The sequence below is a fragment of the Gigantopelta aegis genome, chromosome 8 (genome assembly GCF_016097555.1).
Source record: "Gigantopelta aegis isolate Gae_Host chromosome 8, Gae_host_genome, whole genome shotgun sequence".
Taxonomy (NCBI): Eukaryota; Metazoa; Mollusca; class Gastropoda; order Neomphalida; family Peltospiridae; genus Gigantopelta; species Gigantopelta aegis.
Genome location: NC_054706.1, coordinates 54,062,153 through 54,206,331, shown reverse-complemented (window position 1 = coordinate 54,206,331; position 144,179 = coordinate 54,062,153). Strand labels below are relative to the sequence as shown.

Sequence of the window (144,179 nt, the reverse complement as noted above, 5' to 3'; positions counted from 1 at the left end):
TTAACGACGCACTCAACACATTTTATTTACGGTTATATGGCGTCGGACATATGGTTAAGGACCACACAGATATTGAGGGAGGAAACCCGCTGTCGCAACTTCATGGGCTACGCTTTTCGATTAGCAGCAAGTGATCTTTTATATGCACCATCCAAAAAACAGGATAGCACATACCACGGCCTTTGGTGTACCAGTTGTGGTGCACTGGCTGGAGCAAGAAATAACCCGATGGGCCCACTGACGGGGATCGATCCCAAACCGATCGTGCATCAAGTGAGCGCTTTACCACTGGGCCCCATGACGAGAATGGAGTTGCAAAGTCGTAGAAGTCGTGACACCAGAAAGTTGGCCAACTTGATGCTGGCAGTTGGTAGTCTGACCCTAGCATAACAACACCCAAGCACATTTTAAACTACGGCTAGTTACTAGTAATACCTGGTTATTTCGACGCTTGGTCATTAGAGGAAGAAAGGAATGTTTTATTTAACGACGAACTCGACACATTTTATTACGATTATATGGTGTCCAAGATATGGTCAAGGACCACATGTATAGTGATAATTAGATAGGAAACCCGTTGTCGCCACTAGATGGGCTACTCTGTTCGAGTAATTAGCAGCAAGATATTTTTTATATGCATTAACCACATACAGGATAGTACATACCACGGCCTTTGTTTCATCAGGAGGCGGGACATAGACCAGAGGTCATATCTCCTACGTTCTAGGGCCATAACTCCGTCAAAATGAGTAAATCGCCATGAAAGTCTTGATCTGTAACAGTACACGATAAAGCTATACACAAAATTTCAGCTCAATACCTCAAAGCCTTCTGCAAAAAAACATCCGGAAAACATATGTGGGACAGACGGACGGACGGACAGGCGGATAGACAGACAGACGGACGGGAATGAAACCTATAGTCCCCTCCTTTGGACCGGTAGGGGACTAACAACACATATAATGTAATGTACCGCCTCGCAATTCTCCTCATTCCAGACCACTGAAAAATAAACAGGCCTCGGTGGTGTCGTGGTTAAGCCATCGGACATAAGGCTGGTAGGTACAGGGTTCGCAACCCGGTACCGGCTCCCACCCAGAGCGACTTTTAACGACTCAATGGGTAGGTGTAAGGCCACTACACACTCTTCTCTCTCACTAACCACTAGCAACTAACCCACTGTCTTGGACAGACAGCCAAGATAGCTAGGTGTGTACCCCGGACAGCGTGCTTAAACCTTAATTGAACATAAGCACCAAAATAAATTTAAATGAAAATGAAAAATAATACAAATAATGCAATGCAATACCAATAAAGCACAATACTTTACAACATGATATAATACAATATAATATGGTGTAGTATGGTATAATATAATTTGATATAATAATTATAATGTAACATAGTGCAATGCAACGTAGTGTATTGTAATATATGGCTTGGTTGTACAATGGTTAATAGCTATAAAAACGAAATAAATTATCATGGTCACTGGTGAATTTAAGAGATTAATCGCATTATCAGAGAAAAATAAGATCGTCTGCAAATAACAGATTTGATACATGTTTATTCCCAAAGAGGGAGACGACAGTTTATCAAGATATATACGTTGTTAGATGAGAGGTGTGTGTGCGTGTGTGTGTGTGTGTGTGTGTGTGTGTGTTTTGGGTATTGTTAGCGAACAACGGACACTCATTCTTTGCAGACTTTTTCACCTTTGAAGTTATTTTATTTTCCCCGCCAAAATAAAATATTATTTTCTGCCACAAAAGAGTCAAACCAGGAAGTCAACAAAACTAAAATAGTTCTTACGTTATTTTTATCAGATATTATTTATAACATTTGAGTTTTATTTGGGACATGTGAAGTGACATTTGGACTGTGATAAAGACGACACAGAAAAGTTATATTATGTAAGTGTAACGTTAATTAATCACTAATGATGTAATTAAGGTGCGAGCTCTTACTTTCAGTAGACAATTAGCCTGTCAATTAAACCATTAATTTTTTAAGAAAATAACATACAAAATATATTAGTTATAATTTTAGGTTCTACTGGCTATATATAGGGGTGGCGAAGGAAGGTGCCAAAAGGGGTGGGGGGCACACACACACACACACACACACACACACATAGATATAGATATATATATATATATATATATATATATATATATATATATATTGTCAACGTCCCTAACTGCGTTATGCTTCCAACTCCGTTCACTTTGTTTCCTCGTGCACGGTTCGCGCACTTAACATCCGATTTGTTGTCATCTGCTTGTTGTTCATTTGTGAGGTTTTTCTTCACAGTTCTAGAACATTTTCATTAACAATAAAGTTCAAACAAGTAAGTATCTAAATACAAAACTTTACAAGCTCCTAAAACTGTTAATTTTACTAAGTCGTTTTTGTTTATTCCTTAAAATTACCGATATCGGGTCCACTTGACTCATAGAAATTGACTTAAAATGGAGAAAGATGAGTTAACATTCGGTGCGTGTCACATGACTTCACATGTGTAGACCAACAGGGCCAAAGCATTTAATTTTTATGATGTTTAACACCCTGTTGTTAGAATTTGTTTTCAATTATTATATTCGATCTGAAAAATGTATGCTACATGTTTGTGCTTCTACTTTAGTGAATAGTATTAATAATCCATTGATAACATAATATTTAGTATACTACTCAAAAGAATTTAAGGGTCAAAAATTTATAACCAAATAAGTTTCAGAGTGTATTAGATTGATGATGTAAACTACACCAAACATTTAATTTATTGTTCCATATTTACAAAAAACCACAAATAAACGTCACTGTATACAAGAAAGTCACATGTCATGCTGTCAAAGTTGAAGGTTGTCAAACATGGATTTTACACATTAGAACATTCGTTTAATAGTGTGTGAATCCACCCCTGGCGCGAATACACTCCTGGCACGAATACACTCGACACATCGTTGCCTCATGCTGTTGATCAGACGTCTGAAGAACTCTTGGGGAATGGCCTGCCACTCTACCATAAGAAGTTGACCCAGATCATGAAGGTTGGCCGGAGGGGCATGGTTATCCCGAACTCTCCTGCCTAATTCGTCCCAGGCGTGCTCTATTGGGGCCAAGTTAGGCGAATATGCTGGCCAATCCATCCTGGTGATACCTTGTTGTCTGAGAAAGTCCGTTACCACCCTGGCACGGTGGGGTCTGGCATTGTCATCCTGCAGAACTGCCCCGCCGCCAATCTGCTGAAGGCCTGGGAGAACCAACGGCCGGATAATCTCATTCAGATAGCGGATTCCATTCAGATTGTCATCCACCACATAGAGGGGGTTCGTGTGGTGGATAGAGATGCCGCCCCACACCATGACGCTGCCACCACCGAACCAGTGACGTTGTCTAACGTTAACGTCAGTGAAGCACTCCCCAGGACGTCTGTAGACACGAATCCGACCGTCGTTGAACTGGAGACTAAACCTGGACTCATCAGTGAACATCACTCGACCCCACTGAACACGTTGCCACTGCAGATGAAGCGTGCACCAGTGACGTTTGGCCGTTCTGTGACGTGGTAGGAGTGGTGGTCGAACAGCCTGGCGACGGCAGCGTAGATTATTGGCTCTCAGACGATTGCGTATGGTTTGATCAGACACTCGAGTTCCAGTCGCAGTCCACAGATTGTCACGTAATCGGCGTGCAGTGGTTGTGCGTTGATGTAGAGCCATATTGGTGATGTAGCGGTCCTCTCTATTTGTAGTGCTTCGGGGTCTTCCCGAACGTGGACGATTTCGAACAGAATTCGTTGCTTGGTACCGTTGCCACAGTCGGCCAACGACACTCTGACTGACACCAAGTCTCAGAGCAACATTTCTTTGCGTATTGCCATCCTGAAGCCAAGCAATAGCCCTTCCTCGATCTTCGATAGTCAGTTGACGTCGTACCATTGTCGAATTTGGAGTGTGCACCGTACATGAACGCAAGCTCCAATTATACGGAAATTCAGCATTGGGAACATGGAATACACGTGCAAAGCGTGCAAATGAAGCGCTTTGTGAAAAAGCAAGTTATGGGTACTTAGCAGACCTTTCGCTTTCGCCCTAATTTACGTGCAAATGTAAGCATGTTTTCGCCATTAGAACTAGTCGACAGTGTCAATGACAGTGGATTTTAATTCATTTATGAGTTGCTTAGACCCACTTTCGTCAAAATGGAACAATACCATGCGTGACATTATGGTCTAGCTAATATAACTGACATTCAGAAAATAATGTCGAAAATATCGTCTGACCCTTAAATTCTTTTGAGTAGTATATATAAATTGTGTTAATTAAGAATCAATTTGTAAATAAAATGATAATTACAAACTATTCACTGGTATGAACGTAATGCCTATCAGAATTGACAATAATTAGTGTTAGCGGTGGGTGTTGGTAAAACGCGGACTGTACCAGAACGTTGGCAAATAAAAAATTTCCTTTAGAAAAATATTAAACAAAGAGTTTGTCAACTGTGCATAGTTAAGAAACATATATTTGTTCATGTAGTGGCCTTAAAAATGAAAAATGACGAACCGTACATGCGATGTTCGATACTTTTTGAAAACGCATGCGCTAGAACGCAGTTAGAAATGCCGCACCCTTTCCTGTTTAACGGAGGGTGTTTCACTTTTATTTACTAGAATGGATTTGTTTTACACCCACGTTGTTGATTTTTTACGTTAATTGATTGAAATCTATTTTGTTTCACGTATCGTAGCTGAAAAATGTAGAATAGTATTTCCGTAAATATCGTATTCGTGTTTTTGTCTTTAGGTGAACGCAGTTTAGGACGTCGATGGTATATATATATGTACCATCGACGTCCCAAACTGCGTTCACCTAACGACAAAAGCACGAATACGATATTTACGGAAATACTATTCTAATTTTAAGGAATAAACAAAAACAACTTAGTAAAATTAATGGTTTTAGGGGTTTGTAAAGTTTTGTATTTAGATACTTACTTTTCTCAACTTTATTGTTTATAAAAATGTTCCTGAACTCTGAAGAAAAACCTCATAAATGAACAACATGCCGATGACATCAAATCGGATGTTGATTGCGCGAACCGTGCACGAGAAAACAAAGTGAACAGAATTTGAAGCATAACGCAGTTAGGGACGTTGACGATATATGTATATATAAACCATTGCTGCTGCTACGCCATTGTATAGATTTATCTCAGTGAACATGACAACAGGTGCAATGTTCTTATAATTTTAAGCAACTGTATAATCAAAAAGTTGATTGTTTGGTGTAAACCGATTACAACCAATGATCAATCTACAGTCCGTTTTTTAACATTTTGACATCTATTGGACCTCAATAAACATCACAATAATAAATATTGTGCCAGAGACGTTTATCTTGATGAACAATGATCAATGGCGAAACTCCAAATGATTCCCAACACTAATCCAGTATATTATATATACTGCATTGAGGTATTCTTATGGTAGGCGGACATGTATGTATAGCTTAGTGGTAGAGCACTCGTCTGAAGTGTGATGGGACACGGGATTTTATCAGTGTCACTCTAAAGTTATGGACCCATGTATTTTTGTGTCACCAGGGAACATTTTGTTCAGTATCGCGTCGCGATTCACTACACAATTTTCAGGGATCGCTACCTAATTTTAAAACAATAGACAGTAGTTGCTAATCAATTTTCAGTTATCTAGAAATAACACTCATCAGGATTTTGAAAACAACATGTTTCCTGTGTCACAACCAGTGTACGTCACTGGGACATCAACGGCTGTGGTATGTACTGTCTGGAAATCTGCTGCCATGACTTTGGCTATTCCTACATGTACCTAATAAAAAAAAAAAAAGTCCTATACTGCAGTGCTCAAAATAAAAACGTAGGAAGTAAAATATGGCCTGCTGTTATTTTTTATGAATAGCAGGCTAAAACAAATATGTGCTGCAATAAAAAAAACTATAGCCTGCTATAGCAGGAGGTAAAGGGAGGGATTGGGACACTGTCACAGTGTGTGACAAATTACGACCTGTGAGATGTATTTTAGAGCATCATGGAATTTTCTTACACACTCGTGTAGGAGATCACCGTTGTGTATCAAAATCTTATACAAGGTATGGTGGAGATAGTTTCTGAGAGGTCATGACCCAATTTAGTGTTATTGTAAGGAGATGTAGAGTGACGTCATTCAAATTCAAAATTAGCTCTATTATTACATTGCTTTGCAGCATTAAAATGCGCACTTTTCATCAATTTCATTTTCCGAGTGGTTGGCTAATCTTTTAGAGTGCTCTATTTTTAAGGAAAACGGATCTGTTAGTACAGTAGTGATTTGGTTATGACGTGGTATGAATGCTTAAAGCCATGTATCCATACGCCATGACCCAGTTAAGTTACGTTCTGTAACAACATAATTTAGTTCATTATATTGTTTACATTTTCATTGTTTCTAGGTATGTCAGAAATAGAATACTACATTCGTGTTCATTTGATACCATTTATCTTATAACTCGTTGTTTAAAAACGTATTCAACTTCCGCTCGTTGGATACGTGTATAAACAACTCGTTGTAAGATAAATGGTATCAAACAGAAACTCATGTATTATTCTCTATATATTATAACAGAATCTTAAGCTAAATAGTAGATGAGATAATTGTACTTACAAATATATATGTCTCTTGAAAAATGACGTGCAAGTTTTTGGAAGTTTTAGCAGGTAAATTTTGGTCACAAAGTAGAGGGCTGTAGGTTATCATTCATGTTTCTGTTTTATGTGAATAAACCATTAACACACAATTCTGTGTGGTTCATATTTATTCATATACAGCTATACATGTATGTAATGGCTAAAATAATCTTTTGTAATGTTATGTGTTATGTTTATCATTCCTTTATAAATTTAAATACTTGTAACATCTTGTAAAGAGGCATTTACGGTATATAGCCCTACCGCCCAGATGCCAATTTACTTCATTTATTGAATAAATATTGTTTATTAAAAAACCCCAAAAAGATATATGTTTTTTTGCCAATTTGCATTTTAATGTATTTTAAATTAATTTATTCATTTGCAGTGTTAAGGAGAGTACTACGGCTACTACACAATCTTGATTCGTAGACATCAGACATTTTTTGTTATGGCAGATGATTCAGCTGACATGCATGGTAAGATCAATTTATTTACAGCTAGTAAATGTATACTTATACTTAAAGGGACATTCCCAAGTTTTCTGCATTGTAAGATGTTTCCGACTAATAAAATATTTCTACGATTAAACTTACATGTTAAATATATTTTCTTGTTTAGAATATCAGTGTCTGTATATTCATTGTGTTTCTGGTCGTCTTAAAATTTCCAAAAAGCCCAAACTGGATTTTTGTCTTCAAATAATTTCGTACGTATGAAAAAACAACATTTTAGGAAATAAAATGAAATTTAACCTAGTTCAAATATTAGAATGATCAGAAACATGTTTAATATACAGCAACAAATATTTTATGCAGAAAAATATTTTCGGTATGTAATTACAATCGTTAAAATGTCTCTGTTAGTCGATAACATCTTAAAAATTGCAGCAGACTCAGGAATGTCCCTTTAAACAATATTTTCTGTATTCTGTCTCATAATCTGAGACTTCCGACCTATATTCTGGGATTCGTGGAAGCATGGAATCCTGTGAAATGTTTAGCGTGTTTATCCATGAACTGCTTTAATGGTAACAATAAGAAGACTTGTAAATTTGATAAACTTCTATTTTAACTTGTCATATTGATAATCTATAGGTGTAAGTTACAGGGGCATACCCTCCAGGGGGGAGGGGGGCAGTTCCCCCCCCCCCCCGAGAATCTCAGGTTTTTTTTTCGTTTTTTTTTACTCCAAAAAATAGCATACACATCTTGGGGGTTTAATTTGTATAGTGTTTCATTTGTTTATAAAAAGTAGTGCCCACCCACCTAGGAGTTTGATAGGGTATGGCCCTGAGTTACAAATTCTGTCTTTTATTGTTAATCTGTACCCAGGTTATTTCATGGCCTGTTATTTGGATTAAAGATATCGAGCAAACAGTTTGCATATAGCTTTATCAAGTAGAATAACAGACTAAGTTTGGCTTTTAGGTTTTAGCAATACTCTCAAAATGCTTATTTTGTACAGTTATTTAAATGTCCATGATCCATATTTGTCTGGGGTTTTATTTTCAGTCGCGGCACTAGGGCGAAAGTTTATCGGCAAGGTGGCAAGCTACATTAAGTGAGTGAAAATACCTTTTATATATATATATATATATCTTTTTCATTAAAGGAACATTCCCTAGGTTTTAAACATTAAGGCATATTTTTTACTATTACAGCCATTTTTAATAACTGAAATCATACTTCACTTAGATTTTATTGTTTAGATTATCCATTTCCATGCATTCAAAGTGTTTTTGGTCATCCTTGTGTTTTTAATATCACCAAATGCATTTCTCATATTTTTTAAAATGCACATGCATCTGAGAAGAAACAGTTATGGAGTCGAGTTTTAGTCTTATTTTTAGAGGGTATATCACCATTTCAAACTCACAGACTCAAGTTTCACTCTGTTGTAACTTTATCCAAATGTGTTACAGGTTTGTAGATTAACCAAACTTAGTGTTAATTTTCATGGGCTGAAACTATGGTCTGTCCCTTTAATACACTTATGGGTGATTTGAAGAGATCAAATTATGTTATAGTTCCAGTTCCCCTTTGTTTTATTTCAGACCAAATACGCATGAAGCCTCATCACAGGCCGTTGTTATGGATCTGGCGGATGAATACGACTTTAGCCACCGGTCACGTGGTATCGCTGTGATCATCACAAACAGCAAGTTCGAGGCCACCACCCAGCGAGCGGGTGCGGAAAATGATACACAGCTTTTCAAGGAAGCCTTTAAACATCTCGGATTTACAGACATACGTGTTGCTCAGGATTTGACGGCCAGTGAGATGAAGTGGGCCCTGGAATCCAGTAATTATCAGTTGTCGTTATACTCAGGCTTGCATGCAACATGGGCGGGACGGGTGGTAAAGCACTCACTGAATGCGTGGTCATTCTGGGATCGATCCCCGCCAGTGGGCCCATTGGGCTATTTCTCGTTCCAGCCTGTGCACCATGACTGGTATATCAAATGCTGTGGTATGTACTACCCTGTCTGTAGGATGGTGCATATCAAAGATCCCTTGCTGCTAATCGAAAAGAGTAGCCCATGAAGTGGCAACAGTGGGTTTCCTCTCTCAATATCTGTGTGGTCCTTAACCATATGTTTGACACCATATAATCATAAATAAAATATGTTGAGTGCGTTGTTAAATAAAACATTTCTTTCTTTGCATGCAACACATTATGCAAGTTGATAGAATATTCTACTCAACACATTATGCAAGTTGATAGAATATTCTACTCGACACATTATGCAAGTTGATAGAATATTCTAACTCAACACATTATGCAAGTTGATAGAATATTCTAACTCAACACATTATGCAAGTCGATAGAATATTCTAACTCAACACATTATGCAAGTCGATAGAATATTCTAACTCAACACATTATGCAAGTCGATAGAATATTCTAACTCAACACATTATGCAAGTCGATAGAATATTCTAACTCAACACGTTTGTCAGAATTAATCATATCTCTACTGTGGCGGGATGTAGCCCAGTGATAAAGTGCTCCCCTGATGCATGATCGATCTGGGATCGATCCCCGTCGGTGACCCATTGAGCTATTTCTTGTTCCAGTCAGTGCACAACGACTGGTATATCAAAGGCCTGGTGTGTACTATCCAGTCTGTGGAGTGGTGCATATATAAGATCCCTTGCTACTAATGGAAAAATTATGCAGCTTTCCTCTCTAAGACTATATGTCAAAATTAACAAAAATGTTTGAGATACAATAGCAGATGATTAAAAAAACAATGTGCTTTAGTGATGTCGTTAAACAAAACAAACTTTTTACTACCTCTACTATAATACTGTATTAAAAGTTATCTTTTACTGAATGCAAATTTCTGAACGTTGATCAGATAGTTCTTTAACTTGGTACTATGATTCTGTGAATTTTTATTTAATTTAAACATTTTAAACAGAAATTTAACTTTGAAGATTTAAAAGTCTATCTTCACCTAAAGTTTTGATTGGATAGTATAAGTCTTCGGTGGCAGTCCTCACAAACAAATAGAGATATTTTGCAAATTTAGAAGTTTTGCTAAATTAACGAAGAATTAAATTGAAATTAAACAATGAACATTTAAAAGTCTATCTTCTTCTAGAATTTTGATTGACGTGTTTTGAAACTTGGTACAATGATTCTTCGGGGTAGTCCTCACATATTGATAGAGAGATATTTTCGAATTTTTATTAAATTTGACAAATGTAAATAAAAGTTTAACTTTGAAAACATTCAAAGTCTGTTTTCTCCAAGTTTTAAATTTTAAAAGATTTAAATATTTTTTTTACCTCTGTTATGACATTCATCAATGGAGCTTTTCTAATACTGATTTGTCGCATTTGTCCGTCAACTTTTGCTTTGAAGTCTATCTTTTTATAGAGTTTCAGTTAGATTATTCTGAAACTTGGTACAATGGTCCTCTGGGTCACTCTCTACAAACAATAGATATATCGGAAATTAATAATTTTTTAATGTGTATCAAATTTAAAAAAAAAATTCAATTGAAAATTTGAAAGTCATTCTTCTAGAGTCTATATATGTAACTTGGTACTTCACAGTTTTAATTTGATCATTCTTGAACTTGACACATAGATATTCTAAGATGGTCTTTACAAATGACTGAATTATCTTCTATTGACAAAATTAAAAATTAAATAGCAGAGTTCTATGGGCCAATAGGCCTCTTTTTTTTTCTTTTTTTTATGTTTGAAATGACCTTTGTGTCTTCATAAGGATATTAACAAGAGTTGTTCTTACTGGTAAATTGTTGGGGTTTTTTTAAATTTATATTAAATTCTTTTCAGAAAATTGTGTGTGTGCATTTTTTAAAAATATATCATTTATTTTATTTATGTTTTCAGTTGCTAAAGACAAAAATGTCCTACAAAATTCTGACTGCATAGCCATTGCCTTTTCTTCTCATGGAGATGAACAGATGTATATTCGGCATGATAATGCAAGTGTCCGGGAAGACACCATCTTTGGTACTGATGTTCCCATTCGGACGGTAGAACTCATGGAAATTTTTAGTGACTTTCAATGTCCAGAGCTTATTGGAAAGCCCCGCTTAGTCTTTGTCCAGGTCTGTAAACGTTTTAGAAAATGTTTCCACAATTTATGTCACATTATTACAGGATTCTGATAATTGAAAATTTGCATAAACCCATGGCTTCTAGATTATGGTAGCCCAACTCCCATGGCTAGTGATATTAAGTGTTGGGCTAGTAAATAACTACTATTGCCATGCCAGACGGGGCTTCTAGATTATGGTAGCCCAACTCCCATGGCTAGTGATATTAAGTGTTGGGCTAGTAAATAACTACTATTGCCATGCCAGACGGGGCTTCTAGATTATGGTAGCCCAACTCCCATGGCTAGTGATATTCTGTGTTGGGCTAGTAAATAACTACTATTGCCATGCCAGACGGGGCTTCTAGATTATGGTAGCCCAACTCCCATGGCTAGTGATATTAAGTGTTGGGCTAGTAAATAACTACTATTGCCATGCCAGACGGGGCTTCTAGATTATGGTAGCCCAACTCCCATGGCTAGTGATATTCTGTGTTGGGCTAGTAAATAACTACTATTGCCATGCCAGACGGGGCTTCTAGATTATGGTAGCCCAACTCCCATGGCTAGTGATATTCTGTGTTGGGCTAGTAAATAACTACTATTGCCATGCCAGACGGGGCTTCTAGATTATGGTAGCCCAACTCCCATGGCTAGTGATATTAAGTGTTGGGCTAGTAAATAACTACTATTGCCATGCCAGACGGGGCTTCTAGATTATGGTAGCCCAACTCCCATGGCTAGTGATATTCTGTGTTGGGCTAGTAAATAACTACTATTGCCATGCCAGACGGGGCTTCTAGATTATGGTAGCCCAACTCCCATGGCTAGTGATATTAAGTGTTGGGCTAGTAAATAACTACTATTGCCATGCCAGACGGGGCTTCTAGATTATGGTAGCCCAACTCCCATGGCTAGTGATATTCTGTGTTGGGCTAGTAAATAACTACTATTGCCATGCCAGACGGGGCTTCTAGATTATGGTAGCCCAACTCCCATGGCTAGTGATATTCTGTGTTGGGCTAGTAAATAACTACTATTGCCATGCCAGACGGGGCTTCTAGATTATGGTAGCCCAACTCCCATGGCTAGTGATATTAAGTGTTGGGCTAGTAAATAACTACTATTGCCACGCCAGACGGGGCTTCTAGATTATGGTAGCCCAACTCCCATGGCTAGTGATATTCTGTGTTGGGCTAGTAAATAACTACTATTGCCATGCCAGACGGGGCTTCTAGATTATGGTAGCCCAACTCCCATGGCTAGTGATATTCAGTGTTGGGCTAGTAAATAACTACTATTGCCATGCCAGACAGGGCTTCTAGATTATGGTAGCCCAACTCCCATGGCTAGTGATATTAAGTGTTGGGCTAGTAAATAACTACTATTGCCATGCCAGACAGGGCTTCTAAAACCACTCCCATGGCTAGTGATATTCAGTGTTGGGCTAGTAAATAACTACTATTGCTATGCCAGACGGGGCTTCTAGATTATGGTAGCCCCACTCCCATGGCTAGTGATATTCAGTGTTGGGCTAGTAAATAACTACTATTGCTATGCCCGACGGCTAGTGAAAAAAAGTAAATATGAATGTTCTGCCCCCACCCCACCCCCAATTTTAGTGTTTTTAAGCTCTTGCTCCCTCTCTAGGTGACATTATTATTAGTAGTAAAATTGTATTAACTAAAGTAGGGCTAGTGAATTTTTAATAGTGGCTAGTAAATTTTTTAAATCACTGATCCCATGGCTAGTGGATTTTATAGAAATTCTAGAAACCCTGGTAATTAAACCATTTATCGGTTACACAAAAACAAATTCCGGAAACCCATTTTGTTTTTACGTAACCCATCATGAACTTGTAAATGATGCCATGCGTGAATAAAAAATGCTTTACGCAAACTATACTTACATGGAAAAAAAATTATCGCCATTTTCAGAAATCTGTATTAGCATATTGATTGCCAAATACATTGTACCCCAGTATGTTTGAGCTTCCACAATTTAAGTTGTTTTCATTTTTTACTTTCTTTTTTGGTTTGATTTCAACTTATTGTCGTGCTTATATCCAATTAAGGTTCAAGCACGCTGCCATGGGCACACATCTCAGCTATCTGTGCTGTCTGTCCAGGACAGTGGGTTAGTTGTTAGTTGGTTAGTGGTTTACTAGGAGAGTTCCTAGATTCCATATGGCAGCAATATTTTTGTGCAGTTGTTTTTCCTTCTTCAGTCCATTATTAGTTAATATAAAAATACATAAATAGAGATTATTATACAAACTTGTAGTTTTACAAAACAAGTGTCATAGTTTTTGTATTGCCTAAGCGAGAATGAGGGTAATACATGTATGAATCCAGACACAAGTTTAATAAAAATCAGTATGACTCACTCACAAGTGTAATAATTTATTTATTATCCATATTATTATTGTTATTTATTTTAGAATAACAAGAACCATCTCAAAAAAATTTAACCACAGCTAGAAGAAGACGACGAAATGACATCATATTTCAAATACAGTCTGAGCTAGGACTGGAGAAGCAACATCATAACATGATGTCGCTTCTCAAAATTACGTCATTACACTTGTTATTACACATGCTTCATATGGTTTTTATTAACTCTGTTATGTTAAACCATGTGGATAATATACCTTTTTATATTCAATTTGATTGTTAGTTTGAGGTCAGATTCATGTGTATACTTATGGCCTGCAATTAGTGTGACCAGGTTGACCATATCACATTTCTGCGATATTTAACATAGAAGCTCACTGGTTTATATTAACGATGTGTTAAGTAAGTAAATATTGTGCTTGCAACTGATAGCAAATCTTCCACTGAATTATTCCAAATGCATGAGTATTGGTCCGTTTTTGTGGTGAAAGACCACGCAGTAAGTATCTTAAATGGCTTCCCGTAATCTCAGTTAGGAAAGCAATTAAAAACAAAACTGTTTTGTTTAACAACACCACTAGAGCACATTGATTAATGAATCATCGGCTATTGGATGTCGAACATTTGGTAATTCTCACTCATACAGTCATCAGAGGAAACCTGCTACATTTTTCTATTAGCAGAAAGGGATCTTTTATGTGCACTTTCCCATAGACAGGAAAGCATGTATCATGGCCTTTGACCAGTTGTGGTGCACTAGTTGGAACGAGAACCCCCACACACCCCCACACACCCAGTCAGTTGAATGGATGCAAAGCAATTAATTACTCCCCTCAGTTGTTTTCACAGCAAGGTTTGAATAATAATGGCCATCAAAATGTGCAGTGCAATAGGCAGTGTAGTTGCAAAAGGTGTTGCAGAATTGATTTGCGACTACATTTTAATCATCTTGATGTGTGGTCAGTGTGGGATCAATCCCAGTCGGTGGGCCCATTGGGCTATTTCTCGTTCCAGCCAGTGCACCACTACAGGTATATCAAAGGCTGTGGTATGTGCTATTCTGCCTGTGGGAAAGTGCATATAAAAGATCCCTTGCTGCATTAGGAAAAATGTAGCGGGTTCCTCTGATGATGAGTGAGAATTACCAAATGTTTGACATCCAATAGCCAATGATTGATTAATCAACGTGCTGTAGTGGTGTCATTAAACAAAAAAACCCAAACTATTCTATAAAATTTCTGTCACAAAATATCCATGATAGTGATGTTCCAGTGATCAGTCACTGATCACTTTGGCTCTATTGATGTGATGATCAGTTATAACAGCCATAATCGATTGTGTGGGAAAATGTTAACTGTAATTGTTCCTCCAGTTTATAGTCCATTGCATCATCCTATAAAACATTTAAAAATATATATATATCAGTTTTGTTGGATGTACGGTAAGAAGAAAAGTAAAAGTTTGAAAATAGCAGAAAAATACTATTTTTGTGTACAGTTTAAAAATCAGTCGGCTCAGAAATAAATAACTTGTAATAAATTCCATAGAATGAAAAAAGGCGTTCCCTGTGGAATGGACTATAGATGAAGGAATTGATGTAAATATATTGGGATTGGTGTTTGTTTACATGTACATAAAGAAAAAACAATATCAAACAGTAAAACTAGTGATTTGTACGGTGTATTCCGGTGAACATGACAGTAGGTGCTTGATGGTTATATAAAGGATACTCCCTGAGTGTCTTGTGATATCATAATTTATCAGCACGAGTTGATAAAAGTATGAAATCTCAGGCTTGCTGAGGATTTTATACTTTTATCAATGAGTGCTGATAAATTATGATGTCACAAGACATGAGGGGGATATTCTTTTTATCATCCATTATCATTCTTTTCATTTGCAACAGTTGTAAACAATGTCAGTAAGGTGGGTTGAATGTCAGCGGTAGACTCGTTAACTAGCAGAACGGCAGTGGCGTGACGTCACTAATGGTAGGTTTAGCGCTGAACCAAACACAGTGACGTAACAAAACATTGTCTTGTGATTAAAATTTGACCAATCAAGATTATAAGAAGCGAGATATCGTAAATTATAGTGCCAGCGATATCTCCTACAAACACCTTTAATGGATGATAAAATTAAAATCCTTCTTACGTTCGTATAATTCTAACCGTTTGTGTAGTTGAGAGTTGATCGGTTGTTTAATTGAAATTCCCACTGATTCCCAACACTACTCCAGGACCATTGTTTTAAGAATATAATCACATTTTGAGCCATCCTGCACAGAGGTTTGTGGGGGTTTTCATCCTTCGATCGCCCTGAGAAAATTCAGCATGGACACCCATTGATTTATGGCTAACATCTACTTGCAGGCGTGTCGTGGCCAGAAGCTGGACCGAGGTGTTGAAGTCGTGAAGGATATGGATGTAACAGATTCCATCATGGATGTGACAGTGTCTCCAGCTCCATGCTTTAAAGACTTTCTTGTCATCTATGCAACACCCCCAGGTCAGTACTCAAATATTTACAAATATGCTATTAACAGTGTTAGTATAGCTTTAAAGACTTTCTTGTCGTCTGCCCAACTGCCCCAAGTCAGTACTGGAATATTTACAAATATGCTATTAACAGCATATTTCTAATTAAAATGATTTCATTGCCTGCAGGTCACTTTGCATATTTCTAATTAAAACGATTTCTCTACCTGCAGGTCACTTTGCATATTTCTAATGAAAACGATTTCACTACCTGCAAGTCACTTTGCATATTTCTAATCAAAACGATTTCACTACCTGCAGGTCACTTTGCATATTTCTAATCAAAACGATTTCTCTACCTGCAAGTCACTTTGCATATTTCTAATCAAAACGATTTCACTACCTGCAGGTCACTTTGCATATTTCTAATCAAAATGATTTCTCTACCTGCAGGTCACTTTGCATATTTCTAATCAAAACGATTTCAGTACCTGCAGGTCACTTTGCATATTTCTAATCAAAAAGATTTCTCTACCTGCAGGTCACTTTGCATATTTCTAATTAAAACGATTTCACTACCTGCACGTCACTTTGCATATTTCTAATTAAAACAATTTCTCTACCTGCAGGTCACTTTGCATTCCGAAGACCGGCGGAAGGGTCGTGGTTTGTGAAATGTCTCGCCGACATCATGAAACTGGCTGATGTGGAGAAGATGTCTCTCACCAAGATATTGACGCGGGTGGTCAGCAAAGTGGCGCTGGAGTACCAGTCTGGACACAGTGACCCACGGCTCAACGCAAAGAAACAGTCGCCTTGTTTTTACTCCATGCTCACCAAAGACGTTTACTTCAGAGCAAAGCATCAACATAAAGAAGAACCTATGATAGTGGATTGATCTTTTTTCTTCTTTTTTTAAATATAAAATAATTTTATTGATAGTGACTGTTTTTATCAACACTTTCAAGAGTGTACAAACCATATGCTGGATGTGGGGAGGGTGTTATTGCCAGAATATGCTTATAAAATGGGGAAAAACAATGTCAATAAAAGCAGCCTTCATAAGATTTATATTTTTGATGAGAGATGGTAGCAAAAACCCTAAGAGTATGCTTTGTACATAATGGTCCAGTATTAAAGGTATGTTTAAAAAAGTTATTGCTATCCAAAAATAAATTGTTATACCTATTGTTTTACAAGAAGGCAGGATTGAGCTCATATGTGTTCGAGTTGTAAGATCAAACACCCGTGGCAGGGTTTTTCAATATATCAAATATCAAAGGCTGTGGTATGTCCTGTCTGTTGCTACTATTGGCGAAAATGTAGCAAGTTTCTCTTGAAGAGTACCAGTATGTCAAAATTACCAAATATTTGACATTTTAAAAGCCAATAACTAATGAGCAGTGAACATTTTGTTCAGTATCTTGAAGTAATTCGCTACACAAATTTCAGAGATTGCTACACAGTTTTTAAACATTAAAACAGTAGTTTCTAATCAATTTTCAATTGATTAGAAATATTGCTAATCAAGATTTTGAAAACAAAATATTTCTTGATAAGGTGCTCTAGTGGTGTCACTAAACAAAGAAAACATTCTATTACAACACCATGACTGGTACATGTATATCAAAGGCCGCTGTATGTGCTATCCTGTCTGTGGGATGGTGCATATAAAAGATTCCTTGATACTGATTGAAAAATGTAGTGGGTTTCCTCTCTAATACTGTATGTCAAAATTACCAAATGTTTGACATCCAGTAGCTGATGATTAATAAATCATTGTGCTCTAGTGGTAAATAAACATTCTATTACAAAAGATGATACTGCTTAGCAGAAATCTGCTTCTCATAGGGGGTGTGGGAAAATGTAATTTCCATCTTCTTTGATATCATTTCTTTGAAGGGCTTTTAGACCTTGTGTGACAGTAACCAAGCTGAGAGGATTTTCACTGCAGTAGTAGTACTAGTACCAAATGGGGCGGGATGTAGCCCATTGGTAAAGCGCTCACTTGATGCCTGGTCGGTTTGGGATTGATTCCCGTTGATGGGTCCATTGGGCTATTTCTTGTTCTAGCCAGTGCACCACGACTGGTATACCAAAGGCCGTGGTATGTGCTATCTTGTCTGTGGGATGGTGCATATAAAAGATCCCTTGCTACTAATGGAAAAAAAATGAAGCGAGTTTCCTCTCTAAGACTATATATGTCAGAATTACCCAATGTTTTGACATCCAATAGACGATGATTAATAAATCAATGTGCTCTAGCAGCAGTGGTGTCATTAAGCAAAGGAAACTTCAGTACAAAATGGCAAGTGGACGGTAAGCAAAGGAAACTTCAGTACAAAATGGCAAGTGGACGGTAAGCAAAGGAAACTTCAGTACAAAATGGCAAGTGGACGGTGATCAGAGGGAGGAATAGTGGTACAGCGCTCGCTCGATGCGCCGTTGGTGTGGAATCGATTCCCGTCGGTGGGCCCATTGGGCTATTTCTTGTTCCAGCCAATGCACCACGACTGGTATATCAAAGGCCGTGGTATGTACCACCCTGTCTGTGGGATAGTGCATATAAAAGATCCCTTGCTGCTAATTGAAAAGCGTAGTGGCGACATGGGGTTTCCTCTCTCATTATCTGTGTGGTCCTTAACCATATGTTTGATGCCATATAACTGTAAATAAAATGTATTGAGTGTGTCGTTAAATAAAACAATTCTTTCTTTTCATCAGATATGCATTTGTAGCAACCAATCTTCTATTCAGGGATATATTTACATGTATTAAAGATAAATGGATAAATAAGTTGTCCATTAAAAAAAATATAATCAGTGATGCTGTGTATATATATATATGCAAATAATATACACTGAAACCTCTCAAGACCGGACTCTCTGTAAACTAAAATTCCCTCAAAACCTGTCATTTCACAGTCCCTGTTTTAAAAACCAGTACAGAACTTAACCTCTGTAAACCAGATCACTCTTTAATACCGGGCATTTTTATTGGTCCAAGTGTGTCCTGTTTAGAAGAGTTTCACTGTATATTGACAAGTGGGGTGCAAAATATTTTTTTACTACTCAGTATCATATTATTCAGTATGTATATGTTTGTTTAATACTCTGATAGCATTAAAACAGAAATATAGCTTTGTGTTTTATACTGCTTTGTGATGCTCTAATTTTGTGTACTGCCTATATCATTGAATATGTACATTTCATTAAAATATATTGTTAAAATATTGGTGCATACTGTTAAGAGCAGTAACATTTTAAACTTTTACATATTTACATTTTATGTATTTAGTGCTTTATTCACTTTTCTTTTTTTATTTTGATAGAAGGAATCAAGATAATGTTCCTATCAAGAAATACTATAATTATTTAAGGAACCCCCTCCCCCGCCAGAACCCAATAAGACTTCATATTTCATGTCTGTGCTCACTGAAGAAACAATTATTTCTTGTTCTACTTGTTAACTGCAAGCAATCTGTAAGAAAAACAAAAACAATGATGAGATGGTCTTACAGAATGATTTGTTTTTTAAATTTATTGTACCGGGTAAATGCATATTGAAACACAATACATTTTGATACATACCAGGGGACTAGCTTCCATATATGCAGGTACACAGCTGCGTACCACCTGAGATTACAAATATTTTTATTATTATTAAAATATATGATGTAAATGCGTGTACATGTATGTACTATTTTTTATTCCATCGCCGAAAAAAATCTGTGTACACCTGAAAATCCCAAGCTAAATACTGTAGACCGGGAAACAAATGTGTGTGTAAATTCTGAGTTGTTTATTCCCAGGCAGTTTGTATTTCTGTGTTGTAATCATCCAAAAGCAAGACATTTTGTTAACTGCCTGTTGTTCTACACATTTGAAAACATCCTTTATAAGCTCCAGGGCCCGTGCTTATAAAACTTTTATAAGAGTCCAGACTCAATCTCTGATGACGTCACATGCATACAGTTTGTATGGTGTTGCCATGGTGTTCACATCTCAGACTCTATTAGAATCTCGGGGGGGGGGGGGACATAGCTCAATGGTACAGCACTCACTTGATGCACAGTCGATCTGGGATCGATCCACGTTGGTGGGCCTATTGGACTATTTCTTGTTTCACCCAGTACACCACGACTGGTATATCAAAGGCTGTGATATGTGTTATCCTGTCTGTGGGATGGTGCATATAAAAGATCCCTTGCTGCTAATCGAAAAAGAGTAGTCCATGAAGTGGCGACAGCGAGTTTCCTCTCTCAATATCTGTGTGGTCCTTAACCATATGTCTGACGCCATATAACTGTAAATAAAATGTGTTCAGTGCATTGTTAAATAAAAAATGTCCTTCCTTCCTATTAGAATCTCGAGTCTAGACTCAAAAGTCTTATAAGCACCAGGTCAGGTGAATGATCAGCATTCCGTAGAAAAAATATCTTCAGTAAAGCTTACACATTTTGACCAAAAGACATTTTGAACAGCACACAATGAACAATTGCTAAATCATTAAGATGATATTCAGACACTGGAGCCAATTGGTGATAAAGCAATTTCTCATCAAAAAACCAGCGGAAGCCGTGCTGTTATCACATTTTAGGTGAATGCAGGTATTTATTCCAGATATTTCCCACGTCATATGGGATAGGAAAATTAGTGCAAGAAAATCACACTTGGGAGTATGTTTTTTAGGCCACTAAATGAATAACACCCCCCCCCCCCCTCATTAAAAATGAATTTGTTTTTTTATTCTTGGCCAGAACCCCTCTAGAAACATTGCTTACCTTTCTAGAAACCTTCCCCTGCATAAATTCCTACGCACACACCTTTTTATATGTGCATTATCAATTTCTAAACAGTTTTCCATTGTGAGATGTGTATTTCTTTATTTCAGTCTTGTATATCTCATTCCTTTATATTACCATCACCATCTGACATATTCTGATCTTACCTTTTCTCACACCCAACAGCTGATTTGTATTTCTTTGCTGGAGTGTTGTTATTCATTCAATCATTCATTAATTTATTATCTGATACAAGGCAGACATAATGTGAATATAAATTATTATAATTTTTGTCACTGCTTTGTCATGTAGTAGTGTGGGTTGGGATTTTACAGATGTGTGTTGCTGTTTTTATTTTTGTTGTTTCAATTTTAAAAAGTTAATTTTCCAGGTTGTTGATTAGACTTACATAGAACAAAATGCCATATCCAGTGTGTTTGTTGCTTGATTGCGGTAGTTTTATTTGAATACATGTATATTTATGTGCTTTGCTTTTTCTTTAACATTCCATTTTTGTACAAAACCAGTAGGATGCACAATCTTTGTATTTTATTTTATATTTTTTACAAGCCTAACAAAATCGATTATCGGGATGTATTATTGGATTACTAACACATGCGGAATTCATTGGAGGTTTATCACCACAATGATTGCCCCACAACTTGATATCTAATCACTGTTTGACCCACAACTTGATGTCTAATCGCTGTTACATATGACTGGATTTCCCCACAACTTGATGTGTAATCACTGTTACATACGACTGGATTGCCCCACAACTTGATGTGTAATTACTGTTACATATGACTGCATTGCCCCACAACTTGATGTTTAATCACTGTTACATATGACTGGATTGCCCCACAACTTGATGTGTAATCACTTACATATGACTGGATTGTCCCACAACTTGTTGTGTAATCACTGGTACATATGACTGGATTGCCCCACAACTTGATGTGTAATCACTGTTACATATGACTGGATTGCCCCACAACTTGATGTCTAATCACTATTAAATTTGACTGGATTGCCCCACAACTTGATTTGTAATCACTGTTACATATGACTGGATTGCCCCACAGCTTGATGTGTAATCACTGTTACATATGACTGAATTGCCCCACAGCTTGATGTGTAATCACTGTTACATATGACTGGATTGCCCCACAGCTTGATGTGTAATCACTGTTACATATGACTGGATTGCCCCACAGCTTGATGTGTAATCACTGTTACATATGACTGGATTGCCCCACAACTTGATGTGTAATCACTGTTAAATATGACTGGATTGCCCCACAACTTGATGTGTAATCACTGTTACATTTGACTGGATTGCCCCACAGCTTGATGTGTAATCACTGTTACATTTGACTGGATTGCCCCACAGCTTGATGTGTAATCACTGTTACATATGACTGGATTGCCCCACAGGTTGATGTGTAATCACTGTTACATTTGACTGGATTGCCCCACAGCTTGATGTGTAATCACTGTTACATATGACTGGATTGCCCCACAGGTTGATGTGTAATCACTGTTACATTTGACTGGATTGCCCCACAGCTTGATGTGTAATCACTGTTACATATGACTGGATTGCCCCACAGCTTGATGTGTAATCACTGTTACATATGACTGGATTGCCCCACAGCTTGATGTGTAATCACTGTTACATATGACTGGATTGCCCCACAACTTGATGTGTAATCACTGTTAAATATGACTGGATTGCCCCACAACTTGATGTGTAATCACTGTTACATTTGACTGGATTGCCCCACAGCTTGATGTGTAATCACTGTTACATTTGACTGGATTGCCCCACAGCTTGATGTGTAATCACTGTTACATATGACTGGATTGCCCCACAGCTTGATGTGTAATCACTGTTACATATGACTGGATTGCCCCACAGGTTGATGTGTAATCACTGTTACATTTGACTGGATTGCCCCACAGCTTGATGTGTAATCACTGTTACATATGACTGGATTGCCCCACAGGTTGATGTGTAATCACTGTTACATTTGACTGGATTGCCCCACAGCTTGATGTGTAATCACTGTTACATATGACTGGATTGCCCCACAGCTTGATGTGTAATCACTGTTACATTTGACTGGATTGCCCCACAGCTTGATGTGTAATCACTGTTAAATATGACTGGATTGCCCCACAGCTTGATGTGTAATCACTGTTAAATATGACTGGATTGCCCCACAGCTTGATGTGTAATCACTGTTACATTTGACTGGATTGCCCCACAGCTTGATGTGTAATCACTGTTACATATGACTGGATTGCCCCACAGCTTGATGTGTAATCACTGTTACATTTGACTGGATTGCCCCACAGCTTGATGTGTAATCACTGTTAATATGACTGATTGCTGATGATTGCCCCACAGCTTGATGTGTAATCACTGTTACATTGACTGGATTGCCCCACAGCTTGATGTGTAATCACTGTTACATTTGACTGGATTGCCCCACAGCTTGATGTGTAATCACTGTTACATATGACTGGATTGCCCCACAGCTTGATGTGTAATCACTGTTACATTTGACTGGATTGCCCCACAGCTTGATGTGTAATCACTGTTAAATATGACTGGATTGCCCCACAGCTTGATGTGTAATCACTGTTACATATGACTGGATTGCCCCACAGCTTGATGTGTAATCACTGTTACATATGACTGGATTGCCCCACAGCTTGATGTGTAATCACTGTTACATATGACTGGATTGCCCCACAGCTTGATGTGTAATCACTGTTACATATGACTGGATTGCCCCACAGCTTGATGTGTAATCACTGTTACATATGACTGGATTGCCCCACAGCTTGATGTGTAATCACTGTTACATATGACTGGATTGCCCCACAGCTTGATGTGTAATCACTGTTACATATGACTGGATTGCCCCACAGCTTGATGTGTAATCACTGTTACATATGACTGGATTGCCCCACAGCTTGATGTGTAATCACTGTTACATATGACTGGATTGCCCCACAGCTTGATGTGTAATCACTGTTACATATGACTGGATTGCCCCACAGCTTGATGTGTAATCACTGTTACATATGACTGGATTGCCCCACAGCTTGATGTGTAATCACTGTTACATATGACTGGATTGCCCCACAGCTTGATGTGTAATCACTGTTACATATGACTGGATTGCCCCACAGCTTGATGTGTAATCACTGTTACATATGACTGGATTGCCCCACAGCTTGATGTGTAATCACTGTTACATATGACTGGATTGCCCCACAGCTTGATGTGTAATCACTGTTACATATGACTGGATTGCCCCACAGCTTGATGTGTAATCACTGTTACATATGACTGGATTGCCCCACAGCTTGATGTGTAATCACTGTTACATATGACTGGATTGCCCCACAGCTTGATGTGTAATCACTGTTACATATGACTGGATTGCCCCACAGGTTGATGTGTAATCACTGTTACATATGACTGGATTGCCCCACAGGTTGATGTGTAATCACTGTTACATATGACTGGATTGCCCCACAGCTTGATGTGTAATCACTGTTACATATGACTGGATTGCCCCACAGGTTGATGTGTAATCACTGTTACATATGACTGGATTGCCCCACAGCTTGATGTGTAATCACTGTTACATATGACTGGATTGCCCCACAGCTTGATGTGTAATCACTGTTACATATGACTGGATTGCCCCACAGCTTGATGTGTAATCACTGTTACATATGACTGGATTGCCCCACAGGTTGATGTGTAATCACTGTTACATATGACTGGATTGCCCCACAGCTTGATGTGTAATCACTGTTACATATGACTGGATTGCCCCACAGCTTGATGTGTAATCACTGTTACATATGACTGGATTGCCCCACAGCTTGATGTGTAATCACTGTTACATATGACTGGATTGCCCCACAGCTTGATGTGTAATCACTGTTACATTTGACTGGATTGCCCCACAGCTTGATGTGTAATCACTGTTACATATGACTGGATTGCCCCACAGGTTGATGTGTAATCACTGTTACATATGACTGGATTGCCCCACAGCTTGATGTGTAATCACTGTTACATATGACTGGATTGCCCCACAGGTTGATGTGTAATCACTGTTACATATGACTGGATTGCCCCACAGCTTGATGTGTAATCACTGTTACATATGACTGGATTGCCCCACAGCTTGATGTGTAATCACTGTTACATATGACTGGATTGCCCCACAGCTTGATGTGTAATCACTGTTACATATGACTGGATTGCCCCACAACTTGATGTGTAATCACTGTTACATATGACTGGATTGCCCCACAGCTTGATGTGTAATCACTGTTACATATGACTGGATTGCCCCACAGCTTGATGTGTAATCACTGTTACATATGACTGGATTGCCCCACAACTTGATGTGTAATCACTGTTACATATGACTGGATTGCCCCACAACTTGATGTGTAATCACTGTTACATATGACTGGATTGCCCCACAACTTGATGTGTAATCACTGTTACATATGACTGGATTGCCCCACAACTTGATGTGTAATCACTGTTACATATGACTGGATTGCCCCACAGCTTGATGTGTAATCACTGTTACATATGACTGGATTGCCCCACAACTTGATGTGTAATCACTGTTACATATGACTGGATTGCCCCACAACTTGATGTGTAATCACTGTTACATATGACTGGATTGCCCCACAGCTTGATGTGTAATCACTGTTACATATGACTGGATTGCCCCACAACTTGATGTGTAATCACTGTTACATATGACTGGATTGCCCCACAACTTGATGTGTAATCACTGTTACATATGACTGGATTGCCCCACAACTTGATGTGTAATCACTGTTACATATGACTGGATTGCCCCACAACTTGATGTGTAATCACTGTTACATATGACTGGATTGCCCCACAGCTTGATGTGTAATCACTGTTACATATGACTGGATTGCCCCACAACTTGATGTGTAATCACTGTTACATATGACTGGATTGCCCCACAACTTGATGTGTAATCACTGTTACATATGACTGGATTGCCCCACAGCTTGATGTGTAATCACTGTTACATATGACTGGATTGCCCCACAACTTGATGTGTAATCACTGTTACATATGACTGGTTACAGTTGGAAAATAACAGTTAAGCAATTAAAGATCAAGTGACAGCTTTGATATTCATTCATTTAATTTCAACTTATTTTCATGCTTATATCCTATTAAGGTTCAAGCACGTTGTCCTGGGTACACACCTCAGCTATCTGGGCTGTCTGTCCATGACAGTGGGTTAGTGGTTAGTTTGTTAGTGGTTAGAGAGAGAAGAGGGTGTAGTGGCCTTACACCTACCCATTGAGCCCTTAAGAACTCGCTCTGGGTTGGAGCCGGTACCGGGCTGCGAACCCTGTACCTACCAGCATGTAGTCCGGTGGCTGAACCACTGTGCCACCGAGGCCAGTATTAAACATCAAGTGATAGCTTTGATATCCATAACAAACATGTTTATAGTTTGCTTTAAGAATCAACAAAACAACAATGAATTTAATCCACTGTATTTCTATTTGAATTTTATTTTGTTTTTAAATTGTTTATTTAGCATAATAAAGAGTAGATAAAAGTAATGTTCACTCTGCAGTGTCCACTTTCATTGCCATATATCGATTTTCAAAATGGAACGTCCAGCTAAATGTTGCCGTATAGAACTATCACTCGGTGAATAACTTAAAAATCATTAAAAGTTTTAACAAGTATATAAGCAAATGTTAAACTATCTTAAGTCAAAGGTTCTTTATTGGATTATTATCCGTGACGTTGAAACCGGGAAATATCTTTAAAAATAGATTAGAACTCAAATCAATAACCACTACTTCTCAGACGCACATGTACATGTGTTTTTAAAAATATGAAGAATGAAAAAAAATTGGTATTTGAAAGAGCAGGATGATCAGAAACACTTCGTTTCTATGGAAACCAATAATCTAAAGAATAAAATGTTTGATTTCAGTGATCATAAGCGGCTCTAATAGTAAAAGAAATATGCTCTAGTGTTTAAAACTAGGGTCTGTCCCTTTAAATTAATATTTATATGGTGTTCCAATACAATGAAATGTTGTTATTTATGCATTTAACTGCTATTTTCCATGCAGTGGCAGCTCCATTTTATTGGAATATTTTCTGAATTACTCTATACAAGGCAGCAACTGTGGTTGAAATGTGATTAAATAGTAAAATAACATTCAATACATATGTTTTTCAGTTTGCAGTCTTCATAGATTAAACAACATTTTAATTTTTCAACTTATTTTTGTGCTTATATCCATTTACGGTTGAAGCACACTGTCCTGGCACACACACCTCAGTGATCTGGGCTGTTTGTCTAGGATAGTGGGTTAGTTGTTAGTGAGAGAAAAAGAGGGTGTAGTGGTCTTACACCTACCCAATAAGTTGTTACAACTTGCTCTGGGTGGGAAGGGAAGCCTTATGTTCAAATTGGTACTGAATATTTTCTCTCATATTTTACAATTTAAAGAAAAAAAAATTGATATGGTGAATTATTTTGTTCACATTAAAAGAAACAGGTATTTTTATGTCATTGGATGATATTTGTAGTTCTGTGATCTACAGGAATTGGCTGGTAAAATTAATCAGGACTGATCTTGAACATAAATTCTCAGCATTTGCAAGGGACGTAACTCTTGCAAGACTACAATTGTGGCTTCTGGAGATCTGAACCCTGTTCTACGAAGCGATCTTAGCACTAAGGTCACCTTAAGTGCATATGGTATAATCTTAGCTGTAAGATCACTTAATGGAATGGGGCCCTGGATCCTTTCCTCAGAATGGGGCAGGATGTAGCCCAGTGGTAAAGCGTTTGCTTGATGCATGGTCAGTCTGGGATCGATCCCCGTCCCATTGGGCTACTTCTCACTCCAGCCAGTGCACCACAACTAGTACATCAAAGGCTGTGGTATGTGCTATCCTGTCTATGGGATGATGCATATAAAAGATCCCTTCCTGTAATCGAAAAGAGTAGCCCATGAAGTGGCAACAGCGGGTTTCCTCCCTCAATATCTGTGTGGTCCTTAACCATATGTCTGATGCCATATAACCATAAATAAAATGTGTTGAGTGCGTCGTTAAATAAAAACATTTCCATTTCCTCAGAATATTTAATATGCTATTACATTATGTAAATGTTAAACAGCTTAATCCCATGCCTCTGACCCCCCCCCCCCCACACACACACACACACAACCACACACACAATCCAACTCACCCTTAGGACATATGCAGCATCCAGCACTTGGCATTTTGTTAACCTTGGGCAGAATGTAGCTCAGTGGTAGAGCACTCGCCTGGTGTGCAATGGGTTGCAGAATCATTTGCCCTCGTTGGACTAAACAATTCTCCCCTGTCTCAGCAAGTGTCCCATGACTGGTATATCAGTGGCCTGTCAGGTCTGGGAAGTGCATGTAAAAAATCACAAAGTCAAGGGACATAGGCCTGTGGTAAAATGTTCATCTGATGCACAATCAGTCTGGGATCGATCCCCGTCGGTGGACCCATTGGGCTATTTCTCATTCCAGCCAATGCACCACAACTGGTACATGTATATCAAAGGCAATAGTATTTGCTATCCTATCTGTGGGATGGTGCATATAAAAGATCCCTTGCTACTAATGGAAACATTCAGCAGATTTCCTCTCTAAGACTGTATGTCAGAATTATCAAATGTTTAACATCCATTAGCCGAAGATTAATAAATCAGTGTGCTCTAGTGGTGTCGTTAAACAAAACACATTAATAAAAGATCACTTGATGCTTTTTTAGTAGGAGTAGCTTATGTGGCAGCAGCATGTTCCATTATACTCACTGGTGTAGTGTGGGTTGCCAGCGCCCGAGGCAAGGCAAGTATTGCGCCCCCCAACCAGTGGACCATTAGCACTCCCCCAAGTCCCTTCCACCAGTCCAGAATTTTGCACCCAGGGTAACCGCCCTGGTGGCCCTGCCCACGCTATAATGGTTTAACCATATATTAGTCAACAAATAGCTGTAGTTTGAAATGAGCTGAGGTGTCATTGAACAAATATTCCTTTCTTCTCCATAAATCTTCGATCTTAACACATTATATTTAGGTTCCCCCTCTTAAAAATCCCTGGATCTGCCACTGCTGTATTGTGCTGATGCAGTCAGAAGATTTCTATTAAATTTTTTGTCAACTTTTCTATGTCACTCAGTTATTTTTAATCACCTACTAGTCAAAGTGGAGTTGACTATAGGTCATCTCCGTCCTGTCTGTCTGTCTGTCTGTCCGACATGTAGTTTTCCGGTTATTTTTTTTTTTATCACAGTGCCATGATATATTAAGCTGAAAGTTTGTATAATAGCTTTATCATATATTGTTACAGATCAAGTTTGACTTTCATGGCAATTTACCCATTTTAATGAATTTATGGACTTTGAACATAGTAGATACCTCCAAGAAATCCAGGCCTTGGTTTTTATTTGGCAGTGCCGCAAGATATTAAGCTGAGATTTTGTGTATAGTTTTATCATGTTCTGTTACAGATCAAGTTTAATTTTCATGGTGATTTTTCAATTTTTCACAGAGTTATGGCCCTTTAACTTAGGAGAATAGAACATTTGTTTGGTCCAAATTAGGGGACATGTATTGCTTTAGTAGTACTTTCAGAATGCTTGTTATTATGCAAATACCATATATTTGCTGTATACATACTATTTCTTATTAATCATTAATAATGTAGCTGTTTTTGGTTTGGTGCAATCTTATTGATGCCATAAAGATATTACGGTAGCTTTAAATTCAGATCATCTTGTGACAACAATTCATTTTATTTCAATTTGTTTTCGTGCTTATATCAAATTAAGGTTCAAATACACTGTCCTGGGCACACACACCTCAGCTATCTGGGCCGTCTGTCCACGACAGTGGGTTAGTTGGTTAGTGGCTAGTGAGAGAGAAGAGGGTGTAGTGGCCTTACATTTTTAACATTGAGCCCATTGAGCCCTTAAGAACTCGCTCTGGGTTGGTGCCGGTACCAGGCTGCGAACCCTGTACCTACCAGCCTGTAGTCTGATGGCTTAACCACGGTGCCGCCAAGGCAGATCAACAATTCAGTACAAATGACAACAAAGTATATACTGGTACTACTAATAATAAAAATGTGGTTGCAGATCTATTTTGTGACAGCTTCTTGCAGCAGCACTGTTAAATCCATTTTGAATTTTTAGATCTGAGATTCATCAACTTTTTAAAATTCTGCATATAATCAGTATTGTTGATTCTTGTTATTTATGATTGTGAATATAATGGAATATATCACATACTGAAATATATATCTTTAAGTGCTTAGCTATTGGTAGTTTGATGATTCATTTTACTGTTAACCAGATACTGTGTGTAGTTTGTATCTTGTTAAGAAGTTTTAAGTTGATTATTAATTTTACTGTTAACCAGATATTGTGTGTAGTTTGTATCTTGTTATTTATTATTGTGAATATACACCACATATTGGAATGTATATCTTTAAGTACTTAGCTATTGGTAGTTTATTATTATTATTTTACTCTTAAACAGATATTGTGTGTAGTTTTGTATCTTGTTAGGAAGTCTTAAGACGACACTACACAAGACGATTGCTTCGTACAAGAATAACCAAAAAAATTGCCGATTGTAATTAGACAACATTACAATTGCATCAGCTATTCTTGTATGAGGAACTTGTATTGTGTGGCATTGCCTTTAGTGTGTGCCTTTTTAAATCTTATTACAGTGAAACCTCTCAAGACCAGACCCTCTGTAAACTGGTATTCCCTCAAAATTGGACGTTTTACAGTCCCTTTTTAAAAACCAGGACATAACTTAGCCTCTCTAAACCGAATCCCTCTTAATACCGGACAGTTGTCTTGGTCCCAAGGGTGTCCGGTTTAGAGGGGTTTCACTGTAATTAATTCTGCTGTTCAGCTAATACAATGAACTATGCAATATTACGCATATATTTTATTACATCATTATGAGTACTGCAGTACTATACTGGAATTGTTTAACTAATACTATTAACAAAAAAACAACTACACAGTTACATTTACTAGGCAAAAATGTTCATAAGTTAATTAAACTATATATATTAAAAAAATATATATATATTTTCAGGCTTTCAGTAAATGTACCACGCTATTCATGGGAATATTGGCAATTGCTTGCATTTTCATTTAACATGATAACTTTATTCAAATATCCTCCTGGTTTTTTCTTCTTTTTTTAAGTCACTGGCAAAGCGACAGTTTATATATTAATCTTAAGTTTGTTGATTAGTTATCCAATTCCAGAATATTTTTATTTGTGTGTTACTGTCATGCTTTTATTAATAACTATTGCTGTTGTATATTTAATACTATAAACAACACAATGTTTCAGGGATATGAGTTCCATATTTACTATTTTTACAATAAAACATTGTAGTTTGTCGTATCCTGTTTTTTATTTGTGTTTATCATTTACTTTAAGAAGTGAGAAATACAAATGTGTATAGATACCTGTAACAAAACACATTTAAAGCAGCAATAAATGTTGTTTTGTTTTTGTATTCAGTGGCAGAATGTTTGCCTGTGGTGTGATGAGTCACTGGATCGATTGACCTTAATGGACCCAGGTTTTTCTTTATTTGTCTTTTACACTTATTTCTGTGCTTATATCCAATTAAGGTTCAAGCACGTTGTTCTGGGCACACACCTCAACTATCTGGGCTGTCTGTCCAGGACACTGGGTTAATGGTTAGTGAAAAAGAAGCGGGTGTAGTGGTCTTACACCTACCCATTGATTCGTTGAAACTTGCTCTGGCTGGGAGCCGGTACCGGGCTGCAAACCCAGTACCTGCCAGTCTTATTTTCGATGGCTTAACCACCACACCACCAAGGCCGGTTTCTCCATACTAACCAGTGCCACATGACAGGTACATCAAAGGCTATGGTATGTACTGTCCTGTCTAGGAATCTGTCTAAAAATGCATATAAAAGATCCATTGGCATGATTGCTGCTTTATTGTTGGGGGGGGGGGGGGGGGGGGTGTTCTGCTTCATTGTTAATACATGTGTATGTGGTGACACCAGGTTTCCTTTCTTAACCAAATATCAAAATAACGATATGTTAGACACCAAATATCTGTACCGTAGTTTACAATGTACTTGTTTTGAGATATTTTATTGATAAAAAAAGAATCAAAAGGATTGCACAACAGGCAGAGCCTATATAAGTGCTCTCCTAAACAAGATGGACATCAGACAATATTCATAATCATATATATCTAAAGCATAATAACAATGTCTAATGGCATAAAATATTTAAATAATTAATATTTTTTAACATATAGTAATAAAAGGTAGAAAGTAGATAGAATAGAACTGGGATAGTCGAGAAAAATATGATAGTAATGATCCTATTGTTGGAGCTAACTTTATATGGGGCAATAAGATCAGAATAATAAGTAAGTTCAACTCAATCTCTTACTTTCAGCTACTAGTATATATTTATGTACAGCGTTAAAAATTAAATTGTTTTCTACAATGTACTGACGTATTATAAAAGAAAGAAAGAAAGCAATGTTTTATTTAATGACGCACTCAACACATTATTTTACGGTTATATGGCGTCAGACATATGGTTACGGACCACACAGATTTTGAGAGGAAACCCGCTGTCGCCACTACATGAGCTACTCTTCCAATTAGCAGCAAGGGATCTTTTATTTGCGCTTCCCACAGGCAGGATAGCACAAACCATGGCCTTTGTTGAACCAGTTATGGATCACTGGTCGGTGCAAGTGGTTTACACCTACCCATTGAGCCTTGCGGAGCACTCACTCAGGGTTTGGAGTCAGTATCTGGATTAAAAATCCCATGCCTCGACTGGGATCCGAACCCAGTACCTACCAGCCTGTACACCGATGGCCTAACCACGATGCCACTGAGGCCCGTATATTATAAAAGAAATATTCCTTTTTTTTTCTTTGTTTGGTTTGGCGTTTGTTTGTTTTTAATGTCTCTGTTATATCGCTGGTCTTGGATATTTACACCTGGACCAGTCATTAAATTATACAGTAGAAAGCAGTTGGCCCACCTGAAGAAAATAATACATATTGATGTCATTTTCTGCTTGAAGTAGATACTAAATACCAGTAAAAGTATGGCTGCCAGCCGTAAATGTATAGTTACGATTTACAAAACATCGCAACTTGATCGTAACTTTACGTCAATGCATACACGTAGAACTTTACAAGTGTTTGATATCGACGTCTGTCTACAGTCAGTATGGACGATGGATCACACGCAGTAAGGACAGACAAAAAGTGATTTATGTATTAGTTCAAACTATTATTTACACTGGCGTAGCCAGGATTTTATATTGGGGAAACCCACATTGGAGGGCCAACCCACACTATGTATGTATGTAATAGAATGTATTATTTTATAACATTTAATACAGTTTAAAAAAAACCCAAAAACCCCTCGCCAAACAACAGGTTTCATAGGGTGGCATGGCAACCGTGTCCCTCCCATAAGCGTACGAGATGGGGGGGGGGGCAAGTGCCCCCCACCCGCCCCAGTGCTGGAGCAAAACCTCAAATTCGGGCAAATATTATACAGATATTATGGCACAATGTGCTAACCTGAGACCTTTTTACTATGTATTTCCAACATTCTATCCTCAAAATTAGTTGTAATCCAATGGATTACAACTAACTTTATATGGACCATGTAAAAATGCGTAATGGTTCGTTTGTAGCCTTATATAGCTATTTCGCAGTAATGCTTATATGAATAAATGTTGTTATCCAGATTCGGGCTTTTTTTTTTTTAATTCTGGCAAAAGCCAGCCTGCCCCCCTACAAAACTGGGAGCCCGTACGCCTATGGTCCCTCCCCCCGATTACGCCACTGATTATTTATGCTATTTATAATTATAACTACCATGCGTATGAAATGTACTTAAATATTTCTTGTTTTACCGCGATCCCTATTCTGTAATGACGTAATTTTTTTTTTTCATTTGAACTTATTTTCCTTCTTATATCCAATTGAGGTTCAAGCACGCTGTCATGGGCACACATCTCAGCTATCTGCGCTGTCTGTCCAGGACAGTGAGTTAGTTGTTGGTGGTTAGTGAGAGAGAAGAGGGTGAACTCGTTAAAACTAGCTCTTGGGGGGAGCCGGTACCGGGCTGCGAACCCAGTACCTACCAGCCTTATGTCCGATGGCTTAGCCTTTTACAAAATCGGTCATTGTCTTGGGCGTCGGTGGGCCCATTGGGCTATTTCTCGTTCCAGCCATTACACCAGGACTGGTATATCAAAGGCCATGGTATGTGTTATCCTGTGTGGGACGATGCATGTGAAAGATCCCTTGCTGCTAATCGAAAAGAGTAGCCCACGAAGTGGCAACAGCGGGTTTCCTCTCTCAATATATGTCCAACGCTATATAACCGTTGTGACGGCACATGCTGTTATCTTTTCGCCTGTGGCGATGTTAATTGTTTTAGAGGGCCGTGTGCAGCTTGGTTACGTAATACCCCCGCGCGACGGTGGTAGAGCTGCGTTTCCAATATGCACTTAGACCAGTTGTGGAGGCCATGTGGCCAGTAGTTACGTAATAACTCAGGTAGTGCGGTTTACGACCGGGGTATTTCTAGCGAACTGGCGACAGTAAGTCTTGTCATCTAAGAAGAAAATACCGTCCCTGGGAGTTGTGGAACTATCACATAATAGGTGAGGTACCGCGTTGTGCCCCCAGGCGATATTCGCCGTCTCTGAGAATTTTGAATAAATAGCTAGGATTTTAGATATATCGGGGAGAAACATTGGAAGGCTTCCGGGGAACGTAGTCCGACAGGACTGGTAAATATATTTTTCTGCTCTGTTGTATAACCGTGATGTGATTGATGTGACTTTAAATATTTTAATACTGTATTATATTAATATTATTTAGACAGTGTCTTCGGTAATCTGACGAAGTAAATTGTAGGCTTCACTGTTCTAAAATATTAAAGCTTAGCCAGTCATCCTAGAGGACCTAGGTAAACTGTAGGTTATTGTCTTTAAGGAGTATTTAAGTGTTAATTAAAAATTAACCAGTTAGGAATAGAGTTGTAATTCCTTTATTAATTAAGTTCCCCTGGCAGCGTTTCTCAATTATCACACGTGTGTGTGTGTATCACGGTGAAGTGATTAGAATATTGTTTAAACTAGACACCTAGTGATTAACTAATTAAGTGATTAGTTCTGGGTTGTTATTATATTGTTGTTGTTAATTAACTACTGCGGCAAGTACATTTGTCAGCGTAGTGTTAATACAGATTCCAAAGTGTATTGTATTTTGTTGTGTTTTCTAGTGAACTAAACGTGCTATATATATATATATATATATATATATATATATATATATATATTTATATCAGATCTTATCTCTGATATACCTACAGCCGAACCACTCGGGTATTAGACTGCCCGATACAGAGAGATCTAAAATATATACAGTTAGGAGAGATATTTGGATAATCGTGTTTTATTCAATTACGGGTATTATAGGATCCCCGTGACAGGAGTAAAAATTGGGGGCTCGTCCGGGATCTGAAACGGGACATGCATGTTTAAAAAGTATTGTTTGTAAATGGGGGCTTTATAAATTATTTTTACAAATTAACTAGAAGTAGCAACGTTGTTCACTAGAAAAAAATAATAATAAGTGCGTCATACCAATCTCTCTCTCTATCCCTATCTCTCTCTTCTCTATCTCTATCTTCTTCTTTTCTCTCTCTCTCTCTCTCTCTCTCTCTCTCTCTCTCTTTCTCTCTCTCTCTCCTTTTTCTCTACCCCTCTCTTCTCTCTCTCTCTCTCTCTCTCTCTCTCTCTCTCTCTCTCTCTCTCTCTCTCTCTCTCTCTCTCTCTCTCTCTCTCTCTATATATATATATATATATATATATATATATCCCTATCTCTCTCTTCTCTCTCTCTCTCTCTATCCCTATCTCTCTCTTCTCTATCTCTATCTTCTTCTCTTTTTTCTCTCTCTTCTTTTTCTCTACCCCTCTCTTCTCTCTCTCTCTCTCTCTCTCTCTCTCTCTCTCTCTCTCTCTATATATATATATATATATATATATATATATATCCCTATCTCTCTCTTCTCTATCTCTATCTCTATCTTCTTTTTCTCTCTCTCTCTCTTCTTTTTCTCTACCCCTCTCTTCTCTCTCTCTCTCTCTCTCTCTCTCTCTCTCTCTCTCTCTCTCTCTCTCTCTCTCTCTCTCTCTCTCTCTCTCTGTGTGAGCCATGAAATAGGAGTGGATGAGGTTATCAGTAAAATGGTAGATAAGACAATTGAGGAACTAAATGTGGTGGAACCCGTTGACCTCCCGCAGAGGGGAAATGAACCAGTTGTGTTTGATAGAGGGGACTTACCTTGTAATAAACAAGAGTTAATCCTAGAGCAGGGGGCTGATCCAAATTTGTTGGCAGCTCGCACTACATTGTTAACAGAGGGTGAGATGGAGGATCAGATGTCAGGTTATGATATGGACAAGGGAGTATTAATGAAATAAGAGAGTTAGAGATAGGAGGTTGCCGGCGACCGAACTAGCTAGGAAGCATCTGAGCTATGCTCGGAGCAAAATAAAATCAGTGTTTGATAGGAAGGCTAGGAGTCGGGAAATTAAACCAGGGGATACGGTGCTGCTGTACCTTCCCATTAAACGGGGTTCATTGCAGAACAGGTATTTCGGTCCCTATGTTGTGCACACACGGGTTAATGAGACAGGGTATGTGATAAACACTCCTGATAGGGTTAGGAAAAGTAGGTATTGTCACATCAATTTGCTAAAAGGTTATTTTGACAGACTGCCGATAGTTCCAGTGTTACCTGTCCAGATTGAGAGTCACTCAATTTCCTGTGATGACGTCAAGACTGCAGAGATCAAATTAACCAACAGCCAGATTCTAGCAGACTTGAGTTCTTATCTGAAGCACCTTCACAACCCCCAGCGAGCAAAGCTGACTACGTTGATACAAGACAATGTTTCCATTTGTCAGGACTTTCCAACGGTTACCAATACCTTAATCCAGGAGGTGCGCTTGGAACCCAACGCTACACCGAGTCGACAGCATGACTATCGGATAAAACCCGTAAAACGTGCGGCACTAAAGAAGGAATGGAAGTTCCAGTGGTCAAACGAATGCGATAAGTCATTCAACCGTCTCAAGCAGATGCTCTCCTTGTCTCCCGTGATGGCAGCACCAGACTACCGAATGCCTTTCAAGCTGGCTGTGGATGCCAGTGACGTGGGAGCTGGAGCTGTGCTGTTCCAAGAAGACGAAAATGGACTGGACCATCCTGTACGTTTCTTCTCCAAAAAGTTTGACAAACACCAGGTGAACTATTCCACAATAGAGAAGGAAGCTTTGGCCATGGTACAAGCTCTGAAGCATTTTCAGATCTACGTGAAATCGGCATTGCATCAAGTGGTTGTCTTTACTGACCATAATCCGCTTACCTTCATTCACAGAATGAAAGCCACCAACCAGAGAGTTTTGAGATGGAGTCTTCTTCTGCAGGAATTCCCAATTACTATTGAACATATCAAGGGCACATCCAATGTAATCGCTGATGCCCTGTCCCGAAGTTGAACGTTGTGATAATGTGTTGACGTTCTTGATTTCTGTTTTTGTTTTTATATATTTTGTATTGTATACCAGGGACTCAGAGTCTCAGTGTGATTACTGGTAGTCACCTTATTACTATGTGTTATAAATGCCCGGATGCGTCGGTTAACGCACATTTTGTTTTGTTTAAATAATAGTATATTTCCCTATTCCCAGAGTAGAGGAAATATCCTTTTTGAGGTGGGTGGGTGTGACGGAAATGCTCTTATCTTTTCGCCTGTGGCGATGTTAATTGTTTTAGAGGGCCGTGTGCAGCTTGGTTACGTAATACCCCCGCGCGACGGTGGTAGAGCTGCGTTTCCAATATTCACTTAGACCAGGTGTGGAGGCCATGTGGCCAGTAGTTACGTAATAACTCAGGTAGTGCGGTTTACGACCGGGGTAATTCTAGCGAACTGGCGACAGTAAGTCTGGCCATCTAAGAAGAAAATACCGTCCCTGGGAGTTCTGGAACTATCACATGATAGGTGAGGTACCGCGTTGTGCCCCCAGGCGATATTCGCTGTCTCTGAGAATTTTGAATAAATAGCTAGGATTTTAGATATATCGGGGAGAAACATTGGAAAGCTCCCGGGGAACGTAGTCCGACAGGACTCGTAAATATATTTTTCTGCTCTGTTGTATAACCTTGATGTGATTAATGTGACTTTAAATATTTTAATACTGTATTATACCAATATTATTTAGACAGTGTCTCCGGTAATCTGACGAAGTAAATTGTAGGCTTCACTGTTCTAAAATATTAAAGCTTAGCCAGTCATCCTAGAGGACCTAGGTAAACTGTAGGTTATTGTCTTTATTGGGATATGTACCAGTATTAATTCTGTATTACAAGGTTACTGAATGAGTATTTAAGGGTTAATTAAAAATTAACCAGTTAGGAATAGAGTTGTAATTCCTTAAATTAATTAAGTTCCCCTGGCAGCGTTTCTCAATTATCACACGTGTGTGTGTGTATCACGGTGAAGTGATTAGAATATTGTGTAAACTAAACACCTAGTGATTAACTAATTAAGTGATTAGTTCTGGGTTGTTATTATATTGTTGTTGTTAATTAACTACTGCGGCAAGTACATTTTTCAGCGTAGTGTTAATACAGATTCCAAAGTGTATTGTATTTGGTTGTGTTTTCTAGTGAACTAAACGTGCTATATATATATATATATATATATATATATATATATATATATATATATATATATATATATATTTATATCAGATCTTATCTCTGATATACCTAGAGCCGAGCCACTCGGGTATTAGACTGCCCGATACAGAGAGATCTAAAAGATATACATGTACAGTTAGGAGAGATATTTGGATAATCGTGTTTTATTCAGTTACGGGTATTATAGGATCCCCGTGACAACCGTAAATAAAATGTGTTGAGTGCGTCTTTAAATAAAACAGTTCCTTCCATGTCTTGGGGAAAAAAATCTCTGCTCATAGAGAGGGACCACTGCCCCGACTTATCCTCCCATCTCGTACACCAGGTAATCCATTCATTGATTTCAACTTATTTTCGTGTTTATTTCAATGCACAAGCACGTTGTCCTGGGCACGCACATACCCCAGCCATCTGGGCTGTCTGTCCAGGACAGTGGGTTAGTGGTTAGTGAGAGAGAAGTCAGTGCAGTGGTCTTAACCTACCCATCGAGTCGTTAAAAACGTTCTGGGTGGGAGCCGGTACTGAGCTGCGAACCCAGTCAAGTCAGATGGCTTAACCACGACACCACCGAGGCATGTCCAGAGAATTCCCATAAAAAGTTTTATTATAGGTTGGCATGACAGCAAACTGACTGGTTCGAAATAAGTATGACTGATCGCGTATATACAGTTCAGCGGGTCGCCAGGCCATTAAGTGATCTATGTATTAAAACATTTTTTTTTTTAAATCCAAGTCTACATCTTTGGTGCCCATTAATAAGACACGGGTCAGTAAGTTAAGTGTATCTATGCTCATTAACAGTCTGGAATATCCGGCTATACTAGTCTGCCACGATCAAACACCGGTTCTGAAACTCGAGTTCAGCAACGTTGGGTTCGGTATCTAGCAAATTAACTGTAAGAGCATCGAGTGTTGTTGCTCCGCGACTGGTATGAAAAAAAGAAGAAGTGATGTATGAGTTGTCTGTGGAAGATTCGTAATAAAGGTTTTGTAATAACATTTAAAATGCTCTGTTTTTCGGCTCTATCCTGATCATAACATGATATTTTCATTTTAATATACTAACTACTAATACTTCAATTTCGTCAACTTATAATCGCAATCCACACACTTGTATATTATTGTTTACCTAACGATAATAAAGATGTGATTTTGTTTTGAATACTCCTTTACTCGTGATGGCAAGCTAATATACAAGCAGTGTTGTTCAAAAGTGCATGGTAAAAACAAATCTTAAAGTTGGCATATCGAATATTTTTTTAACAATTATTTAACCATTTAAAACAAAGAATCCAAATTGTTTTCCTTCTGTGAAACTATATAATAACTATATACTATTCTTTGATATGATATAGATTATTTAGGGCACATTAACACTCAAAACGCGGGTCGATTTGTCCACTATTAAAGCTACAGTATGTTGTTTCCATCCTCCAGGCTAATATATTTGACTAATTATGCAAAATACAAGCTGAACTATAGTTTTAATAAATTCAGGTGTTTTCGCTTTCTAAAGCAAAATTATCTATTCTCGCAAGTCTCGTCATTTTCATTGCCAATATGATTTACACTATCCCACACTAGTTCGATATATTTTCTATACATGTGTATATATTATATATGTATATACACTGTGTGTGTGTTGTGTGTGTGTGTGTGTGTGTGTGTGTGTGTGTGTGTGTGTGTGTTTATATGTATGTGTGTGTGTGTTTATATGTATGTGTGTGTGTATATATATAGACAGATAGATAGATATATAGATTGACAGACAGACAGACAGATAGATAGATAGATATTTAATGAAGATGTATCAGACTAGCTAAACGCACAGTAGCCCATGTATGTGTTGTATAATTGAAGCTATCGATCATTGATGGATTAACTGATCGATCCATCGATTTGGTCTGTTTAGCTGATGCATTAACAAAAAAATCCATTACAACCAGTGCTTCACAATGAATGTCCACACCTCTGTTTACAAGACGCACGCACACACACAACAGACGCACCACGTCACGTAGTGCATATAGAACATCCACGCCACTGGCTTTACCGTGAATCAATAAACGTAACTGATTAAAAATAGCTCCACTCTTGTCTTACCACCGCCGTGTGATTTTATTATGACCGAGAAACCAAAGCAAATTGTATGTGGCCTCGGCATGGCACAGGCGCAAACGTGGTGTAGTGTGCTATACCTGCCAGTACGGCTAATGGCACCTGCTGCCGCTACCGATGTAGTGAAAACAGTATTTCTTTCGCCTGGAGTCACCTTGGCTGTCCACAACCTGTGGAATAATGGACTCGACCTCGCTTCTAACCTTGCTGGCTATTGTCTTTTCAGTGACCAGTTGTCCTAAATCTTCAGTCCCCAATTCGCTGGTGGCAAATCCACTTGCAAGGCGAGTAATGGAATTTTTCCACACACGGCAAAATAAAATCATCAAATATTGAACCGCCAAGCGGGAAGCAACCGTAGCACTAGCATTGGTTCATTTTGGATTTTCTTTTTTTTCTCTTTCTTCTTCTGTTGTTGGTTTATTTAAAAAAAAAAATTCACGGTGAATTAAAAGAAAAAAAGAAATACTGTAGATATAGCGATAATGAGACTTTTCTATTTGTGTGACAATACGTGGAAATTGGATATAATAGTTTTTTGGGCGACGGCGAGGTGGATGGTTCGTGTGCTGTGATTGTGTGATTAGGTCACGGGGTGTCCTGTTTTGTCATTTATCTCTTGGCTGGTTTACTCACTCAACCGCAAAACTGGGTCTGTGGCAGAGTTCGCCGCTCAGTGACATGAACAACACATGCGGCCACTGTGGGAGGCCCGTGTATTTTGGTAAGTACTTTTTTTAAATATTAGTTAAACATCTTCTAGTACTCAAAATATTTTAAAATAATACATACCTGCTTATTGCACTGTCATTTAACAACCACACTTGTGTGACATAATAATATATTGATAAAAGTTTTCGAATGAGATTACAGACAGGTGTTTTTTCTAGGGCCAAGTTTTACGTTACCACAGTGTCTATTACAGTAGTGTGGTTTTGTGTATAGTTATCGGAAGCGGGGAGGATCCAGGAAGAATACCACTCCACCTTACCCCCCGATCTGAAGAATATGACACCCGCGCCATTTGAAAAGCGAGTTAATATAATGATAACATTTGCTGGCATCTTTGGCGCCTATGTTGTGGTGTAGTCCAGTACATGCAATGTTAAAAATGTCAGAATGGCGCTTGCATATACAATAACATATAGAACAGTAGAAGTGTTATACTCGTAGTTAAATACACTCTCTCATATATATATATATATTTATATACACTGAAAGGGGATATTTTCCAATGTTCAAGAACAGCCTGGTTTTGTTGATTTACCGTGTAAGGATTCCAGATCTGTAAAGAAGATGGCCTGGGATCCACAGATGTACTAAACACGCCTGTCAGCTCTCCAAATTATTATGTTTTATCTAGGTGCAACAACGTGTGTGTAGACGTATATTCCTGCTTTTTTCATTAAAAATGGACGTGGATGGGTAAACCTATCTTTTAAAAGAAACACGTCCATAATGTACATCTGTTACACAGATCGGGATGAGGAGAAAAAGAATGTTTTAATAATACATTAAGCGTGTTTTATAGAACTGGCATGGGAAATGACACACAGCAGACCAATGCTGATGCGATAAAACGGAACTCTTTTTATGCACAGCATAATACGAACTGAGTTATTGATATTGGATTCCATTATTTTAATGGCGGATGGAAATAGTACAGTGTATAATATCGATTGTATATAGTGAACTGCGCTGCATTAAAGACAAATACATGTCGCGCGTGCTAGGTAAACAGAATATAACCGAAGAATTGATGTTATTCGTAATTGTCTAGAGCTCTTAACAGCTGACTCGGTCGGTACATACATGGAACAAACGACCGCCTGGGATGTGACCTGCCACATGATCGAATCTATTTAGCGGACACGTAGAATTGTTTATACATTTAAATCGCTGCTTGGTCACTATGTCCGATCTTTGGCGTAGTCGGTGGGGTTTCTGTGTGTGTGTGTGTGTGTGTGTGTGTGTGTGTGTGTGTTAAATTCCGACTACGCCAAATTGACTAATATATTAAATATTTTGATACACGTACATATACACAAATTTATATAATTTATATATGTTAGTCTGCTAGTCTGCATATGAGAGTGTGACGCTGGCTCGTGTGCAGGGAATTGTGTAGGGGGGATTCTAGACTGAGGTGAGCAGAGTTCCTAGCTGTTTTGGGGTCATGCTTCCTTGGAAAATATATTGGACCCCCCCCCCCCCAATAAAGTTGGCTTTGAGTAGGGGTGGTGGTGGTGGTGGTGGGGTGGGGTGGGGTCGACCCCTAAGCCCACGATGGAGTGGCAGTATGATCTGATTTAAATCGTTCAAGACGAAAAACTACAACATTGCAGTATGACTGAGTTTGCACTAGTGAGTCACAAGTCGTGGTATATTAAAATGTTGTGTCTTGTTTCGACGTTGTCGGACGATTACTTTACTCGGCGGCTGCGACGGCGTAAATAGTGTGTCTCTGTCTCATTGTCCTATTCTATCCTGTCTGTATGTCTGTCTGCCTCCCCCCCCCCCCCCCCCCCTTCTCGCTCGCTCTCTCTCTCTCTCTCTCTCTCTCTCTCTCTCTCTCTCTCTCTCTCTCTCTCTCTCTCTCTCTCTCTCTCTGTCTGTCTGTCTCTCTCTGTCTGTCTTTCTCTGTCTGTCTCTCTCTTACAGGCTGGTAGGTACTGGGTTCGGATCCCAGTCGAGGCATGGGATTTTTAATCCAGATACCGACTCCAAACCCTGAGTGAGTGCTCCGCAAGGCTCAATGGGTAGGTGTAAACCACTTGCACCGACCAGTGATCCATAACTGGTTCAACAAAGGCCATGGTTTGTGCTATCCTGCCTGTGGGAAGTGCAAATAAAAGATCCCTTGCTGCTAATCGGAAGAGTAGCCCATGTAGTGGCGACAGCGGGTTTCCTCTCCAAATCTGTCTGGTCCTTAACCATATATCTGACGCCATATAACCGTAAATAAAATGTGTTGAGTGCGTCGTTAAATAAAACATTTCTTTCTTTCTTTCTTTCTTTCAATGTCTTTCTGTCTCTCCCTTCTCCCTCTCCCCCTCTCTCTCTCTTCCTCCCCCTCTCTCTCCCTCCCACTTTCTGTCTGTCTGTCTGTCTCTCTCTCGCTTTGTCTTTTTCTCTCGTACATTTTTAATTACTACAGACACCCGAAACAGACATTAGATTTGCCAAAATCGATAATATACGCCAGATCTTTGTAAGTAGAGTGTCAAGGAGAAAAAACAACAACATGTACACGTAATAGCCGAAACTATGTTAAACTATTGTAAAGTGTCTTTAACTAAGACATTAATTAACTGCTCATTAAAAGTTACTAGGGAGCCAGGGGGCGGGGGTGTACACCTGAATGTACCTTCAAGTAGTAGACAACATTTTTTTAGTTGGTTGGTTGGGGAGGGGAGGGACGGGGGGGGGGGGTGTGTCCATTTTTAACGAATGCGTGTTGAATATCCAAACATGGTTTATCGTATGTCATTAAATCACACCAATAGAGTATGTATTTACGTGTGAACAATCTACACAAAGAGTGTCATCAAAGCATTCAGTTACGAGAAGTGAACAAAAAAGAAAAAGAATTTTTTTTAAAAACATGTCATGCACTGCTTTAAAAAAGTACAAAACCCCACTAAAACCCGATATGTCGCATTGTGTAAACTCTGTCAACCTGCGCTGATTCGAAATGACTGGGCCACACCCCTTTGTTGATTTTACAAGCTTTTGTTGGCTACTAACGTGCTCCAGTGGTGTCGTCAAAAATAACTTTTTTTGTTGACTACTACTACTACTACTACATTACGTCTGTGTACACACCAGTGCCCCATGCAGTACAGCGTATATGTTAAAAAGTTAAAGAAGCACTTCTCAGAAATATTATCGTCTGCCCGAAGCTCTTAAAATGTATGAACAAGTGCCTTGCTACAGTCATTACCGCTTATCGACTGATCTCTACGTGCGTGCCTGTTAGCGGAACAGACGTATTAAATGTTGGAGTATATAAATACACACCTGTACCGTACACCAAAAGAAACGCAGAGCATCCATATGGTTAGTTAGTTGACAGTTCGAATTAGGTTTTAGTTTTTGACTGATACTAAATACACCATTCGTTCGTATGATAAACGGTTAGAGAGAGAAATCGGTGATGCTAGAAAGGTTCAGTATTTTTTAATTTAAAATAGCGGCTTTTAGACAAACTATGTAGATTGGAGTTCATTTTTGGTGATCAGTATAAATTAGCACATAAATATTAATGCTGTACACGAGAGAGAGAGAGAGAGAGAGAGAGAGAGAGAGAGGAGAGAGAGAGAGAGAGAGAGAGGGGGGGGGGGGGGGGGGGGGGGGGGGGGCGGGACGGGAGCGGGCAGACAGACAGACATACAAAGAGAGACAGAGAGAGCGCGAACCACACAGCCGGACGGACAAACACGAATGGGGATGCATGGCTTCGCATAAACACTGCATGTATTATACGAAGACGTATACTATAATCGGAATGTTTATTGACCGACTTGATTCGATGAATGGTTTATTTGCATCTTTATAATACTGTATATGGTTTTTGGACTACATGTACATACCTACTCATGTTCTACACGGCAGGTTTATCAAATGCCGTGGTATGTGCTGTCCTGTTTGGGGGGGGGAATGCACATAAACGATTCATTGCTGCTAATATAATATTGTAACGGGTTTCCTCTGAAGACTACGTATCAGAATTACCATAATATACTTGGCATTTAACAGCCGGTGATTAATTAATCATTGTGGTCTTGTGGTTTTGTTAAAACAATTTTGCTGACTGGTAGGGTTATTTAAATACTAGTACAGTATGTCAATAATATATGCACCGTCATTGCCTGTTATTCATTAGTGTCGCCACATTGGCAATTCAGATACTAGCAGTGTTCAGAGAACACGAGGGAATGTCGCGTGTTTGTGGCCAAGTACCAGGCACCTAAGTAACTAAACTCGGGCAACTTTGCCATCTCACAGTGCAGTGCTTTGTAAATTACGTCCCTGGTTATAGCTTACAGTCGAACAACTCCCCCTCCCCTCCCCCAGGGAAGTATGACCAAGAAGGAAGAAAATGTTTTATTTAACGACGCATTCGACACATTTTATTTACGGTTATATATGGCGCCGAACATAATATGATTAAAGACCACACAGATATTGAGGAAGGAAACCCGCTGTCGCCACTTCATGGACTACTCTTTTTGATTAGCAGCTAGGGATCTTTTATATGCACCATCCCACAGACAGGATAGCACATATCATGGCATTTGATATACCAGTCGTGGTGCACTGGCTGGAGCGAGAAATAGCCCAATGGGCCCACTGACGGAGATCGATCTCAGACCGATCGCGCATCAAGCGAACGCTTTACCACTGGGCTACGGAAAGTATGACCAAGCCCTCTAGAGGCGTCAATCGTTATGTAATCAATCTCTCCCCCCCCCCCCCCCCCCCCAATATTGTAAAAAAAAAATACGGATTCTTGTTTCGAATATCAGTGTCTATAATTATTAGGCAAAGTAAAATGTTCTCTGTTACAAGTGTTTTTACTGTTAATTTACAAAATTACAAATTATAAATTTTGGCAAAAGTAACGTGCTTCTGGTCGTTTTGGTGTTTGCAATAGTTCACAATATTACTTTTGTACGTAAAATACAGGTACCTAGAAAACTCAGTGTTCGCGGCTTTATTAGGCTTTATAAAATAATATATACTGATGGAAAAGAAATAAGGGAACACATCAAATTGTAGACCAAATTTAATTCACAACTAGCGTAGTAATGTCTGTATTTTATACCAAGTTGTAATGTGGGATTGAATGTTTGTAGTGTTGAATGTGCTGCCTATATGTTCCCAGTCAACTTCTGACAATATGAATTGATTTTTGATGCAGTCATAATTTGTTGTTGCTATCTGTGTGATCCTTTATTTCTTTCAATCAGTATATTTTAGTTTGAAGGTTACCATAAATATCGTTGCTTAATTTGGGGCGAGCTCGTCAGTGAAATGTTGCCATGGGTTAATTCTTCTCTTAGTTTTGCCAGTAATTGTACAAGCACTTTCCCACAGACAGGGCAGCATGTATCAGTTGGATGGATGTGCAATGGTAATGTCTCCAGTTAATGGTTTTCCAACATTTGACTGCTATAACGCTACGTTCATTATTATACTCAGAACAATGTTACTAAATTTGATTATATGATATCAACTAGAAACCCCCCCCCAGACATTCGTAAGCTTTTAAAATGTTTTCAAACGTACCTCTACGTTTTTCGTTTGTTTTGGCATTTAATATTTATTGCATAATACCATTGACCGAATCTGAATAAAGTCTATAATCTTTATTAAGTCTCCCAAATCGGCTTAATGGATTATAGTACGGGTAAACTCTGAAGTTCAGTATCTTCAGTTCTAGACAGCAGTTATTTCTATATACGAGTATGCAAATATAATTGTGTTTACAAGTTCCCTTCACAGAAATTAAGGGCGGGAGTGCTCGCCTGAGGTGCTTGTGTCGCAGGATCGAAACACATCGGTGGATCTATTCAAATGATTTGGGGGTTTTTGTCGTTACAACCAGTAAACTACAACTGGTCAAAGGCTGTGGTATGGGGTTTCCTGTCTGTGGGAATGTAAATATAAAAGATCCCTAGCTACTAATGGAAAAATGTAGAGGGTTTCCTTTCTAAGACTATATGTCTTTTTTCAAATGTTTGACTTAGACTTAGATGCGGTTTTAACGTGCTCATATACCTCTATGGTTTCGAGCACGCACCAAATGTTTGACATTCAATAGCCGATGATTAATTAATCAATGTGCTCTAGTTGTAGCGTTGAACAAAACCAATTTTAACTTTCACCAAAATTATTTAGTATTCTCTTTTCAAATGTTGCTATGTGTGTGCTTTTTGGGATGATGGTGGTGGGTATGGAGGTTTGCTGTGGTGGTTGTTTGGTTAATTTATACATGTATTTTCTTCAAACCAAAGTGTTCTGCTGTATGTATGTATTGATGTATGAATATCTATATATTCTATGCATGTCGAGGTTGACTGTTACATACATAGATATTAACGCACTGGCGCAGGGGATAATTAAATCCTTTCTGGCCTCACAAATTGTCCCGTGCCGTTGCTGGGACTCGAACCTATGGCACCGAATCGCCCGCAACTTTGCAGACTTGCCACGATACCTTTTGAGCTATTGAGGCATCCATGTATGTATGTATGTAATGTATGTATGTAATGTATGTATGTAGGCCTAATGTATGTATGTAATGTATGTATGTATGTATTATTTCTGTCTGTCTGTCTGTCTGTATGTATATATGTATGACAAATACGTTTTTAAATCACACTATGAATACACCAAAGTCATGGAAAAATAAACTCGTTCATGCTTTTTATCAGTGACCTTTTAACCTCGGCTACTAGTAATATCTAAAATTATTATTCGCAATTAAGTATGTTGTGTTATGTATCTAGGTGTGTCTCTGTTTTCTTTTGTGTATAGCACTGGGACTTGTAATGTTATACATGACTGTTGTTCACCTGTGTTCTTTATATATAGATTGTTGTAAGCATTTTGTTAAGCACTGATTTCAGGGACGTTCCAGAGGGGGTGGAGAGGGGGTATGGAGCAAGTAAAACAGAAAAGAATCGGTGTACAATAATACTGAATTTTCTTCAGGTATACCAGGCGCGTCTGCAGGGGGGGGGGGGGGGGGGGGGTCTAGACTATTGCTTGCAACCGAATTTTTTAGTAGAAGTTGAGTTATGCCTCCCTGAAAAAAATGTTTGTAAAAACGAAAAATTGCTTTAGCAAGGGTGGTTTCACACACACACACACACACACACACACACACACACACCGCGCGCGCGCCTATACACAAAAAGGATAGTTCAGGTGTTTCAGATTTGCAACCAGATTTGGTTTCCTAAATCGAGTCGTGTCGTGTAATTTGCTATTGTGTTTTCGTGAAAGCTGGTATTACCTCAGAGGGTTTCCTCTTTCTGTATCTAAACCAAGTGTCGTAATAACTAGCATTATGTTCAATACCAGACAACCGTTGTGTGTGTTTTGATCGAATATAAAAGCTGAGGTGTCGTTAAGCAAACATTAGTTTCGTTTTCTTTCCGGTAAAGGATGACAATGTGTGTACAGGTATGTCTGGAAGGGGGGGGGGGGGGGATGCCAAGTTTCAATTTGTATTTATGAAAATTGAAATTACTATACAACAGGGGAGAAACATTCACAGTCCCCCCGCCCCTCCAAAAAAAACAAAAAACAACAACAAATACAACCCACAAATAATAACACACCCCCCATCCACCCCAACCCCCCACCCCCCCCCAAAAAAAAAACAAAAAAAAACAACGGGAAAGGACCAAGAACAAGAAATCGAAAAAATTTCATAGTCAAAACCTTTTCCTTGCCAATACCTCAAACCCCATCTCCACTATATCACCCGATATCCATTCTTTATCTGTCAAGTGTACAAGTATTGAGCCGCACACGGTCAGTACAGTAAATCTGCGACATTTGATTAGACGTGTGTAATATGATATTTGAAATTCTATACATTGTATTTAGATATGATGACATCAGCCTATGAGACCGGCGTCATCTGTGTTACATGCTATCAACCTTTACCCTACACATATTGCTTGCAACTTGTGGTTAGCTTATTATTTGCCGTATAAGTTATAGGCCGACTGATTTTAAGTGTTCAGTTTACATCTTGATTATGAATGGGCGGGACGTACACGACAGCGAAAGGTAGGTCACGAAATGGGACTGTGTCAATTTAACCATGTTTGTATTGGAGTAGCTAGAAGATCCTACCCGCTCCATGGTTGTTGGCTTAGTTTTAATGTGTGGTGCTGCTGTGAACCTATACTGTCCTCAAAATAGCCACTGGTCACACGTGTGATAGTTGTTAAAGGGACAGACCCTAGTTTCTAAACACTAAGGCATATTTTTCACTTTTAAAGCCGTTTATGATCACAGAAATCAAACATTATTTATATTTTATTGTTTAGATTATCCATTTCCGAACAACCGAAGTGTTTCTGGTTATCCTGGTGTTCCTAATACCACAAAATGCTTTTTTTCATATATTTAAAAACGCACATGCGTCTGAGAAGTATTTGTTATGGAGTCGCGTTTTAGTCTATTTTTTAAGGGTATTTTAACGTCACAGACTTTTGTTTTACTCTGCTGTATCCAAATTTGTAAATTAACCAAACTTAGTGTCAAATTTTACGGGTTCAAACTAGAGTCTAGGTGAAATTATGTCTTAGTATTTAAAAACTAGAGTCTAGGTGAAATTATGCCTTAGTGTTTAAAAACTAGGGTCTAGGTGAAATTATGCCTTAGTGTTTGAAATTATGCCTTAGTGTTTAAAAACTAGTCTAGGTGAAATTACGCCTTAGTGTTTAAAAACTAGGGTCTAGGTGAAATTACGCCGTAGTGTTTAAAAACTAAGGTCTAGGTGAAATTACGCCGTAGTGTTTAAAAACTAGTCTAGGTGAAATTACGCCTTGGTGTTTAAAAACTAGCGTCTAGGTGAAATTACGCCGTAGTGTTTAAAAACTAGGGTCTAGGTGAAATTACGCCTTAGTGTTTACAAACTAGAGTCTATTGTCCGAACCAAATTGTTAACAACTACGAAAAATTACTCTCCTACCTTTAATTGCCGTTAGATTTTGGGTTTTTTACGATTTGTGTCTGGACAAACTTTGGAGGAAATCTAACGGCAATTAAAGGTAGGAGAGTAATTTTTTTGTAGTTGTTAACAATTTGGTTCGGACAATAGGTGAAATTACGCCTTAGTGTTTAAAAACTAGAATAGGTGAAATTATGCCTTAGTGTTTACAAACTAGGGTCTAGGTGAAATTAGAGTCTAGGTGAAATTATGCCTTAGTGTTTACAAACTAGAGTCTAGGTGAAATTATGCCTTAGTGTTTACAAACTAGAGTCTAGGTGAAATTATGCCTTAGTGTTTACAAACTAGAGTCTAGGTGAAATTATGCCTTAGTGTTTACAAACTAGTCTAGGTGAAATTATGCCTTAGTGTTTACAAACTAGAGTCTAGGTGAAATTATGCCTTAGTGTTTACAAACTAGGGTCTAGGTGAAATTATGCCTTAGTGTTTACAAACTAGGGTCTAGGTGAAATTATGCCTTAGTGTTTACAAACTAGGGTCTAGGTGAAATTATGCCTTAGTGTTTACAAACTAGAGTCTAGGTGAAATTATGCCTTAGTGTTTACAAACTAGTCTAGGTGAAATTATGCCTTAGTGTTTACAAACTAGAGTCTAGGTGAAATTATGCCTTAGTGTTTACAAACTAGGGTCTGTCCCTTTAAAGGGATACACTCTGGGTTTGTTTTTTAACACTACGGCGTATTATTTTTATTTTATTTTTTACAATTAAAGCTGGGGTTTTTATAATTGAAATCAGACATTACTTAGATTGTTTTGTTTACATTATCCATTTCCATACATCCGAAGTGTTTGTGGTCATCATGGCGTTCCTATACCACTGAAATGTATTTTTCATATTTTTCAAATCGCACGTATGTCAGAGAGGTATCGGTTTAGGAAACAATCTGTAGTCTAAGGGTATGTCCCTGTTTCAACGTCACATACTATTGTTTTACTATACACATTGACACTTTATCCAAAGGTGTTACTGGTTTGTACATTAACCAAACTTCGTAAATATTCTTAGTTTGAGTCTGTGACTTAAAGGCATACTGCCACGGATTTAAGGAACTTATTTCTCTAAAAATGGAAAATAAATACAAATTACATTAATTGTTGGAAACCAAATCTAGCTATCGCATCACCTTAACTGAACCATGATGGAGTGAAATCCATGTCATCCCTCTCGGCAATTCTAGTTTTTGAATTATGGACCATTGCCATTATTCAATTATTTTTACAAAATGTTATTAATAAATGGAGTATGGTGGTTATAAAGATGGTTGAATAAAGTACATTTAGGGACAAATCAAATTATTTTTGTTCAGGTAATTATTTGTTAAGACTATTATATAGGTCAGTGGTCTGTGACAATCTGCCTGTAAACTGAGTAAGATAAATGTTTCAAACATCTTTAATACTGGAACAGGGAGAATAGCAAAATTTACGTTTATGTTCAAAACTAGGCTACTAAATCCACGATTAAAAAACAATCCCACTAATTACAGTGTGTTTGAAATTAAAAAAAAAATATTCTTTAATTTTTTACTACCATCCATAATCCGTAATTCTATAATTTTCTGCGTAAAACAGATATCAAACACTCCCTCAAAGAATAATGGGTGGAAAGTGTATGTGACGGCCATGATACAACTTTAATGTAATCCTTTTAACGACGAAATAAAATTTTAAAAATGATAGCACTAAACAATTTCACCTGACCTATATAATTTGTTTCATGTCCATGATATATTAACATCCGTTTGTTGGGATTATAAAAGAGCGTCCCCGTTGTTTGAACATATTCCTCTGTGTTGTCTTTGGTTTCAAAAAGGTAAATTGATTTATTTCGTTGACGCCCAATAGAACCGTTTGTGAAAAAAGGGAGAAAATAACGATAATTCTTATGCATACGAACGAAGTCCAAAATAACGATATATATTTGCTCTTTGTTTACTTTGAAAGGTAACTCTTTTTTTTCTCTCTGACATGCTCAAAACATTTAAGTATCCTGTATGTCTCATTTAATGTAAACAGTACGTCTAGTTAAACGATCGCCAGAATTGCTACACGACTCTTACTTTTGCTGACCTTAGTAGTGAAATTACATTTAAAATATACAAAAGATTTAAAATGTATAATACTTATCGCATAGGTCGGTAAAGGGAATGAGTTTCAATTGCAGGTATAGGTTTAATTAACAAAGTCGTTCCTCACTTTTTAGTTTAAAAAGTGCCATGACTAGCTGGTCAAGACCCTGTATTAATGTACCCTGATTTAATTTTTCACTAACCCCCTCCCTCGGGTATGTGTACAGGGAAGTTTGAAGGGGGGGGGGGGGATCTAGACTGCGACGAGTGAAATTTCTAGGAGTTTTAAAATTGTTGTCCCCCGGACTTACGAAATTAACAAAGTCGTTCCTCACTTTTTAGTTTAAAAAGTGCCATCACTAGCTGGTCAAGACCCTGTATTAATGTACCCTGATTTAAGTTTTTACTATCCCCCTCCCTCAGATGCATGTACAGGGAATTTTGTAGGGGGGGGGGGGGTCTAGACTGCGACGAGCGAAATTTCTAGGAGTTTTAAATTGTTGTCCCCCGGACTTACGAAATTAACAAAGTCGTTCCTCACTTTTTAGTTTAAAAAGTGCCACCACTAGCTGGTCGAGACCCTGTATTAATGTACCCTGATTTAATTTTTTACCATCCCCCTGTGTGTACATGGAATTTTGAAGGGGTGCGGTCTAGACTGCGACGATCGAAATTTCTAGGGGTTTTAAATTGTTGTTAAACAACAAAAAATTCGCTTCGAGCATAGGTGAATTAGAGAAAAAATGAAAGAAAGAAATGTTTTATTTAACGACGCACTCAACACATTTTATTTACGGTTATATGGCGTTATAAGGACCACACAGATATTGAGAGAGGAAACCCGCTGTCGCCACTTCATAGGCTACTCTTTTCGATTAGCAGCAAGGGTTCTTTTATATGAAACCATTACACAGACAGGGTAGTACATACCACGGCCTTTGATATACCAGTCGTGGTGCACTGGCTGGAACGAGAAATAGCCCAATGGGTCCACCGACGGGGATCGATCCCAGACCGACAGCGCATCGAGCGAGCGCTTTACCACTGGGCCTTTGTGCCGCCCCCAGGTGAGTAAGAGGGTTCAAATCCCCCAAACCCCACTCTGTACACACCAGGTCCCAATCTGATTAAAATTAGCTCTACTGGTCTTCTAATTAACCAGTGGAGCTCATTTTAATGTATATTTTTGGCAAAAATAAAATAAAAATTTTAAAATTAGATTGACCAGGTCCCGTCCCTCTTCCTAGGTATTCTAGGTTAGGTTCTACCATGATTAAAAGTAACAGTAAAATTCTATGACCTTTTGCCCGTATTGGTGTATTGTTTAAATTTAACGAGTCCCCCAAATTCAACATCGCTTTTAAACAGAGAGAAGAGAGTAAATTTAAGCTAAGACGGAGATCTTATGTTCTTAGCTCAGGTGTTTCAGATTTCCAGCCAGATTTCGTTTCCTTTCGGTCGTGTCGCGTGATTTGCTATTGTGTTTTCGCGAAAGCTAGTCCTATGAAGCAAATATCAACATAAACCTGTCAACGACAAACATGGCGGAAACATTTTTTTTTTTCATTCTTACGTTGACCTATATCGCCTGTTCCTTTTCCTGAAAATATATATAACGGTTGGCAGAAGCAGGTTAAGACGTAGTCTTACCTTGTGAGGCTAAGATGCTTTCGTACTGTATGACTTTCGGTAACGATTTTGAAAAATATAGTTATGTTGTCTGTTTAAAAAAACCCACGGAAATTGTTACAAACTGTGTTGTTCAGTTAAATGTTAAAGTTTTTGTTTGTTTTTGTTAGTGTTGCTTAACGACACCATTAGAGAACAATGATATATCAATCATCAGCTATTAGATGTCAAAAGTTTTATAATTTTGACATATAGCCTTAAAGAGGAAACCCGCTACATTTTTCCATTCGTAGCAAGTATTGTTTTATGCACCATCCAACAGACATAATAGCAATTACCACGGCCATTTATACACCAGTCGTGGCGCATTGGCTGGGATAAGAAATAGCCCAATGGGCCCACCGACGGGGATCGATTCCAGACCGATCATGCATCAGGAGAGCGATTTACCACTGGGTTATGTTTCACGGAGTGTTGCTCAGTAACCAGATAGCGAGAAAGGAACGGGTTATTTGTTTATTAACATTATAGCACATTTTAAACAACGCCTATTTAATGTAACATATGGGTTATTTCGAAACAGTCTAGAAAGAAAGAGATTGAGGAAAACTCGCTACGGCTAACCAAAAAGTAGCAAAGGGATCTTATAGTCCGTCTAAAGTGGAACGCCTTGTTTAATGCTATGGAATTTATTACAAGTTGTTTATTTCTGAGCTGACTGTTTTCTATATTGGTCACAAATATAGTATTTTTTGTTATTCCGAAAACACTTTTACTTTTCTTCTTATGTCAAACAAACTGAAATTATTTACAAAAAAAAAAAACATTTCTAGGAAGATGGGACGGACTATAGGTATGCATTTTTCCAGTCAGGGCAGTATACATCACGGTCTTTGATGTACTAACGTACTAATCAAAATTATACCCAGGTGATTTTCCAGTCTTATATATTAGTTATGAAAATCCCTGGAATGAAAACCATAAAATGACCTGTTATGGTATTCAAACAACCGGTAGAAAAAATGACAATAAATGACCTGTTATAGATAGAAATATGAGATTTATTTACAGTTTTACTGCAAAACATATGTAATTTGGAACAGACTATAACACCCAGGTTTATATTGATTACACTTGACAGGTGAAATCACAAGTAGTAAGCTAAGCAGAGAGGTGGTCTCAGGTGTGTTCCCCTCCTGCTTCGGAGTTGGCCACTGGCGAAGTCAGAGGCTAAATCCGAAGTGGGCGTGCCTGAACCCTCGTGGATAGGGGAACGTTAATAGAGTTTCCCAGTTCCCAGCTCAGGTGTGTTCAATATCAAACTTGGTGTTATAGTCTGTTTCATATTACATATGGTTTGCAGTAAAATTGTAAATAGATCTCATATTTATATCTATAACAGGTCATTTATTGTCATTTTAGGTACCGGTTGTTTGAATACCATAACAGGTCATGATAATACTGACACATTTTTATGGGTTTTATTCCAGGGATTTTCATAAATAATATATAAGACTGGAAAATCACCTGGATATAATTTTGATTTGTACTATAGTCGTAGGGCGCTAGTTATGTTTGGAAAAACCTGATCTCATGAACTGAGCTACATCTCGTCTCGATTGTGAGAAATTCGGAAGGGTAAGATTGTTTTCCAATTATCAGAGGACAATCATTCTAAATTTTAACTAAATCTGAACGACAAAACCGTAATACATGATCATAACCATATCTCTGCACAATGCAGAGTCAAATGGGTATTTGGCAAAATAGTGATTGATTCCATGAATCTCTGTCTAGTGCCTCGTCTATAGGAGGACACACTGGACAGCCATTACAGAGGGAATCGTTTACTGAATATTTCACCATTTCTGCACCCTACAAAGAGGACTGCCACTCCAAAACTAGTTTACTAAATCAAACTAGCACCGGACAGAGCTCATTGGAATAAATACAATTGTGATGACACGCACTCATAACAGTGATGATAGCAGATGTTCGCGAAAGTGGAGCATATCCTTCCTCACCGGTTAACGTGATTTTCAGCAAGGCCACCGATTGTTTGTTTCAACAAATTATCTTTGCATAACAAATACATTTCTGATGATCCTGAAGCTTGTAGATTTTAATTTTAGAATGTAAAGGTTAACCACGTAACCCATTGGTAGTTCGCGTGAATTTAAAGTTGCATAACCGATACGCGAACAGAACGACGGTTCATTTGAAATACTTTATTTCGTGTTGTGAATTATCAACTGGTTAGCTCCCTGTGTCTGCCATCCTGCATAGCATGTGCCCAATCCTTTTCTATATATGCATAGTGGATCGTTACTATAACTGGGAGCGTGAGAACGCACCTTTAGAGTTGGCGTTAACGACTTAATTCAGGTGAAAATTGCGTTTCCTGAGGGCGTGAAAGAAATTCCGCTTTCACTCTATCAAGAAGTCTTAACATGACCCGGTTTTGTGCTCTTTTAAAGTGTTTGTCTTGGCGTGGTGGTGCTAGTTTTAATGCTACAAAGATATTTCGTATTATATTGTTCAGTAGTTTGGCAGTCTCTTAATACTGACTCTTTTTTTTTTTTGGTGGGGTTAGGGTTAGGCGAGTTGGTGTGTTAGTCTTCAAAAAGGTAAATGGATGATTAACATCAATAAAAGAATTTTTAAAATATTAGTAAAACAGCGTAAACAGCAGAGTTACATGATGTACAATAATGAAATGTTCTTCGAAAGAAGCAAAAACGAAACGTAATGGTGGATTTAATTTACGAAGCCTGTTTTTCTTAAACGCATGTGTTCAAGCATTTTTCGGTGTATGTAGTTATACGCGTGTAAGACATAAAAACAGGTTTTGTAAATTCGACCCCATACGATTAATCTACATCAAATAACAACAACATGGCACTCAACCATCAAATAACTTTATCACAGACACAATTTTATGTTTAAAACGACAAATAGGTATACTGTAAAAAAAAAAAAACCCACATTATCACAGATGTTTGTTTGAATAATTCTAAAATGTCAAAGGACCGTAGCCAGCTGGTGTTATCTGGGGGAGGGGGCATTCAATTTTGAAGGGGAGCATACGTAATTGAGGCATACACACAATAGAAAATTCCAGCAGGGTCTATAAGGAGGGTCAATTATTGTTCAAGGGTAGGGGACGACTGTTCCCGCCATTCTCTCTGGATACGAGCCTGTGAAGATATACTAGAAAATGTGTGTGGATTTGATACTTTCGTGAAAACCATGAGGTTGACACCCCTCCTCCATGGTTAGGAACAGTAAAAGTAAAGTTTGTTTTGTTTAACGACACCACTGGAGCACATTGATTAATTAATCATCGGCTATTGGATGTCAAACATTTGATAATTCTAACTCGTAGTCATCAGAGGAAACCCGCTACATTTCCCCCAGTGCAGCAAGGGATATTTTATATGCACTTTCCCACAGACAGGAAAGCACATACCACGGCCTTTGACCAGTTGTGGTGCACTGGTTGGAACGAGAAAAACCCCAGTCAGTTGTATGGATCCACTGAGGTGATTCGATCCAGCGACGCAAACACCTCAGGCGAGTACTCAACCATCTGAGCTAAATCATTAGAGGGTGAGGAAAAGAGAGAAGACAGGAATGGTTAATGACAGAGCCGTAGCTAGCAGGGGGGAGGGGGGGGGGCAAGGTTGGCAAAGGGGTTAGTTGCCCACCCATAAAAAATATGGTAAAATTGCGCATTGCGCATCATTCGTTCCATGAATACATCTGCAACAAAAAAAAATTCACTTTTTTTTTTTAAAATATCCTATCTACGGTCCCGAATGTCACCCCAGCGAACTGTTCAGTTCACGTTACCATGGCTACGGAGAGTCGTGCAGGTGCAGGCCGAAAGGAAAGACATTAGTAATTTTGTGCACCGGAAATTGAAATAGGATTTTCTACATGGGCTAGATGGCTAATGAACATCGACCACATGATTCGGATGAACACCTTACAGAGGCTGCTTCTTTAATTAACTTTGCCTATTCGAGTGCACAATGGAGACCACTGAGTTTCAGTGTTGATGTTAAATGACTGCCCATGATCATGCATGCCTCGGCCTCGGTGGTGTAGTGGTTATGCCATTGGACTTGAGGCTGATAGGTACTGGGTTCGTATCCCATCTGAGGCAACTGTTGATTTTTTTTTTCATGCCAGTACCGGCTCCAACATAAAGTGATTGAATGAATGATTGACTGTTTAACGACACTCCCAGCACAAAAATACACTTCGGCTATTAGGGGTCAGAAAAGGTAAGTATATATTATGGAGTGCTAGGCTCAATGGGCAGGTGTAAGGCCACATACACCGAATTAGACCCCCTTCACTAGCACGAGTACTCTGACTGGAAGAGAGCTAGACGGAAATGTCCGTCTAGCTATCTTACAGTCAAGAGTACTCGGGCTACCACTTCATGAGTGCGATTATGTGTGTGTATCCTGAGAGTATGACCCAACATGGGGTGGGGTGGGGGGGGGGGGGAATTACCTGGCATACACTGCAGGTTTCGTGTACCACGGGCTCCAGTGATAGAGTCCCATACCGAAATGGAAATACGTCTTCACCATTCGTCTCGCCATCATCCATGTTTGTAATGTCAAAAAACACACCAAAAAACCCCCAAAACAATGTCTTCGCCCCTGTGTTAAACGTTTGTGGCGTTTAAAAAAAACACAGAAGAGAAGGATTATGCACACCATAAAACTTTCTTACACACCCTTTGGTGAGAACACCACGATGTGCGTTATTTGTGATATCACACTACAATGACATACGTATATTACCGGTTTTGAGATATACGATTGGCTTAGTGATGACCGGGTCACCACAGCCATATCATCTAATGAATTAAGTATGATTGAACACTGATTGCTAGTGACGTTAACTTGGAACTGACTGCTCCGTTACCTATACGTTAGTTGCAAGCGGAAGAGTCGGAAATAATTTTTTGCGTAACCTAATTAGCTGCAGCAAATTGTCGCCTTTATTCAGTAAATTTCTGTATAAGTTATGTCATCATCAGTATCATCAACAGCATCATTACCATCACCATGGGCATCGTGATCAATTATAAGAAATTTGATATTGTAGGTTTTCAACGTGAGTAAATTAACGTTCTGTTTAATAGTGCTTTTTCGCTAATTGTGAAACGTTAAAACGGTAAATACTTTTAAAATAACCAATAGAGGAAAACCATTCTATTGACAGAGTTTGAACAGTATTCTTTGTTTTGTTGTTTTTGTTTTTTTGTTGTTTTTTTGTGTGTGTGTTTGTGTGGCCGTTTTTAGTTCAACATTTGCAGACCATGTTAAAACGAAGGCTATACCGCTTTTAAAAACTTCTCACTATTTGAGCTTAATTATTTGTTGTTCTTTTGGAAGTGGCCTATTTTAAAACCGTACGCTAACAAATACCAAGGACTTAAGTTAACTGGTGTATACGTACAGTGTGGTATGATGTGTCCCGATATGATCGTCCGTGAGACAATGATGGTTAGGGGCGGGACGTAGCTTAGTGGTACAGCGCTCGCCTGATGTGCGATCGATCTAGGATCGATTCCCGTCGGTGGTCCCATTGGGCTATTTCTCGTTCCAGCCAGTGATCCACAACTGGTGTAACAAAGGTCGTGGTATGTACTATCCTGTCGATGGGATGGTGCATATAAAAGATCCCTTGTTGCTAACCGAAAAGAGTAGCCCATGAGTGGCGACAACGGGTTTCCTCTCTCAATATCTGTGTGGTTCTTAACCTTATGTCCGACGCCATATAACCGTAAATAAAATATGTTTGAGTGCGTCGTTAAATAAAACAATTGGGTATTAGGTAGGTGTGTGTGTGTGTGTGTGTGTGTGTGTATGTGAGGGGAGGGGGTTGTGTTAATATGATTGGTTTTTTTAGACATGAATGTTGCAAGTTGTTTGTAATGCATGATATAGTCATTTAATATAGATTGTGTTGCTTTTTAAAATCTAAAATCATACTGTTTTGAAATTCATACATTGAGGTGGACCACTCCCACACTGTCGTATTATGGGGCAACAGGCAAACAAAAACTATATTGGGGAAAAAACACTCGAAGGTGTCATAAGGGGGAAAGGCTACGCTATTGAAAACGACTAGCATGTGGACAAAAACAACAACAAAAAACCTCGTATTATGGAGCATCTTTTAAACTGCTCTGTTTTTATTGGCGGTTCAGAAGGCCAAAAGTTGTTTGCACGGACAACATTCCTGTGTATTTATACTCTTACTTCACTATTAAATATCCGTTTCTAATTTGACGTGTAATCAATAGGTGTTTCCAAAAGTCCAGACAAACAAACACACGTCGTTATTACACTGAATGTGTTTAATAGGAGACTTGACAAGCCGCGACACGCCAAACATAGTGAACTGTCGTTCTTTAACCTGTCTCGGTCGCATGGTCCTTAAGGCTGGTAGGTGCTGGGTTCGCATCCTGACACAGGCCTTCAATCGGTGATTTTTCTGTTGAAACCATAAGAGCACATTGGTTAATTATACATCGACCATTAGATTTCAAACATTTGGTTATATTTGACAAGTGATCAACATGCTACATTTTTTTCATTATCAGCTAGCAGATATAAATATGGCCTGTGTCCACCCCTAACCCCTAATAAATACGGTGCCCCCTCACTACAGAATGTCTCCTCCCCCCCCCCCCCCCCCCCCAATTCCAGATAGCGTCCCTACGGGCTTGGCACGCGATCTTTATTATGCACTTTTTCCACATATAGTACAGGACATACCATGGCCTTTGACATACTGGTCCTGGTGCAGTGGTTGAAATGGAGGAAAACAAAGTGTAAGAAAGGGTACTCAGAGTGAATTTTAATGGCTCGACGAGGAGGTTTTAAGGACGCTAACACCTTCAGATCATTAACCCCTATCTCAGGGTACTGAGGTGTGTACCCAGAGCATTAAACTAGACTCTTAGTTGAATATAAATACGAAATATATTTCTGTAAACCAGTCATAAAACGTTCTAACGTGAAAGGTTGTTTTTTTGTCATTCTGATGGGGTGGTTTTCTGAAGACCATAATGATCATTAAAACAATTGCACAATATTCCTAAATAATGTTAATAATATGCCACGGTATTCAATAAAATCTTAAATGTTTTGTTAATGGTACAGGTCTAAAGGGAAACGGCTCGGGTATTTGCGTAAAACTGCGACATATATATATATATATATATATATATATATATATATATATATATATATATATATATATATATATATATATAATTATGATATATCAGTCGTGGAGCATCCAAAGAGTTCCCAAGCGGTCACCTATCCATGTCATGCTTACTGATCGTGTCTAACATTGCTTCTCATAGGTATCAGAAAGAACCGGTGCTTTCAGCGTGATTTAGACAAATAACATCGGCAAAACTAATCCTTTTCCTTAGCAACATCTATCGATTATTACGTCACTACCGTTATTTGCGTGACTGCATATTGATTAGCCAATCGCTGCATTTCCTGCTTCATAACAACACCACTAGTTATGTTCGTCTTCTTACATAATGCATAAAATTTATCTATTGACGATATCTAATTTGTTCCGAAGAATAGAGTGACCTAGTTCAAGCTATGATTGTAGTAGGTTGAAATGCTGGTCCATGTATTTTTACAATGTGGCTGAAATTCTGAGGAGGATCCATGATACTGCGAGGGTGGGAGTGCTGGCAGGAACTGATTGAAGTAGGCTTATGGATAATAGGCTGCGTAAGGGCAATATTTAACACGCACGCACACACACACACACACACACACACACACACACACACACACACACACACACCAGTGGCGGATCCAGAAAATCCATTTGGGGGGGGGGAGGGGGGACGACATGAGGTGGAATGCCAATGGAACTTTGGGGGAGGTTTGGAGGGGATCGTAAAAAAATTTAAAATTAATATATAATAAAATTATAACTGTCGCAAAATTATGGGGGGGGGCGGGCCCCTGCCCCTCACCCCTAGATCCGCCTCTGCACACACAGAACACACACAAGCGCGCGCGCACACACACACACACATACACACACAAAAAACACACACAAAAAACACACACAGACATACAGATACACAAACACACACACACACACACACACACACACACACACACACACACACACACACACACACACACACTAAAATACACATCACTACCGTTGTTACCCATGGGAAAGTGCATAATATATAAAATATGTATTACTCTTCTTTTTGTTTCGGTAGGAGTAGCTTGTGTACCGGCATCTTGTTTTATTTTGTCTCTCGATCAGAAGTTGAAATGACATTGGTTTGTTAGACTCCAGATCTTATAGTCATAGTTTGAAATGTGCCCAGTTGTCATTAAACAAGCATTCATTTCCTTTTCGAAACGATTGACGGAGTTTGGTTCTAGACTCGGTAACTGATCAGTTGTGACTATCTTGGCTAATCAAGCACATAAAGGGTAAATCATTATTATTGTGTATGTATAGATTCATAAGTCGTTGCAACTCCAGTGATTATGGGTAACCGGCCTTGGTGGCGTCCTGGTTAAGCCATCGGACCGGCTCCCACCCAGAACGAGTTTCAACGACTCAACGAGTACGTGATTATGGGTAACCGGCCTTGGTGGCGTCCTGGTTAAGCCATCGGACCGGCTCCCACCCAGAACGAGTTTTAACGGCTCAACGAGTACGTGATTATGGGTAACCGGCCTTGGTGGCGTCCTGGTTAAACCATCGGACCGGCTCCCACCCAGAACGAGTTTTAACCACTCAACGAGTACGTGATTATGGGTAACCGGCCTTGGTGGCGTCCTGGTTAAGCCATCGGACCGGCTCCCACCCAGAACGAGTTTTAACCACTCAACGAGTACGTGATTATGGGTAACCGGCCTTGGTGGCGTCCTGGTTAAGCCATCGGACCGGCTCCCACCCAGAACGAGTTTTAACGACTCAACGAGTACGTGATTATGGGTAACCGGCCTTGGTGGCGTCCTGGTTAAGCCATCGGACCGGCTCCCACCCAGAACGAGTTTTAACGACTCAACGAGTACGTGATTATGGGTAACCGGCCTTGGTGGCGTCCTGGTTAAGCCATCGGACCGGCTCCGACCCAGAACGAGTTTTAACGACTCAACGAGTACGTGATTATGGGTAACCGGCCTTGGTGGCGTCCTGGTTAAGCAATCGGACCGGCTCCCACCCAGAACGAGTTTTAACGACTCAACGAGTAAGTGTAAGGCCACCACACCCTATTTTCTCTCACTAACCAACTAACCAACTAACAACTAACCCACTATCATGGACAGACAGCACAGATAGTTGAGGTGAGTGTGCCCAGGACAGCGTACTTGAACCTTAATTGGGTATAAGCACGAAAATAAGTAGAAATGAATGAGTGATAAAGGGTAATGTTTCAGTTCTGTTCGTTCCGTCTCCAAACCGTAAAATAAATATAAAGCAAAACAGATCGAGGTTCGTTATGGCCATTTTTATTTACACTGGATTTTTGTTGTTGTAGTTGTTTGTTGTTTTTTGTTGGTTGTTTTTAACAGAAGAAAACATATTTCGAATGTGTAACGCAGCTGGGATGAAAAAAAAGAGCATACATTAGGTCAGGTCAGAGAGTTTAATAACGTGCACATTCAGAACAAGCTGTTATAGCGCACGCCTGTCCTGGGCGCAGGTGTCGGCCTCAGCCGGTTACCTCGTCCAGGACAGGAGAGCATACATTTCATTCATTTTACTTTACATCAATGTGTCTATCTAATCAGTGTATGGGTGTGAATGTGTTTCTGAAGTGCCCCATGATGTAATACATAAATGTTTATGGATGCTTTCAGCAAAACATATCTCCAAGGAAATCAAATTTGTTTTCCCCAAATAAAATCCATTTGGTTCTTTCATTCTAACACAATGCCAAATGTCCACCAATGAATTATCTATGAGATCTGTGGGTTAACTTGTCACTCAAGGCTAGAATGAGAAAAAAAATCAATATGTACCAAAGATGGCCATACAAGTAAAGTGGCTTTAGATTTTGAGAAGTCGACCAAAAGAACAAAAAAACAACAACAAAAAAGAGCCAAACCAAAGAAAAGAAAACAAACAAAATCACAAACAAACAAACAAAAATCTCCAACAACAAAAACAACAAACAAATGAAAACAAGCAGCAAAAATATATTTTGCTCAGAGAGAGAGAGAGAGAGAGCGAGAGAGCGAGAGAGCGAAAGAGAGACAGACAGACACACAGACACAGAGTGAGAGTGAGAGTGTGAGTGTGAGTGTGAGTGTGAGTGTGAGTGTGAGTGTGAGTGTGAGTGTGAGTGAGTGAGTTGGGGCTTATAAGGGTGGATCTAGTATTTCCTGGACGGGACGTTCATTGTTAAAAGGGTAACCGGCCTCGGTGGTGTCGTGGTTGAGCCATCGGACATAAGGCAGGTTTAACGACTCAATGGGTAGGTGTAAGACCACTACACCCTCTTCTCTCTCACTAACCACTAACAACTAACCCACTGTCCTGGACAGACAGCCCAGATAGCTGAGGTGTGTGTGTGTGTGTGTGTGTGTGTGTGTGTGTGTGCCCAGGACAGCGTGCTTGAACCTTAATTGGATATAAGCACGCAAATAAGTTGAAATAAAATAGTCTTCCTCATCAAGAAATCCTGCGGGTTAGTAGAAAACTATTTCACCTTGATAATGTTAAACATCCCAGTAACAAAATGTCAATGTTTTAATGACGATGAGCTGGGGGGGGGGGGGGGGGGGGGGGGGGGGGGAGATATAGATCAAGTAGACCCGCCTCTTGTTAAAATATAAATTTTTCTTCTAAAATGTAAAGATTATACCTTGAATTATTTTACCAAAAATTACATCTAAATAATTCCATAAATTTACAGTTTTTTACATTTATAATAGGACTATTGTAAAATCCAAAAAGGGTGACTAACAGGTTAACACGAATTTGAATTGTACCTCCATTTTGATAAAGAACCGGCTAACCTACTATCTTAAGGGATGCACAATGAGAATTTTTGTGTGTACTGTATACTTTTCGACAAGGATTCTCGAAGAAATCATTGTTTACGCCGAATGTTAACACATTACAATTCTGACACTATTTAATTAATTATGCAAATATTATATGGGATTGATTAATTTGTAATTATTTACTACAAATACACGTAAAAATGGTGATACATGAGCGGGGCGTAGCTCAGTGGTAAAGCACACGCTTGCTGCGCGGTCGGTCTAGTATCGATTCCCGTCGGTGGGCCCATCGAGCTATTTCTCGTTCCAGCCAGTGCACCACGACTGGTATATCAAAGGTCGTGGTATGTGTTACCCTGCTTTTGGGATAGTGCATATAAAAAAATCCCTTGCTACTAATGAAAAAAAATGTAGCGGGTTTTCCCTCTATGACTGTGTCAAAATTACCATGTTTGACATCCAATAGCCGATGATTAATAAATCAGTGTGCTCTAGTGGTGTCGTTAAACAAAACAAACAAACTTTGAGAGATGCAATATTCGTGTGTCTTTTGTTCTGTAGTATATATCCTCAACATGCGTTATACGCGTAGCCCAACATTACATGCACGATAAAGTGTATTTATGTGACACTAAATATGGTTCTAGAATGATCGCCACTGTTATTTATGGCGAGTGGAGGTCCTCTCCGGATTATCTGTCAACAGGACTGTTATTATGACCGCCGTGTCGATCTCGCATTGCGTCCCTCGTGAACCGTTCACCCATCGACGAGATCTCGAGAAGCCTCCATCATCAAACTCTGCACTGTAGATCAATGGACAATATTGCTCCGACCGCCACTAAAACTCGCTGATACAGCTGTATCGCTAGACTTGATACGGGGCGCTCTCATGAGATATTGCACGCCATGCAGCTATTGAATTATTGATGAATCGCTTAGGTTTTTTCCCATAAACTTTCTATTTTTGTATTTGCTATTTTATTTTTTATTATTATTATTTTATTTTTTTACTTTTAGTTGTTTTATTTATTTATTAGTCCCCTACCGGTCTAACCGGAAGGGAACTATAGATTTCGTCTACGTCTTTCAGTCTGTCTGTGTCTGTCTGACCCTCTGTCCCAAATATATTTTTCCAGATTTTTTTTCTATCGTAATGTCTCGATATTGAGCTGAAATTTTGCATTTAGCTTTATCAGATACCGTTACAGATCAAGTTTGACTTTTAGCTTTATCAGATACCGTTACAGATCAAGTTTGACTTTTAGCTTTATCAGATACCGTTACAGATCAAGTTTGACTTTTAGCTTTATCAGATACCGTTACAGATCAAGTTTGACTTTTATCAGATACCGTTACAGATCAAGTTTGACTTTTAGGGCGATTTAGGGCGTCACGTAGCCCAGTGGTAAAGCGCTCGCTTGATGCGCGGTCGGTTTAGGATTGATCCCCGTCGGTGGGCCTATTGTGCTATTTCTCGTTCTAGCCAGTGCACCGCGACTGGTATATCAAAGTCTTTGTGCTATCTTGTCTGTGGGATGGTGCATATAAAAGATCCCTTGTTACTATAGTGAAAATGTAGCGGGTTTCCTCTGTGAGACTATTTCAGAATTACCACATATTTGACATCCAATAGCCGATGATTGATGAATCAGTGTGCTCTAGTGGTGTCGTTAAACAAAACAAACAAAATAGCGATTTAACCATTTTGGATATTTATGGCTCTTGAACATAGAAGCTACAAAAAAAAAAAAAAATCCCGAACCTTTTTTTCGCAATGCCCCATGATACTGAACTGAAATTTTGTGTATAGCTTTATCATATACTATTACAGATCAAGTTTGACATTCATGGCGATTTACCTAATTTTTGTTTACAGAATTATGGCCCTTGAACTTAGTAGATACGAACATTTGTTGGGCCCGTTAGGGACATGCATTTTAAATTAAATTTATAATGGATTTAGTTACAGAAGAGGGTAAATATTTGAAAGAATAAATTAGTATCACTTTATTCTCCAATGTCCAATGTTTAATATCTGAGAACTAAATTTATAAAACAATATTACCAAAGACATCTAAGTGAATTGAAAATTATTCAACTATTAAGTACTGGTCACATTAAAGAACTTAACCTTGGTAAATATTTAGTACAAACAAGGATCATATAATGCAACTAAATAATTGATACAAATTATATAATGTCAATATTACTTATTGTTGTGGTTGAGTGCACACTTTACGTTCTTGCATCGCAGGATCGAACCACCTCGGTGGATCGATTTAACTGATTGAGGGTTTTTCTCGTTCCAACCAGTGCACCACATCTGAATAAGATTCAGAGCACATGAAGAGCTCTCAATTGATTTTGATGATCAATTTACTATGAACTAAAAGTACACTCGTTAAAGAAAACAAACAAACAAACTTGTGTTGTACAACACAGAACCTATATCTAACGGCCTGGGTGTAATAAAGTTCTGTTCTGTTCTGTTGAGCTGATTAATGACATAATATCTGATTAAAAGTTTGTTTTTGTTTAACAACACCACTAGAGCACATTGATTTATTAATCATCGCCTATTGGATTTCAAACATATGGTTATTTTCACAGTCATAGAGAGGGAACCCGATACTCCCCCTTTTTTCCATTAGTAGCAAGGGATCTTTTATGCACCATCCCACAGACAGGATAGCACATACCACAGCCTTTGATATACCAGTCGTGGTGCACTGACTTAATATCTAATGTTAAGATATACATGTATTAGTAAAACTGTGATATGTTGTATTAGCTATATTTGTTTTATGCATTTAATAAGGTAAATCACTCTTCACAATTATCCTGCATGGGCGGATCCAAGGGGGGGGGGGGACCAGGGGGACGCGTCCCCCCAAAAAATTGTTCAAGTGCCCTCAAAATGTCCAAGTGCCCTTTTTGTTTGTAGAATTTTTTTTTTTTTAAGTAAACAATAATTATATTGTAGATAAATGAAATCAAGATTTTCGTGTACATGCGCAAGCTTGCAGATATGTGTCTGTGTTATTGAGTCTCAATGGGGCCCCATTGAGGTTCTAACGCGAGTGACGCAATTTACTTCATTATTGCTAGTATATTATGACGTAGAACTGTAGGAATTCATATTAATTGTAAATATCAAAACTTGTAGTAAGGTGCCCTTTTGACGAGTCAATGTGCCCTTCTTTTTTGGTCCCCCCCCCCCCTAAAAATATTTCCTGGATCCGCCCATGTCCTGTACAGTATTTATTTATTATATGTTTATGTTTGTATAACACCAACAGTTATAAAAGCTTTAAAAATAAAGAACTTGATCTTGAAAGTTGTCTTAAACGGTAATTACAACACTCAGAGACGGTTTATCCTAGTAGCACATGTAGCACGTGCTATGGTCCCCGCGCTTCAGGGGGCCCCGCGGTGATAAAGATAAAGATAAAAAAAAGATAAAGATAAAATGTATTGCATTTAAACATTCCACATGGGAACAGAGTGCACAAAATAACATCAAAAAGTTGCAATATCAACAAACAATTAATGACTATAGTTTTATATACATATATACATAGGGCCTATACCTGTATATCTCTACTACAATCTATTCATTAAATTGGAAAACCAACTTGCAAATAACACCTATAAACTGTATTTTGGATGTCATATTTAAAAATGAAGGGTTGTAGTTGGGGATAAAATGAGATAACTTTGACCGCTGATACTTATATTTCTTACATTGTACAATGATATGTACATTTATTTTCCCCAGGTATTTTTCCCCTCACCCCGCGGTGGTTGCAAAATATATATCCTGGAAAGAAGTCCCCGCTGTTATTTGTGCTACAGGCCCCGCGGATCTTTAAACCGGCTCTAACAACACTGTGAGAGACGAAGCACATGCTGTCACCTTGGTTACTTTTAACGATTCGTAGCATGGACCTTGTATATGCACTTACCGAGACTCATGATAGTATTATTATGTATATACTGGCCATGACACATAAAACCGACGATCAACCACTAATAGTTGGGTTTTATGAGGTTTCGTTGGTACAAGGCCTTGAATATATCCTGGTACTATGATTTATCAAAACTTCAGCACAATTTAAACAATGACTATTTGATATCGAACTTATTATATGGTTGGTTATTTCATCACAGAGAGAGAGAGAGAGAGAGAGAGAGAGAGAGAGAGAGAGAGAGAGAGAGAGAGAGAGAGAGAGAGAGAGAGAGAGAGAGAGAGAGAGAGAGAGAGAGAGAGAGAGAGAGAGACAGACAGACAGACAGACAGACAGACAGACAGACAGAGAGAGAGAGAGAGAGAGAGTGAGAGAGAGAGAGAATACATTCCCGCCACATAACCTACTCATATCGAAAAGAAACGAGTTTTTTTTTTTTTTTTTAAATGAATTTTACCATAGACAGGAGAGCAAACAACCAGGGTATTTGATGTGGGCTACCAGTCGTGGAGCACTTGTCGGGACGGGAAAAAAACGAATCCACAGTTGACAATCGATCCTACGACCCATGAAGATTCAGACGAACGCCCTGCCATTGATTTACATCTAGCCGTCCTGTTGTAATAGATTCAAAACCAAATCAAACCAGAAAACCCCAAAATCAAACAAATTAAAACAAAACGAAAACAAAACAAACAAACACACACAAAATAATCCCCAGCAAAACAAAGAAGCAAAACAAACACCAAAAAACCCCAACCCCAAAACCCAAACAACAACGACGATTAGCACTTAACGATTTTTGTTTTTATATGTACCCTTTCGTTAAAATAGTTAACGTATGCTTGCCATACTAATGACTGAAGCCCCCACCTCCCCTGACACTGTCCTATCTAAATAGAGCACTTGGATACGACTGAAATGAGATATGTAATGGATCTGAACAAAGCCAACATTCTCGTCGTATTCCGGTGACCTTTCATTCGAACAATCACATACCATTGGCACAATACTAACGTGTAACAGATTACGACATTTGGATTGACTGCTCACGACAAAAAGTAGCCCGAATACGCATAGCATTTGCGCATATTAACTATACTAGGGCTGCATTCAGCCAGTCCAAGCAGAAAAACGTAAGTTAGACTGGTTTATGCGCTTCACGTTAAACCAATTGGCGACGACGGAAACCAATCAAATAGTTCGCGAACGTTAGCGAAACGTTCGCTGGCTTAACGTATGCCAGTTATCGGGACGAGGTGCGTAGACTATAAATTCTTATCACAAAGAAGGTGCGGGAGGTAACTGCTAGCCTTGTGGTAAAGGGCTCATTTCATGCGCGGTCGGTCTGGGATCTATCCCCGTCGGTCGGCCCATTGGGATATTTCTCGTTCCAACCAGTACACCACAACTCTTATATCAAAGGCCGTGGTAAGTGCTATCATGTCTGTGGAATAGTGTATATAAAATATCCCTTGCTATTAATGGAACACTTCAGTGGGTTCTCTCTAAGAGTATACGTCATAATTGCCATGTCGTTAAATAAACCATTTCCTATTTCATAATTGCCAAAAAAAATTACATCTAATAGCCGATGATTAATAAAATCAATGTGCTCTAGTGATGTCGTTAAACAAAACAAACTTTCAACTTTTTGGTTGGGACGCGGCAAAAAAAAAATTAATTAAAAAATCAGAGAATGGGTCCATAGAGGTGGTTCGATCCCTCGACGCAAGTACGTCAGGGGAGCGCTCGACCATCTGAGCTAGATTCCATTCCCTGCGATCAGAGTGAAGTCGACGGCACTGGTAACAACAGTCGGCCTTGCACTTTGGTCAGTCTAGCAAAGAGTTTCTAATAATCACTGCGGGGTTGATCAAATCTAGCTTCTGGCTGCTTTAAGACTGGAGTGATATACAAACCTATAATTACATTAAGAACATTCAACTGGGTTACAGCTGACCCCTGGGAAATGAAGCTATTTCTTAGATGCTCTCTCCGCACGCTGCGATCATGGAAGAGTTGATGGCGATAGTTTGCCCTGCGCTCGTGGCACTGGGTTTAATTGAGTTAATTTGCTGCCCGGTTTGGACAAGAAACGTATACAGTTTCGTGTTTTGCATATATAGTATTGATAAGGCCGAGCCAAGTCTTTCATGTTTGAGCACACTATAGGTTTTTAAAGCTCCACCGTCAAGGGAATATGTTTAATACCGTTACAAATAGCTTACCGAAATAAAAAAGATAGTCTAGTTTTTTTTTACAAGTTAGAATTACCTCATGTTTGAATTACCTGATGTTTGATATCTAGTTATAGCCGATGATTAATTAATCAATATGCCTTAGAGGTGTCTTTAAAAAAAAAAAAAAAAAAAAACTTTTAACGTTTTGTTTTTTGTCTTTTGACCTTTATTGCCCTCTTCATCTTCCGGTGAGACAATACATCATGGTGTTATTAACAGAGCCTCATTTTACTGTCCACATTTGTAATGATAAATCATATAGAAACTGTCCTAAAATACATTTAATATCCAGGGGGCAAAATGGGGAAAATGGACCTGGCCGTCTAAAATCATATCTACATATATCTAGGATAAACAACCTAGGCGAACAGGTTTGCGCAAGCATACGTGTAACGAAGGATCCGACGTCCTACAGACGGTAATACATCTGGAACCCCTACCCCAAACTATCTCATAGTCTTAAGTTGCAAATACCAATCGATTTTCATTTTCGTTTCTACTTTATTTGTGTGCTTATATCCAATTAAGGTTCAATCACGCTGTCCTGGGCACACACACACACGCACGCACACACACAGTTACCAGGGTTGTATGTCCAGGACAGTGGGTTAGTTGGTTAGTGGTTAGTGAGAGAGAAGAGGGCGTAGTGGTCTTACACCTACCCATTGAGTCGTTAAAACTCACTCTGGGTGGGAGCCGGTACCGGGCTGCGAACCCTGTACCTACAAGCCTTATGTCCGATGGCTTAACCATGACACCACCCAGGCCAGTCGATTACTCGTACATCATCCACACATCTATTTGAATTATTTCCGACGACGAGTCTTAATATTTTCTACTCACTGTTGTCATAGCCGTCAAAGATTAATGAACCCCGTTTACAGCTGGACGTGTACATGTGTAATAACAAACTGTCGTGTGTCAGTGGAAGTGTGTTGGATGATTTTATCTCTTGGCAATTCTGTTATGTCTAGTGGTTCTGAAATACCTTTAACATTGCCCCCGTGTCAATCATGTGATCTCTGTAGATTAATTGTCCTTTCCGTCTTTTCTTCCAGCGGAACGCAAAACATCCTTGGGACGTGACTGGCATCCGAACTGTCTACGTTGCAAGGAATGTGCCAGGGTTCTTACCCCGAGTCAACATGCAGAGGTGAGCAACTTCCGTTACGTCAAAACATCGAGGCATGTTCAGGACGGGGGTGGGGGGGGTGATGGTGGGGGGGGGGGGGGCATAGCCCAGTGATAAAGCGCTCGTTTGATTTGCGGTCAGTTTGGGATCGATCCTCGTCTGTGGGCCCGTTGGGCTATTTCTCGTTCCAGCCAGTGCATCACGACTGGTATATCAAAGGTCGTGGTATGTGCTATCTTGTCTGTGGGATGGTGCATATAAAATATCCCTTGCTACTAATGGAAACAATGTCAAAATTTCTAAATGTTTGACATCCAATAGCCGATGATTAATAAATCAATGTGCTCTAGTGGTGTCGTTAAACAAAACAAACTTTAAGCAATTGTTGTTCAGGAGGGCGAGCGATCGTAGTGGCTTGCTAGACTGGTTTTTGCGCTTAACATTAAATTACTGTGATACAACTTCAAGACCATGGTACCAGTCAAAATGTTCGCGCGTGATCGACGGTCTCCTAAACACGACACTGGTTTGCCGTGAGCCTAGCAATATTTTGCAAAACGGCGAATGCGGTTACGATTACGACTACAATTACGATTACGAATTACGGTTACGATTTCGATTATTTTATCACAATTGTAATCTATGGTTAACTAGGTTTTGCATTAGAATAATAATTGTGGTTATGTTGCATATGCTTTATCAAAATGGAAATTAAAATTGGAATTAAACACAATGTATGAAATTGATTGCGACTGAAAAAGCTTGACTGCTTTTTTTGTAAGATAACACCAGGAGGTTGTGATTAGTCCTGTCAGGTGTGATGTTAAGATGAGGCTAGGGGAGGAAGATTGATAACGTGGATTATATATATATATATATATATATATATATATATATATATATATATATATATATATCAGCGCCGCCTCTGTAGATATATTGAATATAGCATTTGGCAATTTTGGTGTATATATACGTCATTCAGTGATTACTTATATTATTTCAAATAAAAATAAGAAAACGTATTTATCGGTTTCAATGTCAAGTTTATGCAGAGGTTGATCTAGGGAAGGGGGGGGGGGGGGGGGTGGCAGTTATAATTTTATTATATATTACTTTTCAATTTTTTTTACGATTCCTCTCCAAACCTACCCAAAGTTCCCTTGGCATTCCGCATCATGTTATTGCCCCCCCCCCCCCCCCCCCCCCAAAAAAAGAAGAAGAAGAAAAAGAGAGGATTTTCTGGGTCCGCCATTGTTATGTTATTTTATGTGCATGTTACTACAGACAGAATAGCATGTATTACATTTTTTAATTTACACCAGTTATGGAACAATGCTTTAGACAATAATACAATGGGTCTACAAAAAAAAAGGGATCCATCCAAAAACATATTGCATCTCAGGTGAACATCTACGATTGAACTTCATTTCTGGGCCTAGTTGAACCAGACCGAGCAGAAAAACGTCCGCTGAACTGGTTTATGCGCTTTATGGTAAACCAAATGGCTACATCGGTAACCAATCAATTCAATTTTAATTCTTTATTTACCTTTGAGCTGTTACAGCTCATCGGTTGCACAAATAAAATACAACATATAAATTAGTTTGTGAACGTTAGCGAAACGTTAGCTGGCAGAACGCGATCGTTCGCTAGACTGATTTTTGCGCCTAACGTTAGATGAATATTATGTGATAAAAAGTCAATATGTTCGCGAGCGCTCGGCCTCCTGAACACGCCACAGTGGCTCTTATGAAACCCGACTACAAGCGGGCATCGTATAACTGAATTCGATGGCCACTTGTTCAAACGTCACGCCGGTGATAATCGATAACGGAGTTTGCTAAAAAGTACTAAAAAGATTTGATCAACCTTGGCTCGATATTGAATTTCGTTCTCTGGTCTTAGTCGCGCGTTTGTCATCAAAATATGATTACAGCTCGACAGACCGTGTAGACCGCGTTTACGAGTCCAGTCCCCCGGGGGATGCAATCGCAGCACCTTGATATCGATTTTGTGTTTTTCTCGTTTAAGAAAGTACTTACAGAGCGTGCGTGTACTTGCAGGAGCAGTATTAATCAAACTTGACTAAAATAGTTGGCATCAAGTTTTTTTTTAATGTGAAAATGCCCATTGGTAAAGCGCTCGCTTAATGCGCGGTCGGTTTGAGATGGACTCCCGTCGATGAGCCCATCGGGCTATTTCTCGTTCCAGTCAGTGCACCACGACTGGTAGAAATCTATATCAATGGTCGTGGTATGTGCTATCTTGTCTGTGGGATTGTGTATATATAAAAGATCCCTTGCTACTAATGAAAACATGTAGCGGGTTTCCTCTCTACGACTATAATATGTCGGAATTAACATGTTTGACATCCAATAGCCAATGTTTCATGTGGTCTAGTGGTGTCATTAAACAAAACAATTTTTTTTTAAAGGGACATACCCAGTTTTTAAACACTAAGGCATATATTTTACTATTAGAGCCGTTTTTGATAACTGAAATCATACTTTACTTATATTTTATTGTTTAGATTATCAATTTCCATACATTCGAAGTGAGTTTGGTCATCCTGTTGTTTTTAATATCACAAAATGCATTTTTCATATTTTTAAAAACGCACGTGCGTCTGAGAAGTAACAGTTATGGAGTCGAGTTTTAGTCTATTGTTAGAGGGTATTTCACATTTCAAAGTCACAGACTCATATTTCACTCAATTGTAACTTTATCCAAATGTGTTACAGGTTTGTAGATTAATTAAACGTAGTGTTAATTTTCACGGGTTGAAACTAGGGTCAGTCTCTTTAAAAATCAGTTTCAATTTTTAAAAATGTATAACCATGTTTTTAGAAATGTTACACTTCTTTATAATTATAATGATAAAATAGTTTGATAACAATGCTTTCGTTATCAGGATGAACCTACCTACTTGCCAAGAATAAATTGACTGGGTATGGAAGAATGCTGATTTTTAATTTAGAAAAACAAAAACATGTTGAAAGAGCGCTTGCTATCGCCGATTAGAAGTACGATTGGATCATGAGATTTCGTCGAGCTATATCTATAATGTAGTAAGACGCGTGCAAAAACAGGTTTTGTACATTCGGCACTGTGACACATAACCACATTGTTTATTGCCCAAGTCATGAGTAATTTCACAACACACAAACTAAACATTACTCAATGACATTAGCTTGCGGAAAGTAACCTTGTAATAAATATATGGGCATATAATGCGTGTCCCAGGCGCGTGTGCGGGAATTTATAAAGGGGGTCTAGATTAAGACGAGCGAAGTTTCTAGGGGATTGAGTTACGCTTCCCGGAAAATATATTTAAAAAAAAAGGAAAGTTCGTTTGGGGAGGTTGGGGGTTCGACCCCCCGACCCCCCCCCCCCCCCCCCCCACACACACACACACGCGCGCGCGCGCCTGGCATTTCATTGGAATTACAGTATTCGCATATGTGAGCGCTTGTATATAGCATACGTTCGAACATTACGCCTAATTACGCGTGCATTTGTTAGCTAAATATGAAAAACACTCGTACCAACATGGCTGCGCTATTTCAGCTCACACTAAGTAGACTTTGGCACGTGCGCACCGTTGCAGACGACATACTTTAAAAAAAAAAGAACAAATGTATATTATCCATGGTATTTCCCCAGTATCGGAATCTAAATACCTAGCACGGCAAAAGAGAATAGAAATTAATTACAAGGGAAAACGTGCGTGTGAGATACGAGTTGTATGGTGTTGCTTGTTATTGATCATAGCGTTGTATAACTCGTGTATCTGACAGCGAGCATTATCTCGCGAAAATCAATAACACCTGGATCTATTAGTTTCTACAAGATGCACGGACTCCCTGGGGAGCTACGTTTTCTCTTAGTGATACTTGTAACTGAATCAGTACCGCTTGTTATAGTAGTGTCGGAAATAGAATAAAACTGATTTCCGTCGATTATGTCTTTCATATTAAACTGACAAGTAAATATTTTGTAAATATCTATTTAATGATATTCTACCTAATTTAGCATTTACTTGTTTGGGCTCACACTGATATACAAGGTGGTGTTTACTCTTGTAATTAAAGGGACATACCCTAGTTTTTAAACACTAAGGCATATTTTTAAAAACTATTTTAGCCGTTTTTGACAAGTGAAATTATACTTTACTAGATTTTATTGTTTAGATTATCCATTTCCGTACATTCGAAGTGTTTTTGGTCATCCTGGTGTTTTTAATATCACAAAATGCATTTTTCATATTTTTAAAAACGCACGTGCGTCTGAGAAATAGGAGTTATGGAGTCGGGTTTTAGTCTATTTTTAGAGGGTATTTCACCGTTTCAAAGTCACAGACTCATGTTTAACTAAATTCTAACTTTATCCATATGTGTTACAGGTCTGTAGGTTAACTAAACTTAGTGTGCATTTTCGTGGACTGAAACTAGGGTCTGTTCCTTTAAAAGAAAGATGTCAAACAGATGATTTGTGCACTTTATTGGAACAGACTATAACACATTTTGATCGACATGTGTCAACTTCATTGCTGTTGCAATATGTGAGGGACTGTCTGATGACGGTTTGGGGGCGAGACGTAGCCCAGTGTTAAAGCGCTCGCTTGATGCGCGGTCGGTTTGGGATCGATCCCCGTCAGTTGACCCAGTGGGCTATTTTTCGCTCCAGCCAGTGCATCACGACTGGTGTAACAGGTGCTGTCCTGTCTATGGGATGGTGCATATAAAAGATCCCTTGCTGCTAATCGAAAAGAGTAGCCCATGAAGTGGCGACAGTGGGTTTCCTCTCTCAATATCTTTGTGGTCCTTAACTATAGGTCCGACGTCATATAACCGTAAATAAAATGTGTTGAGTGCGTCGTTAAATAAACCATTTTCTTCTGATGACGGTTTACTTCTATCCCTTTTCAAAACAAAATAAAATTATTTCTATAGTAACATTTTAGCAAAACTGTCAAGAATGTGTGTGATCTATTATACCGGTATTAAAGGTGCTATGTATTAAAGGAGCTATCTCCAAGTAGCATAATGACAGCTAGTGCAGATACATTTTTTTTAAATTAAATTTTGCTGTAAAATTTAAAGACTACACCTTCAACTATATGCCCATAAATGATTCTAACAAAATACTTTTATCTACTAGTAGAAAATAGGGCCTACATTTTTATTGGAGAATTTTTATCACAAACAGATGCTCACATATAACTATGATATAGCACCTTTAAGTGAATGCAAGATTGTGTAAATTTCTAATGTACTTTTATTGAATTTATATTCACTAAATATGCTAATAATAATTAATAATTTATGCTTCAATTCAAAATACTCAGTTAACTTGCAGTTTTAAAATAAAAATTTGTTTAAGGGTAAATGAAACTGACATATGTAGATCAAAATGTGTTATAGTCTGTTCCAATAAAGTGCACAAATCACCTGTTTACTGACATTTTTCTTTTAATTTCAAGAGTAAGCACCACCTTGTATATCAGTGAGAGCCCAAACAAGTAAATGCTAAATTAGGTAGAGTATCATTAAATAGATATTTTAAAAATATTTACCTGTCAGTTTAATATGAAAGAAATAGTCGACGAAAATCAGTTTTATTCTATTTCCGACACTACTTTTTTTTTTTCTTTTTTTTCTTTTTAGTTGGTTTAAATCAAATCTGAACGACAATAGTATTAACATTTTCGAAATCGTATCTTTATACAATGCAAAGTCAAAATGGTGTTTTCACAGTATCATGACTGCTACTATGACAGTTGATTCGTTGTCAGAATTGCACGTGTCAACTCAGATCGAACCCATTAGCAAACCGTATGCCTGTGAAGAACCTAGTTCGTAAAAAGAAACTCACTTTTATGGGTCCCTAATAGCCTCAGTTTAGAATGAACCGAGGTGTTGTTAAACACACACTTAAATGATCCATAACTACTTGTATCTTATAATATATCTTACAAGGGCCCGTAGGAAGTTGGAACGATAACTGGATTGAGTGTGGTGGGGGCACAATTTGATCTGAAGTGTTGAAGAGAGAGGTGGAGGGCAAAGACTCTAGTGGGGACATAATTTTTATTGGGTTTTTTTGTGTAGAGTAGGTCCAAAAAAGTACATTTTCATTCTCAAATGGGGAACACAGCCCCCTCTCCCCCCCCCCCCCCCAACCGAGTGAGTGCGCACCTTATATTAGCGCCGAGTTAGGTTCATGTTGAAAACACAAGCAATAGTGCTGAAGTAAATGAACATCAAAATAAAACATCGCTTAATTTGATGACATGTACTACTACTATTTATACTCCTTTTTTGCATCCGTTTGTTAATTGTTGATCGTCAGTCTACATGCACTCGTATTTACAACATGGAAATCGCATTCGCATACCTGAGGCTTGTTCAGGAGGTATGGCGCTCGCGAACAGTTTGACTGGTACAATCGCCTTTTATCATATTGCTGCATCTAACATTATGCACAAAAAAAGAAAGAAAAAAAAGTAGAGTGCTCGCGATCGTTAGTTATCTTGAACATGCCTCAGTGCAGAATGCGCTAATAGGTGTAAATATATAATCCGTCCCACACAAAACGCCTTTTTTTCATGCTATGGAATTTACTACACATTTTTATTTTTGAGCCGATTGATTTGTAAGTTGCACACAAAAATAGTACTTTTTATTTATTTCCAAAACACTTTTACTTTTCTTCTTATGTCAAACCAAACTTAAATTATTTACAAAAAAAAGAAAAACGTTTTATAGAATGATGGGACGGACTATATAGTAGCCTAGCGTTTCGGATTTCTTCTGGTAGCGTGTATATGATTGGTACATAACTCCACCACCCCCCCCCACCCCCCCCCCCCCCCCCAACCCCCCATCCCCCGTGATCTTTATCAATAAGTTTGTAGGTAGTTAGTTGTGATATCTTTATTGTACAAACCGGCCTCGGTGGCGTAGTGGTTAGGCCATCGGTCAACAGGCTGGTAGGTACTGGGTTCGGATCCCAGTCGAAGCATGGGATTTTTAATCCAGATACCGACTCCAAACCCTGAGTGAGTGCTCCGCAAGGCTCAATGGGTAGGTGTAAACCACTTGCACCAACCAGTGATCCATAACTGGTTCAACAAAGCCCATGGTTTGTGCTATCCTGCCTGCGGGAAGCGCAAATAAAAGATCCCTTGCTGCCTGTCGTAAAAGAGTAGCCTATGTGGCGACAGCGGGTTTCCTCTAAAAAAAAAATATGTGTGGTCCTTAACCATACGTCTGACGCCATATAACCGTAAATAAAATGTGTTGAGTGCGTCGTTAAATAAAACACTTCTTTCTTTCTTTCTTTATTGTACAACTAAGAAGTGTCATCTAATTATGTTGTGTATGATATTATTCTAACCGACTGTATAATCGACAGTTAGTGTACGAGTAGAGTGGGGTGGTCCTTCAATCTCTGGTTTTATTTTTGGTTTATTTTTCTTTATTGTTTTTCTTTCCGCCTCCGTAGTTTTCTTTAAATTCTAGAGGGTGAGGTGGGGGTTCAACAGAGCCTGTAAAAGAGATATATTTTAAAATTCAAACAAAAAATTTAGTCTTGTTTAACGACACCACTAGAGCACATTGATTTATTAATCATCGGCTATTGGATGTCAACCATTTGGTAATTTTGAAATATAGTCTTAGAGAGGAAACCCGCTATATTTTTCCATTAGTAGCAAGGGATCTTTTATATGCACCATCCCACAATTTCAAAATTACACATAAAATCATATAGCATAATCTTGCATAGTTCTGAATTGAAGTTCCTGAACCATGAACGGATAGAGGCACGTACATCTAAATTGAAGTTGTAATAATAGGTTTCTCGTTTTTGCGTTTCAGCGGAAAGGTCTTCCCTACTGCCACAACTGTTACAAGACTCTGTTCGGGCCGCTGATTCTGGGATATGGGTCGAACCTGCACTCTCCGGCCAACTACAAACGCAGCAGTCAACAGGTGGACAGGTTATCCAATTCCAGCGACCACGATGAGGACTACACGACAGAGATATTCAGTTTCAACTCCAACAGAGAAGCGAACAGTGCAATAAGAACGGAGACACAACCAAACCAAAAGTACCACGTCATGTACAAGAAAGTGGAACCCCCGGATAAAAGTTTTCACACAGAACCCCCGGATAAAAGTTTTCACACAGAACTCCCGGATAAAAGTTTTCACACACAACCTCCAGATAATGGCTTTCAATCAGAACCTCCCGACAAAGGATTTAATCCGGAAAATCCGGATAAGAGCCAAGATAAAGAAATTGAAAATGAAAACCTTCATACGCCACAGGAGTAAGTATAAGTAAATGTTATATTTTTCTCTTTTTTATTTCTTCTTTTTCATTTAAAAAAAAAAAAAAAAAATCTGAATTTTTTGGTTTATTCTTTCTTTTTGTTCGATAGTTGTTTTGTAACCCATTCGTCGTAAGTCACCTAAGATATATAGAGGATAATAAACGAGTTTCCAGTTATTATCAAATTTATGTCCTGAGTGAAATAATATTCAGTTGTTACGAGCTTTAGCGAGTGACAAATGAAAATTATTTCACGAGGGACATAAATTTGATAATAACTGGTACCGAGTTTGTTATTCTATTTATTACCCGAGCTATTTTTTCTCTAAAAGCCTTTATTTTCGACACACATGCACGTAAATGTATAGAAATGATATCAACCACTTTAGGCACTGTTATGAGTATTAACAAAAGTTATCTTTATTCTGGTATAACATCTATAATGAACTGCATTAAAATTACATTTTGTTATAAATTTAACACCAAAAACAGACAGCCGTAAACGCACCCTCTTTTAAACTACATGAGGTCATTGTGTGTGTGTGTGTGTGTGTGTGTGTTTGCCAAATCGTGACGACGTCATATTTAGTATCAACAAGGTCATTGGTTTGTAAGCGTCAAATCATCCAATAGTATTGTTCGTTAGACCAATGCATGATAATTTATCAGTGAGAAATTATGATTTTTATTTTCCCCGTTATGAGTGCCTGCTAGGGTAATAAATAAATCTATATGTAACGTCTTGTCCATACGTAGGCTACTATATACGTGATCACAGGTCACGGCTCTAGCGACTTCAATTCTCACCTGATTTTCGTGACATTTTACATGTAAGATTTAGATCGTGAAATCTTGAACGAGGTCGTGTTTGACCTATCAGCGTCTATGAAGGTCAAGGTCGCTGTATAAATAGAAAAATAAAATTTCGTCCAGTGTTCATAAAACTTCACATTCGCGTTTTGAGATGCCTTGTTTGTTTGTTGTTTGTATTCGTGTGTTCGTGTTTGTGCGTGCGTGTGTGTATTTTTGTCTCTTTTTTTCTTTCTTGTGGGGGCGCGGTACGTAACCCACTGGGCTATTTCTCGTTCCAGCCAGTGCACCACGACTGGTATAACAAATGTCGTGGTTATGTGCAATATTTGATCAGGTCAGGTCATAGGGTTTTACGTGCACATTCAGAACAAGCTTATATATCCGATCTGTTGGATGGTTCTTATAAAATATCCCTTGCTACTAATGTAAAAATGTAGTGGGGTACCTCTCTAAGATTATAGGTCTGAATTACGAGATGTTTGACATCTGTTAGCTGATGATTTATAAATCAATGTGCACTAGTGTGAAAAAACAAACTTTAACTTTGAACTTTTTCTTCTTCTTTTTTGTTGTTGTTTTGTTATATTATAGGTTTCTTTTTTGTCTTTAGTTTTAAGAAATGTGTATGGTTATGGGTATGCTTAATCTTGGAGTTTTATTTGCTCGAGTGACTGTAGTTTTAACCCTGTTACATGTTGTCTACGGATTTTCTGATATATAAACAGGATAGATTTTAGAATTAAAAGTACGTAGATGTGTGTCCTGTTTATTTACAATTACGTTTTGTTCTCTTGGTATTGTGCAATAAATTAACATCCTGTTAAGCATATACATATTAAACTGGCAAATAGTTACAATGAGTTATTTGTTATAACACGTGTTCTACTTTGACTTCATTGAGTGAAGCAGCGTTTACTAACGTAACAGTTCTTTTTAAGAACAAGGTAATACAAGTTATTTCCCTTGAATGTTTTTTGCATATTTTTGCCTCAAGATGGCAGCTTGTTCCGTGCTTTTTAAGGTCAATATCTTACACATGCTTAGATGTGTATCGGTCTGAGGTGTCACTCCTACTATGGCTTTTAAACATTCAAATAGGTAAGAATATCATGTTTGTTTTCCTAATTTGACACGGCTATTTCCTTAAAAGTGATTATCTGGCCCAGTTTTCAGTGCTGGAAGTCGCGGTGATTTATTCATTGATGAGTGAATCATTGAATGAATTGACATCGATAATTCATTGAGTAACAAGTTTACCTTATTAATTATTTACCTTTGATGTCTTGCAAGTTGAGATGCTTGATGTTGGGTTCTTTTAAAGTTTAATGGTAAAGTATCAATTGATTTGAAATATTACTCCTGTGTTTGATTATATCTTATAATATATAGAACAAAAAAAAAAGGTCGTGAAATGGATGGGAGTTTGTGTTGGGGGTGGGGGAACCTGTTGTCAATAGTCTGGACAGGATGACACATTGTGGGGGCGGGGGGGGGGGTAAGAATGTTTTCCCCATATATTTTTTAAGGTAATACAATTCTCAATTTGCCATGTCAAACCCTCTCAGCAAACCCTCTCCACTCGATCACAGTTTCACAATAATGTTTATTTATTTATTTTTATCATAATTCATATATCTAACTAGTTGCTAAAATAATTTTGATTACTTCAGAACATCACATTAAGGCACTGACTACGCTGACAACATTAATTTAACTAAATTTTTGTTATATAATGACATCATAAAATCCACATGGATGTGATTAAGTTATTCGGTCATATACATATGCTTCCTACATGAGCAGGAAATATAGTATTACTGTTTGACTGATGGTCTCTCATGAGAGCTGTTTGTGTACAGTTTGGCCCCTGAAGGCAGGGTCACATTTTAATTGACCTGCTAAATGACCCAACAAAATAGTGCCTGAAAATGTTCATGTTTAGTTTGTACACAAAAACATACTTTATACAACCAGCTGCTTTACTTAGTCATTGTATTCCATTGTTGATTATTTGATCAAAGGGACATACCCTAGTTTTTAAACACTTGACACATATTTTTGACTGTTATATCCGTTTTTGATAACTTAAATTATACGTTACTTAAATTTTATTGTTTAGATTATCAATTTCTGTACATTCAAAGGGCTTTTGGTCATTCTGGTGTTTTTAATATCACAAAATGAATTTCTCATATTTTTAAAAATGCATGTGCGTCTGAGAAGTAACAGTTGTGGAGTCAAGTTTTAGTCTATTTTTAGAAGATATTTCACCATTTCAGTCACAAACTCATGTTCCACTCAATTGTAACTTTATCCAAATGTGTTACAGGCTTGTAGATTAACTAAACTGTTAATTTTCACAGGTTGAAACTAGTGTCTGTCCCTCTAAATACTGTGAAATCCCTCAAAACAGGACCCACTGTAAACTGGAATTTCTTCAAAACCAGTGTTTCTCATGGTCTCTTTTTCAATATTGGTAGAGAAAATAACTTCTGAACAAAATACTCTTCAAACTGGATTTTTAAACTTGGTGTCATGGGCTATTTCCCATTCCAGCCAATGCACCACAACTGGTGTAACAAAGGCTGTGGTATTTACTATCCTGTCTGTGGGATGGTGGATATAAAAGAACCCTTGCTGTTAATCGAAAAGTGCAGCCCATGAAGTGGCGACAACGGGTTTCCTCTCTCAATATCTGTGTGGTCCTTAACATATGTCTGACGCCACACAATTGTAAATAAAATGTGCCGAGTGCGTCGTTAAATAAAACATTCCTTTCCTTTGGTTTCATGGGTGTCTGGTTTAGAGGGTTTTCACAGTATAATTGAATTGGGGGGACTACATAGTTAGAACAAAACCCCCACCTATTTTAGCTAATGCTGGCTGTATAAACTATTTGCAGACTGGGTTATGGTAGCAAACATTAGCTTAGTAGAGCACTCACCTGAGATTACTATTACACGTATATAATTATTGCCATCATTACTATTACTATATTTCTGATTTAACCATTTTATGTTCTTATCATGTTGTCCAATGTATACCATGCCATTTTATATGATCCATATATAAAATAAATGATTTGAAAATTGATAATTTTAGTTCATAGGATTGAACCGTATCGACAGACACATTGGGTTCCCCCCATTCCAACTTGTGCCCCACAACTGGTATATCAAAGGCTATGGTATGTGATGTACTGTCTGTGGGAAAGTGCATATAATTTAAAGGATCCATTGTTACCAATGGGAAAATATAGCACAATTATGTTGTATCAATACAAGTCACAACTTTCAACTACAGTCAAACTTCGTTAACTCGAAGTTGAAGGGGACGACGAAATAGTTCGAGTTTCAGGGAGTTCGAGTGTTCGAAATTCGTACAGCAGACCTCAAAGTGAAACTGCATTGCAGTATTATCATTTCGTTGATATCGGATGTTAGCACATTTCTTCTGTGTATATGATAAAACTAAGTAAATATTAACAGAAATGAGATAAATCCGATCAATTTGACGTACATCTCTATGTACTTTTATTGTATTAATTGACAGTAAAGTAAAAAAAAAAGAAGAAGAAAACTGAAAGCACGTACTTACATATAACCGGAAGTAAGCGATAAATTAAAGTTGATATATTTTTCAAATGTCAGAACAAGGCGGAACGTAACGTAATAAATTAAAATACTGAATGTCGAATTGTACGTTTGTTTACCAAATAAAAAAGACACAATATAAATAGCAAAATTATTGTAAATCACAAAAATCATTTTAAAAACCCTCACTAACATAGCGAGACATAACATAACAAATCAAAACGCTGTATGCCAAATAGCACTAGGTTATGTACTTTTTTTTTTTACATATAAAACATTCACAACAGTACAAAATAATTTATAGCTCTCAAATCACAAAGTACAAAGAGCAGAACTATCCGAAAAAATTTGTAATTAGAGATTGTTTGGCACACTTGCTTAAAAAATCGTCTTTCTTTACAGTGTCTGTAATCTTGCACAGATTGGGTAGCATTTCTTCCGAATGTTTCTAACATAACTAAATGACTAGTAATGAATCATTTTGAATTCACACTTAAATAGCAAATAACAAATTTGACATGATGCACTCGTTTAAGAGAAAAAACAAACAGCATTAATTGTTATTACAACAGTTCTTTGAAGTAATGAGGCCCGCTGCCGTGTACAAACACCGACAACCCAATGCAGGCATGTAGGATCATTTCGTTCCGCATAGTCGGCGATCTATTATTCTGTAATTACCGCGTGTATCATCGATATCCGAGACCAGTCGGGACACTCACGCTTGGCTTGGGTGACAATTCATTTTTCTTTAAAGTATTACCAGTACAGTTAAAAGGCTCAGTCACTCCACAAACTTCGAATTTTGGAAGTGCAATATCCCTTTTTTTTTTTTATGGTGGGACCACAAAATTACTTTGAGAGATAGAGTTTTTCGAATGTTCGAAGTTTGAGTGTTCGAAGTCTGTTATTACTAGTTTGTATAGCAGTTCGGCCGGGACCGTCGTTTCTCTTCGAGAGATCGACGTTTACGAAAGATCTAAGTTTGAGTTATCAAAGGTCGACTGTATTTACAAACTTTGCAGTTGGTTAAAGACAATTTTAGTTGGAGCACAGGGACTTTTTCCCATGAGTATATATACAGTAAACTACTCTTATAATGAACTGTAAGGGACCAGATACATGGACCAGATACATCAGTTCGTTATAGCAGTAGTTCGTTATATACATTTGCGTAAGTTGGCCATTTTCTATCAGGAAGTCGGCCATTTTGGATTTTTAAAAATTTAAACAAGAATTAGTGTGTGCTTTTTTTAATTTTTCATTTATTATCACCAATATCAGTGCAGTCATTTTAGGTGCATTGCCTTTAATGCTACTGACTGATAAGATACAAATAAGATTAAAAAATTATGATCAGCATGCTGTATGTACACTAATTTACACTGAAATTAACAATTTTGGCAAACAAATTGGTTCGTTTTAACAGTTAATTTGCTATCCATAGTTCGTTCTATACATTAAAATTTATTAATACTATATAGGACAAAAACCCCAGGACTTTACAATCAGTTTGTTTTAACTGGTAGTTTGTTGTAAGCGTGTTCGTTCTAAAAGTACTTTACTGTATTACATTTAGCCCTCAAGATCTTCCAATGCATATAAGCCAAAATAAGTATTTTTTCCAGTTGTAGACATGAATAAATATAATTCAAGATAAATTGTTAAATAGTTTGTATTTAAAAAAATAAAAATAAAATAATAATAGCCCTATTATTTTGGGTAAGCAGGTCGAAATGTATGTTACTTCATAAAGACTTAATTTCAAATATTATTAGTTTTGGCCATTTATGTTACTTACCTATAAGTACTTAAATGTTGTTTTCTTTCACTTCAAAACTATTAAAAGGTCAACTGAATATAGGCCATGTCATCCTACAGGTCCTTAGGCAGTCCTAATTGACAAGCATGTTTTTACTCCAGTTACACTTGCTGTCATATCGATACCTTTGTGTATAAGATACATGCACATATAGCTATTGATAATGTTGTTCATCTTATACTTCAATAAATGAAATGTATGGTGATGGGTAATTAGATGAAGAACTGTCTCTGGATGCTGTGATTAAAACAGGATGTGTGTATCGGGGTCTGAGTAATGCTGGACTTGGTGATTCTCACTTAGAGGAAACAGTTATGCAGTTTCCTGACAGGTTTACACACAGTCGAAACCGACTATAACTGACACCTTGTAAAACAATCGCCTGTCTGTAATGGGCACTCCATGTATATTCCCTTTAAGCATAAATGTACTCTGTTTATTTCTTTATATAAACCACCTGTTTATAAAGGTCATATTCTGTATGTCTGATGGGTGGCCATTATTGTCAGGTTTAACTGTCATCTCTTGCACATTTAATCCATTTCCCCTGTTTCCCCCGTTCATTTCCCATAATGCTTTGATATCAGTATGTAACTGAAGCATTAACTGATGTCTTGTCTTTGATCAGTAATACCAAGTACTAAGTAGATACTAGACATGTAACAGTGTAGTTTTATCTCTGTATTTATTAATGTAAATGTATTACTATACATGTATGTTCTGTGTGCATGAAGAGTACTACACTGTTATATACAAGTGTATGTTCATATGAACAGGATTTATTGGGATTCATCTTGTATTGTCTTTTATTGTTTGTGAACAATATAAGTGAAGACAGAGATATTACACATTGTGATTTTTTTAAAGTACAGTTTTTAATTGAGTGATATTCCATTTAATGGATGCTGTTACAGACCTGTGTATAAGCCAACACTGTTTTTTTTTTAGTCAAAACAATTGTTCATCAAAACTTTTGTGAAAGTAAATATATTCAAAACATAGTTTCAGAACTCAAAATGTGTTAAGATAGCAATTTGTTCTGAGGAATTTCACCAGTTTTGTGTTCTTGTTGAAAAGGAAAAGTAGCAAATACCTTTCTGGATATTAATTTTGTGCTTTTAAAAATCATAACTTAAAAATCATTATGAGTGCACATGGTGAAAGAAAATTTTCAGGTGGATCATTAGCAGCTTACTTGGATAGATTTAAAAAGACTGCAGAATTCAGGTAATCATTTTACTTTGTTCACTACAGTATGTTTGTTTTTTAAGTGCTCGTTTGATACATGGTCGGTCTAGGATCAATCCCCAGGCTATTTCTCACTCTAGCCAGTGCACCATGACTGATATATCAACGGCCGTGGTATGTGCTATTCTGTCTGTGGGTTGGTGCATATAAAAGATCCCTTGCTATTCATGGAAAAATATAGCAGGTTTCCTCGCTAAGATTATGTCAAAATTACCAAATGTTTGATATCCAACAGTCGGTTGGTGGCCCATTGGGCTATTTCTCGTTCCAGCCAGTGCTCCGCAACTGGTGTAACAAAGGCTGTGGTATGTATTATCCTGTTTGTGGGATGGTGCATATAAAAGATCCCTTGCTGCTAATCGAAAAGAGTAGCCCATGAAGTGGCGGCAGTGGGTTTCCTCTCTCTATATCTGTATGGTCCTTAACTATATGTCTGATGCCATATAATCGTAAAATAAAATGTGTTGAGTGCGTCGTTAAATGAAACATTTCCTTCCAGCAGTCTATGATTAATAAAATTAATGTGCTCTAGTGGTGTCGTTAAAACTCTGTTCACTTATCTATACCCAATTGAAGGTTCAGGCACATCCACCCAAAACCCAATCTCTGACAAGGCCAGTGGCTGGGCATGGGACAGAAGGGAACTACAGTGTGACATGGAGTACCGGGTATTTTAATTTTACTTTCATGTTGGGGAAAAACATTTCTTTGTATCGGTAAATACAAAGGGATTCTTGTTTCCAAAAAGTAATGAACAGAAAGTGCAATCTACATACAATTTCTAAAATCAACAGCTAATTATATAGTTAGTTTAATATTTTAATTTGCATATCAACATGTACATAAACATACAGGCTACGAGTTAATAAAATATTCTGATATCACATAATACTGACAGACCTGTCAACCCTCCTGGATTTGGCAGGAGTCTCCTGGTATTTGATCAGATCTCCTGACAACCTGCGCAGGAGACAATTTCTCCTGTTAAATGACATTTTTGTAGGCATAAAAAAAAAATCGATCCCCTTTTGCCAAAATAACATAAAAGAAGTAGCTATGACAGATCTGAAGTGCCAGACTCTGGCCCAGAGTTGACAGCAATACACACAATGTTAAAATCACATGTCACAGCAAGACAAAGAAAATACCAATTAGCTATATAAACATACTTGTGTCAGTTAATTTTGTATGTTTGTGCAGTTGGTAACAAGGGTATATTTCAATAGATTTTTTTTTTTACAATTAATAAATGTTGTGTTTGATATAAAGTTATCCACGGAAATGGGTATAATTCCGGTATATTTCACACAATGTCCGTAATGAGGTTTTACTTATGATAATGGAAATACAATGTTTATTGCATCATTGTAATGATTTTAAATAAGTACCACGCCACTGTTCCTCATTATAGTAAAAACTGAATATTAATTTATAAGATTTATATAAATTTGTCTTGGGTACTTCAATTTGGGTACACTAGCCACAAATGATGATGTAACTTAACCTGTAAGTGTAATGCTGTAAATGTACTAATGATTTTTTTTAATTTCTTGTTATGTTCTTAACATTTTTGGATAAAAAAGATTTTTTTTAAAAATATTTATTAAATCTTAACAATATTTAAACTTTAAAAAGAAATATATACACACATATTTTTTTTTTTTTTTTAATTAATTATTATTATATTTTTTTAAAGCCAAGATCTAAGGTTAACAAGTATATATGACATTATATAGTGTTCATATAACTTATTGTAATACTGTTTACAACAACCTTGCGATTTTGGGTTAAATTGTGTGAAGTTAAAAAATCTCCAGTTTTTTGACAAAATCTCCTGCTTTTTCAACACACACCTCCTGCTTTCTCTTGACTAAAGGTTGACGGGTCTGTATTCAGTATTATACTGATTTATTGTATTACTTAAAAGGAACATAATTATGTCATATAGTTTGACTTAAAACATTAAAGGAAGTTTTTTTGGTGGGTTTTTAGTGTTTTTAAAAATAAAATCCATATATATTTAAGTCTTTAGTTCATTTGTTAAAACGATCTATCTTGCAAGTCTGGCCAAAATATTGATTTAATTACCTATTGTTATTCATGAACTTTACCATCTGGTGATTACTTAACTTCTGGGAACCTTTGTTTCTGCCTATAACCCAAATTTAAGGTCGAGCTGTTTAATAAAAGTGAACAAAACTTCATTGATGTAATTTTCCTCATTGTAACATAATGATGGTTGCTCCGTGCATCACAAATTGTGAACCATTTAGCTGGTGACTCAATCAGTTATTAAAACAGTATGGGGGTGTGTGAAGGGTGATGAGAGGAAGTTTTTGTTTAACTACACCACTAGAGCACATTGATTTATTGATCATCGGCTATTGGATGTCAAACATGTGGTCTTAGATAGGAAACTGGCTACATTTTTCTATTAGTAGCAAGGGATCTTGTATATGCAGTATGCACCATCCAACGGACAGGATAGCACATACCACAGCCTTTGATATATACCAGTCATGGTGCACTGGATGGAGTGAGAAATAGCCCAATGAGCCCACCAACAGGGATTGATCCCAGACCAACCATGCACCAAGCGAGTGCTTTACCACTGGGCAACATCCTGTCCTGATGATGCGAGTAGTGGTAGTAGTTTATTATATTAACTGTGGGAAAGTGCATCCCTTGCTTGGACCCATTGGGTTATTTCTCGTGCTAGTCAGTGCTCCACAACTGGTGTAACAAAGGCCGTGGTATGTACTATCCTGCCCTGATGATGCGAGTAGTGGTAGTAGTTTATTATATTAACTGTGGGAAAGTGCATCCCTTGCTTGGACCCATTGGGTTATTTCTCGTGCTAGTCAGTGCTCCACAACTGGTGTAACAAAGGCCGTGGTATGTACTATCCTGCCCTGATGATGCGAGTAGTGGTAGTAGTTTATTATATTAACTGTGGGAAAGTGCATCCCTTGCTTGGACCCATTGGGTTATTTCTCGTGCTAGTCAGTGCTCCACAACTGGTGTAACAAAGGCTGTGGTATGTACTATCCTGCCCTGATGATGCGAGTAGTGGTAGTAGTTTATTATATTAACTGTGGGAAAGTGCATCCCTTGCTTGGACCCATTGGGTTATTTCTCATGCTAGTCAGTGCTCCACAACTGGTGTAACAAAGGCCGTGGTATGTACTATCCTGCCCTGATGATGCGAGTAGTGGTAGTAGTTTATTATATTAACTGTGGGAAAGTGCATCCCTTGCTTGGACCCATTGGGTTATTTCTCGTGCTAGTCAGTGCTCCACAACTGGTGTAACAAAGGCCGTGGTATGTACTATCCTGTCTATGGGATGGTGCATATAAAAGATCCCTTATTGCTAATCGAAAAGAGTAGCCCATGAAGTGGCGACAGCGGGCCATAATTTTAAATATGCCAAAGTGTCTTTAAACAAATATTTCTTTACTCTCATGGATACAGATTTTTGAATCTATCATAGTTTTTAGTTTTGAAGCTATCATAGTGCTACCATATCGTAAAACTGTCATTAGCTATGACGTCATTACAACACATGCCATAGCCTACAACACTTTTACGATATTTTCCAATATCTAGGCCCTGATTGGGATGCAAAATCCAATGTGGGGTTACTGGCAAATAATACTCAAATGCTGAAACTACAGTTTAGATCTGGTTAAAAACAGACTTGAAGATATCAACAGCACATTTTTCACAACAAAGCCCCCAGCATGATCAGGCGTGTAAAAATAGGATCTTGACATGGATATAGGCATGCCAGGTTTTTTTTTTTTTTTAGGGCATGCTATTTATCTAGGGATGATATGAGTGTTACTGTTATCACCAAATACTACTGTATGTTTATGAACCTAACAGCCTGTAATAAATTCTGTCAGATAGCGGTGTTATCTTATCACAACTTTTGACCTTTCGGTCTGATCACAACCACTGTGAGGTTAGGGTTGTTAGTATGTGTATTGGCACAGATACAGGGAAATAAATGTTTATTTTATTTGTTACTTATCTTCTTCGCTGGTATTCTTATTAAGGCACTCGTGAAATTCTCCAGTTCGCCTGATGTGCGATAGATCTAGGATCGATTCCCGTTTGTGGACCCATTGAGCTATTTCTCGTTCCAGCCAGTGCTCCACGACTGGTAAAACAAAGCCATGGTATGTGCTATCCTTTCTGTGGGATGGTGCATATGAAAGTTCCTTTGTTAATAATGGACAAATGTAGCAGGTTTCCTCTCTAAGACTATTATGTCAGAATTATGAAATATTTCACATCCAATAGCCGATCATTATGTTCTAGTGGTGTCGTTAAACAAAACAAACTTTATTTCATGAAATTTACCATCTGGTGATTACCGTAACTTCTGGGAACCTCTGTTTCTGCCTATATCTAACCCAGATTTATTTTATCGGCCTCAGTGGTGTCGTGGTTAGGCTATCAGTCAATAGGCTGGTAGGTACTGGGTTCGGATCCCAGTCGAGGCATGGGATTTTTAATCCAGATACTGACTCCAAACCCCGAGTGAGTGCTCCGCAAGGCTCAATGGGTAGGTGTAAACCACTTGCACCGACCAGTGATCCATAACTGGTTCAATGAAGGCCATGGTTTGTGCTATCCTGCCTGTGGGAAGCGCAAATAAAAGATCCCATGCTGCTAATCGGAAAGAGTAGCCCATGAAGTGGCGACAACGGGTTTCCTATCAAAATCTGTGTGGTCCGTAACCATATGTCTGATGCCATATAACCGTAAATAAAATGTGTTGAGTGCGTCGTTAAATAAAACATTTGTTTTTAACCCAGATTTAAGGTCTGGCTGTTTAATGAAAGTTAACAAAGTTTGATTGATGTAATTTTCCTGATTGTGACATAATGATGGTTGTTTCTCCATGCATCACAAATGGTCAACTATTTAACTGGTGACTCCAGATAATGAAATCAGATTATAGTACAGTTTAGTAACCAAATATAACCTATTGATGATGACATTGGGTGCAGTTGTATATATGTATGTATGCTCACAAATGACTGTCAGGTCAGATGGCTGGAATTAACGTGCTTGTATCAATTTAATGTTCAAGCACACTTGTTGGGAGCATGATTTCTGACTAGGGCCAGAAACTGTGTTCACAACAGAGGGGTGGGGAGAGTGTTTGTAAAAAAAAAAGGAAAAAAAAGAAGAAGTTAAAAACGTTTATACAAATGATTAGATAAAAAATACTAATTAATGGTTAAATAAACTTTATTTAAAGGAAGTTAAAAAGTGTTTATACAAAGGGTTAAAAAAGTATGTCTGGTTAATCTGGTATTTATGTCGGAGGAGAGTAGACGGGAAGGTCTGCCCCATTTTTAATTCATTTCCTTAGGCCGTCCCATCCACTACCTCCACCATAATGGAAATGTTAAGAATTGGAAAGTGGAGATTGATGAATGATATTATCTCCATATTAGCCATGGGTGCAGTTGCAGGGGCTGGGTTTTTATAGCCGACCCCCCTTGCACCTCAATCAAAGTTTCTTCTCTTTTTCAATACATTTTCTGGGTGAGCATGTCTCGGCCTTCTTATAAACTTAACTTGCCATAGTCTAGACCCCACTCCCCTGCTAACGTTCTTACACATGCACTTGGAAATTCGAAGCAATTTCCAAACCTCAACAGTACAGTATGTGGTGGCAGTGGGTTTCCTCTCTACTGTTGATATATCTATGATAGACACTTAATAGTTACAAATGGGTTAAACTTGCTGAAATACCAGCCTCGGTGTTTAAGCCATCGGACATAAGTCTGGTAGGTACAGGGTTCGCAGCCCGGTACTGGCTTCCACCAAGAGCGAGTTTTAACGACTCGGTGAGTAGGTGTAAGACAACTACACCCTCCCGTCTCTCACTAACCACTAACAACTAACCCACTGTCCTGGACAGACAGAGCAGCCCAGATAGCTGAGGTGTGTGCCCAGGACGGCATGCTTGAACCTTAATTGAAATGAAATGTGCTGAAGTGTCATAAAGCAAGCATTCATTTCCTACAAACATTAATTATTTTTTTATCACTTGCCATCGAGATCGCACAAAGTAATTTTTAGTGGTCCAAATCTAAAAATAACTGGCCTCAGGCCACCATATTCTAGAACCTCTTCATTAAAACAACAAACACATTAAAACACATGAGATTTCAGGGTTCACACTGGAAAGAATTCTGTTTTAGACACTTTTCACATATGTAGAGTATTTCCGTAAAAATTAAATTGAAAACTGGTTAATTTAAAAACAGTTTTATTAGCCAAATATTGCATCCACTTTGTATGAAAATGAGAAATTGGCTAATTTGGCAATGTGTAGAAATTAAAGGGTTGTGTAATACAAATCAAGGCTTCTAGAATTTGTACAAAATCCACTAGCCATGGGATCAGTGATTTAAACAATCCACTAGCCATGGGATCAGTGATTTAAACAATCCACTAGCCATGGGATCAGTGATTTAAACAATCCACTAGCCATGGGATCAGTGATTTAAACAATCCACTAGCCATGGGATCAGTGATTTACAAAATCCACTAGCCATGGGATCAGTGATTTACAAAATCCACTAGCCATGGGATCAGTGATTTACAAAATCCACTAGCCATGGGATCAGTGATTTAAAAAATCCACTAGCCATGGGATCAGTGATTTAAACAATCCACTAGCCATGGGATCAGTGATTTACAAAATCCACTAGCCATGGGATCAGTGATTTACAAAATCCACTAGCCATGGGATCAGTGATTTAAAAAATCCACTAGCCATGGGATCAGTGATTTAAAAAATCCACTAGCCATGGGATCAGTGATTTAAAAAATGTACTAGCTATGGTTAAAAATTCACAAGCCCTGCTTTACTTAATACAATTTCACTAATAGTAGTAATGGATATGTTACCCAAAGACGGAGATCTAGAGATTAAAAACACTAAGATTGGGGAGTCGGGTGGGAGCAGGTTATTCATATTTACATGCAGCATTTGATAACTTGCTTTTCACTAGCCATTGGGCATGGCAATAGTAGTTATTTACAAGCCATTGGGCATGGTAATAGTAGTTATTTACTAGTCCAACATTGAATATCACTGGCCATGGGAGTGGGGCTACCATAATCTAGAAGCTCTGGCATGGCAATAGTAGTTATTTACAAGCTATTGGGCATGATAATAGTAGTTATTTACTAGTCCAACATTGAATATCACTGGCCATGGGAGTGGGGCTACCATAATCTAGAAGCTCTGTCTGGCATGGCAATAGTAGTTATTTACAAGCCATTGGGCATGATAATAGTAGTTATTTACTAGCCCTACATTGAATATCACTGGCCATGGGAGTGGGGCTACCATAATCTAGAAGCCGTGCAATTGTAGCTGTACATGATTATACTATATTCGCACCTACCTGTGACTGTGAGTATTAGCAGACTTACCTGTCTTCTGATTGATGTCTTACTGTGCACAGGCCTCTGGCCATGTCATTGGTTTGTATGCAAACTACCACTTGCATATAGACCATTGCACATACACTCAATAGTGAACTTTGAATTAGCACTTTGAATAATAATACAAATCAATAGAGCATTTATACTGTGTATCGACTAGATACGACAGATGGTGAATTGTATTTCCTCAACTGTCATTGATTTTTTGGAGTTCGGACAAATATTTGCATATTTTCTTTTGATGTTTATCTATATTGCTGTATTTGAAGTTTGCAAATCGTGGAGCACCATTAATTTGCATGTTGGAGGATTTTGACATTCTGTATGCTTTTGGGGTTGTGTTTTTTTTGAGTTGAGCAAAACATGGAGAGATATGTTTAGGTTTTGAGGTTAGCATATATTGTGGAGAAACATTGGCATGGTGTAGGTGCTGACGTTTTCTGTGTGTTCAGTTTCAAATTCAACAAAGAGGAGAGACGGTTATTTGTTTTGATTTATTCTTGTGTATGCATGCATTTGACAAAGCTTGTTATTAATAATGGGAAACGCACTAAACCATGAGGACCTGTTTTCCAGAATTCATCCAAGCAGTAGGGTGTAAGTACCACATTATGTTTACAAGAGTTCGGGGCGGGATCTAGCTAGGTCGGTACTCGGTAGAGTGCTCACCTCGAGTGCTTTGGTTCGAAAGATCTAATTTCATTTTGCTGACCAATTTTCTGATTGTTGTTTTCCATTCCAACCATTGTCCCAGTCCATTCTTATTTTCCCCATTCTAACCAGTGCCCCCTCCCCATCAGTTTGTTTTCTGTTTCAACCAATGACACCAGTCCATTTTGGTTTTCCCATTCCAACCAGTAACACCCCCCTCCAGTCCATTGGCTTTTTCTTATTCCACAGTCCATTGGATTTTTTCTGTTCCAACCAGTGCCCCAGTCCATTGTTTTTCTCCATTCCAACCAGTGCTCCAGTCCAATGGGGGTTTTTCTGTTCCAACCAGTGCCCCAGTCCATTGTTTTTCCCAATTCCAACCAGTGCTCCAGTCCAATATTGTTCCCCATTCCAATCAATGCTCCAGTCCAATGGGTTTTTTCTGTTCCAACCAGTGCTCCAGTCCATTGTTTTTCCCCAGTCCAATGGGTTTTTTCTGTTCCAACCAGTGCCCCATCCATTGTTTTACCCCAGTCCAATGGGTTTTTTCTGTTCCAACCAGTGCTCCAGTCCATTGTTTTCCCCCAGTCCAATGGGTTTTTTCTGTTCCAACCAGTGCCCCCAGTCCATTGTTTTTTCCCCATTCCAGCGAGTATTCCATTCCAGTGGGCTTTTCTGTTCCAACCTGTGTGTTCTGTCTTTATAAAAATTATCAATGTGCTCTAGTGGTGTAAACTATATAAAACTGAACATAACAGATCCTTTGCTGCTAATTAGTATGATGTACATGTATATGGCAGCTGTGGGTTTATTATTTTCTCTCCAATCGTCACACGACACCAGTGGCCAGAGTTTACAAATATGTGCAAGCGTCATTAAACAAACATTCCTTTCCTTTTCCTACCCATCAATAATGAGATCTAATAACAGATAGCAACATGTAGGATGCAGGTTTTCACAGCATGATGGATCACATGTCTCTCATTTATTGCTGAATGCATGCTGATACACTGGCAATGCATGCTGATACACTGGCAATATGTAGTGCATAAAATACCCATAGTTCTGCTTGCAGACGGAGTCTGGATAGGCTTTTCAGAGATGAAACGTTTTCAGCGTTTATCCAGAATTCTGGATTTTTAATTGTCTGTACAGTATTTCCAAGTTTTTCACTATCAATGTTGTTATAAATATAAATATATTTTTTATCCCAATGCCTCCTTTCCTTTTAGAGGCAGGATGTATCCCAGTGGTAAAGCATTCGTTTGATGCACAGTCAGTCTAGGATCGATCCCCGTCGGTGGACCCATTGGGCTATTTCTCGTTCCAACCAGTGCTCCACAGCTGGTGTAACAAAGGCCGTGGTATGTACTATCCTGTCTGTGGGATGGTGCATATAAAAGATCCCTTGCTGCTAATAGAAAAGAGTAGTCTATGAAGTGGTGACAGCAGGTTTCCTCTCTCAATATCTGTGTGGTCCGTAACCATATGTCCGACACCATATAACTGTAAATAAAATGTGTTGAGTGCGTCATTAAATAAAACATTTCCTTTCTTCCTTTCCTTGTACTTCTTTGAATTCCATCTCATTGCTTACCAATCTGGCAACTCCTATCTTTCAACTTCTTTCGCTGTCCACCTCCACATCCCAGTCCTTGTCTCTCCATCCGTGGTTTCACTTGATACTTTGCGTACATTCTAAATGGGGGTAGTGGTAGCTATTTTAAGCCATTGTGCAACCCTAACATTAGGGCCAATTCTGGATTTTTAGTCATCTGTATAGTATTTCCGGCTTTTCAACTGTCCAAACGTTTTTGTACTTTTCATCCAAAACTTGCGATGTGGTTTTGGTTGATACACATTCTACACAGGGGTGATGGTAGCGATTTTAATCCATTGCGCAAGCCCAACGTTAAGGCCAATCTCAGTATTAAAATTTCTGGTATATTTTTTTAACCACTTTCATCTCAACCTTTTAAAAATAAAATTACCAAGCAATCATACATAGTGCATACATGTACATATACATATGCATGAATAATGCATTTTACAAGCTGTGCCCGTTCTTGTGATGTTATGAGTTACCTGAATGGATGTTCAACAAAAGGCCGACATCAACAAAAACATCGGCTAATGGGTGTCAAACAGAAAGATGAATCATTGAATTAAGTACCTCCCTTCATAAAAAGCCGCGACAGCGGGTTTCCTCTCAAAATCTGTGTGGTCCGTAACCATATATCTGACGCCATATAACCGTAAATAAAAAGTGTTGAGTGCGTCGTTAAATGAAACACTTCTTTCTTTCATAAAAAGCCTTTGATCAAACCATTAAAACCCAGTGTGAACATCTATGATGAAGGTTGCATTATTTAGGCTATTATTTTCTGCATGCAGTCAACCATGTAAATTATATTAAAGTTAATCAATTCCATGTATATAGGATTTGTTTGGTGTATAATGCACAAATAAAAATGCATGTACTTCCTTACCCCTCACCCACCCAGCTTCTCAATTTGCCATACCCTGAGGGATAAAAAAATATTCTGTGTCTGCTATAAAAGGAGTCTTTATTCCCAGCAAGTGTATGGTAAAGTCATCATCTATGTTTTCAATAGAGGGTGTGGTACATACATGCGTGTCTGTATTCACACTGCATACACAACTCCTTTTCATATACTGTTGTATTTTTGTTCATGTAAAACTAGTTGACATATAGGTAAAGAATAACCTGCAGCTATATAAAAATGTCATTTACAGGGTAACATTGACAATATAAGATCTGTGTATTGGAACCTGTGTATGAGCATGATGGGCCTCAGATTACAGTTATCTTCCCATTTGGTTGTCCAAAATCCTGAAATTTGACCGCGCAAGTAGTCTGCTGTTTGACTGTGATTATTTCATGGCAGACAGCTATGAAGTGGCAACTGTTTGACTGAAGTGACAGGGGATAGCATGTAGTTTGTAAACATGTGTAACTTGTTGACATTGAAGACTTGTTTGTGATAATTCCGGCCCATGCAAAAGTAGTGCTTTTTGTGTAAAATGGGTGTACTCCTGCCTGGTTTAGAGGGTGTGTCTTTTTAAACCAATATGCTGGGAGAAAGAGCTGGACAACAGGGGTTGTCCTTTTCAGGGTATGTGTCCCCCATGCAGGCAAAGGTACATACAAAACTTCACGGGCCTGCTGATATTAATAAAAATGTTATAGCCACTAAGGCTATATAGAAACATATAGCGAAATTAATTGTGGTCTGAGGCCATGTGTGTGTGTCTGTGGGCACCTTTCCTCCACAACCAAACCCCCCCACCTCCCCCCCCCCCCCCCTGCCAACTGGCTACAGCACTATACATAGGAATATTACCCCATGTGCAGTTTGTTCATTGTATTTTATTATTTGATTGAGGCCTACACAATTGGAAAATAAAAGCATAAATAATGTACACATTAGTTTTGAAGTTTTCCCATTATTTATTTTAGATAACATATTTTAGTGACAGCTAAGATTATATTTAAAATCGGGTCACTACTTCCTGGTTCTGTAATTGGATCTGTAATACAGGACATTCTAAAGCATTCAGACATGACGGGGTGGGATTTGGCTCAGTCGGTTGAGTGCTCGCTTGAGGTGCTTGCGTCGGAGGATTGAACCACCTCGGTAGATCCAATCAACTGATATGAGTTTTTTCTCATTCCAACCAGTGCACCACAACTGGTCAAAGGCCATATTTATGTAGCATCATAATTCAGTCCATTGGGCAGGAATAAGGTTATGCTTATGTCAGTCCATTGGGCAAGAATGAGGTTATGCTTATGTCGGAGTCCACTGTAGCTGGTAATGTTTGTTAATATTACCCCTTACAGACTAAGGTGATGTTTATGCTTGGTCCACTGTAGCTGGTAATGTTTGTTAATATTACCTATACAGACTGAGGTGATGTTTATGCTGGATTCACTGTAGCTGGTAATGTTTGTTCATATTACCTGTATAGACTAAGGTGATGTTTATGCTTGGTCCACTCTAGCTGGTCATGTTTGTTAATATTACCTATACAGACTGAGGTGATGTTTATGCTGGATTCACTGTAGCTGGTAATGTTTGTTCATATTACCTGTACAGACTAAGGTGATGTTTATGCTTGGTCCACTGTAGCTGGTCATGTTTGTTCATATTACCTATACAGACTGAGGTGATGTTTATGTTGAGTCCACTGTAGAATACATGTATTACCACCACCATACAGACTGATGTGATGTTTATGCTGGATTCACTGTAGCTGGTCATGTTTGTTCATAGCTGGTCATGTTTGTTAATAACATCTATACAGACTGAGGTGATGTTTATGTTGGATCCACTGTAGCCTGCAGTGTTTGTTAATATTACCCCTTACAGACTGAGGTGATGTTTATGTTGGATCCACTGTAGCCTGCAGTGTTTGTTAATATTACCCCTTACAGACTGGGGTTATGTTTATGTTGGATCCACTGTAGCCTGCAGTGTTTGTTAATATTACCCCTTACAGACTGGGGTTATGGTTGGATGTTGCAGTGTTTGTTATGTTGGATCCACTGTAGCCTGCAGTGTTTGTTAATATTACCCCTTACAGACTGGGGTTATGTTTATGTTGGATCCACTGTAGCCTGCAGTGTTTGTTAATATTACCCCTTACAGACTGAGGTGATGTTTATGTTGGATCCACTGTAGCCTGCAGTGTTTGTTAATATTACCCCTTACAGACTGAGGTGATGTTTATGTTGGATCCACTGTAGCCTGCAGTGTTTGTTAATATTACCCCTTACAGACTGGGGTGATGTTTATGTTGGATCCACTGTAGCCTGCAGTGTTTGTTAATATTACCCCTTACAGACTGGGGTGATGTTTATGTTGGATCCACTGTAGCCTGCAGTGTTTGTTAATATTACCCCTTACAGACTGGGGTGATGTTTATGTTGGATCCACTGTAGCCTGCAGTGTTTGTTAATATTACCCCTTACAGACTGGGGTGATGTTTATGTTGGATCCACTGTAGCCTGCAGTGTTTATTACCCCTTACAGTTAATATTACCCCTTACAGACTGAGGTGGTTTATGTTGGATCCACTGTAGCCTGCAGTGTTTGTTAATATTACCCCTTACAGACTGGGGTGATGTTTATGTTGGATCCACTGTAGCCTGCAGTGTTTGTTAATATTACCCCTTACAGACTGGGGTGATGTTTATGTTGGATCCACTGTAGCCTGCAGTGTTTGTTAATATTACCCCTTACAGACTGAGGTGATGTTTATGTTGGATCCACTGTAGCCTGCAGTGTTTGTTAATATTACCCCTTACAGACTGAGGTGATGTTTATGTTGGATCCACTGTAGCCTGCAGTGTTTGTTAATATTACCCCTTACAGACTGAGGTGATGTTTATGTTGGATCCACTGTAGCCTGCAGTGTTTGTTAATATTACCCCTTACAGACTGAGGTGATGTTTATGTTGGATCCACTGTAGCCTGCAGTGTTTGTTAATATTACCCCTTACAGACTGAGGTGATGTTTATGTTGGATCCACTGTAGCCTGCAGTGTTTGTTAATATTACCCCTTACAGACTGAGGTGATGTTTATGTTGGATCCACTGTAGCCTGCAGTGTTTGTTAATATTACCCCTTACAGACTGAGGTGATGTTTATGTTGGATCCACTGTAGCCTGCAGTGTTTGTTAATATTACCCCTTACAGACTGAGGTGATGTTTATGTTGGATCCACTGTAGCCTGCAGTGTTTGTTAATATTACCCCTTACAGACTGGGGTGATGTTTATGTTGGATCCACTGTAGCCTGCAGTGTTTGTTAATATTACCCCTTACAGACTGAGGTGATGTTTATGTTGGATCCACTGTAGCCTGCAGTGTTTGTTAATATTACCCCTTACAGACTGAGGTGATGTTTATGTTGGATCCACTGTAGCCTGCAGTGTTTGTTAATATTACCCCTTACAGACTGGGGTTATGTTTATGTTGGATCCACTGTAGCCTGCAGTGTTTGTTAATATTACCCCTTACAGACTGGGGTTATGTTTTGTACATGGGCCTGACCTAGAACAAACATAACTCTTTATGAAGCTAGCAGTGCATTCAGACAGGTGCACGTAGCAGTGTTGTGGTTTACGCATTCATCACTTCTGTCGACCTACTCAAACTGCCTGATGCTGTCTTGATGTACCTGGGTGAAAACAGTAATGTAAGCATGTCTTTTGAAATGTTCTTTTGTTAGGTCATCTGTAGACTGTTGAAAACGTCTTCTTTTTTTTAAAAGGAAAATATTGGTGTTATGTACATAGATCTGGTGTTTAGGTGTGATCACCTCGTCTCTACGTCCTTCTTTTTTGGTTGATGTTGCGGATTCACACTTTCTTGTCAGTGTGGGGTGTAGCTCAGTGGTAGGGCACTTCATTGAGGTGCTAGGGGTCATAGGATCGATCACCATCGAAGGACAATTCCTCCCCCACCCGCCCATCCAGACCTTGTGGTTTAAGGGAGCTATTACTTTCACTGCTTAACATTCACTGGAGCTAGTTCAAGGAGAGTAATTTTAGCTCCCGTAGCATGTAAACTTATATAGTATCAATATGATAATCTTAAATGGCTCCCCATAATCTAAAGTTGGGGAGCAATTACTCACTTCCATTAGTGGGTAATTTTTGGCATGCTTTCCATTAGAGAACTGTTAAAGCATGTATGTCATGGACTCAAACACTGACTTCACTAGAGCTCCGTTCAAGACAGACTGAACCAGTGTCATGTTGGTACATCAAAGGTTGTGGTATACCATATATTAGATATCAAATAGCTGTGGTTATTACAATGTACTTACCATACATGTAGGTACTTTGGTGTTAAAAAAACATTCCTTTCCTCTCCTCGCTTTGTCATGCACATGAGTATAAAGCTGTGATATTTGAAGATAATAACGCAGTCAGCCTAAGATCGATCCCTGTTGCTGGACCTATTGGGCTATTTCTTGTTCCAGCCAGTGCACCATGACTGGTATATCAAAGGCTGTGGTATGTGCTATCCTGTCTGTGGGATGGTGCATATAAAATATCACTTGTTACTAATGGAAAAATGTAGCGGGTTTCCTCTCTATGACTGTCAAAATGACCAAATGTTTGACATCCAATAGCCGATGGTTAATAAATCAATGTGCTCTAGTGGTTTCGTTAAATAAAACAAACTTCAAGGTAATAAATAATGGTAAAGTGGCTAAACCATCATGCAGTTGGGGGGGGGGGGGGGGGGAGACGTAGCCCAGTGGTAAAGTGCTCGTTTGGGATCAATCCCCGTCGGTGGGCCCATTGTGCTATTTCTCATTCCAGCCAGTGCACCATGACTGGTACATCAAAGGCCATGGTATGTGCTATCCTGGATGGTGCATATAAAAGATCCCTTGCTGTTAATCGAAAAGAGTAGCCCATGAAGTGGCGACAGTGGGTTTCCTCCCTCAATATCTGTGTGGTCCTTAACCATATGTCCGACGCCATATAACCGTAAATAAAATGTGTTGAGTGTGTCGTTAAATAAACCTTTTCTTTCCTTCCATCATGCAGTGTTAAGTCTGGTGGATGCTGGGCTTGCGTCCCAGTACTGGCTTGGGTTGGGATGTAGCCCAAATGTAAAGCACTCTCCTGATATTAACTGTCGGTGGAGTCCATTGAGTCATGTCATGTCATAGGGTTTTACGTGCACATTCAGAACAAGCTGTTGTAGCGCATGCCTGTCGTGGGCACAAGAGCCAGCCTTGGCCGGCTCCTCCGTCCATGACAGGAAAGGTGGGGGGAGGGGAGAGGAGGGACTGCCTGCACTGGCAGGTGCAAGGGAGCACCAGCAGCCCGATCAAATCGGTGGCAGGCGGGTGGGGGTGGTGGTGGTGCTATGGAATTTTGAATGGAGCCGTTAGTGTCAAAGAGAAATGGTGCGCAATTTTGATTGAGGAAGTTTGGCGCAATTTTGATTTAAGAAGTTTGGCGCAATTTTGAATGGTCAGTCAAAAGGTAAATGGCTGAGCTAGCATAGGTTTTGATATTAGTGAGTCGAGAGTAGCTCGTTCCACTGAGTGGACCCATTGAACTATTTCTTGAACATTCCAGCCAATGCTCCACAACTGGGCTGCGTTCAACCGGACCGAGCAGATAAAAATGTCCGGCAGACTGGTTTAGGCACCTCACGTTAAACCAAATGGACATGTCAGGAACAAATCAAATAGTCTGCGAATTTTAGCGAAACGTTCGTGAAACATTCGCTTGCTGAACTCAGGGCTAGTGCAACAAAGGCTGTGGTATGTACCAACATGTCTGTAAGATGGTGCATATAAAATATTCCTTGCTGCAAATCAAAAAGAGTACCTCATGGAGTGGCAGTGGCAGGTTTCATCTCTAATTATCTATGTGTTCCTTATGTGTTCCTTAATCATATGTCCAACGCCAGATAACCAGGCATTGAAATAAGCATTGTGCCTGGTAACCCATTTACAGGTTACCACAAAATATAGCCTGGTAACCTGTAGGTTACCACAAGTTGTGACAACTATATGAAAGTTAGAATTGAATTCCTGTTACTACTACTTTTAACACCCTTACATGTGTGCCAGATGATTATTGTCTGTGTCCGAAGTGTTATTAGTTTTAGCATCACTTAAATCATCAACGCGGATGTTCTAAAATTGTATCGGTGCACGCGAACATCGGTACGAGAAATGAAATTCAGAAGTAAATTTATCTAGTGGGCACTTCTTAAACGCGGATTGCCGAAATTGCTTTGCAATTGCATAAGTGCGCATGAACACAAAACGCGGAAGTAAATTCATCTATTGGACACTACTTAAACGCGGGGTGACTATAATTGCTTGCAATTGCACAAGTGCGCACGAACATTGATGCAATTCCTTACGAGAAAATGAAATGTGGAAGTCCGGAATGCATTGCCTGGTTTACTTTCAGAAACGAAACTACCATTCGTTGAATTTTTTTCTTTTGAGTTTTCTTACATGTGGTAACCTACCGGTAACCTGGACAACCGTTCTCGCCTTATTTCGATGCCTGTATAACTGTAATGAAAATGTGTTGAGTGTGTCATTAAATAATTCATTTCCTTCTTCCTTCCCTCCCAGTACTAGTTTGTTTGTTTTCTTTTAAATGACACCACTAGAGCACATGATTTATTAACCATCGGCTATTGGATGTCAAACATTTCGTCATTGTGAGAAGAAACCTGCTACATTTTTTCAATTAGTAGCAAGGGATCTTTTATAGGCATCATCCCACAGGCATAATAGTACATACCACGGCCTTTGATATATTAGTCATGGTGCACTGGCTGAAATGAAAAATAGCCCAATGGACGCACCGATGGGGATCGATCCTAGACCGAACGCACATCAGGCAGATGCCTTACGACTGGGCCCATTTGGTTATTTCTCGTTCCAGCCAGTGCACCACGACTGGAATATCAAAGGCCGTGGTATGTACTACCCTGTCTGGGATGGTGCATATAAAAGATCCCTTGCTGCTAATCGAAATGAGTAGCCCATGACATGGCGACAGCAGGTTTCTTCCCTCAATATCTTGTGTGGTCCTTAACCATATGTCCGACGCCATATAACCATAAATAAAATGTGTTGAGTGCATCGTTAAATAAACCATTTCTGTCCTCTCTGTAAGACTATATGGCAAAATTACCAAATGTTTGACATCCAATAGCCGATGATTAATTAATCAATGTGCTCTAGTGGTGTCATTAAACAAAACAAACTTTAACTTTCCTTTTTCCCTTCCTTGCCACATTCGGTGTTGGCTGTAGAGGTGTTCTTCATCCTTCAAGACAAAAGCGGATCATTCTGTTGACAGGTATTTTAAAAAGTATATATTTATTCAGAGAATTTGCACGCTAACACTGGCAGACTGTGCAAGCATGTTTGACTGTTGATTGTTTGTATTAAGATGTGTGTTATTGTTCTTGCAGGGAGGAAATGCTGAAAAAAGTTGAGATCTACAATGCATATTATGAAGGCAAAATCAGAAATCAAATTACTACAGACAATGTAAGTAGCAGATATTTCTTTCTGGAAACCATACAAACTTAAATATTTTACTCATTTATCCAGTGGCAGATCTCAGCCCCCCCCCCCCCCCCCACCACCACCACCACCACTACATACACACACACATACTAAATTTGACAACATATATATAAATAAAATGAAAAAATCCATTTTTTAATGTTGGAAAATCCAAGGAATCCCTTCGGAACATGTCCTTGGGGGCCCCTCTAAATATATTTTCTGGATCTGCCACTGGTGTCCATATCTACTTACGGTTTAGGCGTGTGTCCACCCTCTGCCCAGTATCTGCCACTGGTGTCCATATCTACTTACGGTTTAGGCGTGTGTCCACCCTCTGCCCAGTATCTGCCACTGGTGTCCATATCTACTTACGGTTTAGGGGTGTGTCCACCCTCTGCCCAGTATCTGCCACTGGTGTCCATATCTACTTACGGTTTAGGGGTGTGTCCACCCTCTGCCCAGTATCTGCCACTGGTGTCCATATCTACTTACGGTTTAGGGGTGTGTCCACCCTCTGCCCAGTATCTGCCACTGGTGTCCATATCTACTTACGGTTTAGGGGTGTGTCCACCCTCTGCCCAGTATTTGCCACTGGTGTCCATATCTACTTACGGTTTAGGGGTGTGTCCACCCTCTGCCCAGTATCTGCCACTGGTGTCCATATCTACTTACGGTTTAGGCGTGTGTCCACCCACTGCCCAGTATCTGCCACTGGTGTCCATATCTACTTACGGTTTAGGCGTGTGTCCACCCTCTGCCCAGTATCTGACATCATCAGTTGCTCAATAAAGGACAGAATCCATGTAGACTTAATATAGATTCATGTATGATATAGTCAAGTGTTGGATATAATATGACTAATTCATAAAACATTGTACTTATCTTCCTCTTTTTCAGCCACATTGTATTAAATAAAAATAAACTGATGGAAATAAATAAATAAATAATCACGTAAATAATGACTGCCATTAAAACCCTGATTCAGTGTTAGAAAGTTGTCTCTGTTGGGGAGGAGCATGCTCGTTACCCAATACTTGGTTTCCGCAACACATCTTAGTATTTTATACACCACTAGAGCACATTGGTTTATTGGATGTCAAAACATTTGGGAATTCTGACATATATTCTTAGAGAGGAAATGTACCATCCCACAGACAGGATAGCACATACCATGACCTTTGATATACCAGTCATGGTGCACTGACCTGAAATGAGAAATAGTCCATTGGGCCCATTGGAAAATGCACCAACCGAGCATCAGACAAGCACTTTACCACTGGGCCAAGTCCCACCCCGCAGACATGACTGTAATAGTAGTACTAGTAGAGAATTATATTTAGTACTCAAAAATCATTCCAGCCAGTGCACCACGACTGGTATATCATAGACCATGGTATGTACTACCCTGTCTGTGGGATGGTGCATATAAAAGATCGCTTACTGCTAATCGAAAAGAGTAGCCCATGAAGTGGCGACAGCGGGTTTCCTCTCAATATCTGTGTGGTCCTTAACCATATGTCTGACACCATATAACCGTAAATAAAATGTGTTGAGTGCGTCGTTAAATAAAACATTTCTTTCTTTCTTTCTTTCAAAAATCACATGATCCCTTATTTGTTTCCATATGTGTATATAAAATGTTCTGATCCATATTATCTAAGGAATCTGTTCCACTTTTCACAAATCGTCTCAGCAACATAAAACAAATGGTAATCAGAGGTGTGTTAGATTTGCTGGGCTTCATTCCAACCCATATATTATAATCTGATTAGAGATTTTCTAAGCTATTTTACCGCTACAATATCGTAAAACCTTCTTAGGTTATGATATCACTATGTAAAATGATGGTTTTATGATATTACTATGTAAAACGCTATAGCCTATGGTTTTACGATTACATAACACTAAAGCCCCATTTCGCGTGACCAAAATTTACACTCATGAGTAAACATACATGTATGCATATTTTACCCATGTGTGTAAAACGTTATCTGCTAAGCGTTTACATGACTACTGTATATAAGGAAGATGGCCTGAGTATAATCTCATTTCAACCTGCTTTTTACTTTTATTTCTATTGTTATTTATTTTTTTATTTTTTTAGCAAAATGGAGAATTGGTGATCAGAGGTCCATTGCGGATATACTGGGGTTTATTCCGGCCCATCCAGCTGAAGGAGAGCGATGATGTGAAACCTCTCCCGATCTCCAACTGGCGGCACAGTCTGTACCCAACAGGCTCCTCGCCAAAAACAACGGTTCCTTCCTTTTCTGTAACTTCCAACGGCTTTAGTCCCACCAAGCAGCAGATACAGAGTGGGGTAAGCTAAGCCTATGTACTTTAGTCCCACCAAGCAGCAGATACAGTGGGGGTAAGCTAAGCCTATGTACTTTAGTCCCACCAAGCAGCAGATACAGAGTGGGGTAAGCTAAGCCTATGTACTTTAGTCCCACCAAGCAGCAGATACAGAGTGGGGTAAGCTAAGCATATGTACTTTAGTCCCACCAAGCAGCAGATACAGAGTGGGGTAAGCTAAGCCTATGTACTTTAGTCCCACCAAGCAGCAGATACAGAGTGGGGTAAGCTAAGCCTATGTACTTTAGTCCCACCAAGCAGCAGATACAGAGTGGGGTAAGCTAAGCCTATGTACTTTAGTCCCACCAAGCAGCAGATACAGAGTGGGGTAAGCTAAGCCTATGTACTTTAGTCCCACCAAGCAGCAGATACAAAGTGGGGTAAGCTAAGCCTATGTACTGTAAATCATAAAATATTAGTGATCTTAAAATTTAGCGAAATCCAAATAAGTGACATATTAGCAACATAAAAGTTTAGCATGGTTGTCATCTCAGAAACTAAAAAACTAATAATCTTAAAGTTGTAGGATCAGCTGAAATAATTTTTTGACAAAGTTTGACGCTGTGCAGCTTACAGCCATCTTGAATTTAATAGAAAATTACAGTACGTTGCATGCTAACTAACTATTGTTGTTTGTTATTATTTTGGTTTAATCAATAGCATGTAACCATTGTTGCAAGTTCAATTAATCACAGACAAGACAGTCGTACAAAAGTATTTTTGAACAGTCTGTTGTATATCTCTTTAAATTTAGTGTCATGAAATATTAGCGTCTTGTATGGCTTCGCTAAAATTTTATGCTCGCTAACATTTCCTGATTTACAGTATATGTATATGGCTGATGTCCATAGTAAATCAAGTATTCATTTGTTAAAACCGGCCTCGGTGGCGTCGTGGCAGGCCATCGGTCTACAGGCTGGTAGGTACTGGGTTCGGATCCCAGTCGAGGCATGGGATTTTTAATCCAGATACCGACTCCAAACCCTGAGTGAGTACTCCGCAAGGCTCAATGGGTAGGTGTAAACCACTTGCACCGACCAGTGATCCATAACTGGTTCAACAAAGGCTATGGTTTGTGCTATCCTGTCTGTGGGAAGCGCAAATAAAAGATCCCTTGCTGCCTGTCGTAAAAAGAGTAGCCTATGTGGCGACAGCAGGTTTCCTCTAAAACACAGTGTCAGAATGACCAAATGTTTGACGTCCAATAGCCGATGATAACATAAAAAATCAATGTGCTCTAGCGGCGTCGTTAAATAAAACAAACTTTACTTTTCATTTGTTAAATTAGCACAGGTTTTAATAAACCGAGTTTTAAGAAGTTGGTTGTTTTCATGTGCATGTCCAGAGTGGAGGGGTGGTGTTGAGGTTGAAACCCTCCCACCCCTACCTGCTCCATGCTTATTTTAATTTTTAGTGTATTTTGGGGGGGGGGGAAGCATGTCTCAACCCCATCCTAAAAATGTTGCTAGCCAGTGTAGACCCCATGCACAATTTCCTGCTGATGCACCTGGTTTGGGCTGATAACAGTAAGAGGCTACATGTTAAAACATAACTTTTCTTGACAGAAATAGGTCATATTATGGGGGATGATATTGTTCATTAGTGAAATTAAAGTATCGGTGTTAAAATCACGTATATTTTTCTGGCCTGTAGGAACAATATCGGAGGGGGAGGGGTGGGGGAGCACAACCTCAAGTATGGGGGCCACAGTCTTTAAGGGGGCACAAACCAGATTTGTATCCTTATTTATATAGAGTAGGAAAAAACCTGGTACATTTCACCTGTTAACTATAACAGAGTTATGTGATTTTTTTTTTTTTTTAATGTTTCAGATGATACAGCCAACACTAGTTCAACATAACTTTTCAGCCACACATTTATAATTGTATAATATATATAATTTTAAAATGTCTCTACATTTGTGTGACTGTTTTCAGACGTTGAAGGCCCCGTCGTCTCCGACATTCCGTGGTGTGGACGACAGTGTGTTATCGCAGTCGGTGGACGGTGTGGTGCGGCGGAAACACATCAAGAAGTTCAACACTGTCGCATACAGGGGCGACCGACCCACTAAGTGGAAACGAGCTTCCATTAATGGTCACATCTATAATTACGATGTGAGTATGTTAAACAGTGATTTCTATCATTAAACAGAGGGGCGGGACGTAGTCTAGTGGTAAAGTGTTTGCCTGTTGCGCGATCGGTCTAGGATCGATTCCCGTTGACAGACTCATTGGACTATTTCTCGTTCCTGCCCGTGCACTATTACTGGTGTAACAAAGACTGTGGTATGTGCTATCATGTCTGTGGGATGGTGCATATAAAATATTCCTTGTTACTAATGGAAAAATGTAGCGGGTTTTCTTTCTAAGACTTAATGTCAAAATTACCAAATGTTTGACATCCAATAGCCGATGATTAATAAATAAATGTGCTCTAGTGGTGTAGTTAAACAAAAAACATTTTTCTATCATTAAGATATGAGTATGGTAACAAGTTCAAGGTTTATTTTGTTCATATAGTCTCAGACAGAAAACCCGTTACATTTCTCCATTATTAGCAAGGGATCTTTTGTATGCACTATCCAACAGACAGAACATAACATACCACCGGTTTTGATATACCAGTCTTGGTGCACTGGCTATAACGAGAAATAGCCCAATGGACCGACCGCACATCAGTAGAGTGCTTTATCACTGGGCTACATATGGTAACTAAAGATAAGGGCCATAGTTAGGGGGGCAAGGGGGCAGTTTCTCCACCCCTCCAAAAAATAAACCGGTAAAAATAATCCTTTTAGGTTTTTAAGTTTTATATATGCATAGAATTAATCTGCCCCCCCCCCCCCCCCTCCAAAAAAAAAAAGTCCTAGCTACGGCCCTGAAGTTCTTAGTATGGTCACAATAACATCTATGATTGTGATGTTTCTATAGTAGCAGTGAATCTAACTATGATGCGAGTAAAGTAACTGACATCTAGTGACCATTTTAATACCCCCTCCCAAATCACATCTCTTCTCCCCCCCCCCCACCACCACCTTTTATATTTTCTTTTTGCTCCATAACACAACACATACCAGTGTAGTTGCCCTCACCCACCACCCCTAATGTCATTAATTAACATAAATTGTAAAATATGCATGAATAAAAGTGGATTGCATTCTGAAAACATTTTTAACTTGAAACTTGATAAAAGGTTTGATGCCAGTTCCACTACCATTACCAGATTATAGTATTCATTTTAGAATTTCATGAAATTTCATGAAATGTTCTGTAATGTATCGGTACAGTGAAAGTGATGAATATATTAAAGATGGGCTTTAACTGATTAAAACATATTTTTATTACTTTTAAAAACAAATTGACTGGGTACAAGTTTTCCTGCTTACTGGTCCCTCTTGATAATACACATCACTGATGACAGTGGTATGTTTATTACATAAAAATTTCACAAGTTGTTTACTTTGATCTGTTCAATTTCACAAGTTGTTTAGTGTGATCTGTGCGTCATGTTGTATATTAATTTGTGTTTTAGTATTTAGATGTTGTGGAGCATAACATAACCGATGTCCTAATCTTGTAACCCATGTCCTGACTGTAACCATCTATATATCTATCATAGTTTGGTAATTTGTGCTAGTTCGCAACTGTTATCAAGTTTTTGTTTCATGTATGTGTCTTTGTAGACGAGTGTTAGAGAGGGATGTAGCTCAAGTGGTAGCGTGTCCGCCTGTGAAGCGGTCGGTCATCGGATCGATCCTTCTCAGTAGACCCATTTGCAGCTTGTGCTATTTTCCGTTCCAACCAGTGGTCCACAACTGGTTCATCAAAGGCCATGGTATGTGCTGTCCTGTATGCGGGAAAGTGCATATAAAAGACCCTTTGCTGCTTATCGGAAAGAGTAGCCTATGTGGCGGCAGCGGGTTTCCTCTAAAGAAATATATCAGAATGACCATATGTTTGACGTCCACTAGCCGATGATAAGATAAAAATCAATGTGCTCTAGAGGCGTCATAAAATAAAACAAAACGTGTTTTTTTTTGTAGACGAGTGTATTCACACCGGTTCTTGGCAGCAGTACAAGTGTCACGGTATCCAGCTCTATGCAGACGTCACAAGTCATCACAGCTTTACTAGAAAAATTCAAGGTACGTTGGATTCCATCTTCACTGATGTCGTATGTACAATATAACCCAGACCGTATTATGCAACCTGGACTAATTTGCTAGCCCCATTGATGTGCATTCTGGTCACTTATGCATTAAATGACTTCAGATCCTTTAAAAGACAAAGAAATTTATATACATCTCATTATCTACACAGAAATTTATGCCCAGTATTTTCTTTGGATATTCCCAGGTTCAGAACCAGCCAGAAGAATACCACTTGTCTATAGTGTCGGAGAAAGGGGAGAGAATCCTGTCAGACAGTGACTACCCTCTTGCAGAACGGATTCTAAACCTGGGTCCTGATGAGACGGAGTACAAGATATTCATCAAAGACCGCGAGTTGGAACCACAGAAAGACTCGCCAGTCACAGTCGCTATACCAGAAGTGGAAGAACACGAAAACTTACCTGACGAGGTAGAGAAATATATTTTTAGACTTCATTCTGTAATAGGGCAGGACGTAGCTCAGTGGTAAAGCGCGGTCTGTCTAGGATCGATCCCCGTCTGTGGTCCCATTGGTCTATTTCTCGTTCCAGCCAGTGCTCCACAACTGGTGTAACAAAAAGGCCGTGGTCAGGGCTTGACCTTGGCAGTAGCCCGGGGTGTTTTAGCTACCAATTTGTTTTCTGGGCTACCAAATGTCTAAACCCAGTAGTCGTCCAGGCTACTAGATTTTTTTTGTACATCCAGTTACTTCGCAATCAACAAGATGCTTAAACAGCTTAAAAAACCCACCTAATACATGTTTAAATAAAAATAAATTATTTTGCCTTGTCTTTGAATGTGTCATATTTTATTTCGTTCAGTGAAATCTTAAACAGTTGTTTGAATCTCTTATTAAATTTTGCTTTATTTTATTCTAGGTTGAGACATTACTAATTTTGCCTGAGGCTGTTCTTAGAGGATTCTTAAGGAAATTCCAACAAGACGAAGAAAACGATGTGCAGACATTAAAAGCCAGGTATGTATGAACCCCACATTGTGATAGTAATTGCAACATGCTGGTTATGTAAATATAATTCACATAATCAATCAGTTGGTTACCTAAGTAAACAAAAAATCATATGAACCCACTTTGGTTATCTAAGATTTTAAAATATTGAGGTGCACTGGTGTGTGTCATATGACTGATCACCCAAAGTTTAAAATGTGATCAGATGTTGTCAAGCAAGGATTCCTTTGTTTTAACTTCTAAAAATGTATTAGACTAAAAGGTTCCAGTTTAATTTTTATATGCCTGTCTGTGATGGGTCATATTGCATCCGTCCATATGTCTGTTAACATTTTCTTGTCCGGACTATATCTTGCATACAGATGCATACAGGATCATCAAACCTCACATGTAGGAACAAGTTGGGATGACGGTGTGTCACATACAATTACTAGGTCACTGTGACCTACTTTTCATGGTAATGTGTCTCCAGAGTACCCATGCTAAACAAAATTTCCCTTTCTAATAAAGAACAATAACTTCATTAATCAGACAGCACCTTCTCCAATGGATACAGTATTATCAGTAGTTGGTCCAAAACAAACTGTTCATCCATCCCATTGCAAAAATTTCACATAATTAGGATTGAATCATACCCGTAACATATTCATTAATATCTATGGTTTTCCATCAAACTCCTGACGGGCATCATTCCAGCCAGTGCACCACGACTGGTATATCAAAGGCCATAGTATGTACTACCTTGTCTGTGGGATGGTACATATAAAAGATCCCTTGCTGCTAATCGAAAAGAGTAACCCATGAAATGGCGACAGCGGGTTTCATCTCTCAATATCTGTGTTGTCCTTAACCATGTGTCTGATGCCATATAACCATAAATAAAATGTGTTAAGTGTGTCATTAAAATAAAACATTTTCTTCCTGACTGGCGTATCATGTACCTCACTAGTACTATTTTTTTTTTTTCCAGGTATGAGATGATTAAAAAGAAAATCAGCAGCAGACTGGAAGAAATGCAGAGAAATTCAGCAACAAGCACAGCATGAGTGTGATTCAACCTACTATAAGTTACAACAATCATGTGTGTGTACATGCGTACATGCGTGCATGCGTATGTACATACATACATGCATGCATGTGTTTATGTGCATGGGGATCCCAGCAACATTGCCTACTAAACAGTCCCACACTGGTAACCGAGTCGGCACAGTCCAGCGATAAAGCCCATTGACCAGAGTCTATTACCTGTATATTTTCAGGAATGATCCTTGAAACTGGACAGAAGCTGTTTGACAAATCTGGTTTTCAGACATTTCTTCTTTTTATTCTGGTTTCTTCTTCCTTTCCCACAACACACCCTCTACCCTCTTAGTAATTGAAATGGCAACAAATTGTGTATATATTTTTCGGATTGTTACCAAAAAACCCAACTAAAAACACAAACAAATGAACCAAAACACTATCTAGTCTTTTCTCTGGCACTAAAACAGGTTTAGTTGGTATTCCAGATCTTTAAGAGTGTGCGATGTCTTGAAGTGAACTAAATAGTCTCCCAAGACGTGCAGGGCCAAATTTATGAAGCCTGTTTTTCTTAAACACCGGTATTTCAGCATTGTAACTGTATGTAGTTATACATGTGTCAATGCTTAATTTTAACATAGGCTCATTAGAATTTACATGAGGATGTACATCTGTAGACTTTTTCTGAGGCATCAAATACCATTGCATTGGCACTGCCCATCTGCCTTCTTTGTGTTCTCTATGGTCTAAACGGGTAAAAATTGTATGGCGACTGCTCCTTATAAATCAATCAGTTCAGATGTTATCCTGTCCTGTATGCAACAAAATCAATTATGTAAATAATTATTAGTGGGTGAAGAAAGAAAAATACTTAGTCATTTACATAACATTGGCAGCTAAATTGATCCATTTAACATGAAATGTTGCAGGATTTTCTAAACATTTGCAATAAATGATTAAACTGGTCTATTAATTACAGGTCCGATTGAGCTTAATTCCTGATTTAAAATATAAATATTTGTAAAATTTAATAAACTAATTAAGATACTATTCATATAGTAAACAGCAATGTATATATATATATATATATATATATATATATATATATATATATATATATATATAGATATATATATATATATATATATATATATATATATATATATATATATATATAAAGAGAAAAACTAATGCAGAATAATAAGTAATAATCCATGATAAGAGATTAATGGAAGACTTTGTATGTTACTTTGATCCAGATGGTTGGTTGAAGAAGGCTATTCATTTTGTTTATTGTTTTGCATACCAATATTTACTTTGGACAGTTTCATGGATTACATATGTCTGTATGTCCAGCTAACTTTGATTAAAATTAAATTGTCCTTAAAAGGATTTTGAAAATGTCATCTGTATGTGGGAAGTGCATATAAAAGATCCCTTGCTAATAACGGACAACTTTAATAGGTTTCCTCTGAAGCCAGCATGTCAGAATTACCAAATATTTGACAAAACGTTTATTTTCTTGTATGTACTCTGTAGGTGTATACATTTGTAGGAAAAATAACAGTAAGTACTGCCAGTTAACCGAAAGTGAACATGAAAGTAGCAAGACACAATATTTCATGCCAGTCATTGTTTGTGTGTAGATTACACAAATTTTAATATACTCAAACCACCAAGCAAACAGTACATGATTAATCAACTACATTTGGAAATTGACAGTTGTAAACTGTAAACTATTGCAAATTAATTTCTAGACTGATTTCAGACACTTGAAAAATATTACATAATTTCCAAAATCAGTTTGTTTAAAATACATTTGGAATATCGGTGTATTACAGACCTAGGGCCTAATTCACTTTGCGATCCAGTACAAGGCTAAAAGACTTGCAAAGAGGATGATTTGTTGTCTAGCACAGCCTAAGAGAACTTTGTGAATCGGGCCCCAGTAGTACGTATTACAATTTGGTTACTCATCGGTTGTGCAAATAAAATTCACATAAGTGAACAATTGTTTACCTAGTTGAAATTTATGCATACCCAACTCTGGTTAGCAAATATTTTGAAATACTGTCCCCCTGAAGTAGATGAGGGTATGTGATATTTGAGGGGGTGTGATATTTGTGTGAATTACAATGCTGTAAAGAATTTACCAGTAACAATTTCAGAGCCTCCGGTAAGAGTACATTACCATAGCTGTATCAAGAGGTTGAGTGGGGGTGGGGTGGGGGAGGGGGGAGGTGTGTGAGTGTATAAAAATATGATTTGGGTATTGTAAAAAAATTAATTAGTATTCAAAACATCTATATTGCTTAAAATATTTATTTTAGTGTTACTTTTTTCCCCATTACATCCAGAAGAAAAATTATAGCTATAAATGTATGTGGTGTTTGTCGTTTTCATATAATAAATGTTATAAAAGATTTAGCAATAGGGTTATACCTATTGGTGAAAAGAAAACAGAACTACATGTATGTTTAAATGTTTGTTTGCAGATTACTGTAAATTATTAACTGGAATCCCAAGAGTTTTTATTTATTAGAGGTCATGGTGTTAAGTTGCAAATTACTGTAATGGAAAGTTCCCCCTATGTTTGTGTAGAATACTTCTTCTTTTTTGTTGAAAACGACCAAGTATAAAGTCTGTTAGAATTCCTAACATAACCTTTAAGCTACTTCTTTTCTTTCTTGCATGTTGTCTAAATGTCACAAGAGTTGTATACATATTTTGAAAATAAAAAAAGAATCTGTTACTGAAGTTGAACACTGTGAAAACAACATTTATTAGTGTACAATTGTTTTTGTTATGCCTGTGATATTTGTATTTCAAGGGAGGTAACTCTGTTGCGCTGATCATTGGTTGTGAACTAGTTTGCCTTTCTGACAATCCACCATTTTTGTAAACCGCAGTATTTTCCCTGCCGTAGTTAGTTTGTACTTTTGCACATGTTTGTATTTTTAGAACACCAATGTTGGTATTATTGTATAATACTTGGTGTACATGTATTGGGTCTACAACATAAATATGGAGTTTGTGAAATTGTAATTTTATTATGTGTGGAAAATGTTAATAAGTTATTGTTACGAACTATTAAAAATATATTTGTATATATTTAAAAGAATAAAGTGATAGAGGAAGGAGAATTTTAACTGGATGTTGTGCTACAAACTGTTAAGGATAAAAAAAAGATTATTTTATCTATTTAGTGAGTTGATTAGAAACAGTGTCATCATTGGAGGGTGTCGAGGGATTTATTTTGTTTTAACCATGTATTATATTTGATCATTTTCAACGTGAGCTTAAAAAGTCAAATAAAATTACTTACAAGTTCAATTTCCCATGTTAATGTTACCAAACAATGGATAAGTGGATAAGCTAGCTAGCTCAGTCTGTACGTTTGCCCGAGGTGCTTTAATTGTAAGATCAAACCCCATCAGGGTACTCATTATCTGATCAAGTTTTTTTTCTCGTCACAACCAGTATCCCATGACTGGCATATCAAAAGGCTGTGGTATGTGTTGTCTTGTCTGTGGAAAAAATGCATATAAAAGATCGTTTGATACTAATGGGGAAATGTTTGACATCCAATAGCCAATGATTAATTAATCATTGTGCTCTAGTGGTGGTGTTAAACAAAATAAACTTTAACTTTCACCAACCACTAACAAGGAAGACAGAAATGTTTTATTTAACGACACACTCAACACATTTTGATTATGGTTATAATATAGCATCAGACATATGGTTAAAGACCACACAGATATTGAGAGAGGAAACCCGCTGCTACTCCTTTCTTATTAGCAGCAAGGGATCTTTTATATGCAGCATCCTACAGACAGGATAGTACATACAATGGTCTTGGTTACACCAGTTGTGGAGCACTGGCTGGAATGAGAAATAGCTCAATGGGCCAATCACTAACGATTGCCCATTAAACTGAACAAACGGTCCTATTGGCTAAGGTGTGTATCAAGGCCAGTATTCTTGAACCTTAATTTGATACAAACAAGACAATAAATTCAAAGTACTCATTGCAGTGTTGGTCTTGTGGATAAAGAGAAAGAAAACAAATTATAAGATTTACACATTAGTTTTAGACTGACCTCCAGAGTAAAGTATTATGGAACTTAGTGTACAAGTCATATCATAACCGATACATATCAAATTCACAAGTTGGTGTTTTCTTTATACTTGGTTTAAAATAGTGTTAGAATAAAAATGTTCTTCAGGTGATTTGTTCTTAAACTGGAGTGTGTGAGATTTTAGGATATGTCACTGGAAAAACCTTTGCTTGAAGGTTTGACTATAAAACAATAATTCTTAAGAACTAAATTTGTGAATTTAAACTAATAATCAACAATGTAAAATACATGATTAATCTAATTGTATTTTAAAAATCACTAATGACAAGTAATTAATATTTATAAAGATGCATTGATCAGGGTGGAAATTGGTGAACTGTAAAAAAGAGGAAGTCTAGAGGGGATACAGAAATTCTTGAAATCCTAGGTTAAAATCTGTGCCATCTGACATATTTTGGAGGAAAGGACGATTAAAATGCGAGGAAATGCAATGTTCCATGAGAGGAAAACAGCTGATCTGAGGAGAATTCCCACTCCTGATTGATGTGAAAACCCACTTGTGACTATGGCTTATTTTGTGAGATTTGGAGCTAAATGTGAAAATCAAATGGAGAGCTAAGTGGAGAAGTTGATGCCATCAGCACCACTATTGATTGAAAAAGTAATGTTTCTATCTCATTTTTATGAGGCTAATGTTAGGTTCAGACTGTCAACTGCCAACAAAAAGTTGACCAACTCGACGGTTGCATTGTAATTTCCCCCAACTCCTGACTTGATGATGGGAGTGCTCAGATTAACAACTAATGGGTTATACGATGAGAATCGAGTTGTAGTGTGCTCAAACTAGCAACAGAACAGTCATGACAGCCATGACAGCAAAAAGTTGGCCAACTTTCTTTAGGCAGTTGGTAGTTTAGCATAAAAGATGGAATGAATGGAGGTGTTGGGGTTGACACTGGCTTGTTTGTGGGTGTTGCACAAAACACTTTACGAACCACTACATTAGACGTCTTAAATACTAAAGATGAAATGGGAATCATGTTGATACTTTGAAACCCAGTTGGTGAAATCAGTGTTTTGTAATGACATACTAATGTAAAATTATACATTTCACTCATGTGTTGTGTAAAGAAATATTGTAACAAAGTGTTTCTGTCTGCATAAACTAAAATACTGTTAGCCCATTGTATCATTTATGTACCAGTATTCAATTGTTGCATTGAATTGTATCCGTTACCTTTAAATCATAGTCTTTATACCGTATGTTATGTCTTTATTGTATAGCTTCATATTAAAAACAATGTGTCTATGAAATATAGCAAACTTACCTGTGTAACAAGTGGGCTTAAGATTGGTAGGTGTTTGATGCAGACATGCATCTCAGTACAGATTCCAGCTCAGAATAAGTGCCGTTTTCCATGAATGCAGTTTTTGGTGCCATTATCACGAATCACACTGCTTGTATAAAAAAAAATTTATTTTCCTTCGTCTAAAATTTTATTATTAAAATTTAATGAGGTAACACAGCAAAAGCTAATCTTTCCCCAAGGCCTTCAGGTACAAGCAATACAGAATTTCAATACATGCAGGAATAAATAAATAGAAAACACATTTATGGGATAAAATGTATATACAAATGACATCATTTTAATATTGTTTAGTCTGTGTTTAATAACAGAAATATTTGGTGATGATCAAACCACTACAGTAACTATTGATAATCACAGAATGTTGGATTTAAAAAAAAAATTTTTTTAACGTGTCAGTTTTCAAGTTCTGTATCCATGCGGCATCAAAAACTGCACATAAGGAAAACATCCCCAAGTACACAGCACAGTACGAAAGTGTTAAACCACTAGACTAACCATTAATCACCTCGCTAGAAATTTTCGAAGCTATCTTAGCACTACGATATCATAAAACCATCGTAGGCTATGACATCACTTTAGCACACGCTATAGTGACGTCATAGCTTACGATAGTTTTACGATTTCATAGCCCTAAGATAGCTTTGAAAATATAGGCCCTAGCTAGTGATTTTCAGTGCTATCTTAGCACTATGATATCGTAAAACGTTATTAAGCTATAATGTCACTACTACACTCATGACATTGTAGTGCCAAGATGGGTTTAAAAATATGGGCCCAGCTTCTGTACTGGACAGACAGGCCAGATAGTGGAGGTGTATGCGCAGGACATTGTGCTTAAACCTTCTCTCTCTTTTTTTTTTAAAGGCTTAGTGTAAATGTGGCGATATTTTCACAACTCATAAAAATGTGGAGAACCTGTTAACTGCTGAGAGAACTCAAAATGTAACAAAGACCATTCCCTAAAAAATGGCAGGCTTTGGCAAAAATATTAACATTCATAAAATAATTGTTTCAACATTCCATGATTTTTCTTTTGTGTACAGAACCAAAAAGTAATTTGTTATTTAAATTACTGAATGGTGCTTTGGAATGAATTTTATGTGCATGAGTTAGTAATTTAAGATAAATGTAGCTTTGTAAAAGAAAATGTTGACATGAGTGTCTTCAAGAAAATAGCACCCTATACAAAGTACATGATTTACATTGTTTTGAAATTTAAAGTTGATCATGTGTTGATCACATCATGCTAGTGCTGTTCTGTTATAGGCTTGTTTACCTACTAAATGCCAATGTTTCTGTTGTTAATTTTAACAAAGTAATTAGTGTATATACATGTTTATATATTTTTGCAAATTGTCATGTGTAAGAAATATCTTACATCTCAATTCAGTTTAATCTGTATTCTGTTTACTTACAAAAGTCAAATGAAAAATAGGTCATTGTGACCTACATTTCATTTATTAGTTGATATTATTACCATATATGAAATCACAAATTCTATTCTTTGAAAGGCATTACTGTGAGCCTTAAATGTTGTTAAATTAGGACAAATCAATGTGTGCCACATTGAATTCCATTTTATAAGCATTTTGTTGCAGACTGCTGTTGAATTTAGCTTGCTTGTTAGTCTTCCAAATACCTACTTAACGAATAACTGTTAACATTTTGCATCACAGAGGAAAAAAGTATCACTTGTCTTTTCATTTGCTCTTAAATGTAAAGTGCAATTTAACATATAACCAGAAAAATGTAGAACATAATATCAGTACATATTACCAGTAAATGTAGTTTTTAATGTATCAGCTACTCAGAAATGTAATTTTTTAAAACTCTTTTACGACCAGTATTAAACAAATGATTTTGCTAGAACTTTCGGTACATGTATTCACCGGCGTAGCCAGGATTTTATATTGGGACGAGCCAACCACATTGTCTGAGTCATGTTATGTAGCAATAGGAAAATATATAACATGGTGGGGGTGTAATTATCTCTCTCACACATGCACACACACACACACCACACACACCACAGACACACACAGAGGCTACGCCAGTGCATGTATTAAGTGTTAAGATTATACCCCCATTTAAAAAAATAAAATGTATGGGTCAGTTTGACTAAGCAACTTTCATTTCTTTACCAATTTAGGTAACAGCTGGAATGGGATGGGGTAGACCCAAGACATCATACTCAAACATGATCATTAAACTTCATGTTTTCAAGCAAATTCATATTCATTGACCATAACTAAATCTGTCGGAGTGAGATTTTTGTTGCGAGACCATTCAATTCTGTCCACGTGCATAATGTCTCGGCTGAGATTAGTCTATTCTTGTAGGTCATTATATACATACGATACTATATTATACATATAAAACATGTACATAGAACTGGAATGCTAACCAAATTGTGCAGTAATGTATGTTTGTGGTTTGAAATTACAAAAGAATGAACATGTATACAAAATGATGAGGTGTTATGTGTTTTTTTTAATATATAATTAAAAAGGGCGGGATGTAGCCAAGTGGTAAAGTGCTCACCTGATGCAGTCTAGGATCCATCCCCGACAGTGGGTTCATTAAACTATTTCCCATTCCAACCAGTGCACCATGACTCATCAAATGCCATGGTATGTGCTATCCTGTCTGCGAGATGGTATATATAAAAGATACCTTGCTACTAATGGAAAAATATAGCGGGTTCTCTTCTAAGACTGTCAAAATTACCAAATGTTTGACCCTCAATAAATAAGTGTGCTCTAGTAGTGTCATTAAACAAAACAAACTAACATATACTCTTCAAAAGAAGAAACGCAAAACCACATTGTCGTAACATTTGGAGAATTGATTTAATTATTGAATGGTGAGTCCGATAATTACCAAATGTTGCAGGATTGTTCACAATTCACTCTAGTCCATTGTGAGTAAGTGATAGGACACACCACCAAGGTCAAGGTCATCTGGAGTCAATACCGGGTGTGGCCTCCGCGTGTGTTGACAACTGCCTGGCACCGCCTGCCCATTGAAGCAACCAGAGTACGGATGATGTCCCGGGGGATGGTGGCCCACTCGGCCTGCAAGGCTGCTGCCAGCTCGGGCAGGGTCTGGGGCTGTGGTTGTCGCTGTCGGAGGCGTCGGTCCAACTCGTCCCATAGATGCTCAATTGGGTTCAAATCCGGTGATATCGATGGCCAAGGAAGGACATTAATGTTGTTGTTCTGTAGGAAAGCCGTTATGAGACGTGCTGTGTGAGGCCTGGCGTTGTCATGTTGGAACACTGCGTTGGTGTTGGCCATAACTGGAACGATGTGTGGCCGGAGGATCTGGTCAATGTAGCCCTGTGCATTCAGGTTGCCCTGCACGTGGACCAGGTCAGTTCTGCCAGTGTGTGAGATGGCTGCCCACACCATGACACTACCCCCGCCGAATCTGTCCACTTCCTGCACGCAGTTTGCCGCATAACGTTCACCACGACGCCTATACACGCGACATCTTCCATCATGACGTCGGAGCAGAAATCGGGACTCGTCACTGAACCACACCTGTCTCCATCGCAGTTGAGGCCATTGTCGATGAATCTGGCACCACTGCAGTCGGAGTCGACGGTGTTGTGGTGTTAAGATGACACCTCGAACTGGACGTCTGGCACGAATTCCTACCTCACGTAGGCGGTTCCGTGCGGTCTGGTCGGATATCCTGCGCAAACCTGGTATTGCTGCGGCTGTGGAGGTGGCAGTAGTCAATCGTTCCCGAAGGTGGCGTACCCGGATGTAGCGGTCCTGCCCGGGGTAGTGACCCGTGGTCGACCGGATCTAGGGAGGTCACGTGTTGATCCATGTTGCTGGTAACGGTCCCACAGTCTGGAGATGGTGCTTGGGGACACATGGAATGCCCTGGCAACGGCCGTTCTGGATTCGCCTGCGTCTAGTCGGCCGATGGCATTGCTTCTCTGCGGTTCACTGAGACGTGGCATGTCCTGGATTGTCAACTGTCGGCCAGATACAGAGGCCAGGCAAGCGAACACCCTGCACTTTTATACTGTCGGTGTTCATGTTGCACGTGCAGACAACGCACGTGCAGTGGTGACATGGTTTGCACGTGGCTGCGTTTTTGCGAATATTCACATTTTGGAACTTTATTGTACAGTAGCTGCGTTTTATCGAATGTAACCGTGGGAATGTGTTTGGGACATGCAATGACCTTATATTGACAAAGCATGAACCGGTAGGAAACATAAAATCGGAGTTATAACCCATTTGTACCCTTTTGCGTTTCTTTTTTTGAAGAGTATATATATACATGTATATGTATATATACAAAGGTTGCCCTTCTAGGGTTATGGTCCGTTGCTTTTCATTAAACTGTGTACTTTAGTTATTGTAAATTGATCATCAAAATCAAGTGAGAACTCTTCATGTGCTCTGAATCATATTCAGTGGCATTTTTTGTTTTAATGACACCACTAGAGCACATTGATTAATTAATCACAGCCTATTGAATGTCAAATATTTAGTAATTTCGACACATAGACATCAGAGGAAACCCGCTACATGTTTCCTAATGCAGCAAAGGATCTTTTATATTCTCTTTCCCACAGACAGAAAAGCACATACCACGGCCTTTGACCAGTTGTGATGCACTGGTTGGAATGAAAAAAATTGGTTGATCGATCAATGTGGTTCGATCCTGTAATACGAGCACTCGACCGACTGAGCTAAATCAAATCCCGCCCGGAATCTTATTCAGTGGCACATTTTAGATGATGAAGAATCTTCTGGATATTCTTTCAGCACCGTAGTTGTTACACACCAAAGTTCTTTGTCTTGTACTCAACATTTATCAAATTTACTTTTGCCAATACAGGCTTTTTTTTTAAAGCATAAACATCAAATCATTTACAATTTGGATCTAAAACAAGTTTTGTCTTTGGGGATGATGTTGGGGGAGAATTCATATTTTATGCAAAACCAGTCCTCCAATACTCTACATTAATCCTATTCATCCTACAGCAGGATTAGTTATATACATGTACATCAGGAAATGCTTTATTTAACAACACACTCAACACATTATATTTACAGTTATATGGCATCGGACATATGATTAAGGACCACACAGATATTGAGAGAGGAAACCCGCTGTCACCACTTCATGGGCTGCTCTTTTTCAATTAGCAGTAAGGGATCTTTTATATGCACCATCCCACAGACAGGATAGCACATACCACAGCCTTTCAAGTTTGATGTACCAGTCGTGGTGCACTGGCTGGAGTGAACATGTACATCAAGTCGGTTACAATCTGAAACAGTGGTGTACACAGGGTTGGTATTTGATTGGGACGGGAGAAAAACCCAACAAGAGAATGGGTCCACTAATGAAATAATGTAGGTGGTGTGGATAAACAAAACAAACTGTGGACTTTACAATCAACACTGGGACCTTTCTTGCCTCATGAAATGATCTATATTGGTACAATCTCCCCCCCCCCCCCCTCAACAATTTCAATCCTTTGACAAAACAAAATGTGTGTCAATGACCGTTGACATTAAAATGGAAGGTATTGAAATCCATTCACTGTAAGAAAAATACACAAAGTGATATTTTAAGTATTTTATTCCAAAAATTCATATAACCATATAGACTATATACAGAAAAATTGCACACAATACTTTTAACAATTATTATCAATTGGTATGTATAACATAAGAACATACCGGTAACCTTCTTGAGCACATGACCGTTATATACTGGTTACATTTTGTATGTACATGGTTCAAGCTGGTTACACCAAAATGTATTAGCAATTTGGCAAATTTAATCTAGAAATCTGTAGTCAAATTCAAATTTAAATTACCGTAGCTAAATTATGAAACAAGGCTTTTTAAATACTTTATTTATTTGATTTTCAAATTGGCTTTTTGGCAATTTTCTGATCAACTATATTTGCCAAGTTTAACTTTTAGTTCACAACTGGCAAATTGACAGCTTAAACCCAATAAAAACTTGGTTGCAATACAAGGTAGCTTGTTTTTGGCATATTCAGTTGTAGAAGAGCAATCTTTAAACATAAATGGCCCACTGTAAATAATACATTTTATTACATACCCATTTAATTTCACTATACATGTAGTAATAAAGACAATTTTCATAGTGCAATAAAAATTTTTTCGTTTAAACAGATGTGCGATACAAAATCTTGCACGTATAGTATGTTTTCACCGGAATGACCATGTTCCTTGCCAGGCTTTTTCAAAGCTATCTTAGCACTTCGAAATCATAAAACCATTGTAGGTTGTGATGTCACCATAGCACACACCACAGTGACGTCATAATTATGATTGTTTTATGATTTCGTAGGCTAAGATTGCTTTGGAAATATGGGCCCAGGATGCTCAATTCCATAAAATGCAACCAACTTTTCCAGAGCTTTGTGAATTAGCCACTTGGGATGGATATGCCATCAGGGTTTATTTTGTTTTCTACATTTTGCATAGCGAATTTTAATGTGATACTGAACAAAATGTTCCCTAATAATGCACAGGCATATAAAACTCTGACATATTCTAAGTAATAAATATACAGCACATTATCATTTCATATCAGCTAAATATAAATATAAATTATTTCGGTCTCATAGAAGTTTAGAACATAATTTAATTGATAAAATTTGTGACAATTAATTTAGGATTCAACTGCATAAAAACAGTAAGAATTGTTTATTTTTGGTGAATTTATCAATGTAACAGTACTAAATTGTGACTGTTACCATAGATAAACTCACCCCCTGCCCCAAACAATTCTTATAATTACAAACACTATTTACTTAAAAATACACATGAATCATTTTGTAACATCCTTTCCATGGCCTGTTTTATGTAAGGATGTCCTTTTCTGAGGTTTATCAAGACATAACATTAATTTTCTTAGTGATAGTTAAAAGTTTATTTTGTTTAAAACATGTCAGTGTTAAATGAGGAAGATGTATTACTAATGAAACTTCTACAGAAGAAAAAAACAGGGGTGCAGAAAGTACTCACCCGCTCACCAAAAACTAGTAAAAATTCTGACGGACGAGTTCAAAAATGCAACTACCAGTCCGACGGGCAATCCATCTTTTTCTGGCTGATTGTATTATAATTTTGTTTGTTTATTTTTATTTTAAATTTTTTTTTGCATTGAATCTACATGTATGACTGCATCAGCCATGGAAGAATTCCAAACAATTCAAACGGTTAAGAAAATCATACAATAATGATAAGAGTAATTAATTTTGTCAAAAGGTCAACGTTAAAAAATAATATCTGCAAAACTTTTGGGTATGGTGCCATACCCGTTTTACCCTTTGGCAGAAACCCTGGTTGTGGAATTCTGGCTGGAACAAGAAATAGCCCAATGGGCTCATGACTGATCGTGCATCATGCAGTCTAGACGAGCCAGTATAGAAACATGTACATGTATGTGTGTTTATCATTATACTTGTAAGTGACATTAAAACAAATCACTAGCAAAAATCTGCACCAATATAAAAACAATATCAAAATATATTCCAACATTCATTAATCACTTCTTTTAAACAGTATCAAGTATCAAAGAAACGGAAAGACTTAAAGATTGTGTCCTTTAGTTAATAAATGAGAAAAGACATCAAATATCTTTATGACAAGGAGTACATTTTATAAAATTACGAAAGACAAGTTATTGGAAAAAAGGAGTCGGGGGGGGGGGGGGGGGGGGGGGGGGGGGGGGGGGGGAAGGAGTCAGAATTTTTTTCTAAATATAGTTTAATGACTAAATAAAAAATACAGAGAAACCCAAAGAATTCTACATATTTTTGACAATCTTAAAAACATAGTATGAGTAATCATACAATATTTACTGGTATGGCACCAACTGTTTTGAACAGTATCAATAAACAATATATATTGCTCTATAATACAAGTAAAAATAAAGTTTCTGTTATGCAGTAAAACACATATATACATCTAAAATATAATAGTAACAAAGCCATCTAAAAATATCCCATTCATATCCATCTGGGTATATTGCTATGTACATGTACATATGAAATCATTACCAGTTATGTAAAAACAATTACATGAATAGAAATGGTACATTGCATATGCTATGAGTTTGCACATTGTAAAAAGTATCAAAACAACTTGTACAGTACAAACCATAAGATTATTTTCCACACAAAGACTTAATTTACGAAGCCTGTTTTTCGTAAACGCAGCTGTTTGAGCATTGTAAATACATGTAGTTAGACATGTGTACGTGTAAATACATGTAGTTAGACATGTGTACGTGTAAATACATGTAGTTAGACATGTGTACGTGTAAATACATGCAGTTAGACATGTGTACGTGTAAATACATGTAGTTAGACATGTGTACGTGTAAATACATGTAGTTAGACATGTGTACATGTAAGTAAACAACAACCAGGCTTTGTAGATACATGTAGTTAGACATGTGTACATGTAAGTAAACAACAACCAGGCTTTGTAGATCCATGTAGTTAGACATGTGTACATGTAAGTAAACAACAACCAGGCTTTGTAGATCCATGTAGTTAGACATGTGTACATGTAAGTAAACAACAACCAGGCTTTGTAGATCCATGTAGTTAGACATGTGTACATGTAAGTAAACAACAACCAGGCTTTGTAGATCCATGTAGTTAGACATGTGTACATGTAAGTAAACAACAACCAGGCTTTGTAGATCCATGTAGTTAGACATGTGTACATGTAAGTAAACAACAACCAGGCTTTGTAGATCCATGTAGTTAGACATGTGTACATGTAAGTAAACAACAACCAGGCTTTGTAAATACATGTAGTTAGACATGTGTACATGTAAGTGAAAACAACAACCAGGCTTTGTAAATACATGTAGTTAGACATGTGTACATGTAAGTAAACAACAACCAGGCTTTGTAGATACATGTAGTTAGACATGTGTACATGTAAGTAAACAACAACCAGGCTTTGTAGATACATGTAGTTAGACATGTGTACATGTAAGTAAACAACAACCAGGCTTTGTAGATACATGTAGTTAGACATGTGTACATGTAAGTAAACAACAACCAGGCTTTGTAGATACATGTAGTTAGACATGTGTACATGTAAGTAAACAACAACCAGGCTTTGTAGATACATGTAGTTAGACATGTGTACATGTAAGTGAAAACAACAACCAGGCATTGTAGATCCATGTAGTTAGACATGTGTACATGTAAGTAAACAACAACCAGGCATTGTAGATCCATGTAGTTAGACATGTGTACATGTAAGTAAACAACAACCAGGCTTTGTAGATCCATGTAGTTAGACATGTGTACATGTAAGTAAACAACAACCAGGCAGTAAACAACAACCAGGCTTTGTAGATCCATGTAGTTAGACATGTGTACATGTAAGTAGACAACAACCAGGCTTTGTAGATCCATGTAGTTAGACATGTGTACATGTAAGTAAACAACAACCAGGCTTTGTAAATACATGTAGTTAGACATGTGTACATGTAAGTAAACAACAACCAGGCTTTGTAAATACATGTAGTTAGACATGTGTACATGTAAGTAAACAACAACCAGGCTTTGTAGATACATGTAGTTAGAGATGTGTACATGTAAGTAAACAACAACCAGGCTTTGTAGATACATGTAGTTAGAGATGTGTACATGTAAGTAAACAACAACCAGGCTTTGTAGATACATGTAGTTAGACGTGTACATGTAAGTAAACAACAACCAGGCATTGTAGATACATGTAGTTAGACATGTGTACATGTAAGTAGACAACAACCAGGCTTTGTAGATCCATGTAGTTAGACATGTGTACATGTAAGTAGACAACAACCAGGCTTTGTAGATCCATGTAGTTAGACATGTGTACATGTAAGTAAACAACAACCAGGCTTTGTAGATCCATGTAGTTAGACATGTGTACATGTAAGTAAACAACAACCAGGCTTTGTAGATCCATGTAGTTAGACATGTGTACATGTAAGTAAACAACAACCAGGCTTTGTAGATACATGTAGTTAGAGATGTGTACATGTAAGTAAACAACAACCAGGCTTTGTAGATACATGTAGTTAGAGATGTGTACATGTAAGTAAACAACAACCAGGCTTTGTAGATACATGTAGTTAGACGTGTACATGTAAGTAAACAACAACCAGGCATTGTAGATACATGTAGTTAGACATGTGTACATGTAAGTAAACAACAACCAGGCTTTGTAAATACATGTAGTTAGACATGTGTACATGTAAGTAAACAACAACCAGGCTTTGTAAATACATGTAGTTAGACATGTGTACATGTAAGTAAACAACAACCAGGCTTTGTAAATCTGGCCCCTTATGTCTTCACAGGTTGAATTTATATTGTCCTAATCACTACCAACTGACTATTTAATCTTTAAAACACATACTCCACCACCCAAAAACAAACAATAACAGCAACAAACCAACAACCCATTAAATGTGCAACCACATGACCAGGTTACTATACATGTATAACAGGATTTATTAATATAAAAAAATCAAAAATCAATCTAATGAATTGGGATTTAGTTTTTTTTCAGACAAGATTAATCTGTTTCGACTATAAATCCACATTTTGTAGTTATTAATGTTTCAATTCTTCACTGGAGAGAAAAAAGGTCTGTCTTTTCTTATTTGGAGTCAACTGTGGATATCACAGGCAAGCGAGCACTGATACAGTTATCAATTTTGTTCTTTTAAAATTTATTAGCATGACAATTTTGTTGTAAAATAAACATTGATTGGCTGGCTTAAAAATGACGTTTGGTTGGTTGTTAGCCATGGCCAGAATTCACTTTCATTCATATAATGTTTCCATTCACGAGTCAGATTACACTACGTTATATGATTTACTGGAAAGTATTAACTCATTTTTTTCATAAACATAAAATGGTATATTTTCATAAGCATCAGCTTTAATAACATAGAAACACAATTACTTTTTTAATACAATCACAGTGATATTATTTTGTATTGTAAACATTTGGCTATAAAAAGAACACCGTAATGCACATACGGTTATATGATGTAATGACCGATGACTGTTGTAGGCAGCAGAGGAATTTTTATATTAAAAACCAATTAAAAGTGACAATGAGTAATAAAGAAAATAACGAGGAGTTCGGAATTATCTGCCCCTCATGAATGAATGTTGTAAAACCCTTGCCAAAGGTTCAGGTTTACAACATACCACTCATTCTTGACAGATAATGTGTAATTCTTCATAGCTTGTCAGTGGCGTAAGAAGGTGATAAAAAGGGGGGGGGGGGGGGGGGGGTAGGGTACACTTTTATATTTATACTTTTACACTTTTAAGCAAAATATCTGAGCAGTATTGCAACTGATTAAAATGAATGTACAAAATGTAATGGCACAATTGCACTCGGATGTAGGAGAAACCATTCACAAACACATCTGGCACATTAAATCACACTTTCCAGGACCTCTCGAAAGAAATTGCTGAACTGAAAACCCTTTTTGAAACAATCATTACAAAGACGTAACTGTACTTGCAGAGATGAACATGTACATGTAGAACTGGAACAGACAGCAGATATGTCAGATAAACACATTTTGTATTGAAAAGAAAACTAATTGTTTAAAACTAGTTACAACGCAGCTGATATACAAATGGCCACTGTTCCAGTTTCAGGTCAAAGAGAACTGCCCACTGGTCAAGTGCTACAAACAAGAACTGTGCACCTACTGCGACTCCCCAGCAATCCCGGACAGGCAACTAATAAAACGTGTTAAAAAGTGTTGCTCATAAGCAAAATAATTGAGAAGAAATTCAGAGGCACTTCTGCCACATGTTGGGACAAGTCTGTCGAACATATATGCAATGGTGTATTCATTAAGTTTTAGAGCAATTACGAAGACAAAACATTAAGTATGAATTTGAACTATTCTCATATTATGTATGTTGAAACAATCATTACAACCCAGAAATATTGATTTAAGGAAGAGACAAAATCACACAATGGGAAAACATATTTATAAAGGCATTGGGAGGCAAATTAACAAAACCAGCTGTATGAAGAATGCAGGGACGCTATTGAGCAGATATAAGAAATAATTTTGGGAATTTGGTTGTGATAAAAAGGCAATGTGTGTGTCATATCGCAACACCATGGAGATCATCGTGTCATGTGACACCATGTATAGATGATTATTGTAACGGGATCCCTCAGTACCATAGCTGGTTATGATATATTTGTCATTGGAAGTTATTATTTATTGCACAGTAGCTATTTGAAATCTTTTCTTATATCTACTGATTCCCACACAAGCAACAGCGACAGCTTAATTGTAATCTGGTAAATGGAAGTAATAAATGTAAAGATACTGTACTTTTTGAGGTCCATGTTTTTTTAAAAGAGATTAACTCGGTGGTTTTTCCTATGAAATATTTCCATTATTCATTTCACTTCAGAAAGACAATGTTTTTACATCAATGATTATTATGTCTTTAACGACCAATGTCCATTTCAGAATGAACCGGTGAATTCAACTTCACCATCCAAATAAGTACAGAGCTGTAGAATTGATAAAGGGAACAGAAACATCAGAACATGCTAAATTGAGACAGATAAAACTTTGGAGCTGCCCCACCACCAAGAAAGAGTCTACAAACAGATGGAAAATAGAATCGCGAGACTGAAGGCACAGCTAACACTTGGCCATAAAACACCCATTCAGTTATTACAAACAGACGGAAAATAGAATCGCGAGACTGAAGGCACAGCTAACACTTGGCCATAAAACACCCATTCAGTTATTACAAACAGACGGAAAATAGAATTGTCAGACTGAAGGCACAGCTAACACTTGGCCAGAAAACACCCATTCAGTTATTACAAACAGACGGAAAATAGAATTGTCAGACTGAAGGCACAGCTAACACTTGGCCAGAAAACACCCATTCAGTTATTACAAACAGATGGAAAATAGAATTGTCAGACTGAAGGCACAGCTAACACTTGGCCAGAAAACACCCATTCAGTTATTACAGATGGAAAATAGAATTGTCAGACTGAAGGCACAGGTAACACTTGACCAAAAAACACCCATTCAGTTATTACAGATGGAAAATAGAATTGTCAGACTGACGGCACAGCTAACACTTGGCCAGAAAACACCCATTCAGTTATTACAGATGGAAAATAGAATTGTCAGACTGAAGGCACAGGTAACACTTGGCCAAAAAACACCCATTCAGTTATTACAGATGGAAAATAGAATTGTCAGACTGAAGGCACAGGTAACACTTGGCCAAAAAACACCCATTCAGTTATTACAGATGGAAAATAGAATTGTCAGACTGAAGGCACAGGTAACACTTGGCCAAAAAACACCCATTCAGTTATTACAGATGGAAAATAGAATTGTCAGACTGAAGGCACAGGTAACACTTGGCCAAAAAACACCCATTCAGTTATTACAGATGGAAAATAGAATTGTCAGACTGAAGGCACAGGTAACACTTGGCCAAAAAACACCGAATTCAGTTTTTACAAACAGATGGAAAATAGAATCGCGAGACTGAAGGCACAGCTAACACTTGGCCATAAAACACCCATTCAGTTATTACAAACAGACAGAAAATAGAATCGTCAGACTGAAGGCACAGCTAACACTTGGCCAGAAAACACCCATTCAGTTATTACAAACAGACAGAAAATAGAATCGTCAGACTGAAGGCACAGCTAACACTTGGCCAGAAAACACCCATTCAGTTATTACAAACAGACGGAAAATAGAATCGTCAGACTGAAGGCACAGCTAACACTTGGCCAGAAAACACCCATTCAGTTATTACAAACAGACAGAAAATAGAATCGTCAGACTGAAGGCACAGCTAACACTTGGCCAGAAAACACCGAATTCAGTTATTACAAACAGACGGAAAATAGAATCGTCAGACTGAAGGCACAGCTAACACTTGGCCAGAAAACACCCATTCAGTTATTACAAACAGATGGAAAATAGAATCGCGAGACTGAAGGCACAGCTAACACTTGGCCAGAAAACACCCATTCAGTTATTACAAACAGATGGAAAATAGAATCGTCAGACTGAAGGCACAGCTAACACTTGGCCAGAAAACACCGAATTCAGTTATTACAAACAGACGGAAAATAGAATCGTCAGACTGAAGGCACAGCTAACACTTGGCCAGAAAACACCCATTCAGTTATTACAAACAGACAGAAAATAGAATCGTCAGACTGAAGGCACAGCTAACACTTGGCCAGAAAACACCGAATTCAGTTATTACAAACAGACGGAAAATAGAATCGTCAGACTGAAGGCACAGCTAACACTTGGCCAGAAAACACCCATTCAGTTATTACAAACAGATGGAAAATAGAATCGCGAGACTGAAGGCACAGCTAACACTTGGCCAGAAAACACCCATTCAGTTATTACAAACAGATGGAAAATAGAATCGTCAGACTGAAGGCACAGGTAACACTTGGCCAGAAAACACCCATTCAGTTATTACAAACAGATGGAAAATAGAATCGTCAGACTGAAGGCACAGGTAACACTTGGCCAGAAAACACCCATTCAGTTATTACAAACAGACAGAAAATAGAATCGTCAGACTGAAGGCACAGCTAACACTTGGCCAGAAAACACCCATTCAGTTATTACAAACAGACAGAAAATAGAATCGTCAGACTGAAGGCACAGCTAACACTTGGCCAGAAAACACCCATTCAGTTATTACAAACAGACAGAAAATAGAATCGTCAGACTGAAGGCACAGCTAACACTTGGCCAGAAAACACCCATTCAGTTATTACAAACAGACAGAAAATAGAATCGTCAGACTGAAGGCACAGCTAACACTTGGCCAGAAAACACCCATTCAGTTATTACAAACAGACAGAAAATAGAATCGTCAGACTGAAGGCACAGCTAACACTTGGCCAGAAAACACCCATTCAGTTATTACAAACAGACAGAAAATAGAATTGTCAGACTGAAGGCACAGCTAACACTTGGCCAGAAAACACCCATTCAGTTATTACAAACAGATGGAAAATAGAATCGTCAGACTGAAGGCACAGCTAACACTTGGCCAGAAAACACCCATTCAGTTATTACAAACAGACAGAAAATAGAATCGTCAGACTGAAGGCACAGCTAACACTTGGCCAGAAAACACCCATTCAGTTATTACAAACAGACAGAAAATAGAATTGTCAGACTGAAGGCACAGCTAACACTTGGCCAGAAAACACCCATTCAGTTATTACAAACAGATGGAAAATAGAATCGTCAGACTGAAGGCACAGCTAACACTTGGCCAGAAAACACCCATTCAGTTATTACAAACATTCAGTTCTTGGAAGCCATTGGACATCTTTTAAAATTAGGATAAAAATGCGTCAAATGGACATGTATTAAAATGTATAAATAAATCCAATTTTATATAATTATGTTCTGTGTTCTGTATTTAGTTGTATCAGACTATTCTATTATTTACTACATGTATTATTCAAGGTAAAATGTGCTCAACTGTGTCTTGTGTTGTTTTAAGGAGTCTGTGTTATGGAATGTCCGACATTTAGGAGGACACCGATTCAACACCTGCACAGGGACCGTATTTTCGAAGCCATCTTGGCTACGACATATCGTAGCTAGTTACGAGCAAAATACGAATGTCATAGATTTAAGATGCGACAGATTTTCGAAGGTATCGTAAAATTATCTTATAGTGTGTCATGATTTACGATATTTATTGCAAACAAAAATGGGAACTCTCATTAAATGGAGATAAAAAAGATGGGGTATTTCTCGGTGACGTCATCAAGGAAATTCCCTTTAAACTTCAGCTCGGTACAGTTGACTTGGCAGAATGGATATTATGCAAGCACCCAAACACCGACAAAGAGGCCCCGTAAGGGAAACCTGGGTTCCACAGAATTGGAAATATTAATTTCGGATGTGGGGGGAGACGTCCAACTTTATTTTCTCTTCTTTTGGCTGTTTAACAGTGATTAGGCTACATTAGACCCAGAACACAAAGTACTATACACATAATTCAACTTTTAAAATGATTTGATCATGAATATTTTAGACCAGTGGTAAAGCCCTCGGTCTGGGATCGATACCATCGGTGGGTACATTGGGCTATTTCTTTCTTTTTTTGGAGGGGGGGCACAGGCTATTTCTCGTCTCAGCCAGTACACCACGACTGGCCATGGTAGGCCTGTGTTATCATGTCTATGGGTGGTGCATATAAAATATCCCTTGCTACTAATGGAAAACTGTAGCGGGTTTTCTCATTAAGACTATATTATGTCGAAATTACCAAATGTTTGACATCCACTAGCCAATATTTAATAAATCAATGTGCTCTAGTGGTGTCATTAAACAAAACAAACTTTAAAGTTATACTTTAATAACAAATCCCTTACGGAAAATGGATACAGCCTAAGGGGCCGTTCAAATATTTGTGTCAAAATTAGACACCCTCCCTCCCCCATAATGCTAAACCATACACCCCACAACTTTTAAAAATTATTTAAAGTTTGGAGACCTTTCCCATTTCCAAACAAGACATGCTATGGTGTATGTGTACTTATGAATAAACTGATTTTATTTGATTTGGTTTGTTTTGCGATTTGGGAAAGTGCTGATCAGTGGTATAGGGTGTATACTACCAAATCAAATCCCATAGATGACAATAGTAACATATGTGGCTAAAACTCCTACCTGCAACGTATCAACCGACATAAACGCCACGGATATAAATACTGCCACCCCTCACACTTAAAGTGAATCAGAAAAAAATGGGGGTCAAGCTGCTCGTTTCTGAGATAACGGGTAGCGTCTATGACTACCCTAGTTCCGCACAAAATTCGAGTACTTTTTTTTACAGGTACCCCATACATGTTTCAAGCACAAGGCTACTTGACACATTGGTACTAGATGAAATAAAATTGCTTTTTTTTTTTAACACAGATAAAACTATTATTTTTTACAACCAACACACTCACATTTATAACCAATCACAGGACTTGTGGTGTTCACTTCTCTATCAAAAGTTCGGTGCACCTCGAACTTTGACCCAGCTGGAAGTTATTTGGTCTAGTGCTACCTATACTGATAACATACATTTTTCAAAAAGTGTCCAGCTATGTGTCTTTATGACAACCAGGATCTGGTGTATTCTGACATAAACTGACAACCTCACTGAAACTGTTGTTTCTACAGTGCAACCTAATATAATGTACACCTCAAAAAACATATATATTGCATATAGTTTTGTACAAATGCAATATGTCATATTAAACAACAAAATGTTTTAAAATAAAACTCCTTAAGATATTTACTTTCAGTTGGGTGTGTGTACTCAGGTATATATGTAGAGACAACAAAGATAGTCAGAGTACATCTACCCCTTTAAAGAATTCCATTAAACACATGCACATGATTGACCCCTAGATTATGAAGACCTTAACAGGCATATCAAAGAAATATCAGTATTAAAAAAATACACTGTCTGAGGAAGGAAACACAAACATGACTGTACCTGTATGAAGTAATGACTTAATGTCCTGAACATTAGTGTTGGGAGGAAATCCTGTATGCTGGGTGTGGGTGTCTTCAAGTTACCAGGTGTGGGAATTTCAAATCCATCGGCCATGCTGATTTTCATAATGAACCATGAAAACCATTGGCAGCCACCAATATTCCTGACTATATTTTATTTATAGCCTACTGTAGTTGGAGGTTTTAATAGTTGTGATATCTGGAATTATCATGCAGCTTTCACACATTTATTTTTGATTAATTACTGAAAAAAACTATTTTTAAATGACAAAATTACCCGAACATCTATTTTCTTGCATTATTTTCTAATCCGGATGAATACAATATGTATATTAGATGTATTCCTACAATCTGTAATCCAGCATTTTATTTAGCTAGTAACATTAGGTAATACAGCTTTAACAATAAAATAAATTATCAACTTAATCCAAGGCAGATAAACAAATCTGAAAAAATTGGTTCTGAATCTAGTATAAACTCAAAATGCTTTTCATGAGAGCTAACTAAGTGATTATTAAGAAGAAAAAATTATCTGAAGATCTAAGTATATGTTTAACAACCTTATTGTTATGTACAAATAAGAATAGAAGGCACAATAGTGACAACAAATTTAATTATGTTTTTGGTAAAGTTTTTCTTCAAATTTACTTAAATTTTTTCATAAAACTACTATTTTGTCTAAAATATAACTTAGCATCCTATAAATATGTCAAAATGACAATAAAAATCAAGTTCTTTACAAATTTGACTTTTCAGAATTACATACATAAAAAATTAACAATGTTAATGGAAACTAAAGACATTAACCCACTATTGGCACATGCTATTTTTAATATAAAAATAAATTGCTATTAAAATCTTAGTTCAGGTTGCCTATATATAATACCATATTTAAGAGCAGTTGTATATGGCAAGTCAAATACCATGTAAAAAGAAATTATTGAAATCTTTACAGTATGAATTATAGGCCAAAACCAACTTTTCTTCAGTGCTAACTTTGATTCAAACTCCATTCAGAGCCATGTACAGAGATTATTGTCAAGGTCAAGGTCATTGTGAACTTGCATGGTCGAGTGATGGCTAATTAATCAATCAGTATAGTTTAATTAAATAAAATGACAAAATCATAATATTTTTTATTATGCACTGAATATGTGCTATAGGGTGTATACTACCAAATCAAATCCCATAGACGACAATAGTAACATATGTGGCTAAAACTCCTACCTGCAACGTATCAACCGACATAAACGCCACGGATATAAATACTGCCACCCCTCACACTTAAAGTGAATCAGAAAAAAATGGGGGTCAAGCTGCTCGTTTCTGAGATAACGGGTAGCGTCTATGACTACCCTAGTTCCGCACAAAATTCGAGTACTTTTTTTTACAGGTACCCCATACATGTTTCAAGCACAAGGCTACTTGACACATTGGTACTAGATGAAATAAAATTGCTTTTTTTTTTTAACACAGATAAAACTATTATTTTTTACAACCAACACACTCACATTTATAACCAATCACAGGACTTGTGGTGTTCACTTCTCTATCAAAAGTTCGGTGCACCTCGAACTTTGACCCAGCTGGAAGTTATTTGGTCTAGTGCTACCTATAGGGGGGCGAGGACACAGGGTCATGCCACCCCCACCCCCCACAATCAAACCTTTTTTTGTAACTATTAAATTTTATAAAATCATACATACATACAGTCATACATAGTGTGGATTTGCCCCTCCCCAATATGAGTTACCTGCATATACAAGACATGCATATCTGCGCCATTGGCATAGCCAGGATTTTATATTGGGGGGTGGGGGGTGGGGGGTGGGGGGGGCAATACAAAATCCTAGCTACGCCAATGGCGCAGATATGCATGTATTTCAACTCGATTTATAATCATCATTGTGTGTTTACATCTATATATATATAGTTTGTCCCATCCTCCTACAAAAATGGTTTTTTTCGTAAATAATTTCAGTTTTAGTTTTACTTAACAAGAAAAGTAAAAGTGTTTTGGAAATTAAAAAAATTTCACTATTTTTGTGTGCAGTTTAGAAAACAATCGCTTAGAAATAAATAACTTGTAGTAACAATCAAACAAAATATTTTAGTCATAAAAAAGTGCGTTTAGTAATGTTGTTCAGTACACTCATCCCATGTAACACTACATAACGTTTGTACATACATCTACCCACCCCCTCAAGTGTTCACACAACATATTTTACTATCTTAATAATGCAGTATAAATATTATTTAATAAAATAATTATTTATTTATACAAAAAAATCTTTAATTTTTTTATGTACCAGTAAGACATTTCAAATATTAATTTTGGAACAGTTTCATGTCTATTTTTTATTAATGTAATTAGTGAAAAATTGTCATTTGGGTTAACTTCAGTAATATTTCTTTTATTTGGGCTTTCCGATATATTATTTAGGTGCATGTCACATTTCACACCTGTGCCTTCTTCAACAACCCCGATCAGGCCCCATTATATCCATTGGTAAATTTTCTGAAATAGGTAGCGTAACAATCAAAGGCCACGGCTGCAATACACTGTTTTAAAGTTTTGACAGCAAAATACTTCGAGTTTACAAAACTGGGGAGTTGTATCTTCGTCATTATCACAAAATAAGAAGTAAGGCGCCATATTGGTTTCTAGTATTTATGATATTTTGGAGTTACGACACTTTCAAAAATATGCTACATTTGCTGTAGTCACTTACGACAGATTTATGACATATCGTGGCTAAGATGGCTTCGAAGATATGGGCCCAGGATACTTGATTATGTAACAATGAGAAGACACCTGTTCCAATTGTGGAGCGAGCAGGACATGCTACAGGAAATAACAGAAGAAAATGCTACAGGAAATAACAGCAGAAAATGCTACAGGAAATAACAACAGGACATGCTACAGGAAATAACAGCAGAAAATGTTACAGGAAATAACAGGACGTGCTACAGAAAATGACAGCAGAAAATGCTACAGGAAATAACAGCAGAAAATGCTACAGGAAATAACAGCAGAACATGGGAGTGTGTTGAGATACAATGTATGTCTGTACAGCTAGAGGATATATGAATAAAAAAAATTAAAAATATTTTTTTTATATATTTGTGTTTTCTGCCCCTGCTCCATCTGCATCACTCAAACCCTGTAAGTAAGAAAATGTCCACGGCAAAAAAACATGCCACTGAAAAAAAACACGATTATAGTTCAAGGCAAAAAAGTGCCGTGGATAATTAAAAATTAAGCAATTCCAGGGTTTGTCACTTAAAAGAACAAAATGTCATACAATGACTCTCTAACAACTTTCTTTGAAAAAGAAAAGAGGCCAGTGAGATGACGACCAAGAAATATTGCTGAGACTGGTTCATGATCATTACAGGGTTCTTTTGGGGGCATAGAAAGGGACAGGTCGAGAACTACGGATGGCTAACTGGGCAGAGATCGTTGAGAAACTGAATTTGTGAATCGGCTGTATTGTTCCTCTGAGAACCATAAGTTGTGGTTGTGATTTATAATTTATTTTAAAGTAGTCTTTCAGTTTGGCCTGCCTGAATTGGCAGATCCAGCGGGGATCACATGGGTGCGAGTGACCACCCCATCCCCTCCGTTTGAAGTGCCCTAGACTCAAAATGATTTATAAGCACAAGTTTGGGGTTTTTTTGTCCAAATTCCAGACTATTAAAGTCAACTTTAAAAAAACAACAACAAAAAAACTGAATTTAATGTAGGTAAACATGCTTGTAGCATGTGGTTATGTTCCGTGAATGCCAATGCACCTAAAAGAGAGAAATCTCACAGACTGATCAACTGATAAGATACCACAAACCACTAACGACAAAAGGTGCTTGAAACCTCTCACTTCACAATCAGCAGTACAAAATGTGGACAACTTTATTTTTTTTTAGAAATACATGCGAATATCAGTGAAGTAATTGTAAACACAAGGGCCTGTGTCTCAAGGGACATACACACATATCACACTGTGTGTGCAAAAACAGATTGCTTGCAGCAATACTTGCATGAAAAAGGTCTGCCAACATCTTTAAATGCAGAGAAAGACGATAAAACATTTTGTCATTTTGAAGCCAACATGCAAACAACTGGTTGAATTAATTGTAAACACAAGGGCCTGTGTCTCAAGGGACATAATACTGTATATATATATGAGATGTGGGTGGTAGGACTACCCTGTAACATTTCTTTTTTAGTCTCCCTTCTCCCTAGATGGTGGTTGCAAATTATTGAATTATGTATTTACGGTAATAATACATAAAAATCCATACTGTGATAAACATTGTGATGGGGATCACCTCCCCTCCGCCCTGCAGCTACTTTTTATAGACATATGGTTAAGGACCACACAGATTTTGAGGAAACCCGCTACCGCCACTACATGGGCTACTCTTTCCGATTAGCAGCAAGGGATCTTTTATTTGCGCTTCCCACAGACAGGATAGCACAAACCATGGCCTTTGTTGAACCAGTTATGGATCACTGGTCTGTGCAAGTGGTTTACACCTACCCATTGAGCCTTGCGGAGCACTCACTCAGGGTTTGGAGTCGGTATCTGGATTAAAAATCCCATGCCTCAACTGGGATCCGAACCTAGTACCTACCAGCCTGTTGACCGATGGTTTAACCACGATGACACCGAGGCCGGTTACCAACATCCTTAAATGCAGAGAAAGACGATAAAACATTTTGTCATTTTGAAGCCAACATGCAAACAACTGGTTGAATTAATTGTAAACACAAGGGCCTGTGTCTCAAGGGACATAATACCATATATATATATATGAGATGTGGGTGCTAGGCCTACCCTGTAACATTTCTTTTTTAGTCCCCTCCATAGAAGGTGGTTGCAAATTATTAAATTCTCTATTTAATAATGGATAAAATAAATCCATACTGTGATAAACATTGTAATGGGGATCACCTCCCCTCCCCCCTGCAGCTACTTTTTACAGATCTTTATTGTGACTGGTGGTGTTTCGGGAGGGGAGGGGGTCTATGGAAAGTGAGGAGGTAGTATGGGATAATTACAAGATGATCCTGTTTTACTCATATATAATCATGTGTATCAATATTTTTTTTTTATTTTTTTATTATTGTAAATACTATAAAACATGTTACATGTATGTTTGTTTGTTTAGCCACTTTCCCAATGAATTTGATAAATCCTGTGAGAAGTTATGAATTTTTAAAAAATAACCATGAAAATGTTTTGGACTGTTTTTTCCCCGTTTACTTGGAACACATCATTTCTTTTGCAAAAGGACTATCTCCAAACCAATATTTCACTTATACAAATAACAAGAAAAATATCCAACTCCAGTTCACTTATACTACTGATAGTCACTTATAAGCTTAATATATATGTGACCATTCTTTTCACTTATACACACTGATACTTCACTTATACCAATATATAGGTAACTTATACGCCAATTATAAGTGGCATATAAGTCAAATATACTTCACTTATAAGTTTGTATAAGTTATTTCCGTAAGGGATACTGCTCTGTGTGGCATTAGGTAGTTAATCTGTCATTTCAATACTGCTCTGTGTGGCATTAGGTAGTTACTCTGTCATTTCAATACTGCTTTGTGTGGCATTAGGTAGTTAATCTGTCATTTCAATCTTAATTGTAGGCATTATCATTAATTTTGCTATTACTTTTTAGATTCTG

At 38.0% G+C, this 144,179-nt stretch overlaps 2 protein-coding genes and 1 long non-coding RNA gene across 5 annotated transcripts; 2 read left to right on the top strand and 1 right to left on the bottom strand.

The window, feature by feature from the left end:
• The first annotated feature begins 1,789 nt into the window (after positions 1 to 1,789).
• LOC121380116 (caspase-3-like) lies at positions 1,790 to 17,644 on the top strand. The gene is made up of 7 exons (XM_041508888.1): positions 1,790 to 1,913; positions 7,094 to 7,184; positions 8,220 to 8,268; positions 8,762 to 9,009; positions 11,076 to 11,296; positions 16,049 to 16,184; positions 16,783 to 17,644. Exons 2-7 carry the CDS (start codon positions 7,157 to 7,159, stop codon positions 17,049 to 17,051), a joined length of 951 nt encoding a protein of 316 aa, XP_041364822.1. The 5' UTR covers positions 1,790 to 1,913; positions 7,094 to 7,156; the 3' UTR covers positions 17,052 to 17,644.
• Positions 17,645 to 41,531: 23,887 nt separating this feature from the next.
• On the top strand, positions 41,532 to 118,526 carry LOC121378482 (ras association domain-containing protein 2-like). 3 transcript variants are annotated; one of them, XM_041506670.1, is made up of 10 exons: positions 41,532 to 41,719; positions 72,777 to 72,871; positions 80,734 to 81,188; positions 106,799 to 106,877; positions 109,003 to 109,218; positions 111,191 to 111,370; positions 113,299 to 113,400; positions 113,612 to 113,836; positions 114,285 to 114,382; positions 115,344 to 118,526. In XM_041506670.1, exons 1-10 carry the CDS (start codon positions 41,677 to 41,679, stop codon positions 115,417 to 115,419), a joined length of 1,569 nt encoding a protein of 522 aa, XP_041362604.1. In that variant the 5' UTR covers positions 41,532 to 41,676; the 3' UTR covers positions 115,420 to 118,526. The 3 variants fall into 3 exon arrangements, with proteins under 3 accessions (XP_041362604.1, XP_041362605.1, XP_041362607.1); XM_041506671.1 differs by lacking the exon at positions 41,532 to 41,719 and adding an exon at positions 49,709 to 49,803; XM_041506673.1 differs by lacking the exon at positions 41,532 to 41,719 and adding an exon at positions 62,154 to 62,243.
• On the bottom strand, positions 60,636 to 61,974 carry LOC121378483. Its single transcript, XR_005958735.1, has 2 exons — positions 61,825 to 61,974; positions 60,636 to 60,972 (listed from the first exon to the last, which is right to left on the bottom strand). It is a non-coding gene; the product is annotated as an uncharacterized LOC121378483 (long non-coding RNA).
• Positions 118,527 to 144,179: the final 25,653 nt, after the last annotated feature.

Coding starts and splice junctions, on each gene's coding strand:
- LOC121380116 (XM_041508888.1), top strand. CDS start 7,157: ATGGCAGATGATTCAGCTGACATGCATG. Junction 7,185..8,219: donor TGATTCAGCTGACATGCATG/GTAAGATCAATT, acceptor TTTTATTTTCAG/TCGCGGCACTAGGGCGAAAG. Junction 8,269..8,761: donor AAGGTGGCAAGCTACATTAA/GTGAGTGAAAAT, acceptor GTTTTATTTCAG/ACCAAATACGCATGAAGCCT.
- LOC121378482 (XM_041506670.1), top strand. CDS start 41,677: ATGAACAACACATGCGGCCACTGTGGGAGGCCCGTGTATTTTG. Junction 109,219..111,190: donor AGCAGCAGATACAGAGTGGG/GTAAGCTAAGCC, acceptor GACTGTTTTCAG/ACGTTGAAGGCCCCGTCGTC. Junction 114,383..115,343: donor GTGCAGACATTAAAAGCCAG/GTATGTATGAAC, acceptor TTTTTTTTCCAG/GTATGAGATGATTAAAAAGA.